The sequence below is a fragment of the Ranitomeya variabilis genome, chromosome 1, assembly GCF_051348905.1.
Source record: "Ranitomeya variabilis isolate aRanVar5 chromosome 1, aRanVar5.hap1, whole genome shotgun sequence".
Taxonomy (NCBI): domain Eukaryota; kingdom Metazoa; phylum Chordata; class Amphibia; order Anura; family Dendrobatidae; genus Ranitomeya; species Ranitomeya variabilis.
The window spans coordinates 690,507,138-690,651,316 of NC_135232.1; the positions used below are offsets into that span (position 1 = coordinate 690,507,138).

Genomic DNA, 144,179 nt, shown 5'->3' on the forward strand with positions numbered 1-144,179 from the left:
CTCTCGGAAGATGTCGTGCATGAAGGACTGAAACACAGAGGGGGCATTAGAAAGCCCAAAAGGCGTCACCAAGTACTCAAAATGGCCTTCGGGCGTATTAAATGCTGTTTTCCATTCATCGCCCTGCTTTATGCGCACAAGATTATACGCTCCTCGAAGATCTATCTTGGTGAACCAACTGGCCCCCCTAATCCGGGCAAACAGATCGGACAACAGTGGCAAGGGGTACTGAAATTTGACCGTGATGTTATTTAGAAGGCGATAATCTATACAGGGTCTCAGAGAACCATCCTTCTTGGCCACAAAAAAGAACCCCACACCCAAAGGGGACGAGGACGGGCGAATATGCCCCTTCTCCAAGGACTCCTTTATATAACTCCGCATAGCGGCATGTTCTGGTACAGATAAATTAAAAAGTCGTCCCTTAGGGAACTTACTACCTGGAATCAAATTTATAGCACAATCACAATCCCTATGAGGAGGTAGGGCACTGGATTTGGGCTCATCAAATACATCCTGGTAGTCCGACAAAAATTCAGGGACTTCAGAAGGAGTAGAAGAAGCAATTGACACCAAAGGGGCATCGCCATGAATTCCCTGGCAACCCCAACTTGACACAGACATTGCTTTCCAATCCAGGACTGGATTATGAGCCTGCAGCCATGGCAGACCCAACACGACAACATCATGCAAATTATGAAGCACAAGAAAGCGAATCACCTCCTGATGTGCAGGAGCCATGCACATGGTCACTTGAGTCCAGTACTGATGTTTATTCTTGGCCAATGGCGTAGCATCAATTCCCTTTAGTGGAATAGGGAATTGTAAAGGCTCCAAGATAAAACCACAGCGCCTGGCAAATGACCAATCCATCAAATTCAGGGCGGCACCTGAATCCACAAAAGCCATAACTGAGTAGGATGACAGAGAGCAAATCAAAGTAACAGACAAAATGAATTTAGGTTGTACAGTACCAATGGTGACACACTTGGCGAACCTTTTTGTGCGCTTAGAACACTCTGAGATAACATGAGCAGAATCACCACAGTAAAAGCACAACCCATTCTGATGTCTGTGGTTTTGCCGTTCAACTCTGGTCAGAATCCTGTCGCATTGCATAGGCTCAGGTTTCTGCTCAGAAAATTCCGCCAGATGGTGCACAGGTTTGCGTTCCCGCAAACGCCGATCAATCTGAATGGCCAAAGACATTGACTCATTCAGACCTGCAGGCGTGGGGAACCATAACATCTTTAAGGGCTTCAGAAAGACCCTTTCTGAAAATCGCCGCCAGGGCGCACTCATTCCATTGAGTGAGCACAGACCACTTCCTAAACTTCTGACAGTAAACCTCTGCTTCATCTTGACCCTGAGAGAGAGCAAGCAAAACCTTCTCTGCTTGGTCTACCAGATTTGGTTCCTCATAAAGCACTCCAAGCGCCAGAAAAAACGCATCCACATTTAGCAATGCAGGATCTCCTGGCGCCAGAGAGAATGCCCAATCTTGAGGATCACCACGTAACAAAGAAATAACAATTTTAACTTGCTGAACAGAGTCACCAGAGGAGCGAGGTCTCAGAGAAAGGAACAACCTACAATTATTCTTAAAGTTCAAAAACCTAGATCTATCTCCGGAGAACAGTTCAGGAATAGGTATTTTAGGCTCTGACATAGGACTGCGGACTACATAATCCTGAATGCCCTGCACCCTTGCAGTGAGATGATCCACACTAGAAGACAGACTCTGAATGTCCATATCTGCAACTAAATTCAGAACCACCCAAAGATTAAGGGGAGGGGAGAGGCTAAACACAGTGCAGAGGAAAAAAAAAATGACTTCAGGATTTCTCTTCTCCCTCTTCTGCTGCATTAACACTTTGTGGCCTGCTGTACTGTTATGATCCGGTGGTAGGATCTCAAAACTGACCTGACACATATGACCAGAATAAAGGACAAGTTCTGGGGATGTAGAAGCTATACTGACCGCAATCCTGATCCTATCCACACACACTAAAGGTAGCCGTGGAGCGTTCCTAAAATCCTAGACGCCTCTTTCACAGCCTGAGAAACTGACTACCCCTAGAGAGAAAGCAAAGACCTCACATGCCTCAGAAAAATAACCCCAAAGTTTTAGATAGCCCCCCACAAATAATAACGGTGAGTTAAGGGGAAAAGACAAACGTAGAAATGAAACAGGTTTAGCAAATGAGGCCCGCTAACACTAGATAGACAGGAAAATAGATAGGAGTCTGTGCGGTCAGTACAAAAACTATCAAAAATAAACCACGCAGAGAATACAAGAACCCCCAAACCGACTCACGATGTAAGGGGCGCACTCTGCACCCCAGAACTAACCAGCAAGCGAAAAATCACATAAAAGCAAGCTGGACTGAACTCATATATACTGAGAAACGTTTTCAAGGAAATAATGAGCAAAATGAACAAACAAACTTCGCTTCTCCAGCAGGAGACTGGTCACAAGGAATATTCAGGAGAACTCAGAATCAGGACTGAATACACCGACAGCAGGCAACAAATGAAGGGCCAGGTGAATTAAATAGGCCCAGCATAGCAGGAAATGAAGCAGCTGAGCCCAGCCAAGACCAGCCATATCACTAAAGGCCACCAGAGGGAGCCCCAGAACAAACTAACACAGTACCGTTCATGACCACAGGAGGGAGCCCGAGAACGGAATTCATAACAGTATATATCACATAGGATACACTGAAAGTGCTGTATAAATCACATAAGATACATTGAAACTGTGGTATATGTTGTGAATTGGGTTTCTGGGCTCCCCCGGTGGTCACTGGTGGTACTGAACTTGTGTGCTTCATCTCCTCTGTTCACCTGTTTCCATCAGGATGTGGGAGTTTTCTATTTAACCTTGCTCCTCAGTCATTTCTATGCCGGCCAACAATGTTACCAGAAGCCTTTCTGTTGCATGTTCCTGCTCCTAGACTACTATCAGCTAAGTTGGACTTGTAGTCCTAAGTTTGTTTTGCATTTTTGTTCCAGTTCTCTGTGTTTGAATATTTCTGAGGCTGGAAGCTCTTGTGAGCTGAAATTGCCACTCTAGTGTCATGAGTTGATATTAGAGTCTTAAAGTAATTTCAGGATGGTGTTTTGAAAAGGGTTTTCAGCTGACTGTGAAGTTCCCTTTTCTGTCTTCCTACTATCTAGTAAGCGGACCTCAATTTGCTAAACCTATCTTCATACTTCGTATGTCAATTTCCTCTAAAATCACCGACAATATATGTGGGGGCTACTGTCTGCCTTTTGGGGAAAATTTCTCTAGAGGTAAGCCAGGTCTGTATTTTCCTCTGCTAGGGTCAGGCAGTCCTCCGGCTGGCGCTGGGCGTCTAGGGATAAAACGTAGGCACGCTACCCGGCCACTGTTAGTTGTGCGGTAGGTTTAGCTCACAGTCAGCTCGAGTTCCCATCTTCCAAGAGCTAGTCCTTTTGTATGCTTTACTAAGGTCTCTTGCCATTGAGAACCATGACAGTTTGGCCGGCCAAGGGTTAAAATAATTGGCAGAAGAAAGGAGAGAAAAGAAGTCTGCAGATAATTTTTTTTTTTTTTTTCCTGAGTTTGCTCATTAGTTGATTTCTTGCATCTCTGCTTACTGCAGCCTTCGTCTCTCTCTCCTTCTAATCCTTGAATGGTTCTGATTTCACCTGATAAAAATGGATCAGCAGAGTTTAGCTACAGGTTTGAATAATCTCGCTATGAAGGTTCAAAGTTTACAGGATTTTGTAATTCATGCTCCTATATCTGAACCTAGAATTCCTTTACCTGAATTTTTCTCCGGGGATAGATCTCGCTTCCAGAATTTCAAACATAATTGTAAATTATTTTTGTCTCTGAGATCTCGCTCCGCTGGAGATCCTGCACAGCAGGTCAGGATTGTAATTTCCTTGCTCCGGGGCGACCCTCAGGATTGGGCATTTGCTTTGGCACCAGGGGATCCTGCGTTGCTCAATGTGGATGCGTTTTTCCTGGCATTGGGGTTGCTTTATGAGGAACCTCATTTAGAGATTCAGGCTGAAAAAGCCTTGATGGCCCTGTCTCAGGGGCAAGATGAGGCTGAAATATACTGCCAAAAATTTCGTAAGTGGTCTGTGCTTACTCAGTGGAATGAGTGCGCCCTGGCGGCGAATTTCAGAGAGGGTCTCTCTGATGCCATTAAAGATGTTATGGTGGGGTTCCCTGTGCCTACAGGTCTGAATGAGTCCATGACAATGGCCATTCAGATTGATCGGCGTTTGCGGGAGCGCAAACCTGTGCACCATTTGGCGGTGTCTACTGAGAAGGCGCCAGAGATTATGCAATGTGATAGAATTCTGTCCAGAAGCGAACGACAGAATTTTAGGCGAAAAAATGGGTTATGCTTCTATTGTGGTGATTCAACTCATGTTATATCAGCATGCTCTAAACGTACTAAGAAGGTTGATAAGTCTGTTTCAATTGGCACTTTACAGTCTAAGTTTATTCTGTCTGTGACCCTGATTTGCTCTTTATCGTCTATTACCGCGGACGCCTATGTCGACTCTGGCGCCGCTTTGAGTCTTATGGATTGGTCCTTTGCCAAACGCAGTGGGTTTAATTTAGAGTCTCTGGAAGTTCCTATACCTCTGAAGGGTATTGACTCCACGCCATTGGCTAGTAATAAACCACAATACTGGACACAAGTAACTATGCGTATTAATCCGGATCACCAGGAGATTATTCGCTTCCTTGTGTTGTATAATCTACATGATGTGTTGGTGCTTGGATTGCCATGGCTGCAATCTCATAACCCAGTCCTCGACTGGAAAGCAATGTCTGTGTTAAGCTGGGGATGTCAGGGGACTCATGGGGACGTACCTTTGGTTTCCATTTCGTCATCTATTCCCTCTGAGATTCCGGAATTTTTATCTGATTATCGTGACGTTTTTGAGGAGCCTAAACTTGGTTCACTACCTCCGCACAGAGATTGCGATTGTACTATAGATCTGATTCCGGGCAGTAAGTTTCCAAAGGGTCGTTTATTTAATCTATCTGTGCCTGAACATGCTGCTATGCGGGAATATATTAAGGAGTCCTTGGAAAAGGGACATATTCGTCCTTCGTCATCTCCCTTAGGAGCCGGTTTTTTCTTTGTATCTAAAAAAGATGGCTCTTTGAGGCCGTGTATTGATTATCGGCTTTTGAATAAAATCACGGTTAAATATCAGTATCCTTTGCCACTGCTTACTGATTTGTTTGCTCGAATAAAGGGGGCCAAGTGGTTCTCTAAGATTGATCTTCGTGGGGCATATAATTTAGTGCGAATTAAGCAGGGGGATGAGTGGAAAACCGCATTTAATACGCCTGAGGGCCATTTTGAGTATTTAGTAATGCCTTTTGGTCTTTCAAATGCCCCTTCAGTCTTTCAGTCTTTTATGCATGACATTTTCCGTGAATATTTGGATAAATTTATGATTGTGTATCTGGATAATATTTTTATTTTTTCGGATGACTGGGACTCTCATGTCCAACAGGTCAGGAGGGTTTTTCAGGTTTTGCGCTCTAATTCCTTGTGTGTAAAGGGTTCTAAGTGTGTTTTTGGGGTTCAAAAGATTTCGTTTTTGGGGTACATTTTTTCCCCCTCTTCCATTGAGATGGACCCTGTCAAGGTTCAGGCTATTTGTGATTGGACGCAACCCTCTTCTCTTAAGAGCCTTCAGAAGTTTTTGGGCTTTGCTAATTTTTATCGTCGATTTATAACTGGTTTTTCTGATGTTGCTAAGCCGTTGACTGATTTGACTAAGAAGGGTGCTGATGTTGCTGATTGGTCCCCTGCTGCTGTGGAGGCCTTTCGGGAGCTTAAGCGCCGCTTTTCTTCCGCCCCTGTATTGCGTCAGCCTGATGTTACTCTTCCTTTTCAGGTTGAGGTCGACGCTTCAGAAATCGGAGCTGGGGCGGTTTTGTCGCAGAAAAGTTCCGACTGCTCCGTGATGAGACCTTGCGCGTTCTTTTCTCGTAAATTTTCGCCCGCTGAGCGAAATTATGATATTGGTAATCGGGAGCTCTTGGCTATGAAGTGGGCTTTTGAGGAGTGGCGTCATTGGCTTGAGGGGGCTAGACATCAGGTGGTGGTATTGACCGACCACAAGAATTTGATTTATCTTGAGTCTGCCAGGCGCCTGAATCCTAGACAGGCGCGCTGGTCGTTATTTTTCTCTCGGTTTAATTTTGTGGTTTCTTACCTACCGGGTTCTAAAAATGTGAAGGCGGATGCCCTTTCTAGGAGTTTTGAGCCTGATTCCCCTGGTAATTCTGAACCTACAGGTATCCTTAAGGATGGGGTGATATTATCTGCTGTTTCCCCAGACTTGCGACGGGTCTTGCAGGAGTTTCAGGCGGATAGACCTGATCGTTGCCCGCCTGGTAGACTGTTTGTTCCGGATGATTGGACCAGTAGAGTCATCTCGGAGGTCCATTCTTCTGCGTTAGCTGGTCATCCTGGAATCTTTGGTACCAGGGATTTGGTGGCTAGGTCCTTCTGGTGGCCTTCCCTGTCGCGAGATGTGCGAGGTTTTGTGCAGTCTTGTGATGTTTGTGCTCGGGCCAAGCCTTGTTGTTCTCGGGCTAGTGGATTGTTGTTATCTTTGCCTATTCCGAAGAGGCCTTGGACTCACATCTCCATGGATTTTATTTCTGATCTCCCTGTTTCTCAGAAGATGTCTGTCATCTGGGTGGTGTGTGACCGTTTCTCTAAGATGGTCCATTTGGTTCCCTTGCCTAAATTGCCTTCCTCATCCGAGCTGGTTCCTCTGTTTTTTCAAAATGTGGTTTGCTTGCATGGTATTCCGGAGAATATCGTTTCTGACAGGGGAACTCAATTCGTGTCTAGATTTTGGCGAGCATTCTGTGCTAGGATGGGCATTGATTTGTCTTTTTCGTCTGCTTTCCATCCTCAGACTAATGGCCAGACCGAGCGAACTAATCAGACCTTGGAGACTTATTTGAGGTGTTTTGTGTCTGCGGATCAGGATGATTGGGTTGCCTTTTTGCCCTTGGCGGAGTTTCCCTCAATAATCGGGCTAGTTCTGCCACCTTGGTTTCTCCTTTCTTCTGTAATTCGGGGTTTCATCCTCGTTTCTCTTCCGGTCAGGTGGAGTCTTCGGATTGTCCTGGAGTGGATGCTGTGGTGGAGAGGTTGCATCAGATTTGGGGGCATGTGGTGGACAATTTGAAGTTGTCCCAGGAGAAGACTCAGCAGTTTGCCAACCGCCGTCGTCGTGTTGGTCCTCGTCTTTGTGTTGGGGACTTGGTGTGGTTGTCTTCTCGTTTTGTCCCTATGAAGGTTTCTTCTCCTAAGTTTAAGCCTCGGTTCATCGGCCCGTACAAGATATTGGAGATTCTTAACCCTGTGTCCTTTCGTTGGACCCCCCTTTTTCTATTCATAATGTCTTCCATCGGTCATTGTTGCGCAGGTATGAGGTACCGGTTGTGCCTTCCGTTGAGCCTCCTGCTCCGGTGTTGGTTGAGGGTGAGTTGGAGTACGTTGTCGAGAAGATCTTGGACTCCCGTGTTTCCAGACGGAGACTTCAGTATCTGGTCAAGTGGAAGGGCTACGGTCAGGAGGATAATTCTTGGTTGACAGCCTCTGATGTTCATGCCTCCAATTTGGTCCGTGCCTTTCATAGGGCTCATCCTGATCGCCCTGGTGGTTCTGGTGAGGGTTCGGTGCCCCCTCCTTGAGGGGGGGGTACTGTTGTGAATTGGGTTTCTGGGCTCCCCCGGTGGTCACTGGTGGTACTGAACTTGTGTGCTTCATCTCCTCTGTTCACCTGTTTCCATCAGGATGTGGGAGTTTTCTATTTAACCTTGCTCCTCAGTCATTTCTATGCCGGCCAACAATGTTACCAGAAGCCTTTCTGTTGCATGTTCCTGCTCCTAGACTACTATCAGCTAAGTTGGACTTGTAGTCCTAAGTTTGTTTTGCATTTTTGTTCCAGTTCTCTGTGTTTGAATATTTCTGAGGCTGGAAGCTCTTGTGAGCTGAAATTGCCACTCTAGTGTCATGAGTTGATATTAGAGTCTTAAAGTAATTTCAGGATGGTGTTTTGAAAAGGGTTTTCAGCTGACTGTGAAGTTCCCTTTTCTGTCTTCCTACTATCTAGTAAGCGGACCTCAATTTGCTAAACCTATCTTCATACTTCGTATGTCAATTTCCTCTAAAATCACCGACAATATATGTGGGGGCTACTGTCTGCCTTTTGGGGAAAATTTCTCTAGAGGTAAGCCAGGTCTGTATTTTCCTCTGCTAGTGTCAGTGTTATGGTTCTCAATGGCAAGAGAACATAGCCCAGCAAACATACGAACTAGCTCTTGGAAGGATGGAAACTAAACTGACCATGAACTAAACCTGCCGCACAACTAACAGTAGCCGGGTAGCGTAGCCTGCGTTTTATCCCTAGACGCCCAGCGCCGGCCGGAGGACTAACTAATCCTGGCAGAGGAAAATATAGTCCTGGCTCACCTCTAGAGAAATTTCCCCGAAAGGCAGACAGAGGCCCCCACAAATATTGGCGGTGATTTTAGATGAAATGACAAACGTAGTATGAAAATAGGTTTAGCAAAATTGAGGTCCGCTTACTAGATAGCAGGAAGACAGAAAGGGCACTTTCATGGTCAGCTGAAAACCCTATCAAAATACCATCCTGAAATTACTTTAAGACTCTAGTATTAACTCATAACATCAGAGTGGCAATTTCAGATCACAAGAGCTTTCCAGACACAGAAACGAAACTACAGCTGTGAACTGGAACAAAATGCAAAAACAAACAAGGACTAAGTCCAACTTAGCTGGGAGTTGTCTAGCAGCAGGAACATGCACAGAAAGGCTTCTGATTACAATGTTGACCGGCATGGAAGTGACAGAGGAGCAAGGCTAAATAGCGACTCCCACATCCTGATGGAAACAGGTGAACAGAGAGGATGATGCACACCAGTACAATTCCACCAGTGGCCACCGGGGGAGCCCAAAATCCAATTTCACAACAGTACCCCCCCCTCAAGGAGGGGGCACCGAACCCTCACCAGAACCACCAGGGCGATCAGGATGAGCCCTATGAAAGGCACGGACCAAATCGGAGGCATGAACATCAGAGGCAGTCACCCAAGAATTATCCTCCTGACCGTATCCCTTCCATTTGACCAGATACTGGAGTTTCCGTCTGGAAACACGGGAGTCCAAGATTTTTTCCACAACGTACTCCAACTCGCCCTCAACCAACACCGGAGCAGGAGGCTCAACGGAAGGCACAACCGGTACCTCATACCTGCGCAATAATGACCGATGAAAAACATTATGAATAGAAAAAGATGCAGGGAGGTCCAAACGGAAGGACACAGGGTTAAGAATCTCCAATATCTTGTACGGGCCGATGAACCGAGGCTTAAACTTGGGAGAAGAAACCCTCATAGGGACAAAACGAGAAGACAACCACACCAAGTCCCCAACACAAAGCCGAGGACCAACCCGACGCCGGCGGTTGGCAAAAAGCTGAGTCTTCCCCTGGGACAACTTCAAATTGTCCACTACCTGCCCCCAAATCTGATGCAACCTCTCCACCACAGCATCCACTCCAGGACAATCCGAAGATTCCACCTGACCAGAAGAAAATCGAGGATGAAACCCCGAATTACAGAAAAAGGGAGACACCAAGGTGGCAGAACTGGCCCGATTATTGAGGGCAAACTCCGCTAAAGGCAAAAAAGCAACCCAATCATCCTGATCTGCAGACACAAAACACCTCAAATATGTCTCCAAGGTCTGATTCGTCCGCTCGGTCTGGCCATTAGTCTGAGGATGGAAAGCAGACGAGAAAGACAAATCTATGCCCATCCTAGCACAGAATGCTCGCCAAAATCTAGACACGAATTGGGTACCTCTGTCAGAAACGATATTCTCCGGAATACCATGCAAACGGACCACATTTTGAAAAAACAGAGGAACCAACTCGGAAGAAGAAGGCAACTTAGGCAGGGAAACCAAATGGACCATCTTAGAGAAACGATCACACACCACCCAGATGACAGACATCTTCTGAGAAACAGGAAGATCCGAAATAAAATCCATCGAGATGTGCGTCCAGGGCCTCTTCGGGATAGGCAAGGGCAACAACAATCCACTAGCCCGAGAACAACAAGGCTTGGCCCGAGCACAAACGTCACAAGACTGCACGAAGCCTCGCACATCTCGAGACAGGGAAGGCCACCAGAAGGACCTTGCCACCAAATCCCTGGTACCAAAGATTCCAGGATGACCTGCCAACGCAGAAGAATGAACCTCAGAAATGACTTTACTGGTCCAATCATCAGGAACAAACAGTCTACCAGGTGGGCAACGATCAGGTCTATCCGCCTGAAACTCCTGCAAGGCCCGCCGCAGGTCTGGAGAAACGGCAGACAATATCACTCCATCCTTAAGGATACCTGTAGGTTCAGAATTACCAGGGGAGTCAGGCTCAAAACTCCTAGAAAGGGCATACGCCTTAACATTCTTAGAACCCGGCAGGTAGGACACCACAAAATTAAACCGAGAGAAAAACAACGACCAGCGCGCCTGTCTAGGATTCAGGCGTCTGGCGGACTCAAGATAAATTAGATTTTTGTGGTCAGTCAATACCACCACCTGATGTCTAGCCCCCTCAAGCCAATGACGCCACTCCTCAAAAGCCCACTTCATGGCCAAAAGCTCCCGATTCCCAACATCATAATTCCGCTCGGCGGGCGAAAATTTACGCGAGAAAAAAGCACAAGGTCTCATCACGGAGCAATCGGAACTTCTCTGCGACAAAACCGCCCCAGCTCCGATTTCAGAAGCGTCGACCTCAACCTGAAAAGGAAGAGCAACATCAGGCTGACGCAACACAGGGGCGGAAGAAAAGCGGCGCTTAAGCTCCCGAAAGGCCTCCACAGCAGCAGGGGACCAATCAGCAACATCAGCACCCTTCTTAGTCAAATCAGTCAATGGTTTAACAACATCAGAAAAACCAGCAATAAATCGACGATAAAAGTTAGCAAAGCCCAAAAATTTCTGAAGACTCTTAAGAGAAGAGGGTTGCGTCCAATCACAAATAGCCTGAACCTTGACAGGATCCATCTCGATGGAAGAGGGGGAAAAAATATATCCCAAAAAGGAAATCTTTTGAACCCCAAAAACGCACTTAGAACCCTTCACACACAAGGAATTAGACAGCAAAACCTGAAAAACCCTCCTGACCTGCTGGACATGAGAGTCCCAGTCATCCGAAAAAATCAAAATATCATCCAGATACACAATCATAAATTTATCCAAATAATCACGGAAAATGTCATGCATAAAGGACTGAAAGACTGAAGGGGCATTTGAAAGACCAAAAGGCATCACCAAATACTCAAAGTGGCCCTCGGGCGTATTAAATGCGGTTTTCCACTCATCCCCCTGCTTAATTCGCACCAAATTATACGCCCCACGAAGATCTATCTTAGAGAACCACTTGGCCCCCTTTATGCGAGCAAACAAATCAGTCAGCAGTGGCAACGGATATTGATATTTAACCGTGATTTTATTCAAAAGCCGATAATCAATGCACGGCCTCAAAGAGCCATCTTTCTTAGCCACAAAGAAAAAACCGGCTCCTAAGGGAGATGACGAAGGACGAATATGTCCCTTTTCCAAGGACTCCTTTATATATTCTAGAGAAATTTCCCCGAAAGGCAGACAGAGGCCCCCACAAATATTGGCGGTGATTTTAGATGAAATGACAAACGTAGTATGAAAATAGGTTTAGCAAAATTGAGGTCCGCTTACTAGATAGCAGGAAGACAGAAAGGGCACTTTCATGGTCAGCTGAAAACCCTATCAAAATACCATCCTGAAATTACTTTAAGACTCTAGTATTAACTCATAACATCAGAGTGGCAATTTCAGATCACAAGAGCTTTCCAGACACAGAAACGAAACTACAGCTGTGAACTGGAACAAAATGCAAAAACAAACAAGGACTAAGTCCAACTTAGCTGGGAGTTGTCTAGCAGCAGGAACATGCACAGAAAGGCTTCTGATTACAATGTTGACCGGCATGGAAGTGACAGAGGAGCAAGGCTAAATAGCGACTCCCACATCCTGATGGAAACAGGTGAACAGAGAGGATGATGCACACCAGTACAATTCCACCAGTGGCCACCGGGGGAGCCCAAAATCCAATTTCACAACAGGTCAGGCAGTCCTCCGGCTGGCGCTGGGCGTCTAGGGATAAAACGTAGGCACGCTACCCGGCCACTGTTAGTTGTGCGGTAGGTTTAGCTCACAGTCAGCTCGAGTTCCCATCTTCCAAGAGCTAGTCCTTTTGTATGCTTTACTACGGTCTCTTGCCATTGAGAACCATGACAGGTATACATCACTTAAGAGACACTGAGACTGCTGTATACATCACATAGGAAGCACTGAGACTACTGTCTATATATCACATAGGATACACTGAAAGTGCTAAGTCACACAGGAAACAATGAGACTGATGTATATACATCATGTATACATTGCATATGAGACAATGAGAGTACTGTATACATTACATAGCAGACACAGAGATTGCTGTATACATCACATAGGAAACACTGAAACTGCTATATATACATCATAAAGGAGACATTGAAGGTGCTGTGTTCTACATAATGGAAAAACTGAGATTGCTGTATATGCATATAGGAGACACCAAAACTGCTGCATATGTCACATAGGATACACTGTGACTCCTTTATATATTTCCCATGGTTGACACCAAGACTGCTGTTTATAAATCACAAAGGATACACTGAGATTGCTGTTTACATCACATTGGAGACACTGCAACTGCTGTAGATACATCAAATAGGAGACACTGAGACTCTTGTATATATATATATCTCATATTATACACTGAGACTGCTGTATAGTTATCACAGGAAACAAAGACTACTGTATATATCATCTAGGACACACAAATTGCTGTGTACATCACATAGGAGACACTGAGGCTGCTGCATACATCACATGGGACAGTGTGACTGCTGCATATATTACAAAAAACACACTAAGACTAGGCAGTATATACATTACATAGACAATGAGACTTCGCTGTATATAGATTACATAAGAGATACTGAGACTAAATGATATACATTACACAGGAGACAATAAGACCAGGGGCGTAACGACCGCGGTCGCAGCGGTCGCCATTGCGACCGGGCCCCGCAGGTCAGGGGCCCCGGACCGGCAGGTCAGGGCAGGGCCGGGCTGGCCATCGGGCACTTCTGGCAAATGCCAGAAGAGCCGATGCCAGTAGTGGGCCGCTGCACTGTTCCTCCCCCCACCCCCCCCCCCACCCCCCCGCCGCCGCCGCCGCCGCCGCCGCCGCATTTAACTATACCGGCGTCTATGACACCGGTATAGTTCAATGCAATGATGGAGGAGAGCGTCACCTGACGCTCCCTCTCCCATCATTCCCCGCTCTGCCTCTGACAGTACACTGCGGGTGCGCGATGACGTCATATCATCGCGCACCTGCAGTGTCCTGGGCAGACTGCAGCCACCAGGAGCAGCGCGGGCAAAAGGAAAGGTGAGGAGAGTTTTTTTTTTTCTTTTTCACCGGACTGTGGGGCCATTATCGGGGGGGGGAGATGAGATGCGGGCTGTGCTCTATATACCCCTGTGCTGGCTGTGCTCTATATACCCCTGTGCTGGCTGTGCTCTATATACCCCTGTGCTGGCTGTGCTCTATATACCCCTGTGCGGGCTCTGCTGTATATATCCCTGTGCGGGCTGTGCTGTATATACCCCTGTGCTGGCTGTGCTCTATATACCCCTGTGCTGGCTGTGCTCTATATACCCCTGTGCTGGCTGTGCTCTATATACCCCTGTGCTGGCTGTGCTCTATATACCCCTGTGCTGGCTGTGCTGCAAATACCCCTGTGCGGGCTCTGCTGTATATACCCCTGTGTGGGCTCTGCTGTATATACCCCTGTGCGGGCTGTGCTCTATATACCCCTGTGCGGGCTGTGCTCTATATACCCCTGTGCGGGCTGTGCTGTATATACCCCTGTGCGGGCTCTGCTGTATATACCCCTGTGCGGGCTGTGCTGTATATACCCCTGTGCGGGCTGTGCTGTATATACCCCTGTGCGGGCTCTGCTGTATATACCCCTGTGCGGGCTCTGCTGTATATATCCCTGTGCGGGCTGTGCTGTATATATCCCTGTGCGGGCTGTGCTCTATATACCCCTGTGCGGGCTGTGCTCTATATACCCCTGTGCGGGCTCTGCTGTATATACCCCTGTGCGGGCTCTGCTGTATATACCCCTGTGTGGGCTGTGCTGGATATACCCCTGTGCGGGCTGTGCTGTATATACCCCTGTGTGGGCTGTGCTCTATATACCCCTGTGCGGGCTGTGCTGTATATACCCCTGTGCGGGCTGTGCTGGATATACCACTGTGCGGGCTGTGCTGTATATACCACTGTGCGGGCTCTGCTGTATATACCCCTGTGCGGGCTGTGCTGTATATACCCCTGTGCGGGCTGTGCTGTATATACCCCTGTGTGGGCTGTGCTGGATATACCCCTGTGCGGGCTCTGCTGTATATATCCCTGTGCGGGCTGTGCTGTATATACCCCTGTGCGGGCTGTGCTGTATATACCCCTGTGCGGGCTGTGCTGTATATACCCCTGTGCGGGCTGTGCTGTATATACCCCTGTGCGGGCTGTGCTGTATATACCCCTGTGCGGGCTGTGCTGTATTTACCCATGTGCGGGCTGTGCTGTATATACCACTGTGCGGGCTGTGCTGTATATACCACTGTGCGGGCTGTGCTGTACATACCACTGTGCGGGCTGTGCTGGATATACCACTGTGCGGGCTGTGCTGGATATACCACTGTGCGGGCTGTGCTGGATATACCACTGTGCGGGCTGTGCTGGATATACCACTGTGCGGGCTGTGCTGGATATACCACTGTGCGGGCTGTGCTGGATATACCACTGTGCGGGCTGTGCTGGCACCCAACACCATGTTGCAGTGCAGGAGATTCCTGCAACAGTCCGAGGCGTATCTAGGGGAAGGGGGTGGGGGGGCGTCACGGAGGTAGGGGGGGGGCCCCATTTGGAAGTTCGCACCGGGGCCCATAACTTTGTAGTTACGCCACTGAATAAGACTGTGCTGTATAGGCATAACAGGTGACACTGAAATGTGGTATATCTATATTACATAGGAAACACTGATACTATGCTGTATAGTCATCACATAGGAGACACTGTGACTATGCTGTAAATAGATTTCTGACATGCATTTGGGTTCGAACCCTTGAGCCTGTGCTTTGTGGTCAGTTTCTCTGTCCACCAAGCCACAGCAGATAAACCTTTTCTCTGGGAGTTTAGTTTCTGTTATTCTTGCTTTAATCTGGTAACAGGTGTTTTCTTTTACTCTTTTGTCTGCCCTATAACCTTTCTGGTGCAGCTTTATATACTTTCCCCTTGCTGATATTTCCTGCTGTTTTTCCTGTTGTTGATAGTCTCATTTGGATGTCTAGCCATACTGCTGTAGTTTTAAGCCAGTCAGTGAAATACCAGCTAGGGTTTATCTCTCTGCTGTTTATGTTCTTTACCCTCCACCTATATTCTGTTTCTTTTTAGGAAGTAAGCAGCATATTATCTATCAGTATGTACTTAATCCTTTATTTTGTAATTTGTGGTTTGTTTTAATCACTCTGGGATCTCTATCTTTTTCAGCATACTTTCCCTTCTGTAGGTAATTTGCACTCTGATCTGCCCTCCAGTTCTTTATGAGGAACATGAAGCATTCCACAGCCTTTCAGGCAGTATAGGTCTGAGTTGCTAATGTCTAATCGGTGTTTAGGGTTATCTCAGCTGAGAACCATAAAGGACAGCGTGGTCAGGATCTCTAGTCTGTACATGAACTGGCAGGGTCAGTTGCAGTTTTTAGTGTGTTACCTATTTTCCTGAGTGAGTTGCAAAACTATCATAGCAATTACCTAGGAAATACTGATACTGTGATGTCCAGTGAAGAGCAAAAGGGTAACAATGTTTTGAACTTTTGACTTTCATGCTCCATATCTCATTATCCATTTGTGCTTTGCACTTGAAGCTGCCATAATTTTCTAGACAATCATCTTGGATATCTCAAACTTAAATTTGATTTGCAACTATTTAGCATATAATTAGTTATGTAGATTCTTGTCATGTCACTGCATTGTTACTGTTTTGCTCCTAAAAGTCTAAATTTTAATTTTTTTGTTAATATTTTGTAAATCCAACTTTGGCTTTCCACACTATCCGACTCCTTTTGGGCATGCTCTCGATCAGATTCAAACATGCGTCGACCGAAATTTGATCTCAGGTTGCCTCTATGTCTTCTCAAAGTTGGTGCATTCTGGTTGCCTCACTTGGGTATGTATACATTTTTTCTTCAATTCTTCCTACAAGTGTTTGATGGGTTGAGGTCTGAGAACTATGGGGGCACCTCTACTTCATTGTTATTGAACCATTTCTTCAACAATCTCAAAATATGCTTCCTGTTGTTGTACTGTTGGAACACCTCCCATAGGGGTGGAGCCGCATATTCATCATTGTAATGAGTGGTACCACGTGACCACTCACACAGGACAAGCTGCCGGCGCTGAGAGGAGACATGGGTGAGTATTTTAATGCCAGCGGGCGCACAGAGGGTGGGAGGCGGGAGGTGACCACGAACTTTATTTTAAACACAAAAAAAATTAAAAAAAACTTGATTTTTCATTCCTTCTCTCCAGTGAATGCTGCTGGGGAGAAGGAATGAATGCCGGCTTCAGCACCACACGCTGGGGACAGCACTTAACTCTAGCGCTGTCTCCTGCACGGTCCATGTGGTCCTCAGTCGGCACACGGCTGCCGCACGTGTGCCACACTGATGTGCCACGTGAGCACACGGACACGGATAACTCCGGTACCGATTTTTCCGGTACCGGAATTATCTGGATGTGTGAGACTGGCCTAAGTGCGAAGTCTGAGTTCACAATGAATCTGCAGTGAGTGTGGAAAATATTCAGACCTCTTTAAATTTTTCACTCTTTGCTTCATTGCAGCCATTTGGTAAATTAAAAAAAGTTATTTTTTTTCTCATTGTTGTACACTCTGCACCCCATCTTGACTGAAAAAAAAATGTTGACATTTTTGCATATTTATTAAAAAAGAAAAACTGAAATATCACATGGTCATAAGTATTCAGACCCTTTGCTCAGACACTCATATTTAAGTCATATGCTGTCCATTTCCTTGTGATCCTCCTTAAGATGGCTCTACTCCTTCATTGGAGTCCAGCTGTGTTTAAACTGATCTGACTTGATTTGGAAAGGCACATACCTGTCTATATAAGACCTCACAGCTCACAGTGCATGTCAGACCAAATGAGAATCATGAGGTCAAAGGAACTGGCCAAGGAGTGCAAAGACAGAATTGTGGCAAGGCACAGATCTGACCATGGTTACAAAAGAATTTCTGCAGTACTCAATGTTCCTAAGAGCACAGTGGCCTCCATAATCCTTAATGGAAGAAGTTTGGGAGCACCAGAAGTCTTCCTAGACCTGGCCATCCAGCCAAACTGAGCAATTGTGGGAGAAGAGCCTTGGCGAGAGAGGTAAAGAAGAACCCCAAGATCACTGTGGCTGAGCTCCAGAGATGCAGTAGGGAGATGGGAGAAAGTTCCACAAAGTCAACTATCACTGCAGCCCTTCACCAGTTGGGCCTTTATGACAGAGTGCCCCGACTGAAGCCTCTCCTCAGTGCAAGACATATGAAAGCACGCATAGAGTTTGCTTAAAAACACATGAAGGACTCCCAGACTATGCTAAATAAGATTCTCTGATCTGATGCTATGAAGTTAGACCTTTTTGGTGATAATTCTAAGTGGTATGTGTGGTGAAAACCAGGCACTGCTCATCACCTGCCCAATACAATCCCAACAGTGAAACATGGTGGTGGTAGCATCACGCTATTCGGGTGATTTTCAGCTGCAGGGATAGGATGACTGGTTGCCATTGAAGGAAACATGAATGTGGCCAAGTAAAGAGATATCCTGGATGAAAACCTCTTCCAGAGTGCTCTGCACCTAAGACTGGCCAAAGGTTCACCTTCCAACAAGACAATGACCCTATGCACACAGCTAAAATAACAAAGGAGTGGCTTCAGAAAAACTCTGTGAACATTCTTGACTAGCCCAGCCAGAGCCCTGACCTAAACTCAATTGAGCACCTCTGGAGGGACCTGAAAATGGATGTCCAACAACGTTCACCATCCAACCTAACGGATCTGGAGAGGATCTGCAAGGAAGAATGGCAGATAATCCCAAATCCAGGTATGAAAATCTTGTTGCATCATTCCCAAGAAGACTCATGGCTGTACTAGCTCAAAAGGGTGCTTCTACTCAGTACGGAGCAAAGGGTCTGAATACTTATGACCATGTGATATTTCAGTTTTTCTTTTTTAATCAATTTGCAAAAATTTCTACATTTCTGTTTTTTTCAGTCAAGATGGGGTGCAGAGTGTACATTAATGAGAAAAAATGAACTTTTTTGAATTTACCAAATGGCTGCAATGAAACAAAGAGTGAAAAATTTAAAGGGGTCTGAATAATTCCGTACCCACTGTATGTCCCCATTCCTGACACAAAGAACAGGATTAAGACATTCATCTCATCGAACCATTAACTTTGCAAATATGTCAGACCCAATAGCATAGTGGATTATGCTATTGGGTTTCGCTTCATTGAAGTAAATAACGCCATAAGGGGCTCGTCTGAATCACTTTCCTCTGGCATTTAGATGTAGACATAATCATTACTGGAGACCAAGGCGTGGAGTACTCCAGGCCTTAAAAAATTTTTTGCAATAAGTTTTTACTAAAAATGTTAGATTATTTTATCTTCTACACCCTCTATGTATCATTGTACGTACTAGACTGCTGAATGAGTTACCATTGAATCTGTTAGCGAACCAATACACACTGTAGGGTCTGTGGTGACCACTATCACTCCTCCCCTGAAGAAATCTTCTAAGATGAGCTTTTATTAGATAATAAATCAGCTTAGAAGATGGTAATACATGAGAAAAGGGATAAGGGTTCAAGCCCCTGATGCCAGGCTAATTTTACAGCTTGCTATGTACTGTCATACACAGAGGCTGCAAAAGCTAAATGTTTCAAAATTGTTTATAAAAAAAAAGCCCCCAAAGGTCTCATTATTCTTTAATGAAGATACATAAATATAAGACAGCAAGACTATTAAATCAGTTTTAACTCCGGTAGCTGTTCCTCTACCTGTCTTTTAATTGGAATGTACATTACCCTCATAATCCGTGTCAGCCTGTGTAGATCCATAACAATATGTTCAGAGAGAGGAATGCTTACGTATTTTAACTGATGTATTCCAGAATAAATAATCAATATTGCGCAGATTCTTCACTTTCTGGTATGTGTTGACTAATGGAAGACATAACTTGATATCTTTGTACATTTTATGGTTATTTGTCAGATCCGAAGAATGGTGCCAGTGTCCTATACAGGTATTTAGGTAAAAAAATCTCCTGGTGCCTTCATCCACAAGAAAACCAAATGAATAAATAAAAAACAATTCCATCTTATCAATGCGGTCAGCATGTGTGGTCTGTGTTTAGGTAAAAAACATGGTGGGGTTCACATTGCTGTAGAGATCTACATATAAAACTATCATGCTCACTTTCTACCATATATGTTCGTAGAGTCAGATTATGTGGCTTCTATGGGGCCCTTGGAGGAAGGTTGGTTGGTCCAACTTCCTTTGGCCATATCCTGTAGAGGACTCTCAATCTCCACAGTACTACCTTGAAAGGAATGTAAGACACAATACTCTTCCTTATACCTTATTTTGGCTGGCGAACACATGTGGTGAGCGACACAGTATTCACAAAAAGTGTCTATAGACTTGAATAAGGGAAACCGCAGGAGAGGAAAACCACATGTAGAGACAAAGATCCCAGCCGAAGCACAGCTGCCGATCGAGCTAAAACCACATCTATTTTTGGGATGTGGTGGTGGTGTGTTTTTGGTGTGTGAAAAATTTGGTGAAGAGAGTGAGATCCTCTTGTTATCAGAATACGCTGCATGACTTAAGTTAATAGTGATGTCTTAGCAGCTTATGGTTATGAATGATACATGTTTATGTTGTCATGTTACCTCTCTAAAACCCACTTCTAAACTTACCTTACTTTTAAGCTATGTATGCTTGCAGAAATTTCTGTATCTCTTGGCAGAAAAACACAGTTGAAAATACGCACGTTTTGTATGCATTTTTTAATGTGTTTTTGTAAATCCATAGAGCTTAATAAAGATATATTAACAAAAAAAAAAGAATTGTGATGTAATTTCCTTGTTGAACCATCGGGAGATGTGACCGCTCTACCCGGCGTCACACTGACAGGAGGTAATCACTTCTGCAGTATATCACTAAGCTGCTATGAGAGTTCACCGGAGTTCATCAGCTCCGGTGCTCTCACTTACGGCACTATCGCTGCGTGAGAAAGTTCTCACTCATATAAACTCTAGCGTGGGAATTTTTCGAAATATTTTCTCATGCTAGAGTTCATATGAGTTTATGCCACCAGGGGGCGCAGCACCGCAAGTCAACGAAGCTGCATTCCATTAATTCCCCAGTTTTTACAGCCAGGGGCGGCTGCATTAGCAGGCTTCTGGTTGTAAATTTATTGAACCCCTTTCAGATGGATTTACATCGTGGGACATGACTATACGGCGGACAGGTATGGGATATTGTTGTTTTTTTATTTTCTTTTTTTTTCAGAAGAACGAGGGTCGTCAGTTGGATTGAGCGTACAAAAAAGATATTAAAACCTCATATGTTTATTTAATTAAAATACTTTATACATAATGTGTGTGTGTATTTTTACTCCTTTATTACTATTGGATTAATAATGGATAGCTGTCTTATTGACATCTCTCCATTATTAACCAGGGTTAATGTCACCTTAGATTAGCAATGTGACATTAACCCTTTATTACCCCATATCCCACCGCTACTCGGGAGTGGGAAGAGAGAGGCTAAGTGCTAGAATAGGCGCATCTTACAGATGTGCCTTTTATGGGGTGGCTGAGGGCAGATGTTTGTAGCCGGGGGGGAGGGGCCAATAACCATGGTCCCTCTCTAGGCTATTAATATCTGCACTCAGTCACTGGCTTTCCCACTCTGGCGGAGAAAATTGCACGGGAGCCCATGCCAGTTTTTTCCAAGATTTAACCCTTTATTTTAACACCTAGAGCTCCCAAATTTTGCACACACACTACTTACATTATTAGTGAGGAATATGTAAAAATATAATGGATATGAAATGGTTTACTGTATGTAAACCATGTCTCATATCCTGTTGGGTTTGGTAAGGAGATAGCAATTGAATTACTGGCTTTTATGCTATCTAGCTCTGTATGAAATATATATATATTTTCCACTTATAATTGATATAAAAATCCAAATAATGAGGCAGCACAACCAATTAGGGGAAAAGGAGTGAAAGGTATCTTTTATTCACCCACAACAGCTATGTTTCTTTGAAGCCTAGATACTGTAGGTCCACCAGGGTCTTCTCCACCGTTATCTTGATAATATCAAGCCATCGGGTTGCTGGTCTTCCTCCTTGTTTTGTTCCTTCTATTTTTCCGACCATGATGTCCTTCTCCAGTGATTGCTCTCTTCATATGATGTGTCCAAAGTAGGCAAGTCATAGCTTGGTGATCCTTGCTTCGAGTGACAGGTCTAGCTTGATTTGTTCCAAAATTGATTTGTTTGTTCTTCCAGCACCACATTTCGAAGGCGTCAATTCTTATGAGATGTACACAATGCAATAAAAAATCCCTCCATTCTAGAGAACAGAGAGCATTTCTAATAACAGATTTTTGTTATAATACAACTTTTGTAAACATCTTTAATTAAGCCAGTGTTCGACTACCTCAAGGCTGCACGGAAATTAGTAAACAAAACCCCCAAAATATTAATATTGTTATTATATTCAAAATATTATTAATATTATTATTAAATTAGCTATTTCATGTGAGCAGGTTGTGATTTTAAAAGGTCGTTGCTGTATGAATTTAATATTTATGACATTTTGTATTTTTATGTTTTGCTTTTTCTTTTAGTAAGTGATCCCACTATGTTGGCTTCCCTACAAAAAACATCAGTAAACGATATTACAACCTTTGAAGGTTTGTTCAGTTTGGTTAATTGTTGTTTGTTGGAATGATTCCCCAATGATCACGAGCTGATCACAGTGTGATGGCGATCACCTCTAATCTGCTTGCAATTCTGGCAGCAGGTGGTTAGTTCTTCTGCTGTGCCACCACTCAGTGGCATAACTAGAGTCCGATGAGCTCGGGTGCAAAATTTGGACCTTGGCTTCTACCTGCATGTTCGTCAGATGTATAGGCCTTTGTAGCGATCCAGATCCTGTTAAGACATATGTGTTTGCCCTCTAACAATGTCCCCTATCCTAAAATAATGTCCCCCATCCTTTGCCCCTTTCCTATAATAATGTCCCTCATTCTGGCTCCTTACTGTAATAATGTCCTCCATCCTGGCCCCTTTCTGTAATCATGTCCCCCATTCTGAGCCCCTTCCAGGTATAATATTCTCATCCTGCACCTTTTCCTGGTATAATGTCCCCCATCCTGGGCCCCTTCCAGTAATAATGTCCCCCATGCTGGTAAAATATCTCTATCTTGGGCCCCTTCCTGGTATAATGTCTCCCTTTCCCTGGTATAAATGTCCTCCATCCTGGGCCCCTTCCTGGTATATCTCCCTTTCCTGGTATAATGTCGTCTATCCTAGGTCCCTTCCTAGTTTATGGTCCCCCATCCTGGGACCTTTCCAGTAATATATATCCAGGGGTGGGATTCAGCCGGTACGACCCGGTACGGGGCAGCCGTTTACTAAAATTTCTATCTGCCAGCGTTCCGGTAATTGAAAAATGGTTACCACGCCCCCGGACCGCCTCTGGTAAGTTGCTGTGTGGTCGCTGGGGAGCTGTCACACAGACAGCTCTCTCCAGCGACCAAGCGACTTCGGCATCGCTGAAACTGTCTTCAGCGATGCCGAAGTCCCCATGTAAAAAAAAAAAAACCACTACATACGCACCTTCTGTCGTCCTTCATGTCCCTCGGCGCTTGCCGCACTGACTGTGTCTCAGCGCCGGCCGGCCGTAACAGCGGTGCCCAGCGGTGAACCGCTGTTACTGCAGGTTCACCGCTGGGCTCTGCTTTACGGCCGGACGGCGCTGAGACAGTCAGTACGGCAAGCTCCAGGGGACGTGACGGACAACAGACGGTGAGTATGTAGTGTTTTTTTTTTTTTACTTTTAGGAGGGGGCAGAACGCTGGACACAGGGGGGGCAGAACGCTGGACACAGGAGGGGGCAGAACGCTGGACACAGGAGGGGGGCAGAACGCTGGACACAGGAGGGGGCAGAACGCTGGACACAGGAGGGGGCAGAACGCTGGACACGGGGGGGGCAGAACGCTGGACACAGGAGGGGGCAGAACGCTGGACACAGGAGGGGGCAGAACGCTGGACACAGGAGGGGGCAGAACGCTGGACACGGGGGGGCAGAACGCTGGACACAGGAGGGGGCAGAACGCTGGACACAGGAGGGGGCAGAGCGCTGGACACGGGGGCAGAAAGCTGGACACGGGGGCAGAAAGCTGGACACGGGGGCAGAAAGCTGGACACGGGGGCAGAAAGGTGGACACGGGGGCAGAAAGGTGAAACGGCATGATTGGAGACACGGGGCAGGATGACAGACATGGCGGCATGACTGGAGACACTGGGGCATGACTGGAGACACTGGGGCAGGAATGGAAACAGATGGGGCAGAATTGAGACACAGGGGGCATGATTGCAGAAATGGGGGCCTGATTGGAGACGGGGCAGAATGGTGATACGGGCATGATTGGAGACACTGGAGGCAGGATTGGAGACAGATGGGGCAGGATCATGGGGCAGGATGGATACGATGGAGACAGATGGGGCAGGATGGGGAGATCATATGGTGCAGAAAGGATACTCATGAGGGCAGGATGGGAGAACATATGGCTGACGCCAGGAATGAGACACACGGGGGCCAGGATGGGGAATATTATTACCATAGGGACTAATTAAGGGATATTATTACTGCAGTGATGTATTTATTTTTTGAGGACACTGTTTTAAATGAGGGGGCGGTCCTGTTACTGTGTAGAGTGACACTATGTCGCCTCTTTTTCTTTATGCGGTGTAATGTAGAAGTTCGGAAAAATTAAGTAATGTGTTCTACAAGCGGAGCGCGAGATAACTCTGTTATTTCCTGCAGAGACGAGTCCTGGCTGGAAGACATGATGGCGGTCTGTGCTGGATGAAAGATGAAGGACTTAACCTAGAGACGTCACTGGTAAGTCAGTGTTACCTATACACTGACACTATACACTGTATACTATATACAGAGCTCCTGTGTATAATCTCACTAGTGATCACTGTATTACCTCTACACAGACACTGCATACTAAGTACAGATCTCCTGTGTATAATGGCACTTATGGTGATAGTGTGGTGCTTTTTTTTTATTACTGATCAGAATTGTAGTATTCAGTCACTATGTGGTGGTAATATGTGGTGGTAATATGTGGTCTGGACATGGTGTTGCGGTATTTGTCCCTTGTATGTGATATTATTCGATCACTGTGGTGGTAATATGTCATCTGGTCATGGTGTAGCGGTATTTGTTCTTTATATGTGATATTATTCGATCACTGTGGTGGTAATATGTCATCTGGTCATGGTGTAGCGGTATTTGTTCTTTGTATGTGATATTATTCGATCACTGTGGTGGTAATATGTCATCTGGTCATGGTGTAGCGGTATTTGTTCTTTTTATGTGATATTATTGGTCATTTTAAAAATTGAAAAATAAATAAAAATATACCTAAATTGTATTGCATATTTTAACAAATATTTAATAGGTTACAGCAGAGTAGGGCCTCACCAAAAGAGTCTACCGTGTTATGGTGGCGGCTTACAAAATCTTTTGGCCAAAACAAAAGCTGCCGGCTAGATGTGTGATCTGGTGATGGGAACGGTTAGGGTATGTGTCCACGTTAAGTAAACGCTGCGTGTTTGACGCTGCGTGGGGCCACAGCGTCAAACACGCAGCGTCCAGATGTTCCAGCATAGTGAAGGGGATTTTATGAAATCCCGTCTCCACTATGCGTGGTAACACGCACCCGGCGGCCCTGCGACTCCGGACATGTGGCGCTTCTTTTAAGATCGCAGCATGTCCGTGTTCCTTGCGGCAGTCTTTGAATGACTTTAATACCGTATGTCACAACGTATTCTTGTCATTAAGGGAGACAAACTGCTTCCAAAAATATGAATCGTGCCACTGGGCGTGGCTTATTAGTATGGGCGGGGTTATTGAAAATGGGCGTGGCCAAAATTCCGGCCGCCGCGACTTAGAGGACCTGTTGTTAAAAATTTGAATCCCACCCCTGTATATATCCCCATCCTGTTATAATGTTCCCAATCCTAGGGCCCTTCCAGTAATATATGTCATATATGTCCCCCTTGTCCTGATATAATGTGCCCCCATCCTGGGCTCCTTTCAGTAATAACATCCCTTTTCTGTTCGGCCACTACTGATACACTATGTAATCAATAGGTTTTCTGTGTAAAGCACTGACATACCAAATCTTCCAGTGCAAAAAATTCTTCACACATGCTTATTGATGGAGGTCTCTTTTTAAAATTGTGTTTTTCTCGGATACTGCAGTACAGCTCCCACATCCTAGATATCACTGAATGGAATATTTCAATTGCAAATCTTTTTTCATTATATAGTGGAATGTGTAGATAATACTAAAACATAAAAATGATCAATGTAAATCACAACGAATATCCCATGGAGGTCTGGAGTTGGAATGATGCTCAAAATTAAAGTGTAAAATCAAATTACAGGGTGGTCTAACATCAGTGGAAATGCGTCAAGACAAGGAAATGATGCTCAGTAGTGTGTGGCCTCCAGGTGCCTGTATGACCTCCCTACAACACCTGGGCATGCTCCTGATGAGGCTGTGGATGGTCTCCTGAGGGATCTCCTCTCAGACCTGGACTAAAGCATCCACCAACTCCTGGACAGTCTGAGGTGCAACGCGACATTGGTGGATGGTGTGAGACATGATGTCCCAGATGTGTTCAATCGGATTCAGGTCTGGGGAACGGGCGGGCCAGTCCATAGCTTCAGTGCCTTCATCTTGAAGGAACTGCTGACACACTCCAGCAACATGAGGTCTGGCATTGTCCTGCATTAGGAGGAACCCAGGGCCAACCGCACCAGGATATGGCCTCACAAGGGGTCTGAGGATCTTATCTCGGTACCTCAAGGCAGTCAGGCTACCTCTGGTGAGCACATGGAGGGCTGTGCGGCCCTCCAAAGAAATGCCACCCCAGACCATAACTGACCCACTGCCAAACCAGTCATGCTGAAGGATGTTGCAGGCAGCAGATCGCTCTCCACGGCGTCTCCAGACTCTGTCACGTCTGTCACATGTGCTCAGTGTGAACCTGCTTTCATCTGTGAAGAGCATAGGGCGCCAGTGGCGAATTTGCCAATCCTGGTGTTCTGTGGCAAATGCCAGTCATTCTGCACAGTGTTGGGCTGTGAGCACAACCCCCATCTGTGGACGTCGGGCACTCAGACCTTTCCTCATGGAGTCGGTTTCTAACCGTTTGTGCAGACACATGCACATTTGTGGCCTGCTGGAGGTCATTTTGCAGGGCTCTGGCAGTGCTCCTCCTGTTCCTCTTTGCACAAAGGCTGAGGTAGTGGTCCTGCTGCTGGGTTGTTGCCCTCCTACGGCCCCCTCAATGTCTTCTGGTGTAGTGGCCTGTCTCCTGGTAGCGCCTCCGACCTGTGAACACTACACTGACAGACACAGCAAACCTTCTTGCCACAGCTCGCATTGATGGGCCATCCTGGATGAGCTGCACTACCTGAACCACTTGTGTGGGTTGTATAGTCTGTCTCATGCTTCCACGAGTGTGAAATCACAACCAACATTCAAAAGTGACCAAAACATCAGCCAGAAAGCATTGGTACGGAGATGTGGTCTGTGGTCCCCACCTGCAGAACCACTCCTTTATTGAGTGTGTCTTGATAATTGCCAATAATTTCCATCTGTTGTCTATTCGATTTGCACAACAGCATGTGAAATTGATTGTCAAATAGTGTTGCTTCCTAATTGGACAGTTTGATTTACTGTACTTGGAGTTATATTCTGTTGTTTAAGTGTTCCCTTTATTTTTCTGAGCAGTGTAGTAACAGAATATTATATAAATCTCATCAATATTATGATTTGTTTATTTTCATCCATATCTACGTAATTTGGTATGACATTTCTTAGAACTGTGCACAGTACTTGGTGCAAATTACACATAATTGTATTAATGCACGAGCTGCAATTCTGTAAATGAATACAATTAGAATATTGCATACAGAGTGTGCAAATATACATAGCCGCGCACAGCTGGCATTGCAACACGCCTAGAGCCTAAAACTCAATTAGGTATTCATTATCAAGCACTTCTTCATAAATTTGCATAGTAGATATTTTTAATACAATTCCCTCATCATAATTTACATAACTAAAGTATTATTCTGCGTCTGTATAGGCAACGAGTACTGAGCAGTTACACAACCTTCTCCATTATAACTGCACGGACTGGCGCGTATTTTCTGCGTAGCAGACTAAACTATAGAATTACAGGATTTTCTAAGACTTGAAAGGGGTTGTCGGTGATCATAGGGAAACCCTGTAGCACCATCGCAGGAGAAATTTAGGATTGCACAGTTCTCAATGAAATCAATAGACAGTCCAAGTACTGCACAACGTGCGCTGGGTCCTACAGAGTGTTCTGGACTAGGGGTCTCCTGCTATTAAAGGGTTACTCCAAAAATAGTGATAGTATCTCCATAGTATAGGGGATAATTTAGTGATTGCTGGCTGGGGGTCCTACTGCTGAGACCTGCAACGATAACGAGAATAGAGCTCTGGACCTGAGAATTTTGCAGAGCCCCGAGACACGCAGGCTCAACCTGCAACTATGTGAGAAAGCACAACACACTTGTTTTGCATATACTTGATACTGGGTGTGGAAAATTCCTAATAAATTAGTCTTAATGCATTATAAAATTTTATTATTGCATACTGCTATTCATAGTCATGGAAATTCAAAATTAGAAGTTCATTTTAGTCCATGAATCTCCTTTTGTCTACATAAAAAGTCCACCAGCATTTAGAAGGTTTTGGTAGGGAAACGGTGCCACAGTCATTGTTTACATCATACAGTAATGGTATCTCTAGTTAGTTTTTCTATGTATATAGCATCATTAATTCCACATGTACAGTATACGAAAATGGTTGCACTCAATCGTGTTAAAGCATGTCAATGTGAAATATATGAAATGTGAATAGCCAAAAATGGCTTTTGAATATTAGGAAAAATACATGAAAAATACAAGAGACACTTTGCACCAAATTTGGCCAAATAATGCCTGCCCATCAACCAACGTCAAGGTGTCCTCATGAGTCTGATGGGTTCCTGACCAGTGTGAAGACTTCTGTAAGGCCGGGATCACACATATGCGAGATACGGCCGAGTCTCGCAGGTGAAAACCGAGCTCTGGCGCCGGCACTCTGAAGCGGAGCGTGCAGCCGCACAGCAATACAAGGAGCTGCACGCTCCGCTCCGGAGTGCCGGCATCAGAGCTGGGTTTTCACCTGTGAGACTCGGCCGTATCTCGCATATGTGTGATCAAGGCCTAAGGCTAATGTCTGAATGCATGGGTGAATGTGGACACCTTTCTCAGTAAAGCCTACATTACTTATACAATCAGTCATTAGCCTTACAGAAGTGTTCACACTGGTCAGGAACCCATCAGACTCATGAGGCCACCTTGACGTTGGTTGATGGGCAGGCATTATTAGGACAAATTTTGTGCAAAGCGTCTCATGTATTTTTCATGTATTTTTCCTAATATTCAAAAGCCATTTTTGCTATTCACATTTCATATATTTCACATTGACATGCTTTAACATGATTGAGTGCAACCATTTTGGTATATTGTACATGTGAGTACATTTTTTGGTATGCACCTGTTCAGACTAGTTTTGATGTGCTGGTCAGTTTTCTGTTATCATTAATTCCACAGACATCAGCTTACAATGTAAATTCCCTATCAGTCTGTCTTTGTACTGTGAGAGGAAACCCACACCATCATGGGGAGAACATACCATCTCCTTGCAGATGTTGTCTTTGGTGGGATTTTAACCCAGTACCTCAGCACTGTAAAGCAACAGTGCTAACCACTGAGCCATAAAACAGTAAAATACAAGATATTAGGGTTATTTCCCTAAGGGTATGTGTCCACGTTCAGGAAACGCTGCGTTTTGGACGCAGCGCTGAGCCGCAGCATCAAAAACGCAGCGTCCAGATGTTACAGCATAGTGGAGGGGATTTCATGAAATCCCGTCTCCACTGTGCATTAAAAAACTCATGCGTTTTTCCTGCAAAAACGCACATGCGTTGCATTTTTTCAGAACGCAGCATGTTGCTACAATGAGCAAAACACGCAGGAACACCGCAGTTGACCTGCCAGTGACCTCAGGTGCATTTTTGGTCAGGATTTTACCTGCATAAAATCCTGACCAAAGCCTGAAGCAATCCTGACCGTGGACACATACCCTAACTGGTGCTAATGTAGAGTCCTAACATAGTTATTCTATTGAATGATAGAGTTCCAATAGTTTTTCATAATGTTGGAGCCAGACTCATTATTGCATTTGCTTTTTTTTGTCTATTTTTGTTGTTTTTTCATCTATTTTTGATTCTTTTTTGCCAAATTCTTATTTTAATTTGCACCTTTTTTAAAATAAAAATAAAAAACTAAAATAAAAAAAGTCTATTTGGCATTCATTTGCCTTTTTGTTTTTTTTTGTAATGTTCATCATTGTGGGTGTGATTTTTATTTTCCAGATGTTTGCAGCTGATTCATCAATTGTGACTTTTTAAAAAGTTATACATTGTTTTTACGTAAATGTTCTCCAGACCCCCAGGGAAGTAATTTTATGTATACCTGGAATAGATTTTACCTATAATTTGGCCAAATTTGTAGTGAATGTATGAATCGGGGGGAGGGGAGCACTTAAGCTTTATTCCACTTGATTTTTTTTAATATGGACATCATTAGTGGTATTTTTTTTTTTACTTGCGTGTCTTTTTTTTTTTAATTAAAATTCATTTTTGAAAAAGGGTTTTGTTAGAAATATTGAACCGTTTGTCTTCAGCAGCCTCTACATATTACAGTACATTAGAGGTCATAAATCAACCTAGAAGATGGTTAAGGAGAAGAAAGATAAAGGTTACAGACAAGGATCTCAGATAGATTTGACTGTTCTGTCATACTCCCCTGTAGCTTAAATTCTCCATAGTTTCTGTTGCATTTTTTGCTGCGTTTAACAGTTCAAGCAAAGTGGATGTGATTTTGTGAAAATTCATGCCCTCTGTGTGTTTAAAGATGTCGCTAAACTGTGAGTTTTTTGGTGCATTTTTCCCCCTATCAACTGCTATGAGAAGAGTAAAGAAAATGCAGTGTGGAGAGTAAAAAAAGTGCAGAATGCCGGATTTTCTGTACTAAAATGGCACAAAAAACATCACTGCATCTAATCTGTTCCAAACTTGCTTTAAAAAAAGTGAACATTCTTCAACAAAGCTAAATTTCAGAGCAAATTGTAATTGCATACTTTGGCGCAGATGAAAAAATGCAAACGTTTAACATCTGGGAACACTGCTTTCATGTATTGCTATGCGGCCGCACGCTCTGATGTCAGTGCTGGGTATTGACGTGCAAGACTCATCCGAGTTTCTCGCAGGTGAGTATGAGCCCTATGGGACATTGACGGCATGCTTCAATAGGGGAAATCTCGGAATGTCCTTTCCTGTGCCGCTTACTTCTGGATACCTGCTTGGTGGATGCCTAAGCCGCACAGCTTTGGCATCTGTTGGGTCATCAGCGTCCAATGGATACATTTGTCATATGTAACATGAACGTTCCCTGTACATGTCCTCACATTACAATGCTGTATTATATAGAGGCACTTATTACTACGTACTGGGGCAGCACAGTGGCTCAGTGGTTAGCACTGTACAATGTATAGGGTAGCATAGTGGCTCAGTGGTTAGCACTGCACAATGTATAGTGTAGCATGGTGGCTCAGTGGTTAGCACTGTACAATGTATAGGGCAGCATGGTGGCTCAGTGGTTAGCAATGTACAATGTATAGGGCAACATGGTGGCTCAGTGGTTAGCACTGCACAATGTATATTGTAGCATGGTGGCTCAGTGGTTAGCACTGCACAGTGTTTAGTGTAGCATGGTGGCTCAGTGGTTAGCACTGTAGAATGCTGATGGCAGCATGGTGGCTCAGTGGCTAGCACTGTACAATGTATAGGGCAGCATGGTGGCTCAGTGGTTAGCACTGTACAATGTATAGGGCAGCACAGTGGCTCAGTGGTTAGCAATGTACAATGTATAGAGCAGCACGGAGGCTCAGTGGTTAGCACTGTATAATGTATAGGGAAGCATGGAGGCTCAGTGGTTAGCACTGTACAATGTATAGGGCAGCATGGAGGCTCAGTGGTTAGCACTGTAGAATGTATAGGGCAGCATGGAGGCTCAGTGGTTAGCAATGTACAATGTATACGGCAGCACAGTGGCTCAGTGGTTAGCAATGTACGATGTATAGGGAAGCATGGAGGCTCAGTGGTTAGCACTGTACAATGTATAGGGCAGCACAGTGGTTCAGTGGTTACCATTGTACAATGTAAAGGGCAGCATGGTGGCTCAGTGGTTAGCACTGTTAATTTGCATCACTGGGGTCCTGGGATCAAATCCCACCAAGGACAACATCTGCAAGGAGCTTGTATGTTCTCCCCATGTTTCCTTTTATGACAGAGAATGTAGATTGTGAGCCCCAATGGGGACAGCGATGATGATGACAGATATGATAGCGCAAAGCATAATAGTAATAAAAAATAATTATTACCAACAGCAAATAATGAGTGTTTGTCCCCACATCGCCCATTACACCCTGCAAGTACATAGAGGATACTGCTGAGTGCGGTCCTTCCCCGGCTCGTCCCCCTGTACAGATGACTAAGCATCGGGTGGGATGTGGTCTCATCACAATGTTCTGCATTATTTAAGCAGAAGGGGGAGCTCAATGGATTAGAAATCCACATAATATGCATCTCCCATGTAGGTGATGGCGGAGAATTAACCGCTCGCTGTCTGGGAGGTTTTCAGACACGTCAGGACAAGGACTAGTAAATAAACCTCTGGTATAAGAGGGGTCACGTGTCTATAGAAAGCCCATAGAATAGCTCCTTTTTTTGGATCCTGTCTATGCCGCGCATTGCAGTCACGGGGGACTCTGGATGACATTAGAATGAAGAGGTGAATAGGGGGCACTACGACTCCCATTCTCCAGACAGGTGAGCGCACCAGATACAAAAACTACATCAGGCATTTTTTTCACCTCTTTAAAGGGACTGTCCACCTTTTTAATGCCATTTTACCCAGGTATTTCATGCTACAAATCATCCTTTATTAAAGATTTTCGCACCGATCAGCTGTTAGAGGCTCCTTTGTTTCCATTTACATTGAACTTTGATGCGATCTGTGGTCAGAAAACAGTTACAGACTCGGCATGAGACCGACATAGGGCGCTCACTGATGGATCCTCATTTACCTCATTCTACAGTGCAACATAGAGGCTCTAGAAGGCAAATGGAGAGTTTTATTCTTTTTTATGAAACCCAATTATTTTGTAGCCCTAAAACATGCAAAGAAGTTAAAAAAATAAAAGACAACCCCTTTCAAAGGAGTAGAGAGAGGTGAAAAACCATGGTCGCTTCAAAAAATAAAAACATAATAATAAGGTTGTGTCTGGTACTGCAGCATGATTCCATTGGCTTTAATAGAGCAGAGTTGCAGTACCGGACACAACCTGGTACCACAGGTGGAGCTGTTTCTGGGAGGAAAAAAAAAAGCAGCCATGATTATTTAATTCTGGCCAACACCTTTAAGTGAGATGTTAAAGGTAATGTTCACAGTTTAGAATCCGCACTTGCTGATTGGGCAGCTTGCTGCAATGTGGCACTATCCGCAGAATATAAATGTGTCGCCGTACTAATTACAAACCGTTTTGACTGATACGAAAAATAAAACTGTTGACAGTAAATTTGCACTTTTATTAAAAAAAAAAACCCTAAAAGTAATTGTCAGATTGATTCGCCCCATGAATTTGAATTGCGAATCAGCTCGAATAGGGAGAAACTACTTACAGAAGAGGTGGGTACAGCGCGGTCCATTAGCGCAGCGCCTCTTCCCCTGATATTACGGCCGTCGCCATAACGATTGCGGCGCACACAGCGCTGACACCACCTGCAGCCTGGCCCCGCCCCGTGCACCGCCCACTCATGAATATGAATGACGCAGCTCCCTCGCCAGTGGCTAGACGGGATGTCAGTCAGTGCGGCCGCTCACTGTGGGTTAGTCGGGGCTGGGAGAGCAGGGGACGGTGATGTGAGGAGCTGCCGCTGACATCCAGCCCATGTCTCTGCGCTGCTAGCCGCCTGATGCCTTCACTCCATGGCTGCTCGCCTGTCGCAGCCGCCTCCGGTGCCCTCCTGTCATTCCCTGCGGCGGCTCTGAGCTCGCTGGCCATGCGGGAGACGGCGGGGAGCGGCAGCCGCCACCTGACAGCGGTGGCGTTCATCCTGCTAACTTTATGGGTTCAGGTAAGTGGTCACTACCCCCTCCCCCTCCTCTCTGGGTGATGGCTGTGTAACCCCCGAAACCCTGCACTTATACAGCCCACCCCTATCAAAGAGAATGCACCCTCCAGATGTGCCCCTGCCCCCCGAAACCCTGCACTTGTGCAGCCCACCCCTATCAAAGAGAATGCACTGGTGCAAGACCTCCCCAACCACAGATCTGCCACAGACCCCCAAGCACCTGCATTGGTGCAAGACCCCTTAGTTCCGGCCCTGGTGCGAGATTTAGCTGTGCAACTCCCAAAGAATCCTGCACTGGTGCAAGATCCCCCCCCATCATGCATTAGTGCAAAATCCCTGAGATATGCAAGCAGCCCCAGATCCTGCATTCTAGTATAACCCCCACCTTATGGCCCTCTCCAAAGTGCTGCACTGTCACAGGGCCCCCTACTGCCCCTAGATCCTGCATCCTAGTGTAGCCCCCTTGGACCTCCACTGCCCCTGGATCCTGCATCCTAGTGTAGCCCCCTTGGACCTCCACTGCCCCTGGATCCTGCATCCTAGTGTAGCCCCCTTGAACCTCCACTGCCCCTGGATCCTGCATCCTAGTGTAGCCCCCTTGGACCCCCACTGCCCCTGGATCCTGCATCCTAGTGTAGCCCCCACTGCCCCTGGATCCTGCATCCTAGTGTAGCCCCCACTGCCCCTAGATCCTGCATCCTAGTGTAGCCCCCTTGGACCCCCACTGCCCTTGGATCCTGCGTTCTAGTGTAGCCCCCACTGCCATTGGATCCTGCATTCTAGTGTAGCCCCCACTGCCCCAGGATCCTGCATTCTAGTGTAGCCCCCACTGCCCCTGGATCCTGCATCCTAGTGTAGCCCCCACTGCCCTTGGATCCTGCATGCTAGTGTAGCCCCCACTGCCCTTGGATCCTGCATGCTAGTGTAGCCCCCACTGCCCCTGCATGCTAGTGTAGCCCCCACTGCCCCTGCATGCTAGTGTAGCCCCCACTGCCCCTGCATGCTAGTGTAGCCCCCACTGCCCCTGCATGCTAGTGTAGCCCCCACTGCCCCTGCATGCTAGTGTAGCCCCCACTGCCCCTGCATGCTAGTGTAGCCCCCACTGCCCCTGCATGCTAGTGTAGCCCCCACTGCCCCTGCATGCTAGTGTAGCCCCCACTGCCCCTGCATGCTAGTGTAGCCCCCACTGCCCCTGCATGCTAGTGTAGCCCCCACTGCCCCTGCATGCTAGTGTAGCCCCCACTATCCCCTCAGATTCTGCTCTTGCATTGGTGCAATTTCTCCCAAGTGTTCGGTTACAATGTAGATTGTGATATGGAGACTGTAATCGGTGGAGTTGATCGCTCTGGACCCCCCAATGTTTACTCAGATGGATGTTTTATCTGTTATGCAATAAATGTTGTAGGACCCCCCCAGTCTGGCGTTCTAGCCTGCAGGTCATGATTCCAATCTAGGACTATTCTACTGGACCTCCGGTATAACCTGCACAGATATTTCTCTGTATGTAATAACTGTATAATGGGAGACCCGGTCTCCCTGTACTGTAATAAGTGTCTGTAATCCTCTGGTGTATAAATCACTGATCATTGTATCTGTATAGTTGTTGTGGAGTATAATAGCAGGTCAGCCTGTACTGTAATGTCCTGGTGTGTGGCAATGATCAGTATATACTTGATGTTGGCCAGATGGATATTTCTCTGTATGTAATAACTTAATATCTGCCGTATAAAGAGTAGGATCATAGGGTCTTGCTTATGATCTAGGACTGTGAGCCTTATATAATTCACGACTCCTATATACTTATAACAGATACATAATATTTCTGGATCCTTATGGAGCATAATAGGCTGCAGATCAGCCTGGACTGTAATAAGTGTCTATAATGCTCCGGTATAGGACGGTTGTGTAAAGTTTGAGCGGTACATTGCAGATGCTGTATACATTCAGTAGGATGTGTATTCTTGCATCCGAGCTCTGTGCACCCTTTCCTGCTGTCAGCTATCCCTCTCGTGGATCGATGCGGGTGCGCTCGGGTCTCTGCTTGCATTACCTTCGTGCGATCAATACATTTTATGAGCAGCGGCTATTAATCTGAATTTGTTGTGTCCCATAGGGGTAACATGTCCACCCCCCATAGACCCTCCACCTCTCCTTCTTTCCCTTCCTGACCAGCAGGGCACCATAGTGATGTCTCCCTCCGTTTGATGTGTTATATTTAGGCTTCCCAGTCCACGGGTTATTTCGAGCTGCAGCTGAACTCGCTGAAGAATGTCAATGGAGAATTGTTGAACGGGGAATGCTGCGATGATATGAAGGGCTCCCAGAACCAGGACTGCAGCAAGGATGAGTGTGACACCTATCTCCGAGTGTGCCTCAAGGAGTTTCAGGCCAAGATCACTCCGACTGGGCCATGCAACTACGGCTCCGGACACACAGCGGTGCTTGGTGGGAATACTATATTCATCAACAACAAATTGAGTCTGCAGGGTAAAACCGCCGCTGGAGAGAATGGCAGGATTGTAATCCCTTTTCAATTTGCCTGGCCGGTACGTAACTTTCTAATATTTTGTAATTTTTATCTTATTAATATTTTTGGGTTGCCGTACTGTGTGATTTATTTTTTTGCTGCACCAAGCTCCTTCCCATAGAGGGCAGTATAGCCGTTGCTCCAGTGGTGTCGCCATTTCCTTCTTAACCAGTTCTCATTGGCGCTGGTGACTTTGCGGTATAAGGATTACTATTCCTAAAATATTTCTTGTCTTTGTGGATGCTTTTGCTTATGAAGGTGTTTGGGCACCAGGTATTACCTGTATATCTGCTGGTGCCGCTTCTCTATCTAGTTCACGTGTAATTGCTGATAACATTTGCAATAATGAACGGGACAGTAATCGTTTTCGCCATTGGATGCAGGTTATTTTTTTTTTTTTCATATCGCTGTCTTGTGTCGTAGTAGAACTTCTGCCACTGCAGGCTTTATACTGTAGTGTGTACTGGAATAGAGAAAAAAATATAAAGCTAGATAGATAGATAACTATTTATTTTCTCTACCCCTTTTGTTTGCTGGCAGACTGGCTGACGCTAGGAGATGATTTGCACTCAGAAGGAAATTGTTACATGCAATTCACCTGAGTTTGCATGGATACCAAAGCCACCTGGGTGCCTTGTTGTAACACCGGTTTGCAGATTATATGGATTTGCACAGGGTGCAGCAGTGAGCGGAGACTGTTAGTCAAGGTTACCACTAGCGGAGAGTGTGTTGTATCCAAGCTCTATAATATAAATATATATATATATATATATATATATATATATATATATATATATATATATATATATATATATATATATATATATATATATATATATATATATATATATAAAAAAAAATTTATTTTTTTATATATATATATATAAAAAAAAATTTATTTTTTTTTTGCAAACTGCCTGTCATCTTGGTTTAGAACTCTCCCTCTTGTGTGGGCTATGCGGCTAGTGACCACGTGATCAGTAGCCACAGCCCAGGTCATTGCTCTTCCCACTGTTGCTTTCATGATTTTTCAGATTGCGTTCGTACCATCTTGTGTGCATGCAAATATACAGTATAAGGGCCGACCTGTAAACTCTGGATTTTTTTTTTTTTGTGGTTGCAAAAGTACGGTATATTTTTCATGGCAAACCTCCCTGGGTTTTCATAACGTATGGATGGAAAATCCACATGAGGATTTTGATGCAGGTTTTCTTGACTTGACACCGATTTTATAAAATAATTAAAAAAAAAAAACTGGAAAGATAAAACAAAAAATTGTTGTCAATGTGCAGATATGATTGAAATAAATCCTGTTTGGCATATTGTGCCGCTACACATGTGAAGGCAGAAAACTAATAACATGAGTTGTTCCAAAAGGCAAATGCTACATCTGCCAAAGTTTGCTTCTGCACTTTATCAGGGCCATTTCTTTGCCTAGCCATCCTGTCCATATAGGTTGTGAGTAGCTGATGTTGTTGCTGGTGCACAGGGAATGTAATGGGGTGAGGCCAAGCTGCGCTGGTAACTGTACAGTGGGCCGAATGTGTTTACCTGGCAAATGTTCTATTGCAGACAGGCTGAGAGCACGCTGCTGGAGGAAGGCTGGCTCAGGGCTGGAGACTCCTCCGGGGAATGCATTGTCACCTTGGGGGTGTGTTGCGCAGTTGGCTCTGTGCCAGCGTGAGGCTCTGAGAGAGAAAAAAAAAATGGGAGGATGGGTGGATTGCGGCACGAATACATGACATGTACGGTTAAACACGGCTGTAGCCTGGTATCACAGTCCCTACAGTGAGCAGGTCATGTTACAGACCTACATTCTGCAAAAAAAGTGAAGGAAAAAAATATCACACACACACACACACACACACACACACACACACACACACACACACACACACACACACACACACACACACACACACACACACACACACACACACACACACACACACACACACACACACGTACGTTATTTTACATGGAGATGACCGGTCTCCTGTCCTCCTCTAGCTGTTAGAAACCCAATCCAAGTGTGAGTCTGAGGCGTATCAGTAGTGCCGGCTCTGAGTGAGATTAAAGTGCATTAAACACACGGGTCTCACCAGGGACTCGTATAACGGACCCCCTGATTTACACACACACACACACACACACACACACACACACACACACACACACACACACACACACACACACACACACACACACACACACACACACACACACACACACACACGTACGTTATTTTACATGGAGATGACCGGTCTCCTGTCCTCCTCTAGCTGTTAGAAACCCAATCCAAGTGTGAGTCTGAGGCGTATCAGTAGTGCCGGCTCTGAGTGAGATTAAAGTGCATTAAACACACGGGTCTCACCAGGGACTCGTATAACGGACCCCCTGATTTACACACACACACACACACACACACACACACACACACACACACACACACACACACACACACACACACACACACACACACACACACCCTTTCCTCTTTGACGGGGACAGGTGTGCTCCGCTTCCAATCACATGCAGTCTCCGGACCCCTTTACAAAAAATTCACCGCTCTAAATTTATCTCTCAAGTGTTAATAAAATGCCTTCGTTTCCCGTAACGCCATGTACATGTGCGCACTGACGGCTGTGGAGCCATTCTGCAATTTAGACACATGGCGTTTTAGAGCTTTCACCATTTAAAGGGGTTGCATGACAGGGAAATTAAAGAAAAAAAAAAAAAAAAGAATCTTCACTTTCCAGAAAGGGTGGCAGTGTTATGTATAGATGGCATTTAGTATTACAGCTCTGAATGTTGCAATACCAGACACTACCTATAGATGAGAATGGCGCTGTTTCTGTGGATGGGTGCAGATCCTATCTCATTATCACATTGTTTGGAAGTTGCTTATTGGATGATGATGAAGTTGAGGAAATTTCCTGAAGATTCGATTTGTTGTCTCAATTTCCATGAAAATACATTTATGATCTTAGGTCTTTCCAGAACACAAAGCATAGTAAATGGAGAAGAAACGGGTTAAAAAGTGAACCCACACATCCTCCTTTGGAACCCCCCAATAAAACTTCTTGTGCCGCTTTGGCCAGCGTTTGATTTTCGACACTAAAACCCCTGTTGTCACATTTGAGACGATGGGCATTGTTTTGGTTCTTTCAACGCTGAAGCCCCCATTGCCCTTTCCGGACCATTAAAAGATTCCAACAAAATGGTACATGGAACACTGCTTTTTCTGTGAACATTGCCACTTGGATTCTTGTTGTGATTGAAACAAGCTTGGACCACTTGTGGGCCCTGCAGCTGTTGCTGAACCACTAGTCTCAGCATGCCTTAAGATTGCAATACATATTTATAAGTCTGAGCTAAATGGTGATCTGAATTTAGGGGAATTTTAAGGGTTCCAGGAAGGATGATGTATTTCACTCATTTATTATACAATGACTTCATGGTAAACGTGTAAAGACTGGCCAACAATGGCGAAGGGATGTGATGTCAGCTGGCGCAGAGGGATTGTTATAATCTGACTTTTACTTTGTGTTTGCGGCTGCATTGGAGGGTTTGTTCAGAGTTACTGTTGCCCATGCCATCATAATTTGGGGACAAATAGGGGGGGAAACAGATACTGGGCATCACTGGTATGTCATACTTTGTGATGACTATTATACACCTAAGGTCAGACACAGCTTTTTGGTCCGTGTGTTCATGTGTGCAAGCGACTAGCACTCAGTGCCGACATTGGTCCTTGAGCAAGTGCACATGGGCCATTTTTCCGTAAGGACCTCAGATCCAGGGGGTAGAAAATATGAAGTATGTAAGTCTGGTCCTTTTTTTTTTTTTTTTTGTTTGTTTGTTTTGTAGCGCTATGCAGACAGCACCGAGGCAGTACTGTCCATAATTTGCAGACATCACTGGTCCGTGAAGTTTAGCACTTGAAATATTGGATTTTCCTAAGGGTGAATTATTTCATCGCAATTAAACTGCGACTTTGTGGGCAGAGCAACGTTGTGCATATTGCAGCAAAATCCCAACCAGAGCCATATGCCCATCCATTGTCTTCGGCACAGAAATGCTTGAAATGTTCATAGGTTCCGGTAATTGACTTGTCTGAGTTGGAGAAAATGGAATTGGTGGATTAACCTGCCGCCGTCTGTCATCTCCGCAGTGAGATAAAGCTTCCGAAAGTAAGCTAATTGGATAGTACCGTATTTTAATTTTCTGTTCCCTGTTATCAGCCGTTTTTGGGCTGGGGAGACACTGGATATATGCTCCTCTTGTCTTTCATCACCAGGATTTCTGTGCGACGAACATTTTAGTTATTGTTCCGTGCGTTTATAATTACGGTAGTAGTTTTGTAAAGGCACTGGATTATTTAGACACAGCACATTCCAATCTATTAGAGCCTGGTTTATATATATTTTTTATTTACTTTTATAACACTACTGCGCAGACACTGAGCCAGCAGGAAATGCTAGAAAATATTTTGGAAGCTAGCAGAATTGGGATTTCAGCTGTGAATGAAAATACCGACGGAACTTTGCAAATGCATTATTGTCCAAGGTGATCTAAAAGTGGCTGCTTTTTCTCTTTGATAAATTCAGACAACCACAATTAAAGGGGTTGGACTTGAGTGTGAGCATGAGCCATTTGCTTAGTGGATGTACAAAGCAGCTTTTTGGAGGACCGTGGCCAGCCAACTTTTACATCGTTTGGTTCTGTGAGTAGTTTTGCTCATCTCTAAGAGTCATGTTGGTGCTGGACCAGAGCACAGAGCTTCCTCCTACTTGCTGGTGTTCTCTGCGCCTCTTCTGTAATTAGTAGGCCTTGTGATGTCATGACGTTGCAACACAATGCAAAAAAAAGTCTAGTAGGCCCCTGCACAACATATCAGAAGAGGCACCGAGGATGCTGACAGGTAGTAACGAGTTTGCAGGTCTCTGCTGCTGCCGCCATGGCTGTTTGACCAGGATCCTGCAAATCATTTTTCTCAAGTTTAATAGCACTGGTCAACAGCATTTTTGGTGCCAAAGATATTTCATCGAATTTAGGGTATTTTTGGGGTGCTGATTCTGAATATGTCATCAGTTTTGCCAGATTGGCTCAAGTTTTTGAGATTTTTGGTATCTTATCTTATGCTTGGGGACCAAGACAAGTTTTGGGCACCACACATAGTGTACAAAGCATGTATCGAATTATTACGAAAATGGAGCAAGGGACAAAGAAAAAGCTTCAAATTTGGTGTTCCAATGGTGTGGAGAGAGCCAAAAAATCATCATGATGACTGTTATTTATGGTAAACACAGGTACAGGCACATCTTCACAATGAGGGACAGGCCTTCTTGCAGATTCCATGTTACTCCCGTTTTCGTTTCTTATGCTTATTGAATCCTTGCACTTGCACTGCACAGAAATAACAGTCATCATGATGATTTTTTGGCTCTCTCCACACCATTGGAACACCAAATTTGAAGCTTTTTCTTTGTCCTTTGCTCCATTTTCGTAATAATTCGATACATGCTTTGCACACTATGTGTGGTGCCCAAAACTTGTCTTGGTCCCCAAGCATAACCCCAAAATAGGCAAAATACACTTTTTTTTACGAAGTCTGTTATGTTTCTTCTATGTTTTGGCAGTGTGTATTCACCACAAATGTAACAGAATGAGTCTGGATCGTTAAGACAACTTCTTCTTGATGAGTTCATGCTTTTCACTGGAAAACAGACAACAACATAAAGTTAGTGCAAAAATCAAGCTATGAACAAACTTTTAGAACACTAATTAACACAAAACTATATTGAGAACTGCTCAGTTCAAGTACTAATCCAAAGAAATTAATGAGATGATGCGTCGCATTTACCAACAAGTGCTAAAAATAAGATACCAAAAATCTCAAAAACGTGAGCCAATCTGGCAAAACTGATAGCATATTCAGAATCAGCACCCCAAAAATACCCCAAATTCATTAAAATATTTTGGACACCAGAAAAAAAATTTTTTTTTGTTGACCTGTGTAGTCGTCCATTAATGGCATGAGCACAATGTAAAATGCTCCCGTCTCCTGCAGCTTCCTTCTAGACCAGTGTTCCCCAACTCTGGTCTTCAAGAACCACCAACAGGTCATGTTTTCAGGATTTCCTTAGTATTGCCCAGGTGATTGAATGCTTGCCTGTCCAGGTGATACAATTATCATCTGGGCAATACTAAGGAAATCCTGAAAACATGACCCGTGGGTGGCTCTTGAGGACCGGAGTTGGGGAACACTGCTCTAGAGGTTTCGGCATCCTTGCTTGGGACTCTATATTGAGCTGTTTCCATGTGGGGTTGGATTGCTTTTGCAATGTAATAGCCATGTTTGCATGCACCCCAATAGAGGTAAAAAGCAGGGGAAGCAACCCTCCAATTTTATAACTTTTTTTTTGAAGACCTACTTAAGCCTTAACCTTTATTCACATCTTCTATTTTTGCATTCCTGCCGGTGTTGATGACACTTGGAGTAGATAATCACTAGTGCTTGTCTTCCAGACGTTGTCATGAGTATACATACATTTTACAAAAACAGCCGTGGATGTGATTTATGGATTTCTGAATGGTCGGACCACAATTCAGCTGCTGTTCCATCTATGGTCCTGTTGGCTCAGTGTATAAAGTGTACTGGCTTATGTTGTAGCATAGCACCTGTAATAATATACTAGCATTATATACAGTTTAACACATAATAAAATATACATACATACATACATACATACATACATACATACATACATACATACATACATACATACATACATACATACATACATACATACATACATACATATCTTACTGGTGATGGCAGGAGGATCACTATTGTTTTCTTTGCTGGCTTCTGTTATCTGTAAACGTTCTACTATTCACAAGCATGTGAAAAACCAAACCCTTCAACTGTAGAAGAAAAGTGTTTGTGTTTTACCCTTTAAATTGTACTAAAATCTTGTGTTTGGTATCCGGTTGTCTCTTCCACTCATAGTCAGTTTCTAAATTCTGCTGGTTGGAAATAGTCAATGGTTATCTCCAGTCTGTTGTCGGATATGTGGCCTACGAGTGCACTCGCATGTCCGTGTGACTTCTAACCAGACGTGAGTCTCTTGATCCAAACTCTGCAGCCTTCTAGGTATCCGAAGCTGTTGAACCTACAGCCAATCCAGAAATCACTGTTCACATGCAGACAGTGACAGATGGGACATATGAATGTGGCCTATGGTTGAGTTCCCACTGCAGACTTTGTGGCAAATTTTTGTTTTTACGCCTCCTCCTTTTGGGTTTGTGGAATTTGGGCTACTATATGACTTTGTCTGCAGCACAGATCGGGCGATAAGAGGAGCAATAGTATAAGTGGATGGGGTCATGTTGTGATTTTTGGTGTTGTTTTTTTATTCTTGTTGGACTTTGCAAATGGCAACACGACACACCCCATCCCCCTGTGATGTAGCCTAGTACATGGCACATAATTTGTGTCGTCTTGCCCCATTTCTGAAATGCAATTACTGATTCCTAAATGGCTCCTATATTTGCGGAATACTTTATCTATATCAGTGTTTCTCAAGACCCCCACAACAGGTCATGTTTTCAGGATTTCCTTAGTATTGCATAGGCGATGGAATTAATGCTTGAGCAGGTGATGAAATTATCACCTGTGCAATACTAAGGAAATCCTGAAAACATGACCAGTTGTGGGGTCTTGAGGACTGTAGTTGAGAAACACTGATCTAGAGGGATCAGGCTGGTTTCATGGTCTACCTAGGTATGTCTGGGACTGGCCCAAACTCTGAACCTGATTTGTTGAGTGTCTCACGATCTAAACTCCTCTGTAAATCACGGTCTTAGGCCACGTTCACACTTTGCGGCCTGCTCTGCGGGTTTATCCCGCAGCGGAATTGATAAGGGCTTGTTCACACTGTGCTTTTTTTGCTGCGGATTTTTCAGCTGCGGATATGTAAAACCCGCAGTGCAAAACGGCGGTGGTTTTCCCTGCGGTTTTTTGTGCGGTTTCTACTGCGGATTCCACTGCGGGTTTCCAACTGCACTTTCCTATTGGTGCAGGTGGAAAACCGCTGCGGATTCCGCAGAAAGAATTGACATGCTACTTCTTTTTTTCCGCAGAAATTCAGCGCGGATTTTCAAGCGGAAAAACGCAAAGTGGGCACAGCGGTTTTTGTTTTCCATAGGGTAACATTGTACTGTACCCTGCATGGAAAACTGCTGCGGATCCGCAGCAAAAACCGCAAAGTGTGAACATAGCCTAAATCTGCAGGGCAAAACCGCTGCGGTTATCCCTGCAGATTTATCGCGGTTTCCGCCTATACTATTGATGCTGCATATGCAGCAATATGCAGCATCAATAGTAATGTAAAAAATAATAAAAATTGGTTATACTCACCCTCCGATGTCCGGATATCCTCGGCGCTGCAGGCGGCTGTGCCGACAAGGGCCTTCGTGACGTCACGGTCATGTGACCGCGGCGTCATCACGGTCATGTGACCGCGACGTCACCACAGGTCCTGCTAGCACAGCAACTGAGACCGGACGCCGCGGGCAGCGCTAAGAGGTGAGTATAGCATCATTTTTTATTTTAATTCTTTTTTTTTTTTTTACACCAAAATATGGTTCCCAGGGCCTGGAGGAGAGTCTCCTCTCCTCCACCCCGGGTACCATCTGCACATTATCCGCTTAACTTCCCGCAACGTGGGCACAGCCCCATGTGGAAAGTGAGTGGATCAATGCATTTCTATGGGTGCAGAATCGCTGCGATTCTGCACCAAGAAGTGACATGCTCCTTCTTTTTTTCCGCGGAAATCCGCAGCGTGGGCACAGCGGGTTTTGTTTTCCATAGGGTAACATTGTACTGTACCCTGCATGGAAAACTGCTGCGGATCCGCAGTGTCAAATCCGCTGCGGATTCGCGGCAAAACCCGCAAAGTGTGAACGTAGCCTTAGACATACTGGAGATGGACCTTATTTCTAGGGCCACTGTGAGGGTGCCATGTAAAGCTTCTGGACCCTAATGTGAAACCTGTAAAGGGCTCCTACTTACCATACATCTTATCATACTGGTAACTAGTGTGGCACATAGGGGCTTTCAGGTCGCCTAAGTCTGGGTGTGAATGTTGCCTCTGCTACCACCATAATCTGTTTTTCTAAGTCTTTTATTAGTCAATGTGGCTTTCCATAATGACTTCCCAAACAAGAAAATAATAATAATCTTCTGTTCCATAGCTGAGGAACAGGATTTCAAGGCTAAGTGTCACTGTCATACTCGATTCACAGCTTAAAGACGAGCACGCTGTTCCTTAGCAACAAGGCTGTAAGTCACCAATTCTTATGCCCTGTGGACAGACGCTTCAGAAACTAAACACCTGTTCAAGTTTCACCTGGGATAAGATTCGTACAGAGTTTTATAAACAAAGTTCAATGATCGGAACCCCTCCCCCCCACACCACTTTACATTGATAAATGCAAAATCAATATTTATTTTTTCTTTTAGCTTTTCTCCTTCACATTTTTCTTTCTATCCTCTGGGGAAGACTGAATCTGTCACTTATAATTTTTTTATTTATTTATTTTCCAAGTAAGCCGCCATCTGCGACCCCCTATGGAGGATTCCGGTTCATTTAAATGGCATTTTTATTATAGTAGTAATGGAATAGTCTTGCTAGAGGTGTATAATATTTATTATTATTATTTATTCTTTTATTTTTTTTTATTTTAATTTTTTTAAACATTACCCTGTGATAAAGTTGCATTGCCTTATATTTATGTGGTTTTGTCCTCCCCCCCTCCCCCCCCCCCCTCCTACCTCCTTCTATTTTATTTTTTTACATCTTGGTTTGGGTCCATCTGGCAATTAATCCATTAACTGATACCCGTTTTACGGTGTGTGTGTTTTTTTTTTTTTTTTTTTTTTTTTTAAGCATTGCTCATACATATACCATAATGTTAGTGGCAGCCTCTGCTGCATGTGCTGCCAAATCTAGTATCTAGTTTGTAGTCTTCACTTGTCTCTTAAAAAAAAAATAATTAAATACCGTATGTAATGTGTATAATACATATGATGATAAAAAAATGTGCATCGTATCATTTAGTGCTTCTGTTGCTGTAATAAATATTCATACTGAATCATAGATTTTTGCAAACGAAAAGTAAAGGTTTTATATCCATGTAATGAGGTAACTCAATTTATTTAGAACATGTTCTATGTAGCGTAAAATCTTTTCTTTTTTTTTTCTTTGGAGATTATCTGCTTTTAACAGATCAAGGAAAATGGATGTGATTTCATGAAAACTGGCAGAGTATTGCACTGGGGGATTTTTCTTTTTTTTTTTTTTTTACAGATTTTTTTTTTTTTTATGGAGAACCTGATTAAATGCAGAATCCCAACTTTTCTGCACGAACAGGGATTATGCAGAATTATGCATGTACTAGCTATTGTACCAGTTCTATATCTGGGTGGCGAGCATTTTTTTTTTTTTTTTTTTTTTTTTTTTTGTACATTTTTGGGCTCAGTTAAAGGGAAACTGTCACCAGAAATAGCTCTGGTAACATGCAGATTTGCGGTTAATCTGCAGGTTAATACCATTATTATGCTGCCTGATGCCTGCACACCGAATGCAGTGGGGAGAAAATGAACTTTATTCCCGCCAGCATTTGATTTTAGTCATGGGGGTGGCAGAGTGACTTCTTCTGCCCTGACTGACAGTCGGCGTCAATGTAGAGCCAGTGTCAGTAGAGCTGTATACTCAGAGCGGTGGTGGCTGAAACCAGATGCTGGCGGGGAGAATGAAGTTCATTTAACTGCAATTTATTTGACCATCGAATAAAATGGGTGCCTCAGTCAGCGCATGCCACAACTATGCCTGGCGTGTGCATACTGACGGTGTATTTGACTACTTCACGAAAATGGAAGAGCTCCTATCTCCCTCCACCCCCTGCCAGTGAAGCAGCTGCTGTGTGTGTGTGTGTGTGTGTGTGTGTGTGTGTGTGTGTACACTCACCGGCCACTTTATTAGGTACACCATGCTAGTAACGGGTTGGACCCCTTTTGCCTTCAGAACTGCCTCAATTCTTCGTGGCATAGATTCAACAAGGTGCTGGAAGCATTCCTCAGAGATTTTGGTCCATATTGACATGATGGCATCACACAGTTGCCGCAGATTTGTCGGCTGCACATCCCAAAGATGCTCCATACAAGGCAGGATGGATCCATGCTTTCATGTTGTTTACGCCAAATTCTGACCCTACCATCCGAATGTCGCAGCAGAAATCGAGACTCATCAGACCAAGCAACGTTTTTCCAATCTTCTACTGTCCAATTTCGATGAGCTTGTACAAATTGTAGCCTCAGTTTCCTGTTCTTAGCTGAAAGGAGTGGTACCCGGTGTGGTCTTCTGCTGCTGTAGCCCATCTGCCTCAAAGTTCGACGCACTGTGCGTTCAGAGATGCTCTTAGGCCTACCTTGGTTGTAACGGGTGGCGATTTGAGTCACTGTTGCCTTTCTGTCAGCTCGAACCAGTCTGCCCATTCTCCTCTGACCTCTGGCATCAACAAGGCATTTCCGCCCACAGAACTGCCGCTCACTGGATTTTTTTTCTTTTTCGGACCATTCTCTGTAAACCCTAGAGATGGTTGTGCGTGAAAATCCCAGTAGATCAGCAGTTTCTGAAATACTCAGACCAGCCCTTCTGGCACCAACAACCATGCCACGTTCAAAGGCACTCAAATCACCTTTCTTCCCCATACTGATGCTCGGTTTGAACTGCAGGAGATTGTCTTGACCATGTCTACATGCCTAAATGCACTGAGTTGCCGCCATGTGATTGGCTGATTAGAAATTAAGTGTTAACAAGAAGTTGGACAGGTGTACCTAATAAAGTGGCCAGTGAGTGTATATGTGTGTGTGTGTGTGTGTGTGTATATGTATATATATATGTGTATATGTGTGTATATGTATGTGTGTATATGTATGTGTATATATATATATATATATATATATATATATATATATATATATATATATATATATATATATATATATATATATATTTTTTTTACCAAAAAGGCATAAAGGGAGGTGATTAATGCAATAATCAGAGTAGATTGCTATTGCGTATTTTTGTTGTGTACGCCTGCAGAAAGACCTTCACTGTTTACGCAAAGTGGGAGCACGGCCTTCATTTTATAAATGAAATCTGTCTTTTTCAGACGCAAGGCTCATGTTTTATAGAAGTCTCCACATACAACCACCACAGGCCTTTGTGCTTGAAGGCTTGTCACATATATTGATTTTGGAGAAGAGGGAGTGCCAAATCCTCCAGGTTACTTCCGGACTGATTAGATTGAAGGGTTGCTAGGCAACTGAGTAGGTGCCAGTGTTAAAAACCCTAATGCTTAAAAGATTGCATTGATGTCCAGATTATGCTCTAAATGCATTACAGCGGGGGCTCGTTATGTTTTGCTCTTGTATATTACATGTGTTTTTTTACTTTTATGGCTCCCTTCCTGCTTCTCTGGGATGTATATTGGCGACGGCCATTTTGTGTAGGGTAGCAGTAGCCTTGTGTCTGGCCGGAATGGACCTTTTACAAAAATTTTTTATTTTTTTTTTCCAAACAAAATGCGTTACTAATATCATTGTTAGCGAAACAAATGGCTCCTTGCTTTGACCCCTTGTTCTATGCGTATTCACGATCTGTCTAGCCCACTACTTTTTGACCAATATTACAGGCGGCAGTTTATAACGTGGAGATGTTGCCCATGGCAACCAAGCATTTTCTCAGAGGATAGATCTCCTGTGCTTGATGGTGTCCATGTGTTGTGCAAGTTAAGGTCTCCCATACACCATTAGATGGCTGAGGGATGCTCATTCAGCTGACAGCCATCTTTTCTGAATTCTCCCCCCCCCCATACATTGGTCAGCCCAGGTTGTCCAAGTGCTTGGGTCTGTGCAATCTTCTTTCCCCCGACTTCGTTGGTCAGTGGAAGTTGGGAGCCCCCCATACACTTTAGAAAGTCATGCAACATCAATTGCTACCACTCTGTATGAACTTGATGGCCAATGGTGGCATGTACATTAAACATTGGTGCTTTCAGTAGAAATGCAGGTCTGTTTTTAGGTGCAATTTTTGCTGAACATTATTAAAAAAACAATAATAGATTATTTGGTAACTTTAAGCTACTACTTAATAACACTGCGTTCTTAAGTCACCTACAACACGGGGTCTTGGTCAAGCTTGTCAAAACTGTTCGCAAAATTCCTGAACCGTGCGCAAAGTAAAAAATGGTTGTCTTGTTGCTAAAACTTTTTTTTACCAAGTGACAGAAATTGCACAGAAATGTCTAGTTTAAAGCAAAAAAACAAAAATCGACTCCATATGGGATTGGATATATGGAATTGGAGTACATTTGTAGCAAATTTTGCCTTTTTTTAATAATGGACTCAGTAAATCTGTACAGTGTCCTGGTCCAGCGGGCAGGCTAGTATTCCATGGCCACAGGATGGGAGCTCTGCTGGCATCCCCAGCAAGTAGGAGGCAGTTTGCTTAAGAGGGTCATTCAAATTCAATGGACCTTGCAAGCTTATGTAAACTTGTTGCTTTTTAATGTTTTAGTATTTTGCTCTGTGTCTTTGTATGAATGAGCATGTGGTGGATTTTCTTACATGTGTTATTTGGTACGTCTATAAAGATTATGCGAATAGCCTGTAATTCCTCCCCCCCACCCCTCTCGCTCGATAGTACGTGCTCTTCTGTAAAATCCTACTTATCATAAGTATATAACTAATATCTGGCCTGAAAAACTTTAAATTGTACTTTTATGTGAGACACTAACTTTTAGAATAGAAGTCAACTGGAAGGCGAAAAAAGATGCTGAAGTGTTTTCATCAGTGGTTTTGCTTGTAAAACAGCTAGTGGTTTCTGCATTATTGAATGGAGTTTATAAAACAAAAGAGGGGGGTGGGAACTTTTCCTGAAGCTTATTCCTCTTAGGGCTTGTGCACACGCTGTGGATTCCATTGCGGAATTTTCCACAGCGGATTTGATAAATCCGCAGTGCAAAACCGTTGTGGTTTTTCCTGCGGATTTATCGCGGTTTCTATTGCAGTTTCCTCTGCGGGTTTTCATCTGCAGATTTCTATTGGAGCAGGTGTAAACCTGCGCGTTTTTTTCCGCAGCATGTGCCCTGCGGATTTCATTTCCCATAGCTTTACATGGTACTGTAAATGCATGGGAAACCGCTGCGGATCCGCAGCAAAATCCGCAGCGTGTGCACATACCCTTAGGCTATGTGCACACGTTGCAGATTTTGCTGCAGATCCGCAGCGGATTTGACGCTGTGGATCTGCAGCTGTTTTCCATGCGTTGTACAGTACCATGTAAACCTATGGAAAACAAAATCCGCAGTGCACATGCTGCGGGAAAAGAACGTGCGGAAACGCAGCAGTGTTTTTCCCCAGCATGTCAATTCTTTGTGCGGATTCTGCAGCGGTTTACATCTGCTTCTCAATAGGAATCCGCAGGTGTACAACCGCTCCAAAAACTACAGTAAATCCGTGGGTAATCTGCAGTGCGGATTTTGCAAAAAGTGCGGGAGAAATCCGCACACCAATCCGCAACATGTGCACATAGCCTCAAACTTGTGGGGTTCACCCGCGTGGGAAAAAAAATCAAACTCTTGGCTGTTTATATGCATCCGAAGTTTGTACAGGCCACAGGTCTCCTGACCTGAGCTCGATCCTCCTTCGCTAGTGCAAAATGCATCCATGAATGTTGAGCGTATGAAGCTGGACTTAGCGATACCCTTTTGCGGTATCTGAGATCACTTTGTTATAAGGGGGGTGAGGTGGGCCATTGGAGTTGACTTTTTTGAAGGGGGGCTGTCTATTCTTCCTAATTATTGATTGCATCGTTTTCCTGCTTATTAGGATCCCCATTGATCATGAGACAGAGTCCTGCTAGACAAACATACTACAACTTCAAAGGTCTGTTGCAGTAGCCCATTGTTTTTTTTTTTTTTTCTTCTTGTGATCGCTTGGAGGCCAACAAGCAATTAGTTGTAGAACTTTTGGGTTTCTGCTATAGATTTTCATTTTAATGGGACTCTCAGCACAGAATGACTGTCCAAACAAAGTCCCTCCGCTCGGTGCTTCACGGCGTGGCCAGTGACTTGCATGCACATTCCCACCAGTTTGTTTTCCCTCTATCTCCATCCCCCTCTTCTATGATTAACAGCTCTGGCTTCATAGAGCCAGAAAAGGAGGAGATAGATGAGGTGTATTTTTAAACATTTAGCCCCACCATGATGCACCGAGCGCCTGTACTTGGTTTGAACAGTCATTCTCAGCTGACAGACTCCCTTTAAACTGCCGGTGGTAAAAGAAACAATTGGTCCCATTCTGTGCCACGATTTCTGTGCCACGATTTTCAGCTGTAACATTTTGACCGGCAAGTCTCTTATTGAAGCAATTTTTGGTAACTTGTTACTCACCTGAATTTTGATGTGAAATCCGATCAGATTCTGTGCCTAAATCAGAGTAGAACAACCCTGTGAAAGTACTTGAAGTGCCTATTTGCTATCACACTGAACGGAGTCTTCTTGTGTGTAGTACCGTGTGCCGTCTTTACCCAACGTGTACCCCATGTGCTGGCATTTCTCATGCTCTCAAGGATACAACATGTACAGTCCCATTTTAGACATTGCTGACTAAATTTCCTGTACAGTAGTCAGTGCGCTACAGATCTATTCCGAAATGCAGCGACTTTTGTAGTGACTTCCAATATTAAGAGGAAAAATATGGAAGCCCATAGAGACGAATATTATGCACAATTTCTATTCGGTTATATCATGATATACACTACCATTCGAAAGTTTAGGGTCATCCAAACAACTTTGTTTTCCATGAAAACTCATACTTTTGTTAATCAAATGAGTTGCCAAATGAATTTATAATCTAGTCCAGATATTGACAAGGTTTGAAAAAAAAAAAAAAAAAATATATATATATATATATATATATATATATATATATATATATATATATATATATATATATATATATATATTTTTTTTTTTAATTTTCCCCTTCAAACTTTGCTTTCGTCAAAGAATGCTCCCTTTGCAGCAATTACAGCATTGCAGACCTTTGGCATTCTAGCAGTTAATTTGCTGAGGTAGTCTGAAAAAATTTCACCCCATGCTTCCAGAAGCCCCTCCCACAAGATGGTTTGGCTTGATGGGCACTTTTTGCGTTATATACGGTCAAGCTGCTCCCACAACGGCTCAATGGGGTTGAGATCTGGTGACTGGGCTGGCCACTCCATTACAGATAGAATACCAGCTGCCTGCTTCTTCCCTAAATAGTTCTTGTATAATTTGGAGGTGTGCTTTGGGTCATTGTCCTGTTGTAGGATGAAATTGGCTCCAATCAAGCGCTGTCCACAGGGTATGGCATGGCTTTGCAAAATGGAGTGGTAGCCTTCCTTATTCAAAATCCTGTTTACCTTGTACAAATCTCCCACTTTGCCAGCACCAAAGCAACCCCACACACATGGCGTCAGGCACTCTTCCAGCATCTTTTCAGTTGTTCTGCATCTCACAAATGTCCTTCTGTGTGATCCAAACACCTCAAACTTGGATTTGTCTGTCGATAACACTTTTTTCCAATCTTCCTCTGTCCAATGTCTGTGTTCTTTTGCCCATATTAATCTTTTCTTTTTATTAGCCAGTCTCAGATATGGCTTTTTCTTTGCCACCCTGCCCTGAAGGCCAGCATACAGGAGTCGCCTCTTCACTGTAGACGTTGACACCGGCGTTTTACGTGTACTATTTAATGAAGCTGCCAGTTGAGGACCTGTGAGGCATCGATTTCTCAAACTACAGACTCTAATGTACTTGTCTTGTTGCTCAGTTGTGCAGCGGGGCCTCCCACTTCTCTTTCTACTCTGGTTAGAGCCTGTTTGTGCTCTCCTCTGAAGGGAGTATTACACACCGTTGTAGGAAATCTTCAGTTTCTTGGCAATTTCTCGCATGGAATAGCCTTCATTTCTAAGAACACGAATAGACTGTAGAGTTTCACATGAAAGTTCTTTTTTTTCTGCCCATTTTGAGGGTTTAATGGAGCCAAGAAATGTAATGCTCCAGATTCTCTAGCTCAAAGGAAGGTCAGGTTTATAGGCTCTCTAATCAGCCAAACTGTTTTCAACTGTGCTAACATACTTGCACAAGGGTTTTCAAGGGTATTTTTAACTATCCATTAGCCTTCTTACGCAGTTACCAAACACAAAGTACCATAAGAACACTGGAGTGATGGTTGTTGGAAATGGGCCTCTCTACACCTATGAAGATATTGCATAACAAACCAGATGTTTGCAGCTGGAATAGTCATTTACCACATTAACAATGTATAGAGTGTATTTCTGAATCATTTAATGTTGGCTTCATTGGAAAAAAAACAAACTGCTTTTCTTTAAAAAATAAGGACATTTCTAAGTGACCCTAAACTTTTGAACGGTAGTGTAATCTGGATGTAATTTGTAGTGGGTTTTTTTTTTTTTTTTTTTAACGGGCTGGGAGGGTGAATTTATTACAATTAGCGTGGGATCTATGGTGGCTGTGCTATGATCCCCGTTGTGGTTTAGCAAAAACATATGTCAACCAGTGGACACCCATCTTGGGAAGCCTTATATTCAATTTCCAGCTCAGGAGAGGAAGGCCACACCCCAGCCTGCGCAGAATGCATTATACAAAGAAAAAACACAAAAATTGAGCTTGACAAGCTCAAAGTACCAAATACTGTATTTTTCGGACTATAAGATGCACCCGACTATAAGATGCACCCAGGTTTTAGAGATGGAAAATAGGGAAAAAAATATTTGCAGCAAAAAAAAAAAAAAGTGGTAAAATTACTATTATATGTGGTGTTATTATATATAATAGTATGTTGTTATGTTGGAAGCTACGGGTAGAAGATGGTGTTGCAGGACCAGTGTGGTGGCTTTAAAGTACTATATGAAGACGCTGGAGGGTGAGTATAAGAATGGGGGCACAGGGCTTCTATTTAAAGCACCACTCCAGAAATGAAAAATAACACTGGAGTGCTGCCTTAAGATCCCATTGGGAGAACTAGAACTCCCAGCATGTACTGCAGATCCTATGGTATGCTGGGAGTTATAGTTCACCACAAGAGTGGCAGAATGCTTTATTGTGTGTTGTAAAGAGGTGGTGAGGTGAAAAGCTGGAGCATCCCATGACTGCACACAGAGCCCTCCCTCTTGTTGCCTCTCCACAGCACAGGTCATAACAGGAAGCCAGCAGATTTGAGTGGGGAGTCTGAAGGACCTGTGATGACATCAGAAGAGGGAGGGCTCTGTGCCGTCATGTGATGCTCCAGCCCGCCCACTTCATGACGTCACACAGGTCCTTATGCCTCAGCATCTAGCACAGCCTGGCAGGTATGCAGCGATCTTGTCCCCTCTGGCCCCTGCTGCTGCCCCCTCCTCCACCGGACACAGATCTCCCCAGCTGCTGCAGGAATCCAGGGTTAGGGAAACCATGTGTGTCGCTGCTTAAGTGAAGGAGTATTCAATGGCTGCTCCCTGCTTACTGCTCAGCTGACAGGTGGGCGGGGAAGCAGCTTATGAATATTCACTGCACTTTAATCATCAGGACCAGTGGATTCCAGGCAGCTGGGACATTTTTCTGCCTCCTGCAAGTGGGATCACAGTGCGATCCCACTAACTGCTGCCCCCCTCCCCACATGCTACATTCCGACCATAAGACGCACCCACACTTTCCTCCCAAATTTGGCGGAGAAAAAGTGCGTCTTATGGTCCGAAAAAAACGGTAAGTTTTTTGTTTGCACTTGAAGAGGTGGATAGATAAGTACTTAGGATCTCATCCGTTATCCAGAGTAGAGCACTATTACAAAGAGCTTGTCTTGCTTTGGAGGACCAGGTGTCTTTGTACATTACATGGACAGCCACTTTAAATAGAAAATGTGTAATGCTTCATTTCTCCTCCGGAGGTGCTGTAGGGGAATTGAACTCTCACTGATCAATGGGTTGCTAGTAGCAGGACAGCCTGTGTCTGGGGAACCTTTTGACTCATGTCATTGTCCACAGTTCTTGTCTTTGGCTGTAGAGACCTTTTGCCTACAATCATCTGGTAAATATGTAGACTATAATCTACACTTTCATCCTTTCAAAGTTTAGTCTAGAAACCTCATATTTCCAATGATGAATATGCTCCTAAATTTTGTATCTCATGAGTTGCTCCAACTCCTTTTTACCTTCTAGAAATTATTCCAGTAGTCCTTGTATTAGGTCAGTGGCAATTTTGCATAGACTGGCTGGGATGACTTCCAAGTTGCTTATGCGTCTTACCATTTGTGTTCAACTTTTTTTTTATTAGCTCCTCCCATTGCTGGGCTATTTATTTATTTATTTATTTATTTATTTATTTATTTATTTTCAAACAGTGGCCAAATAACAATCTCTTTAATGTTAAAATACCTTTCAAGGATGATTAACAGTAAGTTAAATAATTTACTAATATTTCTATAGTTGGTGAATAGCGCTTCCAATAGTTAGGCCAGCTCCCTTCTGTCTGTACATGGGAGTTGAGGGCTGGTTGCCTGCAATCACGTCTTTGACACCGGAATTGTTGTCCACGGTCGAGCAGAGGACTGGATGTGCGGTGATCAGGGAATCTGCACCAAGAAAAATCTATTGCTAGGTTATCCAACTTGATCTTTTAGTCTTAATTTTAAGTCCTTAAGTTTCTCTCCTTGAGTGATTGTTTCTACAGCCTGCAGTACCCCCTGTGAGGCCTAACCCCAATGACCAGCTTAAAGGGAACCTGTCACCCCCAAAATGGAAGGTGAGCCAAACCCACCGGCATCAGGGGCTTATCTACCGCATTCTGTAATGCTGTAGATAAGCCCCTGATGTATCCTAAAAGATGAGAAAAAGAGGTTAGATTGTACTCATGCGGGCGGTCCGATCCGATGGGCGTCGCGGTCCGGGTCCGGGGCCTCCCATCTTCTTATGATGACGTCCTCTTCTTGTCTTCATGCTCCGGCGCAGGCGTACTTTGCCCTGTTGAGGGCAGAGCAAAGTACTGCAGTGCGCAGGCGCCTCTCTGACCTTTCCCGGCACCTGCGCACTGAAGTACTTTGCTCTGCCCTCAACAGGGCAGACAAAGTACACCGGAGCCGCAGCGTGAAGACAAGAGGACGTCATTTGATGAAGATAGGAGGCCCCGGACCGCAGCGCGACCGCCCCTGGGTGAGTATAATCTAAACTCTTTTTTTTATCTCACCTTTCAGGATACATCGGGGGCTTATCTACAGCATTCCAGAATGCTGTAGATAAGCCCCTGATGCCGATGGGCTTGGCTCACCTTCGATTTTGGGGGTGACAGGTTCCCTTTAAATCATACATTGTATGGAAGTGCCTTTCTGACAGTATTCAGTAGTCTTTCCCTGTGGACTTTTCTCCTTTGCAAGTCATTCTTAGACTTCTCTGTGCTGTGTAAGATGAACGGTAATATCACCAGTGAGGCTTTACACACAACACAGTGATGGGAAGCAGATCCGCTGCAAGAAACCTTCCATTCTGATAATTTACAGTGTCTGCTTCAGATATGATGTGCTGGCTTCTGTCCCAGGCCCCCTGACAGCTGCTCCAGCTACACCTTGTGTCTGACCCTTGCTGTCTTTGGTCAATGCCCCAAATGACTGGGGAAGAATTACTATTGCATTGTGTACCGACATGTCCCAGGAATAGGACACAGAGTGAATATTGTTGGTGCAGTCGCTCTTCTCCATTGTCCATATGCAAAACTGCTTGCCGGCATCATGGATCTATTTTCAGGGCTATTAAACATGATGCAAATCAATTGCTGGGAAGTTCAGAGACAGCATCTGCCCTTATGAGCCCATCATATGTCATTGATTGAAAGAACCTTGAGCTTCACATTGTGGCCATATTTGATGTTGGTTGCAGCTATTTTTTTTTTTTTTCTTACATAATGGCGACACAACAAGCATTCCGTGAAGAACAATTTTTTTTGTTTTCTTTTCCTTCTCAAATTCAATGGAAAATGGACCATACCTCAATATATGTAAAGTAGCCTTACTCCGAAGTAACGGTTTCCCAAGCCATTTACTTCTAGATCAGGTCGTACAGGAAATTTCCAGATAAAATTGGTGTTAAATGTGTAAACTCTTACTTGTGGTTTATACTTGGACACTTCAATGTGTCCCTATCTTTATAAGCATCGGTCTGAGGCAGGTCTTCTGTGCATGAAACACGACCGCTTTTCCTGTTCCGTCACGGCGAACGGCTCCATTAAGGGGGCTGGCTGACTGCTGGTTTTCAATATCTGTCATCCCCCTTACACCTTTTGTCAAAGCTAATGTATAGAAAGAGAAGGGGGCTGGCTTAGGTTTTAACTTGGGCTGTTAACCCGTGACGTTGCTCATGTACGAGTTCAGAAAAGACTGCCTGGTATCAGACACAAGTCTGAGGTGACTTATATTTTTTAATTTTATTTATTCTTGCCAAATTCCTCCTCATGGCAAAAATAAAATAAAGAAAAATCTAACATGAGACCAATGTAAGTTTTTTTTTTTTTTTTTTTTTTTTTCTCCTCCCCTTGGGGCCCCAGATGGTCTCCGAGTCGTTTTTTTTTTTTTTTTTTTTTTTTTTTTTCCCCTCTTCTGATTGGGAAAAAAAATGAATAAATCGAATTCTGGTTGATTGAACACGTGACCGCTATAACTATATCATGCGTTGGTCGCCACTTTTTTGGAGTGTTTGGTTAAAATTAAAGTGCAGTCTTATTTCTTGAAATCAATTTTTTTTTTTTTTCCTTCTCGGGTTTTTTTTAAATTTTTTTTTGTTTTTTGTAGCCTTGAAGAATGATCCCTGTGTTTTTGATGTCTGCCGGCTGCAGCATTCTCCCATCTTTTCTGACTGTTGCATGACGCAGGAATGTTCTCCATATATCCAGGCGCACAGAAGTGTTTTGCAGCTCGCTGGTGTTTATGGGCCTGGGTTTGGATAGGTGCCGCTCTGGCTTGCACGCTCTAAGACGTAGTTATTTATAGGACCTGGTCACAGATCCTTTCACTTATCCTCCTGTATTCTTTATCTAAATGTCACCAGACACATGCTAAACCCTTTTTAAGTTTGGTCAATTTTTGACCGGAGTGATGATGCTGATTAAATATGCATATAATACAGTATGCCCCCGTGTTCCTTGTTAGTGATTTAGCAATTTCTGAGCTAGAAACAACCTAACGAGTCATTGGAGTGGTTGTGGCGTGCCAGGGCTCTGGCCCTATTTTTGCAAAGGCAAGTTAATACGAGGTCAGGTGGGTGAGCCAATCCTAATACGTTCACTAGTGCATTTCAGAGGTCATGTTGGGATTTCTTCTTTTGTCAAAACAAAATACTACTTTTTTTTTTCCCACAAGCAGCCAAATTATTCAAGGAAATTATGAAAGTGGAAAGAAAATGTGTGCTAATCAGTAGAGCGTGGTCTGTTGCGTGCTGTCTCCTGTATGCCGACAGTTCGTAACCTCATGTGCCCAGATATGGGGTTACGTGCTGCTTTTATTACTGTGGATTTTTAAGCCTATCCCATAGCTTCGGTTGTACGTTGCTTTACCCATTGCATTTGGGATAACCATATGGGCTCCTTCAGACGTCTATGATCATCGGTCATGGACTGGCTGCAGACAGATTCCTATCTTTGTGTGGCTGTTTTGCTCGGATCAGCAGATGTGCCGCCAGCCTGTGCTTTGAGATCGGATCGACGTCTGATAGAGCCCATAAAGAAGTCTTCTGCTTTTGGGGAACCGACCCTATATTCGCCTGCTGGAGGTTGTTTAAAATAAATAATGTTTTATTCTCCCTCCCTGTGTCCAATGCTGAGTCTCCACTGCTGGTCACGGTGTCTGCTATCGCCTGCAGCGCTGATGTCACGTCGGCAATTCTGCAGTCAGTCGGTGAGCTCAGCGCCTCGTGCTGTCAATTCAGGCAGATCCGCCGAGCTCAGTCATTGGAGAGGTGTTTTCCAAAACAAAAAAACATTTTAAGTAACCAGTTATATCACCAATTTTGGTAGTGAGACATACACACAGGAAAACTTGCCACCAAGTGGTGCACATTTTGCTGCAAATTTTTGGCCACAAATGCTGTTTGCAAAGAAAGAGGTGACATTCGTGCTGAAAAAAAAAAAATAGGCTACATGTATGTAAAGGCTGCATTACAGGTCCGTTTCTGTACACTTTATCCATAAGATGCCAGGAGATTTCCTCAAATGTTATCCACTATTTTATTAAACATATTATAGTATCAGACCAGTGTGGATTTACCTTCATAACGGTTATTGTGTATATAAACTATTTCCTGAGATCATTGATGGCCACATGTACCCCTGGGTGCAGTCAAACCGTTATGGGCAGTAGCCATAGTTATGTGCGCCCCTCTCCTCTCTTATGGGGGCACTGTGCTATTAAGACGCATCGGCTACTGTACATTCCTCTTTATGTTGTGCATTCATATCAGTTTATTACCACTGCCTAGATGTCGTGTTTTTTTTTGTTTTTTTTATGCCTTTCTAGGGCACGTACTGCATTCAGGATTTCTAGAAATGCCAAGTGATGACCCTTATATGAATTGTATTGGCAGCCACGCTGGTTTCTTTATTTTAATTTATTTATTTTTTTTCAGGAAAAAAAAAAATCTTCGTTTTCTATTCGCCACGACAGCACCCACTAGAGAGAGGGGATCCGCCCCTAGGAACAGGAAACCTACAGAGAGATAAAAGGGGCGGCCCCCCCTCGCTCCTCAGTTGGTTTCCTGTTCCTAAGGGGAACCCACAGAGAAGACTCTATGGACTTGTTAAGAAGAGGAAAACTCGCCTGGATGCCACCTGTGCGTCTCTGCTGAGCGACAGGGGCTCCAGAGCGAGTAGACAGTCGGGGGTTCCTGCTGGCTCCCCCCTCATCTGCTGCGGTCTGCTGGGAGGCCTGAAGTTAACAACGATCTCCCTGCTGGGACATCGTTGTAGGGGATGACCGGTGGAGCGGTGTACCTGGTCTGACCCGGACCTGAGCCAGGTAACGGTGCCCTCCGGATGATGTGGAGCGGTCGTCGACTTTCCCCCGGTCCCTCAGGTATGGCGGCGACATGGTGCAGGAGTAGCGCTCTCGGAGACTGCCGACAGGCTGCAGAGACGCCGGCGCATGCGCGGTACAGCCAAATCCCGGATGTAGTCCCCTGAACCTCTGAGGTCGGCGTTCTATTTCCGGGGGAACCGCCATGCTGGATTCTTCTAGGCGGTTTTTGTCCCCCTGACGCTACACTGGATCTGAGCAGGTATAATAAAAAAAAAAAAAAAGTCAGGAAAGGGTGTGGTTGAAAAGTCCCTGCACTATAAATTGCATTTTAGCAGTGCAGAGAGCGCGCTATCATGTCGTCCCAAGAGGAAGTCTGTGAGCGCCCTATGGAGGAGCCACTAGTACCCGGTGGTGAAACCAGAAATAGGAGTAGTGGACACTCGAAAAAGAGTGACTCCACTGACAAATCGGGAAGGAAGTCGTCCCGTTCCACACCCCAGGCCAAGCAAACCCAGCAATCGGTATACAGATATACTTCTGGGTGAGTGTATATATAGCTTCAGGGAAGCTTATATTGTTTTTCTTTGCTTATGTTTTTTTAGGCAAAGAGGACGGGGAAAACCAAGCACAGTGTGCTATATGTACTGAGCCCCTGCCTGACTCTTATCTTAAAAAGCTGTGTCAGGCTTGTATAGACAGCACCTTGCGGCAGGAGGAATCCGTTAAGATGAATGAGATACGGCTTATAATTCGTGAAGAGCTTCAGTCGTTAGGAAGTGGTCCCTCCGTAAATATTGAAAGGAGAAGTAGGAGAGTGTCCTCGCCTAAAGCGGACACATCAGCAGAGAGTGGGGAGGTGGACTCAGATGTCTCTCAATTGTCTGGTTCATCAGATGAAGAGGACTATGTCTGTTTTCCTACTGATGGCGTTAACAACTTGGTTAAGTCAGTAAGGAGTACGATGGGGTTGTCTGAGTTAAAAGAACCCCAAACACCACAGGAGGTTATGTTCGCTGGTCTCTCTCAGCGAAAAGGCCGCGTATTTCCGGTAAACCAGGCCATAAAAGACCTCGTTAAGAATGAATGGAGTAAGGGACAAAAGGGGTTTGTGCCAATATCCTGTAAGAGACGCTACCCCTTCGATGACGAGGATTTGAATTCCTGGGCTAAAATACCAAGTTGCTGTGGCGTCTACATCTCGCCGTTCTTCTTTACCTGTGGAGGATGCAGGTTCGTTATCCGATCCCATGGATAGAAAATTAGACGCACTTCTTAAAAAATCGTGGGAAGCCTGTGTCATTGCTCTCAAGCCAGCAATCTCCGCCACGTGTACTAGCAGGTCTATGCTAGTTTGGCTAGAGCAGCTGGATCAAAATATCAAGAGTGGTGTGTCCAGGGAGAAATTACGTGCGTCTATTCCCTTGATTAAGGGTGCTGCGGCTTTTATATCTGATGCCTCAGTAGATTCTCTCCGCCTGGCGGCCAGGACAGCTAACCTCTCCAATACTGCTCGGCGAGCATTATGGCTAAAGAACTGGAAGGGGGATGCCCAGTCTAGATCCAAATTGTGTGCCATACCCTGTCAGGGTGAGTACCTCTTTGGAGCCGTTCTGGATGATATACTCACTAAGGCGGGTGAAAGGAAGAAGGGGTTTCCTAATCCCTTTGTTCCTTCTTACAGAAGGGCATTCAGGAAGCCATCATTTGGCAGGAAGGGAGGCTTTAAGGACCAATGGAGAAACAAAGAGTTCAGGCAGAAGGGCAGTTTATTCAACAAGCGTCCCTTCAGACCAGCAGAAAAATTCCGGGAACCTTATTCCACCAGTGGGCGGTAGACTTCTAGGATTTATTAATCAGTGGAGGAAGATAACTGTTAATCCATGGGCCATAAATTTGATATCTTCAGGCCTCACCCTAGACTTTATCCGAACACCTCCGGACTCCTTCCTGCTCACCTCCCTAAAATCCAGACTACAGCAAGAGGCACTGGAAATTGAAATTAAGTCCCTTTTGGCCAAACTGGTCTTAATAGAGGTTCCGTCGTCTCAAATAGGGAAGGGGTTCTACTCCCCCTTGTTTCTGATTACTAAACCTGACGGATCCTTTAGAACTATATTTAATTTAAGAAAGCTGAACACCTTCATTAAACCCAGAGCATTTAAAATGGAATCCATTCGGTCAGCCATTAAAAATTTGTTTCCTAACTGTTACATGGTAGTACTGGATCTTAAAGATGCTTATTACCATCTTCCTATACACCAGTCACACCAGCGGTTTCTTCGGGTAGCATTTTTTATAGATGGTCAAGTTCGTCATCTACAATACAGGGCAATACCCTTTGGCCTATCTATGGCTCCAAGGGTTTTTACTAAATTACTGTTGGAGGTAATGTCCTTTCTGCGATTAAAGGACACACTGGTCATTCCATATCTGGATGATCTCCTAATTGTGGGAAAAAATGCCTTACAGGGTGAGCAAAGGTTGGAGGAAGTGGCGTTTTCTTTACAAACGCTTGGCTGGATTGTCAACTGGGAAAAATCCATACTCCAACCTGTTACTTGTCAGAAATTCCTAGGACTCCTTCTGGATTCAGTTGACCAAGTATGTTGGTTGCCTGATGATAAGAAAGCTTCCATAATTGACAAAGTGGGTTTAGCAATCAAAAAACGTAGTATGTCACTGAGAAGTGCCATGTCGTTGCTAGGTTCACTGACTTCATGTATCCCTGCAGTTAAATGGGCGCAGTTTCATACCAGGCAGCTCCAGAAATTTATATTACAGGAGGACATTAGAAGTCGAGGACATTTGGCTCTGACAGTTTTCCTAACGTCAGAAGTAGTACACTCCCTTACATGGTGGTTAAATTGGGAAAATCTGTCAAAAGGGGTATCACTCCTTCTAGAGTAGTGACCACAGATGCTAGTCCTGAAGGCTGGGGGGCACATTTTTGGGATCAGGTGGTTCAGGGTCTTTGGTCCAGATCAGAATCTGATAAATCCTCTAATGTTAAAGAATTAAAAGCCATATATTATTCCCTACTCCACTTTCTTCCCCAGCTACGAGGCTCTCACACAAGGGTCCTCTCCGACAACACCTCTGCGGTGGCCTATCTGAACCATCAAGGAGGTACACGATCAGACACTCTCATGGAAGTCACATCAGACATCATGATGTTAGCCGAAATCATCTGTTGTCCTTGTCAGCGGTGCACATCAGAGGCATAGACAACTTTCGTGCCGATTTCCTCAGCCGTCACACCCTTCATCAAGGGGAATGGATGCTCAACAGGAGAATTTTCAGATTGATAACAACCCGGTGGGGCATACCTCAAATAGACCTATTTGCAACAAGGTCCAACCGTCAGGTCAAAACATTTGCTTCTCTGTGCAGACTAGACAACCCGGACATATTCGATGCCCTTCAGGTGCCATGGACATTCGACCTAGATTCCATGGAGGAAATGCATAAGCTATTACCAATAGTAATAAGAAAAATAAGGGAGGAAGGGGCAAGAGTTCTGTTGATAGCCCCGTTTTGGCCCAAAAGGCCATGGTTTTCATGGCTCAGGGCGATGTCCACTACAGACCCTTGGATTCTGCCTCAGACCAAGGACCTGCTGTCTCAGGGACCGTTTTTCCATCCTCAAGTAAAAGGCATGAATCTGACTGGAATTTGAGGGGCAATTATTAAATCTAAGAGGATTTTCTAGTGGATTGGTAGATACCCTCATGAAGAGTAAAAAGCCTTCTACTACCAAAATTTACGTCAGGGTCTGGAGAAAATTCCTGGAGTTCCATAAAACACAACTTTCTTCTGAGGTGCCTATATTTTCAATATTAGAATTCTTGCAAAAAAAGCTTGAATTGGGGCTCTCTGTAAACACTCTGAAAGTTCAAGTTTCAGCTCTAGGGGCTCTCTTCAGTTATGATATCGCAGGTGATAGGTGGATATCCCGTTTTATATCTGCATGTGAGCGGTCAAAACCAATAAATATACCACAGGTGCCTCAGTGGGATCTAGCTTTGGTCCTGGATGCATTGACACAGAGCCCGTTTGAGCCTCTACATACAGCCTCCTTGAAGAACATCTCCTTAAAAACGATATTAGTGGCATTGGTATCTGCTAGGAGAGTAAGCGATTTACATGCCTTATCAATAGATCCTCCATTTTTATCGGTGACACCTGATAGGTTAATTTTGAAGACAGACCCATGTTATCTCCCTAAAGTGGACACTAGTTTTCATAGATCTCAGGAGATCTTATTACCTACCTTTTATAAAGACCACTCAACTCCAGAAGAAGTAAGACTTCATACCCTAGATGTTAAAAGAGCTGTTCTAGCCTATTTAGAGAGAACTAGGGACTGGAGGAAGAGTAGGGCTCTCTTTGTGTCTTTCCAGGGTAAAACCAAAGGTTCCAGAGTCACAAAGAACACGCTATCACGCTGGATCAGAGACGCCATAATCCTAGCGTATAAAGCTGGAGGAAGAGATCCTCCGATGCATGTAGGAGCACACTCCACAAGAGCCTTGTCGACTTCCTGGGCAGAAAGGGCGAACGTACCAATAGACCTTATATGTAAGGCTGCAACCTGGTCTTCGCCTAGTACCTTCTATAAGCACTATAGATTAGACATATCTGCTGCTTCTGATCTAACCTTTGGGGTTTCGGTTCTTGACTCGGTTAACCCACCCAATTTATAGTCTCTGTAAATCTCTCTAGTGGGTGCTGTCGTGGCGAATAGAAAATACCGGATTACTCACCGGTAATTCTCTTTTATAGAGCCCACGACAGCACCCATTCACATCCCTCCCTTTTCCTTTATTTAGTTGCACGTGGTGCCTTGGTAAGGAGGTGTAAATAATAGTATAATACAGTATAAGGTTGTAAATATGTATATATGTCTGAACCTGTTAACTAAAATTTGGCGGCGGTTCCTCCTATTCTTTGTAAAACTGAGGAGCGAGGGGGGCCGCCCCTTTTATCTCTGTAGGTTTCCTGCTCCTAGGGGCGGATCCCCTCTCTCTAGTGGGTGCTGTCCTGGGCTCTATAAAAGAGCATTACCGGTGAGTAATCCGGTATTTTGCTTAATAGAATTTTTTTTTTTTTTCTTTGCAACTGACTATGCAGTAGACTCCTCCTCCAGGATTTGTATTTAATATCACTGCTACGTTTTCGGGAGCAATGCTCTCTAATGTATTAGCAAACAAGCTCCCGCACTTGACGTATTTGTCTTGGAGCTATTCGAACATGTTGAAAATCTGCTGTAAGATGTAACCTTAATGAACCTAGGAGATGTGTGAAATATTTATGCATGCCGAGCAAGCGGTGACAATAAGACACTTCTCCGGATAATACCTCCTAGAATTGCTACAGCGTGTTCTCATGAATATTGACTCGACCTGCAGAATTGCAGCTACCGACGGGTGGGCGATACCCACTTGATGCGCTGTGCTAGGAGTTAACAAGTTGTCTTTTACACTCCCATTGTGCTTTAATGCAGATTCTAATTTATTAGCAGCATGTATGTAAATGAAATTGTGCTGAGTGTAAGGCTAGGTTCACATTGCGTTAGGGCGATCAGTTTAACGGATCTGTTACTTAGCGGCACTAACGGAATGTAATGGATCCTTTAACGCGCCTATAGACTTACATTATCTTAACGCATCCTAACTAGTGATGAGCGTGTATACTCGTTTCTCAGGTTTTCCCGAGCACGCTCGGGTGGTCTCCAAGTATTTGTTGGTGCTCGGAGATTTAGTTTTCGTTGCCATAGCTGCATGATTTACAGCTGCTAGACAGGCTGTATACATGTGAGGAATGCCTGCTTGTCAGGGAATTCCCACATGAAGTCAGGCTGTCCAGCAGCTGTAAATCATGCAGCTGCGGCAACGAACACTAAATCACGCTCGGGGAAAACCTCAGCACATGACTAATCCTAACGCATGTCAAAATCGGCATGCGTTGGCGATGATGCGTTGCTTTGTGACGCACCCTCTAACGCGGTTTACTGCGTTTTCGGGTAGGTTGGGTCTAACGCACAGCAAACGGATGCGTTCGCTGTGCATAGACCTCTATTGCTAATGCATGCCAACGCAATGGTACCATGCGTTGGCTCGATTCTAGCAAAAAAGCGTTTTTGGGCATCAGCGTTCGCGTTAGTGCCATCCGTTTAACAGATCTGTTAAACGGATGCGCTATGTGAACCTAGCCTTAGAATTGGGGCAGTGATTGCGCCCAGGCTTTGGTGCTTAAGAGAGACCTCCAGTATCGGGGATGTGGCGAAGGCAAGTCCAACTCCTCAATTTTCTTGGCTTCACAGCTCTGGTCACTACTGAGCATGTACATAAAGTGCAGCACAGATTCATCTCAACTACCATATTTTCCAGCATATAAGATTAATTTTTAACCCCTGAAAATCTTCTAAAAAAATCGGGGTCGTCTTTGTTTTAGGGCGGGTGCAGGGCAATCTGTGGTCGCTGTATATGGTGGGGGGGAGAGGTCCTGATGACGAGGTGAGGGGGCTGCTCACCGGGGTATGGAAAAGAGAGCGGTGCTGTGCCCAGAAAAACACACCTTTCACTCATCTGGCCTGCCCTTGTGTGCTATTACCTCCTTCTCTGCCTCTCAGATCTCGCACATGTGCGCCTACGCCGTGTCCCTGTAGTCCTCGGGAGCAAGATCTGAGAGGCAGAGAAGGTAATGGGATACAAGGGCGGGTCAGACGAGTGAAAGGTGTGTTTTCTGGGCGCAGCAACGCTTTTTTTTTTTTTTTTCCCTTCCCCCGGGCGCCTGCAGTTTGCTTCACTTACACCTTCTCAGTGAGGAACCCCCTCACTTTTTCATTGGGACCGCTCCCCCCCACCATATGCGGCGACCGCAGATTGCTCGGCACCCACCCTATAAGATGACACCTGCCATATAAGATGACACCTGACTTTTGAGAAGATTTTATATTTTAACTGTAAAAGTTGGGGGTCATCTTATACACCGGAAAATACGGTAAATGCCGAGTTCCTTAGATCAGGAGCAAAACAGACATTTATAGGACATTTCATAACTTTCTAAACTTATGAAAACCTTTACAACACATCCTGCATTATACTACTTCATCCAATTTATTATATATTTTAGGAGTCTGAGTCAGTCTATTTTATACCAACTCCGACTCCACCAAAATGGGCTTAGACTCCTACTCCACAGCCCTGTCCACTGTTATAGATGGGTCCCAAATTTTGCATTGAGGTGCATTTCTTACGCCCTACTTCATAAGATATTGATGGACCACTAGATAAACGGGTCTTGGTGAGTTGCAGCCCCCACTTGTATCCTCTCCCCAGTGACTGTTTACAGATCGGAGACTATATAATTAATAGCTCATTATACATTAACTTGCTCCTAATAAGGTTAGTTAACTCGCTGACCCCATTTTTTTTTTTCCCACCCCTTATCACCCTTTTTAATTTAGGGACATTAAGTAATAAGCTGAAAGATTTGAAGTGAAGCAATCAAAGGGACTCTGTGAATGTATGACATGAAAGCGTCATTTTCTTCTAAAGGTTGCCAGGAATAAGCAATGTTATTCGATACTGGTGGGATCCAACTACACTGGAGACTGCAAGCTGTTAGAAACTAGAGCGAGGAAACGCATACCAGTAGGAATGACAATTTAACCTTGAGATGCAGCGCTGTGCTGCCGTGCCTTTTATTCTCCACTCAGTGATGCTGCTTCCTTGCAGGCGAAAAAAAAAATAAAATAATATATAATATCTGGCATATACGATATGGCAAAATGTCCGCATCGGCAAAAAAACGAGACGTAATTTCTATGATCCGAATACAACGTAGGAAAGAGATAATGGGACGTTGAGGTTATACAGGAATAGTTTGGATTCATCATGTCACTTCGTACTTGGCACCGTAACTTGACTGGCCATTAAAAAAAAATAAAAAATTTCCTCTAATCCTTCCATGGTGGAAAGGATTATACACCTGGAAGGAATATGAATTCTGAATGAATTACAATAGTGCGGCCACTATGTATAACGCCTGCGCTCATTGCCCTCTATTAAACGAGCATATCGGGTAAATTCTCTATGGTCCCTTTTGATCTTTCTCACCTTGATCATTAGTGAAAGTGAAAACTTTCAAAGATGGGTAGACTTTTTCTTTTTGTATTTTTATTTTTTTTTTAATATAGAAGTTCTAGGAAAATTAAAATCTATAACTGTGTGATCTAATGAACTAGTAAAATGTAAACTATTTTGTCCGTACCTCCTTTTTAGACCTATTAGTTTTAGGGTATGTGCACATGATCAGTAAATGCTGTGGGTGGGACTCTGGGTACTTATGCAGCATCCAGATGTTACAGCCTAGTGGATGGGATTTCAAGAAATACCATGCCCACTATGCATCCAGAGTCACCCGCGGAGACTGACATGCGGCGCATCTTTCTGGACCGCAGCATGTCTATTTATTTTCCTTAGACGCAAGTCTCTACAAGACAAATATCACCCGTACAATGTATAGGATGTGGTGAATCCGCACAGTTCAGTGAACACATGTGGATTCACATGCGTTCAAAAGCCGGCAGCGCTTTGGACACAGCAGAGATGCATGTGTCCAAAGCGCTGCAAATTCCTGATCATGTGCACCTACCCTTAAGGAAAACTTTTTTTGTAGTGGAATCTGTTTTGCATTCAGGTTCCCAATTTGCCCGTTCCAAAATAACTAGGCTGTAACTCCTTTTCTTGGTCGATGGAATGAATTGTGGGCCAACTTCCATAATGACTTCCCAATGTGTCATGTCATGAACAGTCTGATATAGCATCAACCCGCTGTGCAGCGCTGTATAGGAATTTCCAAGTAACTGCAGTCCTTCAACCTAGAACTGAAAAGTGACCATACAGTTCTCATGTACAGGCACCCTACATGGTCCCCTCAACTTTGCATCACTGTTTTCTTTGCGTATATTCAACTTTCCGTTCATGTTTCCAAGATGGCCGTCACATTGGTGTTGAGTTGGGAAGGTAGGGTGGCTATACAGGAGACATGTTTAATCACTTTTCAGGGCCAGAGTGGAGGCTTGTTTTTCATTTTTGTGTTTGGGGGGGTTGTTTCTTCCAGGTACTTTGGGTGTGAGCAGAAGCTAAACACAGAAAAATGTACAAACTCTATCGACATTACCTCCTCCAGTGCTGCAAGGACATATATAGGGGTGTTCGTCGATGTACTGTAATATGAGTGTAAAATGGTTGATCCTGGACTACCACTTCTCATATGCTCTTTCCCCATGTAAAACCAAATAAAAAGCATTCACTCCCCTCCCATCGCTGCCTGCATGCTTTCGTATGATGGATCGGTGGCCGCTGATTGGCTGCAGAGTTCTGTCAGACCTGACATCAAGTGAATGCTGGCAGGCGCAGTGCCGACATCATAGGGAAGGTGCCCCGTGGAGTTGGATATGGTTTTATTTTCTTCACTTTTTTTTTTTTTTCTTCGTCTTTCTTCCATGGTTCACGCATTTCTTGAAATTTCTGTATGTTTTTATGAATGTGAATCTGCATTTTCCAATTAGTTGATTGAACTTTTTTCAGTGGTGTCCAAAATATTAGGAACAAAACCTCAGATACAGAAACCATATCTATAAAGGGGACAGTCCTGTCTGGATCATCCAGGACTCATCGGGATAGTACCCTGAGAAACTTCTTACTCAATCAGAACCAAAAACACAAAGTATATAACTCATGAATATATAAAAGAATATATATGTTTATTAATGTACAGAAAAACAAACAAAAAAAATAAATAAAATATATACCAAGAAATAATTACAATCCAGAAAATCAATAGTAATTACCACAGAGTCATAAGACTGTTGAGAAATGGGTGCACCAAAACCAGTGTTGCACCATGGACAAAGAGGGGCATACAATGTAGTAACACAATTGTACTGGGTATCTATATCTTAAAGTGCCAATGCTTTTAATATACCTCAATGATAGATGTTACACAAAGTAAAAGGGATGTACCCTATAGTCCAGTGACCACCGTTCTGTCAATATAAGGGAGCTAGTCCCATGCTGTCCTCTTACCCTTCTCCTTGTCCATGTGTGTCAACACGCGCCCCTACGCGTGTTTCACCCACGGCTTCCTCGGGGGGCCCGCAAAATATTGTAGCCCTTTTAGAACGTAGATGGATAAATCACTCCATAAGCCATCTTCATATTTGCCATCATCAAAAGAACCCAACCTCCAAAAGTTGGGTTACAAAGCAAGAGAAGCATCGGTCCTTGGGTGCTGGGTTTTGTCAACCATTTTCTCACTGGTTGAAATGGCAATTCGGGTGTATGAACCATATTAGAGACTCTTCTTTACCTGCTTTTTCTTGGCATAGACTGCTGTCGGCACTTGATAGGAGGTTCTATTCCAAGGCTTCTGCCAAGGAATAATGGGTAAAATTTGGACTTAAATTTCAAACTTTGGCTTTGACGGTTACGGCAGAAATAACTTCTCTTTCCTAAGTTGAACATATTGGATCAGCCCTTATCTGCAACTTGTAGATGTAAAATGTCTCCATCCCTTCTAATGGTGTGCAGGGTATTGTATCTGGAGACCACAGATCTCCTGTGTATATAATTCCTTTCATTATACCACTATTATTAAGATCTGATTCAGGTTTTTGCCCTCTCATGGGAAGGTAGTGAACGCATATTAAATCGGAGCCAAACTACTACCTTGGTGTCTCCTACCAGCCAATGTGTCTGTTTTAGACCAGAGCTCTTTTTTTTCTTTTTTTTTTTTTTCTTTTTAACCTTCATTGATCAAGTAGTATCATGCAGTTTCGCTATCTTAAATGTAAGTTTTAAGAGACGCACTCCAAGGAAACCACAAGTATTTGGAGTTAGACCTGGTCACACTTCATTTGCCCAACAGAAACTTTACCATCAAGTTTATACTTGAAGGGATTATGGTCAGGTTTGCCCACACTTTTGCTCCTGCCAACTATTTGCTTCCTATTGTAAAGAATTGAAAGGAGGTGAATTTTATTTATTTTTTTAGAAAAATTGTCAACATTTGATTTGCCTCTATGTAGAGGAGCAGTTTCTTTTTTTATTAGTGCAGGTTTGGAAAGAACAAGCTAAAAACTGGGAAGTGGTGTCGGTCGAAGCACAGCTGCTGCAGCCACAGTTGTCACGCTGAGCTCCGTGTCTTGTCCTCTTGTGACTTATCCAGTTGTGGTGATGAATATCTCCGCTATCATGATGTAGACAGACATCAGGGCACATGTTTAACCAGAATGCCCAGTGGACGTCTTGTGCACAGTGCAATCTTGTGTGGAAAACATTGTCTGCTGCGTGTCTTCATATTGGTATAATTGGGAAAGCCTTCTTTTTTTTCACTTGGCAAATTTTTAATGTTTGCCTTTTTTAGATGGTGTACTTTTTTTTTTTTTTTTTTTTTTTTTTTGATCTTAACAATTCCTTTTAATACCATCTAGGGATTTATTTATTTTTTATATAAATGAGACTATAATGTGGGATAACTGCTCGGATGAGCTCCATAATCATATAATGGTCACAGGGGAGTTTATTAATGTCAACGGGAGATAAGGGATGGGTTTTCAGTCCCTTTTTAATGAGTAATGATAAAGGCCAAGATGCATAGTGCACAGCAGTGAAACATTACGACTTTACAGGCTCTTCTAAGAATTACTTGATGACTTCCAAGGAGGGCAATGGTCTGCTAACTATTCCAGAACTGCAGTATGTTTGTTCTTGTGGCATCATTCTTGAATCCTAGAGAGCAGGAATTCCTAGCCTTGTAGCCTTTTTACCATGGTAGACCCTCTAACTAGGGAGCCCAGCAGTTTGAAACCTTACAAGAGTTTGATAGCTAGTGATGTCTTCGGAAGTTTTTATAAGTCGGTCACTTGCGTGGCCAAACTGGCTTCTACTTTTGTTTCCTTTTGGGAATTACCTTTGTCGTATGTGTACATGGGTAGAAAAGGATGCTCTGCTCATTAGAATCTCTTTAATAATGTACTTTTATTTTCTTTGAACGTGATGCTCAAGTACTTTGTATGCTATAGAGTGCTATGGCATCACAACGTTCTCGACGTCTTGTTCTTCAATTTTTATTTTCATTATTTTTTTCGAATTATTTTGTAAATTTATTTATTTTTTTTGTAATCTAGATCTCTATATGGATGATGTATAGCAGAGTGTCACTCATATTCATCTTTCCTAATAGGATTTATGGCTGAAAAGATTGGTCCTGCATCGTGTATTGGGAATATTGTTCATCACAGTAGTCCACCTAGGTTAGGCCTATTGTACGCCCTTTTTTTTTCTTTGGAAATGCAGAAGTGACAAGCCGCCCACCACTTGTATTCATGAATGATGCATTGTTAGGTTAAGAATTATCACCTTCTGCAGAAGCTGATTTTAATGTTTAAGTGATTTTGTTTTAAATTGAGCATAGCTTCCCATTTGTAACATCATGTAGCATATTTAAGAGAAGCAAGTCTGCATCGTAAGAAATTTAAATATGTATATTTTCATCTTTTTTTTTTTTTTTTCCCTTAAACTGCAGTACATTGTGCATAGAGCTAAATCTTTTCTTGAAATGCTTCATTACAAAGATTGTGTCTATGGTTATCCTTGGTCATGATGTAACATAACGGCGCTGTGGAAAAAGTGTATAGCGACCACCAATTAACCGTTTACCGACTGCCACAAAAAAAACGACACCTGGCAGATCTTTGGGGTCTCTGCTGCCGGGGGTAGCCGAGACCCCAAAGAACATGATCGGGGTCGGTTTTTACCAACTCCTGTTTTGAGTTGTTTTGCGATTGCCGGTAATTAACAGTTTACCGGCGACCACAAAAAAAAAAGAAAAAAAAAAAAATGTCTGTCATTCTCTGTTCTGATGTGATCGCACATCAGAGGACAGAGAAATGGGGGGATAGGGGAACCTGTCATACTTACCGCTATCTCTGGATCCTCCTGCGTCACCTCCTGGCCGCCGGCTTCTTCCTCCGGTAAGAAAATGGCAGGCACATGTGCAGTGCGCCTGCCGTGATCTGCCGTCCGGCAGAAGAAGATTCTTCCTCTTGTTTCATTTTGGTCACTGTGATAGGCTCTATTACAGTGATCATAATAAAAAAATAGTAAATAAACCCGACCCCTTTATCACCCCTTAGTTAGGATAACATAATAAAATTTAAAAAAAATGTATGGATTTCCATTTTCCAATTAGGGTTACAGTTGGGCTAAACTGAGTTGGGCTAAAGTTAGGGTTGGGGCTAAAATTGGGGTTAGGGTTAGGGTTGAGGTTAGGGTTAGGGTTGAGGTTAGGGTTGGCGTTAGGGTTAGGTTTGGGATTAGGGTTGGGGTTAGTTAGGTTTGAGGTTAGTGTTGAGATTAGGATTAGGGGTGTGTTGGGCTTAGGGTTTTGCTTAGGGTTATGGTTAGGGATGGGATTGGGGTTAGGGGTGTTTTGGGGATAGGGTTGTGATTAGGGTTAGGGTTGTGATTAGGATTATGGATCGGGTTGGGGTTAGAGTTGCAGTTGCCAAGTTTGCTCTCAAAGTCAAATGGTGCTCCCTCCCTTCTGAGCTCTGCCGTGCGCCCAAACAGTGGTTTACCCCCACATATTGGGCATCAGTGTACTCAGGACTAATTGGACAACAACTTTTGGGGTCCAGTTTCTCCTGTTATCCTTGCGAAAATATAAAAAAAAATTGGGGGCTAAAAAATCATTTTTGTGGGAAGAAAAATATTTTTTATTTTCATGGCTCTGCGTCAAACTTCTGTGAAGCACTTGGGCGCTCAAAATGCTCAACACATATCTAGATAAGTTCCGTGGGGGGTCTAGTTTCCAAAATGGGGTAACTTGTGGGGGTTTCTACTGTTTAGGTACATCAGGGGCTCTGAAAATGCAACATGCCACCCGCAGACCATTCCATCAAAGTCTGCATTTTAAAACGTCACTACTTCAATTCTGAGCGCCGATGTGTGCCCAAACAGTGGTCCCCCACATGGAGTATCAGCGTACTCAGGATAAATTGCACAATAAATTTTGTGGTCTAATGTCTCCTTTTACCCTTATGAAAGTAAAAATTTGGGGACGCAAAGATCATTTTTGTGGAAAAAATGATTTTTTATTTTCATGACTCTACATTATAAACTTCTGTGAAGCAGTTGGGGGATCATAGTGCTCACCACACATCTAGATAAGTTCCTTTAATGGGTCTAGTTTCCAAAATGGGGTAACTTGTCTGGGGTTTCCACTGTTTAGGCACATCAGGGGCTCTCCAAACGCGACATGGCGTCCGATCTCAATTCTAGTCAATTCTGCATTGAAAAAGTCAAACGGAATTCCTTCTCTTCCAAGCTCTGCTGTGCGCCCAAACTGTGGTTTACCCCCACATATGGGGTGTCGGCGTATTCAGGAGAAATTGCACAACAAATTTTGTGGTTCATTTTCTCTTTTTACACTTGTAATAATAAAAAAAATTGGTTCTGTAGTAAAATGTTTGCAAAAAAAAAAGTTAAATGTTCATTTTTTCCTTCCAGATTGTTTCAGTTCCTGTGAAGCACCTAAAGGGTTAATAAACTTTTTGAATGTAGTTTTGAGCACCTTGAGGGTGTAGTTTTTAGAATGGTGTCAAGTTTGGGTATTTTCTGTCATGTACACCCCTCAAAGTGACTTTAAATGTGAGATGGTCCCTAAAGAAAAAAAAATGGTTTTGTAAATTTTGTTGTAAAAATGAGAAATTGCTGGTCAACTTTTAACCCTTACAACTTCCTAACGAGAAAAAAATTGTTTCCAAAATTGTGCTGATGTAAAGTAGACATGTGGGAAATGTTGTTTATTAACTATTTTGTGTGACATATCTCTCTGCTTTAAGGGCATAAAAATTCAAATTTAGAAAATTGCAAAATTTTAAAAATTTGCCGTATTTCCGTCTTTTGAATCGGCGGGATCTGTTGATGCGTTCCAGAGTTATAACCTCATAAAGTGACAGTGGTCAGAATTGTAAAAATTGGCTCGGTCATTAAGTACCAAATTGGCTCTGTCACTAAGGGGTTAATTGTGGCGTGTAGTTTTATATTTTAAAAATGGGGATCCTTTTGTAATCTCATATTTTCTCTTATTTCCAGAGATCTTTCACTTTGATTTTGGAGGCTTGGGACTGGGATAATGACACCAAAGTTGGTAAGTATTTCATTATATTTATGGAAAGCTGCCTCCATTATTCTCCCTCTTTTTGTCTCCCCTCCTTTGCATCGTTCTGTGTGTCCCCCCCCCCACTTGGATCTCCCTCTCTCTCCCAGCGTCCCCCCCCCCCCCCCCCCATCCCCTTAAGCCTTTCCCTTGTCCCGTTTTGGCCTTCTCTCCTCCTCCCCCCGCCCCCTTACTTGCAGCCTTCTCTTTTCTCTGACCCTATCTTGGAGCCTTCTCTCTCTCTCATTACCTTTCAGCCTTCTCTCTCCCTTTCAGCCTTCTCTGCCCCCCAACCTTAGAGCCTTCTCTGTCCCTTTAAGCCTTCTCTGCCCCCCCCCCCCCCAACCTTGGAGCCTTTTCTCTCCCTTTCAGCCTTCTCTAACCCCCCCCCCACCCTTTGCTTCCTTCTCTTTTCTCTGATCCCATCTTGCAACCTTCTCTCCCTCCTCCCGCCCTTCCCCTTGCTGCTGTCTCCCCATATTTCTCCTCTTCGAGCTGATCTTTTTCTCTGTTTTGGATTATCATTGTGAACCAAAATAATCAGTGTAATTGTCTCAATCCGGACTGTAATAGTATTGGGTGCCAAAGCTCCTCTCCTAAGCGTATAGCACAGGCGCCACTAACAAGATCTCTGGGGACGGCACTAATGATTTTCTTGTAACCTGGGTATGAAGTTTGCTATCGATGGTGGGGTGTTTGGGTTTTTTTTTTTTACATGTCTCGATTTTTAAGCCACATGTGGAAATATATTTAGGAAATGTACTGTAGTTGGATTTCAGAAACTGTATTTGGCAGTTTTGGAGGTAACCGTTGCCTAAATCTGTCTTGCTAAACTTATTAAACTCCTTATTACCACTGCCCTTTTTAAGACTATAGAGGAGCAAAGAATGTTGGTCTGTCTGGGCATCCTTTTGGTGGGCCTTTACCTATGGTTGTATGAAGGTATTAAAATTACCTTTTACTCGGACTCCCATGACAGCACGACGAGAGAGGGGATCCGCCCATTAGGAACAGGAAACCTACAGATACAAAAGGGCGGCACCTCTCCCCTGCATCAGTTGGTTTCCTGTTCCTAAAGGGACGGGTGCCTACAGATTAAGAAAAGGAGCCCAGGCCGGCCGGACCGAATCTGGTAGCGGGGGGGTCTCCTACCTCGGCCGGTGCGGAGAACCCTGGAGACGACACGGTGGTCCTGGCTGGACTGCACGCGGTGGCGTTCGCAGCAGGGAGCGGAGTCCGGAGGATTTCCTGCCTCCATCAGCGTCGGCGCTGGTAAGTATATCCATTGGTGGTGCAGCGGTGCGGTGAATGTGGGGTGCCGGCGTCAGGGCTGTCTGGGTGAACTCCCGGAGCGCTGCGGTCCGTTCCCGGCGTCCTGCACCGCTCTCAGCGTGTGCTGGAGCGTTTCCGGGTGCAGTGACGTGAGGGGGCGGAGTTAGCAGCCGCTTCCGGGTCGCCGGGTGTCTGCGCATGCGCAGTCGATCCAAGATGGCGGCGCCCATAGCATCCTGATGCCGGTTTTCTCCCACATGGTTCCTGCCTCCCTGCGGTATCCTGAGCCAATGGGGCAGCGTCTGACCTATCTGCTGACCGGATCCAAGGGGGATTTAAGCAGGTGACAACTACAGAGCCCTGCTTTTGGTCGCAAATCATCATGGAGAGTGGTGGTGAGCAGCAGCAGCAGCAGCAGCTGGATGAGGTGCGTCAGAAGCCCAAAGACAGAAGCGACCAGTCCAGTCGAAGAAGCTCGTCCGCAAAAGAATCCAGAGCTTCGGCTAGGAAAGAACCCCCTCGTATTCCGGTATTTACTTTGGCGCACGGGTAAGTGATCTACGTGAAAGTTCACTCTGTGACGCAGGCCCCCTATACTTTATCATTCTAGGGGAAGAAAAGCACGGACAAGTCAAGGCATAAGGAATGTGCCCTCTGTGGGGTCCCCTTACCTGATTCTTGCCCCAAAAAATTATGTACCCCCTGTATACAACAGACGGTGAGGTCTACAGGAGTGGTTGGGTGGAAGTGACATTAGGTCAGATAGTATTTATCACCTATATTGTCCTCCCCTAGGTGGCGGAAGAATCTGTGAGTGCGGCTAACCTGAAAGAAATGATCCGTTTGGAAGTAAGGGAATCCTTACGGTCCCTGTCCCAAGCGGGAGGTTCCAAACATAGGACCCCTCTGGACTCTAATTCTTCGGAGGAAGAAAGAGAAGAGGGTGCCTATCACTCAAGTCCTTCCTCCTCTTCATCAGATGAGGAGTCTGGACGATTCTGTCTACCCCTGGATAGAATTGACAAAGTCGTCAAGTCTGTTAGAGGCACAATGGGGATAGAAGAGCCCAAACCGCAGCCCTCAAAGCAGGATATGATGTTCAGCGGATTGGATCGTAAGAAACATAGATCTTTCCCGGTGAACGAAAAAATCCAAGACCTGATTCTCCGAGAATGGAAGAAACCTGAGAAAAAGGGTTCCTTACCGCCAGCGTTGAAACGCAGGTACCCTTTCGACGATCCGGTTGTGGAAACATGGGATAAAGCCCCTAAGCTGGATGCGGCGGTGGCAAAAGCGTCGAAGAAGGCCTCATTGCCATTTGAGGATATGGGGACCCTCAAAGACCCCCTTGACAGAAAGGCAGATGCTTTTCTTAAAGGAACCTGGGAGACGGCGGCAGGATCTCTAAGACCAGCTGTTGCCGCGACATGTACAGCCAGGTCTTTAATGGTCTGGCTGGATCAGTTAGAGTCCCAGCTCAAGGACGGCGCTTCCAGAGATTCCATTCTGAAGGCTTTACCAACAATGCAGAATGCTGCGGCCTTTCTGTCAGACGCATCTGTGGACTCAGTCAGGATGGCGGCTAGAGCGGCAGGACTCTCCAACGCGGCTCGTAGAGCTTTATGGTTGAAGTGCTGGTCTGGCGACATTCAATCCAGAACTAAACTCTGCGCCATTCCGTGTAAAGGAGAATATCTCTTTGGACCAACTCTGGATGAGTTGCTGGAGAAAGCGGGGGATGATGAGAAGAAATTTCCCAATCCATCTTCAGCATCCTACCGCAGACCCTTCATTAAAAGGAGATTTGGTCGCGGGAAAAAACGCGGATCCTCACCCTCTAGAGAGAGTTTTAGATGGGAGGACAGACGCGGAAGAGGTACGGGCTATATGTTTCGCCGTTCCTCGAAAGAACAGAAAAAAACGGACCAATGACTAGCGGTCCCCGTGGGGGGTAGACTGTCAGCTTTCTCATCAGCTTGGTTTGACATTACAAACAGTAAATGGGTCCGAGGCATCATAGCGAAAGGTCTAAGACTTGACTTTGATCACTGGCCTCGAGATAAATTTAATTTAACCCCTTTACGTTCCTCCCCCCTTGAGCAAGCAGCCTTGGAAGCAGAGGTCACAAACTTATGCTTCAAGAATGTTTTGGTTGAAATTCCAGTATCAGAAAGAGGGAGAGGATTTTACTCTCCTCTCTTTCTGATCAAGAAGCCAGACGGATCATTTAGAACGATCATAAATCTTAAAGGCCTTAATAATTTTCTGACCAATGAATCGTTCAAGATGGAATCAATTGGTTCAGCAATAAAAATGTTGTTTAAACACTGCTTCATGGTAGTTGTAGATCTAAAGGACGCGTACTATCATGTCCCAATACATGAAGACTTCCAGAGATTCCTGAGGGTAGCTGTGTCAATGGGGGGACAAATTCGTCATTTCCAGTTTAGAGCTCTTCCCTTTGGCTTATCAGCGGCTCCTAGGGTGTTTACCAAGATAGTGGCCGAAGTCATGGCACACTTACGAGAGTCTGACATCTTAATTGTCCCCTATTTGGATGATTTCCTTATAGTTGGGAATTCAGCAGACCATTGCCTCTCTCAGCTACAGACAACCACAACCAAACTTGAGCATCTGGGGTGGATTGTGAATTATGAAAAATCCCGATTACAGCCCCAGAAAATACAGAGATTCTTAGGACTGTTGTTAAATTCAGAGACCCAACAGTGTTGTCTTCCGCCCGACAAGTTATTACACATCCAACAACAGGTGTCTAGAGCAACTGATAATCCATCCATGACACTTAGACATGCTATGTCACTGTTAGGATCTCTAACCTCGTGCATTCCTGCTGTCCGGTGGGCCCAATTTCACACCAGACCCTTACAATCCGAGGTACTGGTTAATGACAGAATCTTGCAAGGCTCCTTGCAGAGTCAGATTACTTTGGGTCCAGAAGCACTGACATCTCTTAGATGGTGGCTAGTCACTGACAATTTATCGGCAGGAGTTCCCTGGGTGACACAGGCGACACGTATTGTAACGACAGACGCTAGCCCTTCAGGTTGGGGAGCACACATGGACGACATGATAGTTCAGGGTCTATGGGACCCCTTAACATCAGCCTCCTCCAACCAAAAAGAGTTAATGGCGGTTGAACTGTCAGTTAAAAAATTACTCTCATATCTGCAGGGTCACCACGTCAAGATCCTCTCGGACAACCAGGTGGCGGTCGCGTACATAAATCACCAGGGTGGAACTCATTCCGAATCATTGATGAGGGTGACAGATCGTCTATTCCAGACTGCGGAAGACCATTTTCTATCTTTAACCGCACTGCACATAAGAGGAAAAGAAAATGTAAAAGCGGACTTTCTAAGCCACAACACCCTGAGACAAGGGGAGTGGTCTCTAAACAGTCTTGTGTTCGACCAGATTGTCCACAAATGGGGACATCCAGAGGTGGATTTATTTGCCACCAGGGACAATCGAAAGACAGTAAAATTCTGTTCCCTAAATCCCAGGGAGAATCCTCTAGCGGTAGACGCCTTTCTGATCAGTTGGAACTTTCGGCTGGCTTATGCGTTCCCCCCCGCTGGCCTTGATACCTCTGGTAATCAGGAAGATAAGAGAGGATCGGGCAAGAGTTATTTTGATTGCCCCATTTTGGCCCAGAAGGGCCTGGTTCACCTGGCTCAGGATCATGTCAGTGGAGGACCCCTGGGTGCTTCCGGACATCCCAGATTTGCTCCACCAGGGTCCGATCAGCCATCCTCAAGTAAAGAATCTCCATTTAACGGCATGGAGTTTGAGAGGGCGTTACTGAGGGACAAAGGGTTCTCCCCAAATTTGATTGAAACCCTTATGAAAAGTAGAAAGCAGATTACAACAACAATCTATGCTAGAACCTGGCGGAAATTCCTAGCCTCTTCTGACTTTAATTTAGAAGAGGGAATTCCTATAAAACAGATCTTAGAATTCCTGCAAAGGGGCTTAGAGCTAGATCTATCCACTAGTACCCTAAAGGTACAAGTCTCGGCCCTAGGGGCCTTGTTTTCCTGTAACATCGCCAATAATTATTGGATCTCAAGGTTCATAAAAGCTTCTAGCAGGGCTAGACCCATACATAAGGATAGATCTATGCCGTGGGATCTTAATCTAGTCCTGTCAGCATTGACTAGAGAGCCGTTTGAACCATTACAATCAGCTTCAATCAAGGCCCTATCCCTTAAAACAGCATTTCTGGTAGCGATAACATCTGCCCGTAGGGTAGGGGACATACAAGCTCTCTCCAGAATTTCCCCTTACACAGAGTTTCTGCCAGATAGGGTAGTCCTCAGACCGGACCCAGCCTATTTACCAAAAGTGTCATCACGGTTTCACAGGTCACAGGAGATAGTTTTACCATCTTTCCTTCCCAATCCCTCCAACCCTAAAGAAGAGCTACTCCATACACTAGACGTTAGGAGATGCCTGTTAGAATACATCTCTGTTACTGATACATGGAAGAAAGATAATGCGTTATTTTTATCTTTCCAAAACCCTAGAAAGGGACTCAGGGTATCAAAGTACACACTAGCGAAGTGGATTAGGGAGGCTATCTCTTTGGCTTATACTGCAGGTGGGGGTCCGACTCCGCAGAATCTGAGGGCGCATTCCACCAGAGCCATGGCTACATCCTGGGCTGCAAAATCTGGAGTATCAATCGACCAGATATGTAAGGCGGCCACATGGTCATCCCCGTCCACCTTCTTTAAACACTATAGGTTGGATTTAGGGGCCTCCTCTGATCTCACTTTCGGGTTAAGGGTGCTGCAAGCTATAGTCCCTCCCTAAGGTAGTGTTACATCTCTGTAAATCTCTCGTCGTGCTGTCATGGGAGTCCGAGTAAAGCATTAAGCTACTTACGGTAGCGGCATTTCTCGGAGGCCCATGACAGCACCCTTAGTTCCCTCCCTATTCACGTGGGGGTTGCACCTCCTATAATGTATATATCTCACGTATAATACCCAGTTCCAATATATGGGTTATAATATTGTATATAAACTGTATATAATGTATATTTTTGTGTGCCACTAACCGCGGTAGTCCTCTCAAGGCTCTGAAATACAACTGATGCAGGGGAGAGGTGCCGCCCTTTTGTATCTGTAGGTTTCCTGTTCCTAATGGGCGGATCCCCTCTCTCGTCGTGCTGTCATGGGCCTCCGAGAAATGCCGCTACCGTAAGTAGCTTAATGCTTTCTGGCCTGGGTCCACATTTACATTTCGGGTTCCAATTAAAAAAAATAAATAAATAATAATCATTTGCGGGTGATACTTGTTACATGGAAACTTAGAGGAGCCCTGGTGGGCAAGAGGCGCAGAGTGCTACTGTACTGGTAGCACCTTATTGACCTGTGATTGTGGTTGCTTATTGACCTGTGATTGCGGTTATTGATTAAGGTTGCCTCAACCCAGCACTTGACTCCTACTTGATACTTGTGCAATCATTGCAGTCCAAACACTGACAATGGCTTTTTGCTTCGGGGCCTAGATTCCGGACAGATTACATCTTGGGAAGAATTTGATGGCAAAATATATTTTCTACAATTAACAATTATAATTTTCTATTTTTCAAGAAGCCACTTTTCATTTTCCCACAGCTTAAAGGGAATCTCAGTAGGCTGATCCCTTCTAGGTTCTCATTGCGTTCTGCGCGTCCGTTAAACGGACTACGTTACACCGCGGCATAACGCGGTGTAACGTAGTCCGTTAACACCGCCATTGAATGCAATGTCGGACGCATCGCTAGCACACGCCCAAAATGGGCGTGCGCTAGCGATGTTCCGTCATTGAGTGACAGACTCTGAGACGCGGGCTGCAGCGTTTCCGGGTCCGTCACCGCTAGCGCAGATAGAGCTAGCAGATCCTCTATCTGCGCTAGCGGACAGCCATACCGGCACTTGCGTTAACAGCAGCCCGTTAACGTATGTGTTGAACTTGCTGCTGTTAACGCAATGTGAACCCAAAGCCATGTATATGGGCATGCAGGTCATAGAAAATTGTATAAAATGATACTTTGATATCTGCAATCTGATGCATGGTTACCGAGAAATCCCAATCTTAATCTGACACCGAGATTTTAACATCTCATTTGCATATAAGAAAAAATGTGCATTATTCAGGAACCATTAATCGGATTGCACACATCAAGGTATCGTTTGATTCCACTTTCTGTAACCTGCATGGCCATATAGACTGAATAGAAGGGTTGATCCTACTGACAGATTCCCTTTAGGCCAGTCTCACACATCCAGATAATTCCGGTACCGGAAAAATCTGTACCGGAGTTGTCCGTGTGCTCACGTGGCACACGTGCTGCAGCCGTGTGCCGACAGAGGACCACACGGACCGTGTAGGAGACAGCGCTAGAGTTAAGCGCTGTCCCCTGCTTTTGGTGCTGAAGCCGGCATTCAGTCCTTCTCCCCAGCAGCGTTTGCTGGAGAGAAGGAATGAAAAATCAAGGTTTTGTTACTTTTTTGTGTGTTTAAAATAAAGTTCGTGGTCACCTCCCGCCTTCCACCCCCTGTGCGCCCGCCCGCTTGCATTAAAATACTCACCCAGCTCCCACGATGCCTCCTCTCAGCGCCGGCAGCTTGTCCTGTGTGAGCGGTCACGTGGTACCGCTCATTACAGTGATGAATATGCGGCTCCACCTCCCAAAGGGGTGCAAGCGGGTGGGCGCACAGAGGGTGGGAGGCGGGAGGTGACCACGAACTTTATTTTAAACAAAAAAAAATAACAAAACCTTGATTTTTTTTCATTCCTTCTCTCCAGCGAACGCTGCTGGGGAGAAGGAATGAATGCCGGCTTCAGCACCAAAAGCAGGGGACAGCGCTTAACTCTAGCGCTGTTTCTCCTGCGGCGGTACGTGCACACGGAGGAGAGTGCACACTGTTCTCTGTGTGCACGTGTGCGGGACGCTTTGCGGACCGTGCTGCCGGAGAAACGTAGACATGTCTCCGTGTTTTGCACACGGACACACGGTCCACGAAAAATCACTGACGTGCAGACACATTGATTTTAATGTGTCTACGTGTGTCAGTGTCTCCGGTACGTGAGGAAACTGTCACCACACATACTGGAGCCACTGACGTGTGAAACCGGCCTTAAGTTCAGCTTCATGCTATTGACGTATATTGACAGGCTGTGGGTCGTCTCTAACCTGAGCTGAGTTTAGGTGAAGAGACCCGTGACTGTTCCATCCTCTGACCATAAATGTCCCTTGCATGAAGTCGATCTAATGGGAATGTTTGATTTAGGGGGAAAAAAAGGGGTCTGTATTTATCCCCCACCCCTCATTCATAGAAGTGGCCCCACTCTTGTTCCTTTGCTGTGTTGTGGTATTTCAGGTTGAAAATGATCCCAGCTCTGTCTCTGACTTATTGGTGATCATGTGCACTTATTGGCCCAAATTACTCTTTGAAACCAAGTCAGCTTGTTGTCGTCCATGGGAATGGTGCACCTGACTGTGTTTGCTATGACCAGTCTTCATGAAATGCTGTGTTTTTTTTCTTTGTTTTGTCATTATCTGTTTAAGTTGCTAAGGCTCTCGTCAGATTAGTTACTGTAACACTAGACTCGTTGCCCTGTACCCCACATAAACAAGTAGCACCATTCTTGTAGGAAAGTAGCATCCATTTTTATCTACTGAATTGACCTTTTTACCTTACGAGCTGTTCTGTTTGCCTCAGATGTATGTTGGGACATTGCAAAACAGCTGCTTAAGCTTTGTGTTCATTTAGGCAAAAGTAAAAATGTAATTACCAAACTGGTGTACTTAAGGGGTTCTTGAGAATCCTTTCAGATATTGGCAACCTGCCTTTTCATCACATTTGAGGTGACCTGTATAAATGGCCACCTCTCCAAAACCTATATTCAGCCACTTAGGACTCTGTAATGGTTTTTGTCTAAACGCTCACAGTATCTTCTGTCGTTCTGCATCTAATGCAAGTGAATCGGTCACTAGAACATGAGTGAATTTTACATTTCACGGGGCATTCATTATTGCCTGTGGAAAATCTGCAAATTGAATTACAAAATTGTAAATCCTTATCTGGATCTGCAGGTATATTCGTGGCAAAAATCAGGATTTCAGCCTTTAATTTCTGCCATGGATTCTTTAGAAAATAGGGTTTTATTTCTTGGGAAAATCCTTTGTTTTAAGCTGGCTTTACATAGAAGATGAGTGACAACCATCGTTCGGCTGACTGGTATCTTTCCCACCTACCCTTGGCCAAGTGGTCCCTGTTTTTAGCAGGGAGAGACTGACTGACTGAGTCTTATGTCTCCTTTAAACAAAATGAGTAGGCGTTGAACTTCCAACTGCCCAACTATACTTCTTCCTCCCTGAGATGTGTTGAGGGAGTCGGGCAGTTCCCATACACAACAGGAGGTCTTCTGTAAGCACTGGGCTGGCTGGCTTTCGCATAATTTTTATGGAGGCCTTTACTGTTGCGTGACTCCACATGTTCCTCATTTTAGACATGTGCCCCATAACCCCAGATTGAGACTCTTCCCATTTGAGTGATTGCCTCTTCTTGTATTTTCTTACAGGTTTTTCTCCCATTTTCCCTGCCTTATGTAAAGCTATATCAAGCATTGGTCTGTATTCATCCATCGGTACAAATTTTAGATGGTCTTAGCCGAGTGGCACTTCTTACACTAAATAAATTACTGGTCTGCTCCGAATGTTCTTTTCTCACTTAGATTGTATGTCTACTCCCAGCGTGACTGGCATTTTGGTAAATACAAAAGCGCCATTATGTCAACCGAGCAATTGGGACCTGTTACTATTCTGTTCACACTGTTTATAGGATGTGTTTTATTTACGGATATAATGAAGAATCTAAAAAGCGGAGTTTCTGGTAACGTTGCAAACTGCAATTTATCGCGCCTGTAAATTCCCTTCAGATTTTGTTACCATAATAGAGATTAACTGGAATAAAAACAGATCCGGCGAGGTACAGTGTATTTCTGTAACCCTAGCTACTGGCTATATATAATCTTTAGATATTTCTTTTAAAGCTGCTGCTTTGTAGCCCTTTTCCTTCTGTATTTATTTCCTCTGGCTGAATGTAATTGCCACTTGCTGTCGTCAGACGGGTAGAGCGCAGGGAGGAATGCTGAGGAAGTAGTCGTATCCTGTGTCGTGTCATCAGGCCTATCAGACCTCTTGTTTGAGGACATCTCTTCCGAGATCCTCGATCTGTCAGCTGTACTAGTGGGAAAATGGATAATGTGGTGTCTACTGCCTAGTCGTCACTGTGAAGATTGTTGCTGGGACCCAAGAAGAGTGTTTTCCAGTTCAAGTTGCCCCATCATTCTACACATTTGGTAAATAGGACCCAGACAGGATCAATGTCCAAGGCCCTAGCAGAGAAGGAATTAAAAAAAAAAAAAAAAAGTCCATGGGTCATTCTTCACTCGACTTCTTAGATCCATACCAAGAGAAAAGACCCTCTTATTTTGGAATGGGGGCTATGACTGCATACATCTGTGGGGGTAGAGGGACATGTCATGCATGGACAGGGTCACAGAGTGATTGACCCACCTCTGACGTCCATTTGCTCTTAGTGCTAATGGACAGGGTGTGCCTTCAGAAAGCAACCAATTTTTAGTTCTGTTGAGTGCCGAGTACAAGTTCATACACTTGTGGTTTCTTGTAAAGTTGACTTCCTGTTTGTCTTTGTGAGTGCCAAGACAATGTGTTTTGTTTTTTTTAAGCTATGGCCATTAATGATCTTGACTACAGTTTAAATTTTGTGCCCCTTTTTATGCTGTATACCTTAGTTAATACTTTGTGCCATACAAGCAAATCGTTCACAAATTCAGAAAGGACAATTTTTGTTTAGATCTCGACGGTCATGATCGTGGATGATCCTTCTGTACAGAAGGTGGTGGGAAATGAAACAGTCTGAGAATGTAGGAATGAGGTATACAGTCTGTATCCTGTTCATGATGTTGACTAGGAAATGCCTTTTTAAGAAGAACATTCAGCTGGACGAAAGCTGCTTTCAGTAGATTAACTCCAGCAAGGAAACTTTGTATTGGGGGATCCTCAATTCAAGGAAGACTACAATAGTGGAATTAATCTTTACTATATTTTTATTTTGGTTATGAAAAAATAGAAAATTCTGGTGTTGCAACTTTTAACCATCAGCTGTATCTGGCATTGCAGTTCTGTAGTGTAAATGAAGGATGGGAGCCCATAGCAACGATAAACCAATTTCAAGTACCGTACTTGTTGATCCCACCACGCTCACAACCACCTGGGACTAGGAGGCCTTTGTCTACAGTACTTTGTTTGGTGGGTTTTTTTTCCCCATAAATTTGTAGGATGAGAAGACTAAATATCTGCAAGTTTATTTGGGTCCCCATAATAGCCACATAGACTTGTTTCTATGGTACTTATGCCCTCAAATCAGCTGCAACACCAGATTTCCATGTGATTTGGCTATATGTTGAGGATAAGGGTATGTTGACTGCCAGATGCAGAGCCTGAGGGTAGGAGGGGATGGTTGTTTATGCCAGATATATCTGGTTATGTCAACTGTGTGTGGTCTTCACTGTTGTTTCCTTACATTGATGTTTCATGACGGGGCATTCGTTGCGGTTCATTTCAGCTTGTACAGTTTATTCAGTGATGTAATCCAGTTACGGAGCTTCATTATTAATTTTCTTTTCTTTTATAGACGAAAGTCTTTTAATTGACCGGATTCCCTACGCTGGAGTCATCAACCCAGACGACCAGTGGACACCGTTGGTTTTGAATGGCCATGTTGCCCACTTCGATGTTAAAATTAGAGTCAAATGTGATGAAAATTACTATGGAGTCATGTGTAACAAGCTGTGTCGCCCCAGGGATGACTTTGTCGGTCATTACACCTGTGACCACAATGGAAATAAAGCCTGTATGGATGGCTGGATGGGGGAAGAGTGCAAGCAAGGTGAGCTTTTGACCTAATGATCATATTCGGTGGTTTACACTTTTAAAAAATTTTCATGGTGAAGGGAAGGATTAGGTTTTTTATTTTTTTTTTAAATGTTCCTCCATTAATCTGAGAGGTTTTGTCTTTCTCTTGCAGCAATATGCAAGCAGGGATGTGACCTACTCCATGGTGGATGTTCTGTTCCCGGAGAATGCAAGTAAGTTCTATAGCTTATTTTTTTTATTTTAATATTTTTTTTAATCTAGTCTTCCACATGGGTACTCATAGCATTTCTTTTCATGTAATATCTATTGCAAAGTTTTGAAAAATTTCAGTAAAAAAGAAAGTTATTGCTTAATTTGTTGTTTAAATTGGACAAATCCTTTTTTTTTGTCTGGGATGTGGCAGACTGTGATTCATGCTTTGTTTTGCTGGAGACCTGTAATTGCATCCTATCCCCCTGATATGGATTCCTGGAGCATTGCCACTTTCTTGTTTATCAGATGAAACCTCAAAATTGAATAATGAGAAGGATTGTCATAGTTCATATCTGTCTTGTTGACCCGACTGTCTTTTCTGTATTTGGCTGTTTCCATTGACTGCTGACTTTTTAAACTTTTGGGTTCTGATTTTTTATTTTTTTTTGTTTTCATCAAAAGATCTTCTGAAATCTGACTTATTTGACGTACCTTATGTTTCTATACCACTTCTTTCTTTGCCTTTGCAATTCATAAGATGTTTGTGTGTGATACTGATGCACACATTTTTGCTTCACTGCTCTGGATCACTTTTACTTTCTGGTCTATGCTCATATTCCGTTTTTGAGCTCACTCACATATAAAAGAAGTCGAGAATTTCTCCGTATCTCAGATCGCAGATACCAAGGTGTCCTTTATACCCGTATAGATTGTTTACCAGGGTTGATCCTACTGATAGACTCCCTTTTAACCTCCACTGATTAGTCGTATGTGGGGAAAACCTGACAATAAAGTTTCCCTACAGCACCCCCACAGGAAAAATTAAGCATTACACACTCGCCATTCACATCAGTGGGCTGTCTGTGTAATATAGGACAGGTCCTTCCAGAGCGAGAAATGCTTTTGCGGAATGTATAAGAAAAAGTTTTCTAAAAATGATCAACTCCTCTGAAGAGCTCAAGTAATGTAACTCGAATCCTGGAAAATAAGATTTGTCTTAAGAAGTCAATAATTGGTCAGCACAACTTGTTGAAACAATGCTCAACTTTCAGCTCATCTGTTGAAATCTTTGTGTGCAAGTGGCTTGCCAACATTGTCTTAGCTGACGGCTTATCAAGTCAGGTCGTCGTAGGTTTTTTTTTTTAGCATAGATCCTACAACTCCGGACAGTATTCATCATCATCATTGCTTTGATCCCACTATTGATTTGTTCCTTTATAACCTGATTAACATCTGGTCCATCAGCAGTCGTAAGTGTATCGGCCATTCTTATCGTGCCACTTCATAGGTCTGAAGAAGGAGGGAACTGATTACTGAATCTCCTTAATCTCCTTAATCTTCCTTAACAAGTGTTTGTGAACCTCAGGATGTTGGACACAACATGAAACTCGATTGTTTCTTGCAATGAACCATTTATAGGTTTGTTTGTTTTTTGCGTTTTGTTATTCTATGTATTGCTTTATATTGGTAACTTTATCCTGCAGTAGGTGCCTTCTTTTCCTGCAATCCATTTTGACAGCAGTTTATCTTCGCATGGTTTGTGCAGCAACCTATGTTTTGAGATGATTATGTAGTAGTTTTCATGTTTGGTGTCTTTTGAGACCTTGTGTATCATGTGGACTCTTAGGCTGTTTTTATATTAATGAATGTTTTATCCTGTAGCATTATCCGGTTTCCCCCTAAGATTTAAGGGGGACAATATTCCCCAATGTTCAGCTATGTTTTTGAGAAATTGTGACTCCTATCCTGGGTCAGGGCTCCACATATGTTGGCTGTGTAATGCCAAGTCACTCATGAATGTGAGAATGCTCGGTTTTTACCCTATAGATGGAGGACATGCATATTAGGTATATAATTGTTATGTCACTTTCTAGATAAGAATATCCAAAGTATGCATTGTCTGTATTCCTCAGAACCCTGTTCGGCTCCATTTCCTTCCCTTGTTTCAGTACCTTCCTTGTATTCAAGGTGCCAGCTGGTTCTAAGGATGCAATGTAAAGAATGACTTTGTACCCCCGTGAAATTCCGTCTAACAGCCCCTTCCTCCCCGCTGCAAGGACGAAGTATTCCACCTCTAACAATTGTTTTTGGTGCAGACATAGAAGTTTGGAGCCTGATAAGGTCGCCCAGACTACACAAAGGCTATTTGTGTCACAATAAATTGTAATACACACAATAATGTAGTATTACTTTGAACAAAAATTGTAATTAAATACATTTTTGGCAGTTGTGTTGCCACCTTCGGACGTCAGCCATAAGCATAGTCCCCCATGCCATAAGTGGCCTATAAATTTTCTTTATCGTGCATGGTTGCTAGCCTGATAAATTCTACTCCCGCTGCCCTGGTCTGCCATCCTGTTCTCCTTGGCAGCCAGTTTTCACTTTTGCTCCTGGCTTCCAGGTCACCACAGGATAGTTGCCCTCCATCCTCTTCACCTTTATCCCCCAACTCTCCTTACCCTGCCTGTGTCAAAAATGAAATGGGATTAAATAGCATTGAAGCAAATTTTCAGTGTTTTTTTTTTTTTTTTTTTTTTTTTGTTACCCATTTTGAAAATGTTGATAAGTAGCTAATGTGTCAAAAATATATGTATGGATGTCTGGGACAGTTTCCATTGCAAGTCAAGAAAAATGTAATCTATTAGCTTGGCTTTATCTGGTTTTTGTTTTTTTGTTTTTTTTTGTCCATTTCTGATTTATAATACTCTTGGGTTACATAATTATTTTGGATGGACCTGCCGCGCTTTAGATTATTATTATTTATTTTTTTTATAGATTTATCCTTAACAGGATGACTATGATGACTCTTGCAACTAGAAAATGTATGCTTACGTTTGGTTTTCCAGTATTACAAAAAATATGGCTGCTTTCTTGGTGGCACACATTTTTGTGAGTATTATTGAAGTCAAAGCAGAGCTTTTACAGCCGGTAGACAATGGTGGTGCTGTTTTGGCGTGAAGCTTTCCTTCTTTTAATGCTATATAGCCCATTCTAAAAGTTTGGGGATCTCTTCTGATCTTTTCCTTAGGCTATGTGCACACGTTGCGGATTAGGCTTAGGAATTTCTGTTGCGGATTCTGCCTCTCCTGCCAGAAAACGCACCTGCGGTTTTTTGTGCGGTTCCTTAGCGGATTTTTGTGCGTTTTTGCTGCGGTTTTCTTGCGGATTTGCTGCGTTTTTTACCCCTGCGGTTTTCTATAATGGAATGGGTACAAAAACGCTGCAGATTCACAAAAAAGTGACATGCTACTTCTTTTAAACCGCAGCGTTTCCGCAGCGGATTTTCCGCAACGTGTGCACAGCATTTTTTTTTTCTCATTGATTTACATTGTACTGTAAATCAATTGCGGATCTGCAGCGTTTCTGCACTGCAGAACTGCACTTATACTTCAGTATTGTACAGATTGTTCATATGTTGTATTGAAGGCAAAGTTTCTGACTTTCATGCATGCGACTTAAAAATTAGCTACTTTTCAAGACGTCACTACAACAAAAGGATGTTGGAGGACAGTGAGAGAGAGAAACCCAATTCTGTCCCGTCCTGGCGGACTATACCGTGACATAGGATACGTGCAAATCCTTTTTTGTTTCCGATAAGGAAGTCAAATTAAAGCTGGCCCATCACCTGTAAAATTAGGACACAACAGACTTCCTGTGGGAGAGGAAGTCCACATTTACTCTTCCTAGATAATGGTAGAACAGCCGGACTTAACACGTAGTGACCCTTTGATTCATAAACATTTGTGTTCCTCTAAAAATAAAAAATATATAGCTGAGGAATGCGGGAATCCTGTGCCGCTCTAAGCTTGCTACTAAACCTGGACTTTACAAGACTTATTTTTGGCCCCACCCCCCAAAAAAAGAAAAAAAAAGTTTTGCCATTTTTAAAACTATTTGCTTGTTGGCATTTAATACTCGAAGTTTGACTAAAGAGTTGCAAATACGAACATGATTACTGACTTCAATCACGCAGCCACAATGTGACTGGTAGGGTTCAGGTTAAAGAGCATAGGGCTAAAACTGCACCTCCAATCGCATTCAGAGGGTTTTGTTTTTGCATGCTTCCTTGTTTTACGTATTGTATGGACCTATTGACATCTTTCATGCTTTGCATATAGGGAGGGTGGGTCTGTAGATACAGCATTTAGCCGACCTTAAGTCCTCAGTTACTTCTGGGTTGTACAGGGTCTTACATAATTACAGTAAGGTCTCAATACAGTGGCTCAGTGGTTAGCACTATTGCTTTTCAGCGCTGATGTCCTGGATTCAAATCCCAAGGACACCATCTACAAGAAGTTTGTATGTTCTCCCCGTGTTTGCTTGGGTTTTCTCTCACATTACAAAGACCTACTGATTGGGGCTCACAATCTACATTACCTATGGGGAGAGTGATGATGATGCAGTGTTATGGAAATTAATGGCACTATGTAAGAAAGTAAATGGGGACTTTTTTTCCCTATAGCAGACTGTTTGTGATATCCCCAAACATGGTGCCCAAAGGCATATATTTAAAGGCGTTGGCTACCAATAAAGATAGACCAACCTGAGGATAGACCATCAGCAAAAAAAAAAAAAAAAAAAAAGATTGGCGGGTTGCCGAAAGTCGCACCATCACAATCTTCTGTTACCAGCGCTGGGCAGAAGGTCTCATATATGCTGCCTGATCACAGTAGTGCAGTCAAAGCTACATAGTGGCCAGGTACTACAGATGTACCTGCTAGTCAAATGATGGAGCTGCTGTATTTCGGCATCATCTGAAAACTTCAGACTGGCACTGTTAACAGCAGGCTGGCGGAGGGGACTGGTGTTGCACACCAACCGGGTAGATATTGATGGCGTCTCCTAGGTATAGTTGGCCAACCCCTTTTTAATAGGTTATTCCTACATCACCTGCCACACTTCTAGGACACCCATCAATCCCAACATTTGAGCTTTTATGTTCCAATGGACTAATGCGATGCCAATACTTGCCATTCTCTTAGGGAATGCTGGAGGTGGCAAAGTAAAGTGCTGGGCATTCCTTAAAGAATTGACGAATCTCTGGTGACCATATGTGGCCAATGCTCCAATCCGTCAGGGTATTTCCATATCGGTGGAGCTCGGACCACCACTGATATGCAGTGGGGGAAATAAGTATTTGATCCCTCGCTGATTTTGTAAGTTTGCTCACTGACAAAGACAAGTTACCTGCATTACGGACAGCTGTCTTACATAGTCACCTTTTATAAAAGACTCCTGTTCAGACTTAATCAGTCAGACTCTAACCTCTACAACATGGGCAAGACCAGAGAGCTTTATAAGGATGTTAGAGACAAGTTCATAGACCTGCACAAAGCTGGAATGGGCTACAAAACCATAAGTAAGATGCTGGGTGAGAAGACAACTGTTGGTGCAATAGTAAGAAAATGGAAGGAATACAAAATGACTGTCAATTGACATCGATCTGGGGCACCATGCAAAATCTCACCTCGTGGGGTATCCTTGATCATGAGGAAGGTGAGAGATAAGCCTAAAACTTGTTAATCTCAAGGCAGCAGTGACCACCGTCAGCAAGAAAACCATTGCTAACACATTACGCTGTAAAGGTTTAAAATCCTGCAGTGCCCGCAAGATCCCCTGCTCAAGAAGGCACATGTGCAGGCCCGTCTGAAGTTTGCCAATCAACACCTGAATGATACTGTGAGTGATTGGAAGAAGGAGCTGTGGTCAGATGAGAAAAACTGAGGACTTTGGCATTAACTCAACTCGCTGTGTTTGGAGGAAGAGAAATGCTGCCTATGACCCAAAGAACACTGTCCCCACTATCAAGCATGGAGGTGGAAACACTGTTTTGGGGGTGTTTCTCTGCTAAGGGCACAGGACTAGTTCACTGCATCAATGGAAGAATGGATGGAGCCATGTACCGTAAAATCCTGAGTGTCAATATTCTTCCCTCCGCCAGGACATTAAAAATGTGTCGTTGGTGGGTCTTCCAACCAGACAATGATCCAAAACATACAGCCAAGGCAAAAAAGAGTGGCTCAAAAAGAAGCACATTAAGGTCATGGAGTGGCCTAGCCAGTCTCCAGACCTTAATCCCTTAGAAAACTTATGGAATTGAAGCTCTGAGTTGCCAAGCGACCGCCTCAAAATCTTTAATGATTTAGACATGATCTGCAAAGAGGAGTGGTCCAAAATTCCTCCTGACAGGTGCACAAACCTCATCATCAACTACAAAAATGTCTGACTGCTGTATTGCCAATAAGGATTTTGCCACCCAGTATTAAGTCTTGTTTGCCAGAGGGATAAAATACTTATTTCTCACTGCAAAATGCAAATAAATTTATATAATTTATACAATGTGATTTTCTGGATTTTATTTTTTATATTCTATCCCCCAATGTTAAAATTAACCTACCCTTAAAATTACAGACTGTTTGCGTCTGTCAGGCTACTTTCACACTAGCGTCGTGCACTGCACGTCACTATGCATCGTTTTGTAGAAAAAACGCATCCTGCAAAAGTGCTTGCAGGATGCGTTTTTTTCACCATTGACTTGCATTAGCATCGCAGTGCACCACCAAAAAACGTTGCCTGTAACTTTTTTGGGTGAGTCGTGTCCAGCATTTCCGACCGCGCATGCGCTGCTGGAACTCCGCCCCCTCCTCCTCGCACCTCACAATGGGGCAGCGGATGCGTTGAAAAACAGCATCCGCTGCCCCTGTTGTGCGGCGCTTCCACCGTATGCGTCGGTGCGCCGCAACGTCGCATTGCAACGTGCAGTGCACGACGCTAATGTGAAAGTAGCCTCAGTGGGCAAGTGTACAATATCAGCAAGGGATCAAATACTTATTTCCTCACTGTACAAGTCATCACCTATGTCCTGTGGCTAGGTGATAAGGTTGGGAATAACCCCTTGTTTAAGATGAGTATTTTTTGTACTCCCATCTTGATCCCAGTATACTGGAGTAAAATTACAAATTAATAAGAGGTGCACACCTTTTAAAAATTGTCAAAGATGTGCCAAATTGAAGGCCTTTCATAAATTGCTCCCCAGTGGGGTTTTATGTGGGACTGCAGGTAAAGACTGCTTTATTGTATGTTACCAGCAATCACCGAAGAAAGTAAAATTTGGGAATGTTCCTTCCTTTATCTTGCTGATCTTTGTGTATTAACTATGTGAATAAATGAAGGAAATCTTGCATTACAGCCGTTTTGAGAGTCTCTGATCAGGGAATGTGCAATATAAAAGCACAGCGTGAATACATAACACTCATTGTATGGAAAAGGTTCCCAAAATAACTGCAGTTAAAACTGACAAGACAGCTGTGTCTTCACCCACCCCCAGGCCCTGAAATAACACTTCCACTCTTTAGAAAAACAAATTGGCTAACCTCTTGCCAATCCTGCCCAAAAGCATCCGCAGAAATGTGCTTTATAATGATTTTGGGTGTAAAATGCTGTAATGGTCTGAATTCTAGCCATATTTTTTTGGTGTTTATTTGATTTCATGTAGGCCCCCAACAACATGTCTAGTATGTAAGAATCCGGTTTTAGGTTCTCTAGGTCTAGAAGTTGTACAACCAGAAGACGACTGTGTCTACGACGTCTAGAACCGGTATATTGATGACCTCTTCTAAAGAGGTCTTCAATATCTGGTCAGTGGGGGGGTCTGACAATGAGGATGCTCAACAATCATGGGGATGAGGATGCGGCCTCCAGAAGTAGACAGACAAAATCGAGACACTTCCTACTGCTGTGAATTGTATCTCTAGAACAGATTTGGCACGGGCAGTGTTGTTGTGTTTTTTTTGTTTGTTTTTTTTCCTCTTCCATTGCTATAGTGGCTCTTGCTTAAATATCATCTAGATCTCACATCATAACGCCTCTGTGGAGAGCAGAAAAGTTTCCCACTAAAGCACTGGGAGTCCATCAGCATTTTGTTGTCTGCCAGTTTTTCAGTGTACTGTAAAATGGCTAATTTCCCTAGTGTCTCACTCACTCACGCACAGACCTGATTTTGGTTGTATGAGAAGCCTTTTGCTGGGGTCTAAGGGTAACGTCTTTGTGGAAACTGGCATGCTAGTGTAAGAAGACTTGTAGGTCATTCAATGTTCTTGTGGGAAATTTAAATATGCAAATTTCCTCTTCCACTTTTGTCATCAATCTAAAATACACATTATTTACTTACGTAACTTTTTTTCCTAGGTGCCACTATGGCTGGCAGGGTGACTATTGCAACAAGTGTCTTTCGTACCCAGGCTGTCTCCATGGGAGTTGCCGCTTGCCGTGGGAGTGCAAATGTGAGACTAACTGGGGTGGACTTCTCTGTGATAAAGGTACATTTCAGAAACCTCTCTAATTTGCTAAATGTCCTATTCTATGGCTTTCTTGAATGCAGTGGTACACAGACTACAATGACCCATGACTCCTGTTGGTTTGGAGACACCTCAGATCTCATTCTGGCTGACCTCTTCAAGTTATTGTAGGTTTTTTAGTTTGTTTGTCAGACTCCCAGTGACGTAATCAGTCCTTGTGTATGAATGTTTGCTGCCTCAGAGTAGTAAGCCAGGTATCCAATATCCCACAGATGTGTAGCATTTCTAACCTTTCATTAAGTTTTCATACGAGTCTGGTAACTTTATTTAAGTTTGTCGTCAATGAAATCGGATATATCTGAAGATCACCATAGGACACCATTGCTTGAGACATTAGGTCAAGGCCAAGCAACATGATGTTGGCGGAGCTCCGTTCATCATGATCTCTGGACTATTTTTACGGCATCCCTGGTTGTTAATTTAGCACCACCAATTGTCTCATGTTTTCGGCTGCTTTAAAAAGATTGTTGCCTTGACCTCCGTAGCTTATTGAGCATTGCTGGGTTCTCTTTCACATTTAGAAGATTCCTGACTATATTGCCACACATTTGTTATACATTTTTTTTCCTCATTGTATGTTTGTGTGTGCCAAAAAAAAACAAACAATGTTAAGGCCCCCATACAGACTAGTGTAGATCCATGGGTTCGGACAGTATTCTGATTTGTAGAGGGGAGAGGCTGAATTGATGGTCAGCAGACCTGTCAACCGTTCATGTCAGATTTTGGACTGCCGATCGCATTGTTCTCCTGGCGATAAGCAGCTAGCTAACGTGTTACTCGGCAGCTTTCTCGTAGAGAACACAGGAGTGCTTGGTCGAACACTCCCTGTGTATAGTCTGGTGTACAGCCGACTGGCTGAAATGGCTGTTGGCTGAAAGATCAGCCGAAGTGTCATTAGATGGCTGCTAGCCAAACGTGTATGGCCGGATTTAAAGATTGGGTAACTCTTGGGGGTGACGTTGGGTAATCCCGGTGCGTCTGGAGCAAGTCAGTAAAAAATGGTTTCTATAAATCTGTACCGACAATCTTTAGATACCTCCTTACCTTGATAAATGTATTTTTTCTTTCCTTTTGTGGTAAAGATCTGAATTATTGTGGAACCCATCATCCATGTCTAAATGGAGGAACTTGCATGAACACAGAGCCTGACAAATATCACTGTGCCTGTACGGATGGCTACTCTGGAAAGAATTGCGAAATAGGTAAAAGAAAAAGTACCTTCTAATACATGGCTTTTTAATTTACCCTATACACTTTTCTGCGATTGGAGGGGTTGGCTTCCATTTTCTCACTCTACTCAACATATTCATATAGTGGTAGTTTTACTAGGGTTTTATACATTGGGTTCCAGTTTAAAAGGGCTCCAAAGTCTACCAGAAATGCCCTATTCATAAATATCGTCTGATCAGAAGACAGATCATCTTCTTGCGGGTGACAAACATACTAACAAAACTTATATTTTCTAGCTGAACACGCCTGTGCTTCCAACCCATGTGCTAATGATGGTGTGTGTCATGAAGTCTCCTCTGGGTTTGAGTGTCATTGTCCACCAGGATGGACCGGTCCAACCTGTGCTATCGGTAAGTTAACCCAACGTGCGTTAGAGGACATCTCCATTGTTTAAAGTTGGAACGGTTAACTGTTGTTTCCTGGTTGTCTGGGACAGTTTTTTTTTTTTTTTCTCAGATGGGTGGGGAAATAGCCAATCTAGTCCACTTGATTCTCTGAATGTTGACAAGAGTGCAAAATAGTGCAGATTATTAGTACTTTGCTATTGAGTCCACAGCCTACTACATTTTCTGGCTGTGGGTGCGAATAATCCATAAATTTTTATTTATTTATTTTTTTAAACCAGATTTTAGAAGTCCCGTCTTTTATGTACATAACTTGTTGACTTGTGGGTTAAAGACCGTGTAAATGAAGGGTAAATATTTACGTACTGCGTGTATCTATGGATGAGGAAAAAAATATATAATTTTGATTTTCTCCTTGTCAATTGCAGACATTGACGAATGTTCATCTAACCCTTGTGCTAGTGGAGGAATTTGTAAAAACCTTATTAATGGCTTTGAGTGCATTTGTCCTCCACAGTGGGTTGGGACCACCTGTCAGTTGGGTAAGTCATTTGGAAATCTAGCCATAATATTCCTCCGCCACAGTCTGTAGTGACATCGAGTAGCATCTTGAATCTATGCATTTGACAACCGTTCACACACATTCCTTCCGGTTCTATTACTTTACTGAAACCCACTTCAAAATTTAAGATATCCAAAGTCCAATCCTTCATGCAGTTTCTGTGATCGTATTAATCTTGCATTTATTATATTACCTAATGAATGTTTTAAGTGTTTTTTATTTAAGACTTTAGCTTAACTGGTGATGGGGCTTTTTGTGAAGCTTGTAAACTAATTATTTTTGTATATTGAAATTATGTATTAATAATTTATTACCTTGTCTTCATATGGGAGTAATGAGCACACCAAGGAATAAAGCCAGAATTAGAGATTTTTTTCCCCCCCCCACTTATTTTTCATATGTGTAATGTCTTGGAAATGCTGTCAAGAGCAAAGTGTACCATCTGACTTCTTGCTTGGTGGTCTTAGTCTTTCACCCTAAGCAGTTACTCCTCGCTATTCTATAGAAAAGATGGAAGAAATGGCAGATTTTGTGCTCTGTCTATAAAACCCTATATCAAAATCCAGGGGGAACGATTGCTCCCTTCCCCAAGCGCAGCCGGCTCCTGCCAGTGGTTAGGATGCTACAATGTGGGGACAGTTCTGGAGACCCTTGATGGAGTCTTTTCTTCCATTGGTCAATGGAATGACGTGTATCTTTTTGATATATCTGGAAAAAATAAGTGAATATATAAACATAATCTAATATATTAATCATACATTTTTTGAAAAAAAAAAAATGATTTTTTTTTTTTATTTTTATTTTTTCCTCCCCTACCATGGCTATTCCTGCTCTTATTTCCTCCCCGATTAAATGCATAGTAGAGTATGATAACCTACTTTTTTGGGTTGCATTCTAACATAGCATGAAGTTACTAGACAAATACGGCTAATACGGTAGATGGGGATGTTCTGCATGAAATGTCATTTATTTTTCTTAATTTGCTACTAGCCTATTAATATGCCGGTGTATTCTGCTTGGTGCCTGGGAATCTGTGTAATGGTGTGTACTTTTTTTTTTTTTTTCTTTTCTTTCTCTTGTCTTGTTTCACAGATGCTAATGAGTGTGAGGGAAATCCCTGTGTTAATGCTTATTCTTGCAGAGATCTGATTGGTGGATATTACTGTGACTGCATTCCAGGATGGACAGGGAAAAACTGTCACATCAGTTAGTATTGACTGGTTCATTCTCCTCTCCACTCTTACCCAACCGCATCCGTTCCCTGCCAAGGTCACCTTCTCACCTCACTGTCTGTGCATTATTGTCTGTGCGCTGTCAGGATGCAGGAGAGTTGAGGGTATGTTCACACATGGCAGACTTTTTTTTGTTTTTAATTTTCCTCCTCGCAGTAATATGCTGCACAAAAAAACCCGCTTCAGTCTGCCATGTGTGAAAATAGCCTAAAACTACCCAATTGTGTAATAAACAGACTTGCAAATGTATTCTTTGCATTAAATTTTTTTTAAAAAATCACCAGTAAAAATTAAGACCTTTATTCACCTGTTTTACAAAAATCCAGACTTATTCAAAATGTGCGAGTATAGCCTTACTTAGTCTGTGTCAGCCTTATCTGGAAATAAGGTTTTGTGAAATCAGTATTTCTCCCCCAGGAAATGGTGCTACCATTGTTCATGGCTGGTATTGCCATTCAATCATTCATGTATGTAAATAGGTCTGGGCTGGTCTGGGTGGGAAGTGGGAACTAAAATATATATATATATATATATATATATATATATATATATATATATATATATATATATATATATATATATATATATATATATATAATATATATTCCACTTGATTTTGATTTTTACTTCATCTAATCTCCTTACTTGTGCATTGCATTCTATAAAATGTATTTTTTTTTTTGCTTCTAGACGTTAATGATTGCCGGGGCCAGTGCCAGAATGGAGGCATTTGCAAGGTGAGGATTTTTTTGACAGCTGGCTATGCAGCATCAATAGTAAAAGATAGAATGTTAAAAATAATTAAAATAAATAAATAAAAAAATATGGTTATTCTCACCTTCCGATGGCCCCCGATCTCCTCAGCGGGGCTCCCGGTACATTCCGTTCCCAGGGATGCTTTGCGCGAAGGACCTTTGTGACGTCACGGTGACGTGACCGCGACGTCGTCCCAGGTGATTCGCGCAATGCATCTCTGGGAACGGAAGCCGCCGCGTGCACCGCTGAGAGGCAGGTGGACTTCGGGGGCCATCAGAAGGTAAGTATATCCCTATTTTTTAATTTTAATTCTTTATTTTACATGAATATTGTACCCAGGGCCTGGAGGAGAGTCTCCTCTCCTCCATATCCTGGGTACCATCCGCACATTGAGCGCTCACTTTACGTATGGTGGGCATAGCCACATGCGTAAAGTGAGTCTTTTCAATGCAATCCTATGGCGGCGGAATCGCTGCGATTCTGCAGAAATAATGAACATGTTGCGGATTTTACCGCTATGCGATTCCGCAGCGGGAAAATCCGCAGCATGGGCACAGCAACTGCGGAATCCCATAGGATTGCATGGGAATGCTTTTTTTTTTTTTTTTTTTTTTTTTATATATATAAACGTTTCCACTGCGGTAAAAATGCGGCAGAAACTTATAAAAAACACAGCGTGGGCACACAGCCTAAGACATAAAGCTTACCCCCAGAATTTGCCTTCCAGTGCTCCTGCACTAACCGCCTCCTTTGGTATGGAAGGGGATAATGTGTCGACAATTAATCACTTGACCGCTGAAGACACTAGCGGGTGACTCTGCTCTTTTGATCCGGCAGAAGCGATTGGAGAGACTGCACAGAAGCAAATGATGGGTCTCCAGGGTTATATATTCCTTTTTTTTGTATTCATCCTTTTCCACTGCCAACTTTTTAAGAAAAATTTGAAATCCCCTTTTAAAAGACTGAACCGCTCTCTGGCTGTATCTCGTTCCTGCTTTCGATGACTTAGGTTGGCCATTTCTCTGATTTACTCCTTGTCTCATTAAAGAACATAAAATAGGATTGTGGATTGTCTTGAGGTTAGGTGTCTTCTTTTTTGCTGATGATCTTCGTGACCGTTATGAATCCTTGTGGCTTTTTTTTCTGGTTTCTTGTATTTTGGTCACAATTCTCGACTCAAACTAACAGCATCATCTATGACTATAATTCTGACCCACAGCCAAGCTGGGAATGTTGGACCTAACACATGAGAAACTATGCATCTGCCATGTGGTTGTGGGAGTTGACCTGCTTTCTGACAGAATGGCTAAGCAATAACTACTTGTAGTCTTAACTTTGCACTTTATCTTATGGTTGCATCTAGGATAAGGTAAATGGCTATCGCTGTCTATGTCCACGTGGATTTATTGGCAAGAACTGTGAGATAGAAGTGAACGAGTGTGCAAGCAATCCGTGTCAGAATGGAGGCGTCTGTGACGATCTGGTCAACGGTTTCCATTGCCGATGTCTCCCTGGCTTTGCCGGTACCACGTGTGAGGTGAGTGTTTCCGAGGAGTCTGCCATGTGGCATCCTCCATGGACAAAACTTGGAAATCTATCTATTAAGCCAGAGATTGCCAGGTACGAGGACCTCACATATTGATGCAGGCATGATATGATACTTCCTATGCACAATGAGCAGTTGTGTCTAAGTGGCGCCAACCCTATGAAGGCACGGCCTCCTCTTCTACTCGGCTGTCGGATGTGTTTTTTGTTTCAAAGGCAGTTTTATAAGCAAATTGAATTACTGGATGATTAAAATTCCAGAGACGTGTAGCTTCTTCATACCCTGGAGAAATGTCTCCGACAAGTCAGCAGCTCATAGTTTTAATTATGCTCCTTAGACATTTACAGCGGATTTTAACTTTTGTCTGTAAAACCATTAAACCCAACCCTCCCATTCTGTCTGTTAGTCAGCACTCCACCAAAGTGCTGCAATTTTTTTAGTGGGGCACATCTGTATTATCATGTGTTGCAAGGCCATCTGCTGGTGGTGTGACCATAGTTGAGGAGGGGGTCTGTAGTGAAGATTAAAATGGGGCGCCTTTTTGGTATTGGTTAAAAAAACAAACCATAAAACCCCACAAATCTCCCTACCTATGGTGGTGGGGTCCCCAAAAATAAAGGATGAGGCCATTTGTGAGCTTTGAGTTCGTTCTTTGGTGAATTTGACCACCACGTGGTCACCTTACAGCATGGTGTAAAAGGTGCAGCTTCACTTCAATAAGGATTTCACAGAAGCTTGGTAAGCTCGCGAAGATCTTGCTTTTTATGCTTGTTTGAACATGTGACAAGTCTTTTCCATTTGCATCCAAAGAAAAATGAAAAATGCAACTTGGAACATGTCACGTGGCCTCACGATAAAATGCTCTCCGTTCACAACTAAAAGTAGAAATACGTGTAATGTAAAAGTATCTGCAAAGAGAGCGGCTTAAAGGGGCTGAACCCTCCCCCACCACCACTCCTGCAATACTACCATATAGGACATTCGCATACTTTTTTTTGCATTGTGTTTTTTTTATTGCATTTTTGTACTTGATTTTTATTGTAGAAGATCAAGGAGTCAGGATAAAAACTATATGAATTGCAGGAAGTTTTGTCCCCACTTAACCATATCCTCACTACATACTATTAAACTTGAACTGGAAAGGGAAATTTATACTAACCAGAGGAAACATGTGGACGCCGCTGATAGGGGGACATCTGAAGAAGGCCATATTCTCACAGGCTCGGTCTGAGCAGAGATTTAGGCGTTCGTCATGTAGTCAGACATCTAGACGTATCCTCGTCCTTGAGCTCTGCATAATTTCTTTTTTTTTTTTTTTCTTTGCAACTCTCAATCTCCAAACCTCAATCAGACGTGCTCATACAAATAAGACATTCCTGTCTTGGCATTATTAAGTCTCTTGGATCAGTAATCCTGTTGCTGCAAATTTTTATTTTATTTTTTTTTATTCCACCACTCCCAAGATGAAAAAATGATTTTTGCTGGATTTAAATTTTTTTCTTTGGATTTTTTTTTTTTAGTGCTTATTTTGTTTTTAGAACTTTAAGCGTTTTATTTACAATGCTTCGACTATCTGTGAATCCAAAACTTGGGTGATTCTTAATGTGATTCTATATTGGGCTACAGAAATAGATTTTAGCATAATAAATGGTTGTGGTTTTTTTTGGTTTTTTTGTCACATGAGGGGGGAAAAAAGATTGAATGAATGAATGAATAAATAAAGCAACAAAAACACCCGACGAATGATGCATTTAAATCTGGGTAAAAAAAAAAAACTGCCCTGGTCCTCGGAGGCAGCGAGTCCTCACTCCTGCATCCTTGGCGCTTCTACTAGTCCCTGTGATGACTAGTCACTAGTGATGAGCAAATGTGCTCGGATAAGGTGTGCTAATAGGTGTGTCATGTGCCAACTGAGTGACTTCAGTGCGCTCGAAAAATGTTACAGTCCCTGCACGTCTCGCAGCTGATCGACAGCTACAACACATACAGGGTAGGCCGGGGTCACACTTGTGAGTGCAATGCGAGAAACTTGCGCATCAATACCCGGCACTGCCGCCGGCACTCGGAACAGCGCATTCAGCTGCACAGAAATACATGCAGCCGCACACTCCAGACCTGAGTACCGGCGGCAGTGCCGGGTACTGATGCGAGAGACTCACGCGAGTTTCTCGCAGTGCACTCACAAGTGTGACCCCGGCACTAGTCTGTTGGGTAATCTATGCATGTGTTGTGGCTGTCGAACAGCAGCAAAGCATGTAGGCACAGGGACTTGAAAAAAAAAAAAAATATATATATATTTATATTCATTCATGACATGAAGAGGTTAAGCGACTGTAGGACGGTTCTTGCTGACACGTCTCTCCCTGTGTTGTAAGCTAGCAGAGATGTTTGGAAGAAGCGAATGTCTGCCAGTCCTCTGCCAACCCTTCGGTGTATTATTATTACCAGTGGATTTAGTGGGGCTGCGTTCCATCAGGGAGGTGGCAGGCAGGCTTCCCTCGGCCGGGCTGAGATTTTCAACTTTCTGCGGATTGGCCGACATCGCTCCCTCCTTTTAAACTTCTCCAGGCCGGGCAGGGAACGTCTAGGTGGCAGAGACGTCTCTCATTTGTGCAGGTGGAAGCTTTTGCAATGTAGGGCGCATACAGACTGGGCAGCATTCATCCCAGTCGCCTGGAAAGTTAGAGGCAGATATAGCCGAGCTGAGTGTACGTTTGTTTAGCTTGTGCACATTTTGAAAAAAGCACAAATAGTTTAGCCTAATGATTGAAGAGTTTGTGTGACTGTGAACACCCTAAAATCCCTGAGGGAACAAAATCTTTTTTTTTTTTTTTTTTAAAGTCTGAAATTTCTGCATTTTAGGTTTGACTTAAATTTGCATCTGGTTTCAGTAATCACAGTGAAGACAAGTGGAAGCCATTTATTAGGACGTACTACCTTAAAAGGCCAGAACCGCCTTAAGGTTTACAGGGTTTTAACATTTGTTTAAGTTGGGCATTTTTGTGCTAATAGTGACTGCAGAGGAGGCTTCAACCTGCAGAAAGTGCTGGATAGTGAAGGTTTCTGCTGTCATGTTTCACTCGCGGAGACACCGCAGAGAATATATATTTTTTTTTTCTGCTTGTAAGAGACTTATATACAGTGTATGCAGTATACGGATCAGATGCAGGGAGTTTTTTTTTTTCTCCATGTTTGCAGATTAGCATATGAGAACATGGGACCCAGGGAGGAAAGTGTAGGGTTGGTTCTTGGCTTCCCTTATTTTTAGGTCTAATTTTTAGGATAATCTAGTTTCCATGTCTACTATTAGAGCCTTATCAAGATCTGGCTAATCTCGCCATTCTGTGTCTTTCTTCACTAATCTTGTGGTAAACTGCACCTTTTGGATTCATAGACTCAGACTTACCGTAAAATCTCATACATGTCAATGACATAATGGGTGAAATACTCCAGTTAGGGGGCTTTGTATTTTTGTGGTCACACACCAAACACATCTGAAGCTGCACAACGCATTTTAGCCTAGATATGCTCCCACTGCGTTTTACATTCTCTGCAGCCATTACAGGAGACTTTCCAGGTCACCAGGAATTGCAGACATGATTGCATCTTTATTGATTTATTTTTTCTTGCGATGGCTGAAACGCTTGCACCATTACTTTGGGCTCTTCCATTCTGTGCCGTCCTTGTTGCTTTGGAAATTCATTAATCCCCAGATACAAGTGTTAGTTGCCCATGTCTCTTAATATGACATTGCCCTTAAAGTAAGAATTTTTTTTTTCATCCCCTAGGTGGATATTGATTTCTGTGACCCGAACCCCTGCCAGAATAAAGCTCCTTGCTACAACGTAGGAGGCGATTATTACTGTGCTTGCTCAGACGATTACGACGGCAAGAACTGCTCTCATCTTAAAGACCACTGCAAGAACGGCTTGTGTAAAGGTAAGCGGGGGTGCCTGCACCATACTGTTAGATCGGAGAGGAATGATTGGGGCCCCGTGGCTAGGTCATGTCTATATTTGTAGGCACATGCAGAGATAAGGTGCCATAAACCGGCGGGCAGGATGCATTGTGCAAATGTTAGTCGCTGGCTGCTATTTCGACGTGTGAATCAGGGTCCTGTTTTTTTTTTCCTGCATCTGATAGTGAGCGTCTCAGTGTCACTAACGTGTCCCTCTTTTTATTTTTAGTCATAGACAGCTGCACAATAGCGATTTCTACTAATGCCACCCAGGAAGATATCCGTTACATCTCCTCTAATGTCTGCGGGCCTCACGGACGTTGCATTAGTCTGCCTGGTGGGAATTTCACCTGTTCCTGCAATCGAGGCTTCACTGGTGCCTATTGCCATGAAAGTACGTCCGATTAAAATAATATTTGGGTATTCTTGCACTGTTCAATCTGTTTGTTTTGTAGAGTAAATAATTGATTCATGTCTTAATAAATATATGTATGTATGTAATGTGTTTTTTTTATTATTTTGTGCGCTTTTTTGTTATTTTTCTAACTAAATCTGTACTTTTTATTTTTTATTTTTCTTATTTATAAAGATATAAATGACTGCCACGGCAATCCGTGCAGGAATGGCGGCACATGCACCGATGAAATCGACTCTTTTAAATGCTTTTGTCCCAGCGGCTGGGGAGGAGAATTCTGTGACATCAGTAAGTTGACTCCATAACTTTCTTTTGCCAGTTTTGCTAACCATGTGTTGTGCCTTTGTGCGTATTGAACTGTCTTACTGTTTGTTTGACTTATTTATTTATTTTTTTTCTTCTGCAGACTACAACGATTGTAATCCAAATCCTTGCCAGAACGGAGGTCGCTGCTTAGATCTGGTGAACGATTTCGTTTGCCAGTGTGAAAATGGATGGAAAGGCAAAACCTGTCATTCACGTAAGTGACAGGCTGCCCCTTATATGTGGGTCCATAGTGTCTAGCAGTGAACTATAGTTATATCCCACTGTTCTTATCAGGTGAATATCAATGTGACGCCAACACCTGCAGTAATGGGGGGACGTGCTACGATACCGGAGACACTTTCCGCTGCCTCTGTTCTTCTGGATGGGAAGGAGCCACGTGTAACATAGGTGAGCGCGATCAGATATTCCATCTCATGGCTGCATAACTTGCAGTGTTCTCAAACAGTCTATACTGCATTTATACAGTCTAGTCTACCTTCAGCTACTGCAAAACTGACTCCCAGCATCCAAGATGTAGGCTTTGCAACAGCTTATTGAAGACCTCTCTGTTGTCAATATGATGTATGGTAGTTTGTGCACACACAATGGACCAATTTTCTTAGCAGTTTCTCATTTCTGTATAAATTATAAAATATTTGTATCTATTTTTTTTTTTTTGTCAATCTACAAATCTTGCTGGAATAATTCTAAAGTGCACGGGAAGGATCGTTTGGCATCTGCTGGTATTTAATATCCCGTCATCTGTTATGATCGGTGTGATGTACTGTATAGTCGTCGGTGATGACGTTTGTATCACTTGTGCTGTGCAGTAACTGATGTGATGTCACGGTGTTGCATATTTCGTTGTCCTACTTTATATATATATATATATATATATATATATATATATATATATATATATATATATATATATACACATACACATACACATACACATACACATACACATACACATACACATACACATACACATACACACACACACACACACACACACACACACACACACACACACACACACACACACACACACACATACACACACTCACTGGCCACTTTATTAGGTACACCTGTCCAACTTCTTGTTAACACTTAATTTCTAATCAGCCAATCACATGGCGGCAACTCAGTGCATTTAGGCATGTAGACATGGTCAAGACAATCTCCTGCAGTTCAAACCGAGCATCAGTATGGGGAAGAAAGGTGATTTGAGTGCCTTTGAACGTGGCATGGTTGTTGGTGCCAGAAGGGCTGGTCTGAGTATTTCAGAAACTGCTGATCTACTGGGATTTTCACGCACAACCATCTCTAGGGTTTACAGAGAATGGTCCGAAAAAGAAAAAAAATCCAGTGAGCGGCAGTTCTGTGGGCGGAAATGCCTTGTTGATGCCAGAGGAGAATGGGCAGACTGGTTCGAGCTGATAGAAAGGCAACAGTGACTCAAATCGCCACCCGTTACAACCAAGGTAGGCCTAAGAGCATCTCTGAATGCACAGTGCGTCGAACTTTGAGGCAGATGGGCTACAGCAGCAGAAGACCACACCAGGTACCACTCCTTTCAGCTAAGAACAGGAAACTGAGGCTACAATTTGTACAAGCTCATCGAAATTGGACAGTAGAAGATTGGAAAAACGTTGCTTGGTCTGATGAGTCTCGATTTCTGCTGCGACATTCGGATGGTAGGGTCAGAATTTGGCGTAAACAACATGAAAGCATGGATCCATCCTGCCTTGTATGGAGCATCTTTGGGATGTGCAGCCGACAAATCTGCGGCAACTGTGTGATGCCATCATGTCAATATGGACCAAAATCTCTGAGGAATGCTTCCAGCACCTTGTTGAATCTATGCCACGAAGAATTGAGGCAGTTCTGAAGGCAAAAGGGGGTCCAACCCGTTACTAGCATGGTGTACCTAATAAAGTGGCCGGTGAGTGTGTATATATATATATATATAGATAGATAGATAGATAGATAGATAGATAGATAGATAGATAGATAGATAGATAGATAGATAGATAGATAGATAGATAGATAGATAGATAGATAGATAGATAGTCATGGCTGAAAGTCCTGGCACCCCTGAAATTGTTCCAGAAAATGATTTCCATTACACATGTATTGTTACACACCGGTTTATTTCCTTTGTGTGTATTGGAATAACATAAAAAGCCAGAAACCGGACAAGAAATGGATAAGTTGACTCAATCTTTGCTTTGTGTGTCACACGAAGCATGGAGAACAGACAGAGGAGAAGAGAACCATTTGAGGGACTTGAGAACCAAAATTGTTGAAAATATCCATTATCTGTTTTAACATTCCAAAAGCAAAAAAAAAAAAAAAAATCTAAAGTCATCTCTTGTCTTGGTTTACAGCGAAGAACAGCAGCTGTCTTCCCAACCCCTGTGCTAACGGAGGGACGTGCGTGGGCAATGGAGATTCCTTCTCTTGCATGTGTAAAGAAGGATGGGAGGGACGTACCTGCACACAGAGTAAGCCTTTACTTTTTTTTTTTTTTCTTCTTTCGTTCCTTTAGGATATAGGGTGTGTCTCATAACATGTTTTATCCTTTCATTTATTTGCCAACATATTTGACTCATTTGGGATGGGAAGTAGCCTCCGGCTACGAAAAAGAAGCTTGTGTGTGTCTTAAGAATACACGAAGACTAAAGGTGTAGATGTGCTGTAGTTAGAGAAAACTTGTAAATGTATGCAAACTATCGCCTCTGGTCTAAAGTTTTGCAATGGATTATTTCCCCAGCTTTAGTAAATTTTTCTTGGTACATTCATAAGCGTTTCTAAGGTTATTGGTATCCAGCCTTTAAATGATATACTCACAGAGCTCCTTTCTTTCGGCTTTTCTTGGTTCTACAAATGTTGCATGATTATTGCAAAAGTCAGCCGCCTTGGTTGCACACTGCTCTCTGTAATGCATGCTTATAGGTGCAGGTTACAGGTGTTAGAAAGCATCGCCAACCTCCAAAATAAAAGGGAAGCTGCCTTCAGATGGCCATCACTCTGTGCCTCTATTTAGGACCCTAATGCTCCATTCTGCATCCACCCTTCAGCTTGGCATACCGCTCCATTTTTATACGCCACTCACTATATGAAAGTCCGCACAGAGTGGTCCAGTGGGTGTGTACAGGCCCACCACAGCGCCTACTGTGGACTCACTGACCCGGCCCCTATGCCTTTGAGGTTGGGGCCGCGAGCTCTCGGCAGCCGCCAAGAAATAACCTACTGGTGGTAGTTTAATAGGTAATAGTTTTGTCTCCGCCTCTACCAATATTGTCTGTCTCTAGGATTTTCCACCAGTGTCCGATGAGTCCCAGACTGTTCCGCTTTGCGTCTTACGTTTTCTTTGTGTCTGAGATATTGTAAATGCTGGCTGTGAGATAAAGCATTTACTGATGTATCTGCTAAACAGGCTATTCATTTCAGAGGTGTGATCTCCAGTAGTTCACAGAATGAGATTTTATCTCCTCCCCCAACACACTCACAGAATTAATCTCCAATAAAGCTTTTTTTTGTCATATTCGCCAATTGTTTTGTTTTGCTTTTTGTTTCAAATTTGTTAAAATGGGGCTCACAATCCATGATTTTTTTTTTTAACCAGATTTTGTGACTTTTCAGCACCAAAAGTCTGAAATCCATTAAAAAGTTGCAGTCATATAGAAAACTGCTCCAGAAACCTTACTCCAGGCAGGGACTGAAGTGAGCTGCGCTAAATTAAAAAAAAAAAAATGCAACTTTTCCTCGACAACTCCTAAAGTGGCGCAAAATAGCTACAGAATGAGGGATAAATGCTAAAGCTACCGCGAAAAGGAGCAAATTACTCCCAGAAAACTGGAGCAACAGAAATGATGAATCGTTGTGCCTGTGTGTTTAGATACTTGAACCCATTTTTGTGTATGAGGTTGTCCAGGCAAGTCTGCCGTCACTGTGTATATTCGCTTTGTGCGCGATATAAGGATTCTCTGGGAGCGGGCGGACACGTGCCGACTAGACGTGTGCACCCTCACTCAGTACAAGTGAATTGAGCGAGTCTGAGCAAGTCTAGTCAGAATGTGGCTGGAAGTATGTAAATGGGGATTCCTGACAAGTGCCCACTGAGGATTCCCGGGTCTGCAGTCACACAGTGACTGAACACTTGAGCCCCACCCCTCGTAAGAAATATCCTGTTGCAGACGGAGGGTCCCGTCACTAGTCATGGAGCAGCCTGGCTCTGTTTTAGAAGACCTGCGTAATGGTTCAGTGTATTTTAGAGAGATGGGGAAAAAAAATGTAAATTTTAATTTTCTCTTCTCTCTCTGTAGATACAAATGACTGCAATCCTTATCCCTGGTAAGTGACATTTGCTTGTATTTTTCGCCTATTTATTACATTGATACATCCTTGGTAATGTGACGTCACTGTAGGTTGTTGTGCAGTGTGTAGAACTGGGCACTGGTTTCAGCATTACCCTTTAATTCTGGTGGCACTGAAAATGCAGAACTACCGTATATCTCCAGTGCAGTTTAGTAACTTAAGACTTCCAAACCTTGGCTATGACCCTGCGAAGAAAACGAGAAAAGGCGCTTAGTGTGTTACCCTCAATATAAGACCCAGAGAGCAAAGGATTGTATATGCTCACATGGGCTGTGACCCAGCACAACTCCGTACTTGTAAGAATGAAGGGCTGCCGCTCCGACCACTGACCCACACACTGGTGGGAAGAAATGTAATCAAACCGAACAGGAAAAAGCGGCGATTCCTGGGAGCTGCCACAGTGACAAAAGGGATACATACACCAGTGCCTGGGAGTCACCACTCTTTTTTTCTGTTTGGTTTGAATTGCCTATGACCCTGACAGTGTAGACTTCATATAAGCCATTATACGTATGTTCCATATTCAATTTTTTGGCAGCATAATGTAAAGTCTGACCTTCTTCCAGTATGTTTGAGCATGAGGAGCTGAGATATTTGATTATAAAGCTCTTAGCTAATGAGTCCAGTAGGTGGAGTCATGATTGACAGCTGTCTGTACACATGCTCCACGTATGACCCGCCCACTGGACTCCTACGCCCAAATTTTATACTGAATTGATTTCCCACCAAACTATATATCAGTCTACATGATTCTGTCCTGTCTGCAGCAAGTTATAGATCAGGTGGGCTGCATGTGTGACATGACTTACAGGGCATAAGTATTGGTATATTTTATAGAGACGTTGCTTAGCTGGTTCCTCTGTTTTTCCTGTGCAGTTATAACGGTGGGATCTGTGTTGATGGCGTCAACTGGTTTCGTTGTGAATGTGCGCCTGGATTTGCAGGACCGGATTGCAGAATTAGTAAGACATCCATTTTTTTTATTTTTTTTCTGAAGACTTATTTTTTAAGGGAACGTAGCATTATTTTTACTAACTGCTCCTACACCGGTTACGCTTTGAGTAACAATCATTGTTTTTCCTATGTCCAGATTCAATAAATGTATAGAAGCCTCCTGCCATGTATTCTATGCAATTTCTGAATGAACAGCAGACAAATGGATTAAATGACAGACCCCAAGCAGCTGCTCCGCACATCAGTCAAAAAGACTAACTGCGCGTAGCACAATTTGTGCTGTAAACCACGCGGGCGCTGCCATCTTTGCTTACGCTTTATTATGTAGACAAAGGTCTTCCCGGCACGGCCTTATTATTGTTTGTCTTTTGTAGACATCGATGAATGCCAGTCTTCCCCTTGTGCGTACGGTGCCACTTGTATAGATGAAATCAATGGCTACAGGTGCACCTGCCCTTCAGGACGAGCTGGCCCACGTTGCCAGGAAGGTAATTAGCGCGTTGTATTCACATAAGTGCCCAAGACTCCTGTAAGCCATTTATATGGATGACTTGGCAGAAGATCTAAACTGTTTTTTTTCCTTTCTGGTAGTGATTGGCTTTGGAAGATCTTGCTGGCTGAAAGGAATGCAATACCCGCACGGGAGCAAATGGGACGAGGAATGCAATAGCTGTCACTGCCTGGATGGAGTGATCGACTGCACAAAGGTATGGATCCTAGTGCCCATCCTCCTCTATTAAGGCTTTCTATAGTTCTTATGACAATAAATGGAGATTAGGTCTGTATATACAGCTCTGGCCAAAATTAAGAGACCACTCCAAAATGTTCAGTGTCTGATTTTTCTCTTCATAGGTATATTTTTGAGTAAAATGTAAATTAATTTATTCTATAAACTTCTGACATGTCTCTGAAGTTCCAAGCAATACATTTTGTATTTTTTTTCCTGAAAAGGAGAAATGGTCAAAATAAAAAAAATAAAAAAAACTCGGGAAGAGTTCAGAAATCAATATTTTGTGGAATAACCATAATTTTTAATCACAGCTTTCATGCGTCTTGGCATGCTTTCCACCAGTCTTTCACACTGCTCCTGGTGCAAAAATGTAAGCAGTTCTTTGTTTGATGGCTTGTGACTATCCTTCATCCGCATCATTACATTCCAGAGGTTTTCTATGGGGTTCAGGTCTGGTGATTGGGCTGCCCAAGACAGGGTTATTCTCTGGTCCTCTACCAGAGGCCTGGGAGTTTGAGAGTTCTGCGCAGGATCTTAGTTGTTCCCAGCATTGCACTTTTCTGGACAGAGCTCAGATGTTGCTCCTGGGATCTGTTGTAGCTATTTTCCCAACTTAGTGGTCACTGCTCCAAGTAGTCCTATCACCACTGGAATCACTGTTGTCTTCACCTTCCACATCTTCACCCGTTATCCTTTGAGGCCCTGGTATTTCTCCAGCTTCTCATACTACTCCTTTCTGATGTTGCTATCACTTGGCACTGCCACATCTATTATCATTGCTGTCTACTGATCCTTGTCTACTATCACAATGTCTGGTTGGTTAGCCAACACCTGCTTATCTGTCTGGATCTCGAAGTCCAACAGGATTTTAGCCCTTTCATTCTCCAGCACTTTTTCTGGGGTCTCCCACTTGGACTTAGGGGGACTTAGCCCATATGCTGTGCAGATGTTCCTGTATACAATTCCCGCTACTTGGTTGTGGCGTTCGGTATACGCTGTTCCTGCTTGCATTTTGCATCCTGCCACTATGTTTTGGACGGTTTCTGAGGTTTCTTTGCACAGTCTGCACCTTGGGTCTTGTCTTGTGTGGTAGACTCCTGCTTCTATGGATCTGGTACATAGTGCTTGCTCTTGTACCGCTATGATTAGTTCCTCTGTGCTGTCTTGGAGTCCAGCTTTCTGCAGCCATTGGTAGGATTTTCTGCAAAGGGGTGCTGCCAGAAGCTTTTAAAAATGACTTTGCTCTTCATGGTGCCGTGTACAGTCTCTCCATTTCTATAAACTTAATTTGTGCCTCCCATAATTGGTTTGGGGACTAATTTCCCAGGGATGAGCAGCAGCATAGAGGTCTTGGGTTCAGTCCAACCAAGCGGAACCCTCTGTATGGTCTCCATTTGTTTGAGTGGGTTTCCCCACAGGCTCTAAAAGTTACAGGGGTTGCTTCTTTAAACAAGCATTTATCACCTACACGCCAATGCAGCGGTTACGCTTGTGCACTAGCACTCCATTCTTGCAGGGACCATTAAAGGTTGCAGTAATCTCCATGGGTCATGGCAGAATGGATCCATATTGTGCATGCAAGACACTAGTCTCGTTAGCGCCAGTTGGTCTACGGAAGCCGTTACTGTATGACCACCTCTCCAACAGACTGTGAATGATGGAGTGGTCACACAGGGGAGGTCCTGTTATGCATAAAGACTGCGTTCACATGTCTGAGAACAGCTCTCCAGCACCAGACTAGCCGCTGGTCTTCTGACCCAAACAGCCTTTGAGGTTTAGTTTGGATCAGGTATCCCGCTTTTGGTGTATGAAACAGACGTAAATGCAGCCTTACATGCAGATTCCAGATGCACGTTAAGTACAGTTTTTCAAGAACTACGCCAACATTTTTGCTCTTCAGTTTAATTCTGTAGATTGGTTTCACTGCCTTCATGTAAATCTAAGCTTTCTAATTTGGTGTAGTTTAACCACTGCTCTCTCTTCAGGTCTGGTGTGGGAAAAAGCCCTGTCTACTAGAAAGACTCCACGATAAGAGCCAGTGTCCCCAGGACCAGGAATGTGAGCCGACACGGTCTTCTGTAAAGTGCTTCCAACCACCATGCCGTGATTGGGGAGAGTGCAGTGCCCCCGACAGATCGCACATGATTAAATGCCTACCTAATTCGGGATACCTGGATAATAACTGTGCCCGCATAACATTAATATTCAACCCAGAAAAAATTCCACAGGTACAAATGCTCATATTTACTTTGGATTTATGTTGTCATAACATGTATATTTTATATAGTGTTCAAAACCATTGATCTGTGCATGAGATTGTAGCCTAATCCACCCCTATAATGGGTGCCGTAAGTCATGACTTAAAGGACCACTGCAGGCAATATTGGTGTTATGTTATCCCTATTGCAGGCCCTGGGGCCGAGGCAATGGATGCATGAATTCTTTGGTATTCTTCAGACCCATTTCATTCTTTGCCCTCTTAAGCCCTGCACTGAGCGTAAAAGGAGGCTCTCAGTGCACCTTTGGCGTGGCGAAACACGCATCTTCCCACCTACTAGTTTTTCATCTATCTCTGCCAGGTCTATAAAGCTGGAGCTGTCAGTCATAAGAGTGGAGATAGACAGACAGACAGAAAACAAGTAGGTGGGCCGGTGCACTGAACTGTTTGGTCACACCAAGGATGTACCGAGCACCTGTGCTTTGTTTGAACAGTCATTCCGTGCTGACAGTCCCTTTTTAAGGGGAATATTCTACTTTCATGGACTATAATAATGTAAAAGTATGATGAGGTAGGTGTGGGTCCCACGTCTGGGAACTGGAGTCCTTTGCCATCCAGTTATGCCTGGTGACAAGGTAGGATGGGGTGTCAGCAGACCCCAGTTCTCACAATAGTTGTGGGACCTAAAATAAAAACCGTATTGGTAAAATATTTATTTTTGGATCTCCATTATGGTTTACACTAACTGTTCCTTTGCTCCTGTCTTAAGGGAACTACAGTTGAAAATATCTGCTCAGAGATCCGCTACTTGCCTTCCATCAGGACTGTATCCGAAGACCAGCCGCTCGTCATCTTGTGTGATGAAACATACGCCACAGAAAAAGCAGTGGAGGTTACAGTGGTGAGTAATACTGAATCTTTAACCTTTAGACAAGCTATAAAGGGGTTGTCCCATGGTGGCAAAAGCTGTTTATATGGACAACCTAGAAGGGAAGTCCACTATTTGGGTCAATGCTCTGAGTCAGAGAGGAGAACTTCTAGCAAAAGAGCATCTTCCACTCAGGAAGAGTTTTCATGAATATATTGTATTACTTTGAATATCTGACTTGTAAGGTTTAGAAGAGTCGAGTCTGCAGCAAATTGGCTGCTTCATAGGGTGAGGAAGAGAGGACGTCCACCAAGGCACCAGAGGTGTTTGGAACTTATGACCGATAACCATGATCCAATCAATTTGTTAAATTTCAGCTAAGCATTTGCCATTAAATAAAGAATGGTGCAGCTCCATAGTCTCAGGACAGCATAAGAATGACTTTTACTAACTGAAAAGTAACCTCCAAATCTGATTGTGTCCTTTTAGATGGTCCCTAATTTGGATGACTTTTTTTTTTTTTTTTTTTACCTAGTGTAAATGCCGCTGTCCTGAGTCCGGCATTGTTTCCGCTTCTTTCCATTTCTGAGATACGACCCCTTTTCCCTGTATATAAATCTTGTCTCTTTAGCCAAGTGGGTGTGGCCATCAGTTTTTCTTTGTGGGTGTCTTCTTGAGGACCACATCCACTTAGGGACAAGATTTCTATACAAGGAAGAAGAGGCCATATCTCGGGAACAGAGGCGCAGGAACAAAAGAAAAACTGCGCTGGATTCAGGAGAACAGCTGCATTTACTCCACGTAAAGTAATTACATATTTGTCAAGTGACCAGTCCTCTTTATCAGCTATCTATTCAAACAGGTTATTTGGTAGGGATTTGGGATCTGTCTATTGGAAGAACTGAGATCTTCTTAAGTGAGACATCTAAGTGAATAATGGAGAGGTAGTTTCACTTGTTCAGGACCGTTGGGTAGACCCCTCAACCAAGCTTGTAGCCTTAAGAGTCTGCTCAGGTGAATCATGTTTTGTTTTTTCCTCTTTCAGGCACTCGTCTCACAAGTGGACAATCAAGACGCCAGTCTCATTCAGAACGCCGCCAATACAATTGTCAATGCCATCACCAAACGACAGAACAGCACAGTCATGTTAGCGGTCACGGAAGTCAAAGTTGAGACAACAGTAGTCGATGGCTCCAGTTCAGGTAAGTAATCTCCATTTCCATCTATGTATGGTGCTCTTCCATCTAAACATCAGTTGTGTCCTATATGATTTCTCATCTAAACCCTTGTTTTAATTGTTTTCCTTTTAGATTACCTTGTCCCGGTGCTGTGTGTAGTGTTTGGCATAGTTTGGATGACTTGTATAAGCATATGTGTCTGGTGGACGCGAAAGCGAAGAAAAGAGCGAGAGAGACGGCGAGAGCCTCGCCAAGAAGAAGAAGAAGCAGCAAATAACCTGCGCCAACATTTAAATCCAATATGCAACCCAATACGGGTGCCTTATAGAGACATTCCATATGAATGCAAAAATCTTCTTCATATTCAAAAAAGAACTTCTGGTGAAGAAGAGGGGGTGAAAGAGGACATGGTGGATAAGGAGGAGGACACAGAGGAGGACGATTTCCTCCCTCAGTCGTACACAAAGGCTTACACAAGCATAGGGGATAGTGACTGCTCAAAAAGTAAACCACATCGGACAAGTCTCGACAAAGTGGACAACAGATGTGTTAAAAATGTGAACACACCCCACTGAAGGAAGCAAAGCCGTTTCTGTATACACGGAATGGACCTATGCTGAGAATGGGACGAGGAGAGACGCAGGATTCATCTCCAATTGAATGACCCTTCCATCATTAGTTGGCGTCATGGGCTTGTTCCTTGGCAATAATTGCCAGGCCCTATTTTTCTCTGGACAAGTGGTTCAGGACTAAAGTCTGGACTCCCAATTTCTTTATATAATGTAAAAACAAGTTACTTTTTTTTTTTTTTTTTCTATTTGTTGCTGTAGTCTTTCTATAAATTATTTGTGACTATATAAAAAAAGGCAAAAAAAAAAAAAGAACCGTTCTTTGATAGTTGCTATTTTTTATAAAGTTTGCTTTAAATCCTCTTCTTTCGAGGATTGTTGTTATCTAATGTACATTTTTCTTATGCAAAGACTGTACAGTTGTTTACAAGATTTTTTTTTTTTTTTTTTTTTTCTTAACGTTTTATAATTTAATGACGACGTCCAGCCCCTCCAGGTTGAGGAAAATAAGTGACTTCACTCCCCCCAAATATCTTTCCTGTCTCTGTCCAGTGTTTTTGCAATGTCTTGTAGACAAGGCGGTAGGAAAAAAAATCCATGCCCAACTCTTACATAGGTCTAGATTAACTTTGCTTCCAGCACTGGTCCTGACAAGCGTATTGCCTTACAAGTTCGGGTTGTTGTTTTTTTTTTTTTGTTTTGTTTTGTTTTTTAACAGGCACAGCATTAATGCGACAAGGCGATCTATGACTTAAGTGTTTTTTTGTTTTATTATTTATTTTATTCTGGTTAATTTTATTGTTTTTCATAATTTTTATTTTAGGATTGCAGTATTGATGTATGTGACAAGTGCCTTGAGATTAAACTTTTTCTTTAGCAAATGTCAAAGACTACCTTCTGCTTTAATACAAATGTCATATGTGACTGGCAGAGCGCTAGGGTCCTCCTTTATAGAGACGTTTATTTTCTCATTGTATCATATGTTCTGTAAATATGTATATATTGAAGGAATCCCTCTGTATATTTGATTTATTAACGATATTTTAGAATTTCTTCTGTTCTTTGTTTTATGCCATTCCTTTTTAATTTATGTCTCAGAAGGGAGGATATATATATATATATATATATATATATATATATATATATATATATATATATATATATATATTTGTTTTTTTAAATGTCCATCTTCACTAAAAAAGATTAAAACCTAACTTCACTCAAAACCCAAAAATAACAACTAAATGTGTTAGATATGCGGCTGCTTTCTTCCCAATAGCTGTCAATTGGATTGGCTATATTGAAATGAATGGGTGGGGGGGCTGTTAATGGAAGAAAGCAGCCTTTTTTTCTAACTCTGTGCAAATCTGGATCTCCTTCCTTTACCTTCCTTGCCCATGGCATGCGTTCCTTGGTGTCGATGTATGTATGGGGGTGCTGTATGGCCAGGCCTTTCTCAGACTGTAAAACCTGGGGTCATTTGTGTAATTTTTGATGTAGGTCTTTTTAGCCAATGCCCAAAGTAGATTCTGCGATGAATAGAAAATATCTTCTAAAGGAAGGACTTACACTGCTCAGCTTTGACTTAAAAGCGTATTCCTATCTCCAAAGTCCTATCCCAACACTTAGTGGATGTAACAATAATATTAGCAAATGCTTACAATTAGAAATGTAGTATAGTGCAGAGGTGTCAAACTGCATTCCTCGAGGGCCGCAAACAGGTCATGTTTTCAGGACTTCCTTGTATTGCACAGGTGATAATTTAATCACCTGCACAGAATGATTCCAGCACCTTGTGGAATGCTAAGGAAATCCTGAAAACATGACCTGTTGGCGGCCCTCGAGGAATGCAGTTTGACACCTCTGGTATAGTTCTTCTAATTCGCTATGTCATTTACCCCATGTGCAGGGCATTGCAGTAGCTTGGGTATCCCTGGTTACCACCACTAACAACTTACTCACTGAGTGGTCGTAACCATGGACACCTAAGCTACTGTAATGCCCTTGACATTGGTTAAGCGACCTAGCTAATCAAAAGAATTATGCCAAATTTTCTAATTGGAGGTATTTGCTACATCTACCACATATTGGGATAGGATCTTGGAGATGGGAATATCCCTTTTAAAACCCTGCTCCAAGGCTTGCATGTGTGGTTCCAGGCCTGCACTAGCAGAAATGTTCTTCAGTCACAACATTTTGTGTAAAACTGCTTGAAATTGCAAAAAAAACCAAAACTTGTAAACCTTGGATCTTAAGAGAAAAAAAATCCTAAGCTATAATATATATATATTTTTTTAATTATCAGAAAGCGCGTTCCACTCTTATTTCTGGGATATTTCTGGTATTGCAGCTTAGCACCACACAATACCAGGCACAGCCCATGTAAATTAGTGCTGTCTTTGCAACCAGAAAAAAAACTCCACTTTTTACTTATACAGCATAACCTTCCCTAGCAGGAAAGAAAGCCAATAAGGTGGGGTAACACGTTGTAGTCATATATTTTTTTTTTTCTTCCTTATTATGGCCGTAATGCCCTACCTGACCCCATAGGCATATACGATGCTGTAATTTGGGGGTCAGAAGACCAATGGGATGCTTAGGGATTATGGCGATACGTGCAAGAAGTGATGGCCACTATACAATCAGATGAGGTAGATCTTAATGTGGCATGGAAGAGGAAATGGAGTTCTCTGGAGACGCCCCCTAAATTCTTAGGTCTGTGTGAAGTTGGGTCTTAATCGATGTTAGGAGTGCCTATGCTGTGACAGATCAGTGTATATAGAGTAGAGAAACCTTTGAGCCCAAGTGGTTATTTTTTTGAAGGGGGCTTTGCTCGAAATGTGGGTGATGGTGACGTCACAGACTCAAGCATTTTTTTTTTTTTTTGTAAACCGTTTTTAGTGGCGATACTTTTTTTTTTTTTTCGTTTATGACAAGCCTAATGAAGGGAACAATTTTATTTTTTTTTCTTCTGTTTAAAATATTTTTTTTCCTCAAAATAAAAAGGGAAAAGGCAGCGAACGCAATAGGTTGGATTACCTCACGAGAAACACGGCTGTTCATATGGCTTCAGCAGTTATTTTTGTATATTTTTTTTTTTTTAAGGCTTTATTATTACATAGTATGTCAAGCTGCTTAATTTCTCTCCTCTAATGGTAGTATCGGCGTAAAAGCTACATCCTTACTGACGGATTACCAGCGGGAGTTGGGTTAGGGGGAGGGGATGTGGGGAGGGGCGTATCTGAAAGTGTAAACTCTGGCCAATGACCGTGAATGCTTGAAAATAATTATTTTATACAAGAATTGCTTAGCAGGATCTTGTTCTGTTCAGTGCATTTTGGTTGACATGTTCTTTAAAAAAAAAAAAAAAAAGTTTCAGAAAAAAAAAAACACTATTTATTAAAGCATTTTATAACAATGTTAAAATTTGTCTCTTACTTGTGAAGTTTTTTATTCTTTTCGAGGGTTGGGAGTAGGTGTATATTTCCAACCTGCATCAAAAGTAAAACCTTCATGCATAACTTCGCCATATGATCAATTAATTGTTTATTGACCTCGAAGTACCTGGGGTTACCAGTCTCGGATGAAACCTATTCACATGTCCGTTAACATATAATTCTGTCTTTATTGCAATTTTTCTTCCAATCTTAATATGTGATTTTTTATTTTTTTTTGCAAAAACCATGATGTGTTTAATACACCCTAAGGAGCTAGATCCTTCTTACCCCGTGACAAATGAGCCAGGGGCCTATGTACACATTACTCTTCTGATTCCACTAAGTGGTAGACATTTGTTCTGTGCATTGGAGGGCATGAAGAGGACCTGTCACCAGGTTAAAGTGGCCAGTTTTTGTCTTATTTTATTCCCACTGCTCTTTACTTTTTAATCTGCCATATGATTCCTGATATATGGGCTTTATTAATAGTAATTCTACTCTATCAAAAAAGGTGCCTTTCACAGGATCCTCTGGGGCGTGTCTTTAGGCTGCTCTGCATAATCATATGAGCCACACCCACTGTGTAAGATCAGAAGAATCCGCCCTAAATGAAAAGGCCCAGATCTCTGGAACCATTTAGCAGATTTATAAATAATTAAATACTTTTTCCTGCTGCAACCTCAAGTAAGGGCAAAAGTGGCCTCTTTTGACCTGGTGACAAGTCTGTCTTTAAGACCAGGATTTTGTACATGGGACCCCGGCCAAAAGAAGCTGAAGTAAGACTAAATAAAGGCCTATGCCTCTTTATAAACTTATTTGGGGCATCTTTGTCTGTCTCTGCACCAGAAAAAGCAATAGCAGATTTTCACTACATTTTAAGCCAATGTCTGGCATAAATTCCATTGATTCTGTTGAGCAAGAGGAAGCCACATCCACTCCCATTAAGACTTGCCTACTTTGTAAAACAAAGTGGCAAGTGGGTTGTAAAAATAAAAACTGGAAAATTTGGCATTTACTATTGAGGTAAATATTGCAATAACATGCAGATTAATTAAAGGGGTTTTATATTTTTACCAGATAAGTTGGGGGACGTGATTTTTTTTTTTTTTTTTTTTGTATGACCCGGTCTCCTTTCTCAGACTGCACAGCTCTCCTGTCAACCAAATGTCTGCTAATAGACAAGCCCGTGACCAGACCTGTCCGCGTGCCTCTTCCAATTAATTTTAGAACACATGGAAAAAAAATCATTTTTTTTTTCATTGGAGAAGATGAACGGGTCTGGTCACAGGCTCCACCATCAGCTGCCACATTGTGACCAAGACAGCTGTATGGTCTGAGGAACGTGGCGTGAGAAGAACCTATAATTGTCACAAAATCATATCCCCAACACACACTGTGGACAACCCCTTTAATGGAAAGTATTATGCTATTGACGCCATAGTTTCCAATGCACACTTGCAGTAAGCACGTCTCATTCAAATGAATGTAAGATTCATGTAAGACTTAAAAGGGTATTCCCATCTCCAAGATCTTATCCCAATATGTAGTAATAATATTAGCAAATACCCCCAATTAGAAATGTAGTATAGTTCTTCTGATTCGCTATGTCTCTTTTCTCATGTGCAGGCATTGCAGGACCTTAGCTTACAGCTAGTAGTTGTAACCATGGATACCTAAGGTCCTACAATGCCTGCACATGAGGAAAGAGACAAAGCGAATCAGAAAAACTATACTACATTATAGGTATTTGCTAATATTATTATCACTAATCCTAATACATATTGGGATAGGATTTTGGAGATGGGAATACCCCATTTAAGTCTTTTTTTTTTTTTTTTTTTTTAACGTAAATTTTGGCACAGAATTGGTGCCACAAAAATACATCCAGATTCTCTTGTGTGAACATACCCTCATACAGTAGGTAGGGAGCCCAAGCCCCCATGATGTAGAGACCGTAATTAGGAATTACACGTTAACGCCAAGTAACCATTCCAAATGCATCACTTTAAAGGGCCGATATTAAGGGAAATGTTTATTTGGAAGCATTCCAACTACGTTGTCACTCATTTGATTGAAACTAACAAGGTCAGCCTCTCTCCAGAGTATAGAGGTCAGGAGGATTTGCGTTTTCCAAATCCAGCCGGATAATCACATGGATTTGGATTTTCCACATTCATGTTGATCTTCTATCACTACAAATATCAGGGGAATTTTCCATTGCCAGGAGTTTTTCAGCTCTGTGTATTCAATCCTCAATGTAAAGATGGATTTGGGGTCTACTGATGTAATCACTGTACAGATGTGATCCTCCTCTGGCTCGTTTCACCTGTGCAGCATTTGATATTTCGATCTGTTTGATTTATATGGGGCTACCACAAGTTACTATAGTAATAAACATTATAAAGGGATATTCCAACCTAAACAAATTACCAATACACTGGAGAACTATTAGATCGTTGTGTGTGCCATCTTGGGACCCAATTTGTTTGAGGATGGTGGTCTTCTATCTCCTGTTCTCCCTTGGTTACGGGCAGGAACAGTTTATGGTGCGGCTGGATGGACATGTTGCCTGCTCCTCTATTTCAGTGTCTAAAGCTACCTGAACATAGCCAACTGCAACACTTGGCTATCTTTGTGTCCACAGTGGATTGTGGCCACGGGTAAACACTTGTTCTGGCAACAAGCAGAGAGCCTAACACCTATCTGTTATACCTTGTTTAGGCGGGAATACCTCTAAAGAAGAGGACCTGTTTGTCCCTCCTTCAGTCTATCACCATCTAGTGATTGCTGATAAATTACAAGGTGTAGGTGAATGTCTAAATAACAAAACCAATAGTAACACCCAGTTGGCAATTTATTCATATTTCCAGGAGGACTACCAAAGGGAGCGCCTCATGCATAGGCCTAAGAAAAAAATAATTGCTCCAGCATTGTCGGTTCATAGGGATAGAAGCTCCATTGTTCGGTGGTTACACCTTCAGCCCATCACTTGCCAGGTTGTCACACTGATTTGCACTGACCTTAACAGAGATTACCGAGGCGGCCCGTCAGTCCCGCTGTGGTCTTAATCTTTGTTTTTTCTTTTTCTTTTTTACACAATTTAAGTGGAGTACCTCCAGTAAAGTGCTAATGTGCTCTCTAAATGTTCCATGCTGATAAATAGGATCAGGGGCACAAAGTATAAAATCTTTATCAGTTCTAGATTTATATGTAGAATATTTAATTCAGTTACGGTACTTTTTTTTTTTTTTTTTTGTGTCCTGTTTAAATTTTAGTTTTAGGTACATTTATTTTGTGAATGTGTCTTTCTGTTGCTAGGGGTGTCCTGTATTTGGAAGCACAAAATGGGCGATAGGGTATTATCTGGATAAGTGGAAAAATTGTGGGCACTCGTGTTCACCTGATCGGACTGTGTGCTCACAACCACAAAAAAAAAGCTTGGGCTGCTTCAAACGCTATGGTATTGGAATTGCAAGAGACTGGAATCCAAAGGGTTACAAGTGCGCTGCCATAGGAAAGATCATGAGGAGACGGGAATCCAAGATTGCGGTTTACTGGTCAATGCGTTTAGAAGTTTCATACTTCTTCATCAGGACCATGGGTTTTTCTGATGGAGTTTGAAACTTCGAAACGCATTGAATAAACCTCAACCTTGGATTCCCGTCTCCTCATGATCTTTCCTATGGCCGTGCACTTGTAACCCTTTGGATTCCATTCTCTTGTAGATCTTTTTGTTTTGAGGTAGATAAGCCAGTTAATGGAGAGACCAATGGGTTTGACCAGGCAAATGATATCCTGACAGATAAAAGGTCCCTTTCAATAAAGGGGCTGTAAGGTCTCTATAAACAGCACCCAAACCGGTCTATGGGAGGTGTCTGACATCACACCTCTGATGCAATAGAGTGAATGAGGCTGAGCTGAAATACCAGACAGGACCCATTGACTGGTGTGGTGCTGTTTTGGGGAGAAACTTGGCATCTTTTTCTAATCCAGGACAACCCCTTTAACCACAGCTATGAAGTCTGTATAAAATCTTTACAATACACCTTTCATCCCATACCTACTTGCTTTATTTTAATTTTTGCAGATTTAATAAAGAAAACCATACATCTGTTCCTTTCTGTCCTTTATTACATCCATGTGTAATAAATGTGATTCTGTCCATGCGATTCCCTAGGTATTCCAGCTAGTTAACACTTTTGAGTCTTGGATTATTTAGGTGCTCATTAATGATGAGTGAACGTGTTGGTATAGGGTGTTATCAGAGTATGCTCTGGTGCTATCCGAGGATCTTTGAAAAATATGTTCGAGTCCCCGCAGCTGCATGTTTCGTGGCTGACAGCTGCAACATATGCAGAGATTGTCTAACAAACGGGAAATCTCTGCATATGTTGTGGCTGCCTAACAGCCGCGAGACATGCAACCGCGGGGACTCAAACATATTTTACCAGCATCCCGAAGACCCTCGGTTAGCACCCGAGCATACTCTGATAACACCTTATCCCAACACATTCACTGATCATTAATAAGCATCTAAATGATCAAAGACTCAAGTGTTAGGGACATTCCCTAGGTAGTCCAGCTTGTTAAAACAGGGATGTAAAAAAGGACAGGAGGGAATGGACATCAGTAGTGCTCATGATTCTGATCCTCCATTGATTCTGATCCTCCATTGGTCTTTATCTAACAAATTTACATTTTAGCCATTTATGAAAATGAGACAACCCCTTTAAGCATTGCATGGACCAAATGCTTGTATAAACAAGCAAGTAACTTTGCACTTTATTTCTTAAAAATGATCTCCGTTCTTGAGAACGGAGGGGTTTTTATTTTATAGCTATGCAGCGAGCTCTAAGATTACCGCTCACCTCTGTAGTTTCCTAGGCAAGCAGTGCGCTCTTGTAGGCATTTTCTTATACAGTGTGCAAGCACAACTCTAAAGCTGTCTGGATGTGGCCATCTTTAGTACTCCTACACTTCTCTGATGCTTCAAAGGCAAAACTTTGTAGGGACAGCAGCTCTGTCCTCATACCAGCCCGAACTGTATGTATGTGCAGGAGCGCACCACTACCTGGCAAGCAGGGAGCTGGACAGAAGGGGAGTTGTGCGCTCCTGAAGAACAAAAAAAATAGGAAAACCCTTTTAATGTAGAATGATGTACCCTTTATTTTAAGCTACAGGTGCTTTTCACAAAATTAGAATATCATTGAAAAGTTAATTAATTTCAGTTCTTCGGTACAAAAAGTGAAACTCATATATCATATAAAGTCATTACAGAGTGATCTATTTCAAGTGTTAATGATTATGGCTTATAGCCAATGAAAAGCCCAAAGTCATTCTAATTTTGTGAGAAGCACCTGTATATGGAGCCTCTGCTACCTTTTAGGACTAGATGGAAAATCCCTTTAATATTCTGCCTTTACATGAATAAGAGGGGGAATGTGGAAACACAACATCGAAATGTCATGTGATTTTTCTATAAATTGCTATATTTGATGGTTCAGTATTTACAAGTTGGCAGCGATCCAAGAACATTGGAACGCTGTAATGAGCTAAATACAGCCGCAAGTGTCGTCGTCACTAGGAATTTGCATTTCCAAAGAGAAGACGCGTTGGTCGTGTTTGATCCTGGCTTGTGACTCAGCTATTATACACTGAATTATAAATGAATGGATATGATCTTAACATTTGCTTACTCTGTAAAGTATCTGTGCACACATGCAGTCATGCAGGACCTACTCAATTATTTGCTCTGGCCATCTTTTCGATTCACTGCCTATACGTAGTACCGGTATTCACTCTCGCCGGTAATATGATTAACGAGGAGGTGTCTCCTGTGTTGGGTCCCATGCTGAGCCGAAGCATTTGGTCTAGGGTACACCAAAGGGTCACTTGTTTGGCATGTTCCAGGAATTTTACTGATTAAATATACAAAAGTATTCAAATAACGAGATGTGAACATTGCCACAACCGTCACTTCCTTCTGCAAGGAACTTTGCCATAAAAGATGTAATAGTTGTAATATATCATTTTTGTTATATTTAACAACGCACTGTTGACCAAGATTATTTGTGGCCAAACTCAATCAGAAGAAATGTCTTGTAATTTGAAAGAACAGTCCAGAACTCACTAAAGCACTTGGGCTCATTTTTTGTTGGGATCAAAAAGCCTTAAATTATATTTGTTGAATGACTTGTCTTCTCCAGCCAAACACTGTTCGGCTCTCGTCTTATACCCTTTGTGGGATGCTGGCTGAATTAAGACCTAGCTACTTGCATATTACTATGAATGTTCCAGGAAAGACACAACCACCTATCTTAACTCAGACAACACCTTCCAATATATACATGTGAGAGAACATCGGGACGTTCACCGAACTGAACTTTGAAAGGTTCGCTCATTTCTAGCCACCACCATAGACAAACATGTCTTCAACTACATGGCTGGGGAGCCAGACAGAATGGCATTACAAGTTAGATTCTCATAGGGCAGGAGGTGCACAAGACTTTTGATCACAAATCATCTAGCCATGCCACATACTCTGTGTGTGTGTGTGTATATATATATATATATATATATATATATCTATATATATATATATATATATATATATATCTCTGCATATAAAAATGCATGTTAAGTACTGTTCATGTCGTAAATAATTAATTCTAATACATTTTAGGATATTAAAATTGTAAGAAATTTGCTGTGGATCATTTTGCTGCTTTCAGACAGCCGGCATAAAGCCTACAAGCAAAAATTCCATCTATTATGAACGGGAAGTGAAAATGACAAGATTGATTGAAGTTGAATAATTGATGCGTTTCACCAAGTCCTCATTGAGTGCCAGGGGCGAAGATCCTATACACAAGGTTATATCATGCTGGCTCTAACCTGCAATTTTTGAAGCAAATAATTGTCCCACAATCAAGTCATTAAGAGTAAAAATAATAAAAAATATGTATATATGCACTAGACATGTAGCTGATTTCTCCTTTTTGGAACAGTCAAGACATTGAAATTTGCCGAAAGTGTAACCTGATAGTGTGACCATGGTACAGGCTGATAGGAGTAGGAAGGTGGCTACGTAATGTGGGATAATGTCCGTGAAGTGGCAGCGAGATAATTCTAGGTCAATAAAAGAGCCTTATAATCCGTATGCAATTGGGTACCATAGAGCGGGGGCCCAAGTGAAGTTAACTTTATGGAGATTTTTAAGCATTAGATTGACCAGATTCTTTTGGTGCCTAATAGGGTTCTCGATGGCCAACACACTACCCCCAATACTTTGATGATACCTGGAGTTGTCTCTGTTGGGAACACCAAAACTTTGAACACCATGTAGTACAGTGGGGGAAATAAGTATTTGATCCCTTGCTGATTTTTATATTTTTAGTAAAGGTGACTATGTAAGGCAGCGGTCTTTAATGCAGGTAACGAGGAGCGTCTAACTGGTCTGTAGGAGCCAGAATTCTTAATGATTGGTAGGGTATCAAATACTTATTTCTCACTGCAAGATGCAAATAAATTTATATAATTTATACAATGTGATTTTGTATACAATTCTGGATTTTATTTTTAATATTCTATCTCTCAATGTTAAAATTAACCTACCCTTAAAATTATAGACTGTTCATATGTTTGTCAGTGGGCAAACTTACAAAATCAGCAAGGGACCGAATACTTATTTCCCCCACTGTAGGAGTTGCTCTTGGAAATAGTAGCTCCAATTATTCACATCAATGGGAGCTGATCTGCAGTACCTGAAAATGGTCACAATACAGTGTATAATGCTCTGAACGTCTACTCCAAGTGTCAACTGAGTGGTAGGGCTGCAGAGTGTCAAACTCCCACCAATCTGATGACCTACCCAAGGGATGAATCACAAATTTCTTAGTCTCAAAAAACCCTTTACATGGGATGTGCCACAAAGATCATTTATTATCGATCCCTGGGCTAGTTGATAAATGATCCCCAGCGACCATGGAGGACCCCCCCCCCCCCCACAAAAAAAAAAGGTTTTTTTTCTGACTACAACAGACCTCAGATATGTGCTCTAGTAGATCCTTCATAGGATGCTATTTAGGACACTTTCCATTTATATATTGCTGACACGATCTCATTAGTTGATAATCGGATTTGTGATGCGGCGGGCACTGGATGCAACTCTAAGCCCAGAATCTGGATATGTTTCCTTATACTAAAGACATTAATTATATTATGTTTTGTGCTATTTTATAGGGCATATAATTACATTTCTTGGGAGGGAGTTTGGATGAATGAGTAGTTTTTCTCGTGATACTTTTGTATGACTAAATTACGTGACCTTATGGTACTGCAGAATTCCAAAAACTGCCTACAAACACATTTATTATATCAATTTGGCATTCATATTAAGAGATTTGGTCACTGGAGTATGTGATATTTACACTGCTCAAATAAATAAAGGGAACACTTAAACAACAGAATATAACTCCAAGTAAATCAAACTGTCCACTTAGCAACACTGTTTGACAATCAATTTCACATACTGTTGTGCAAATGAATAGACAACAGATGAAAATTATTGGCAATTATCAAGACACTCAATAATGGAGTGGTTCTGCAGGTGGGGACCACAGACCACATCTCAGTACCAATGCTTTCTGGCTGATGTTTTGGTCACTTTTGAATGTTGGTTGTGCTTTCACACTCGTGGTAGCATGAGATGGACTCTACAAGCCACACAAGTGGCTCAGGTAGTGCAGCTCATCCAGGATGGCACATCAATACGAGCTGGAACAAAAAGGTTTGCTGTGTCTGTCAGCGTAGTGTCCAGAGGCTGGAGGCGCTACCAGGAAACAGGCCAGTACACCAGGAGACATGGAATGGGCCGTAGGAGGGCAACAATCCAGCAGCAGAACCGCTACCTCAGCCTTTGGGCAAGGAGGAACAGGAGGAGCACTGCCAGAGCCCTGCAAAATGACCTCCAGCAGGCCACAAATGTGCATGTGTCTGCACAAACGGTTAGAAACCGACTCCATGAGGATGGTCTGAGTGCCCGACGTCCACAGATGGGGGTTGTGCTCACAGCCCAACGCCGTGCAGGATGCTTAGTATTTGCCACAGAACACCAGGATTGGCAAATTTGCCACTGGCGCCCTGTGCTCTTTACAGATGAAAGCAGGTTCACACTGAGCACATGTGACAGACGTGTAAGAGTCTGGACACGCCGTGGAGAGTGATCTGCTGCCTGCAACATCCTTCAGCATGACCAGTTTGTCAGTGGGTCAGAAATGGTGTGGGGTGGTATTTCTTTGGAGGGCCGCACAGCCCTCCATGTGCTCGCCAGAGGTAGCCTGACTGCCATTAGGTACCGAGATGAGATCCTTAGACCCCTTGTGAGACCATATGCTGGTGCGGTCGGCCCTGGGTCCCTCCTAATGCAGGACAATGCCAGACCTCATGTGGCTGGAGTATGTCAGCAGTTCCAGCAAGATGAAGGCATCAAAGCTATGGACTGGCCCGCCCATTCCCCAGACCTGAATCCGATTGAACACATCTGGGACATCATGTCTCGCACCATCCACCAACGTCATGTTGCACCACAAACTTCCAGGAGTTGGCGGATGCTTTAGTCCAGGCCTGGGAGGAGATCCCTCAGGAGACCATCTGCAGCCTCACCAGAAGCATGCCCAGGCGTTATAGGGAGGTCATACAGGCACATGGAGGCAACACACTACTGAGCATCATTTCCTTGTCTTGAGGCATTTCCTCTGAAGTTGGATCTGTCTGTAACTTCATTTTCCACTTTGATTTTGAGCATCATTCCAACTCCAGACCTCCGTGGGATATTAGTTGGGATTTACATTGATCATTTTTAGGTTTTATTGTTCTCAACACATTCCACTATGTAATGAATAAAGATTTCAACTGGAATAATTCATTCAGTGATATCAAGGATGTGGGATTTTAGTGTTTTCCTTTTTATGAGCAGTGTATATGTGTAGCCATTTTTCAGTACATACACTGTGCAGAACCACTTAAAGGAGTTTTCTGAGTTAGAGTACTCAAAATTTGGTTTCCTATTAGTTAAAAGAAGGGAATCCTCATGGACCCTAAGTCATCATCTAGAACAAAACACCACTGCAAGGAACATCATCTGCTCTGCCGGATCAAAGCATGCTTGGATAAACAGCTTTCTGAATAAAATGGCCAATGTGTAATTCTACGTTTCCCCTGTGGAGGCGCTGCAGGAGAATATAGCACTTACTTCCAGCAGACGAGCACCTTAAACTTTTCCAATAGTCACTGGATGTCCCAGCAGGAACTCCTGTAATCAGCTTATCACTGCTTTTAACAAAAAGAAATAATCCTATGTGGAAAGCCCCTTTAAATTGTCCATAGGCATTAGGAAGAAAATGAAGATGCTCCAATTTAGATGTGGAAATTATGTAAATTCACTTTACAAAATTAAATTTTCATGGAAAACAATAGATACACGAAATCCAGCATAACTGACCAATATTAACTCCTAGGGGGCAATATCCTCTGCCAAATTTCGAATACCTATAGTGCCTGATGTCCAATAATCCAACCTCTTGTACTAAATACTGTGAAAAACATGCATGAGAAATGCAACAGTTCCGATGTTTCCGCTTGGACTGAAGCTGATCAAGCTTAGACGTCACTGGAATTTCCAAAGTACGTTCTCCATTCTCTGGTATTCATTGTGCGGCTAGATGAAGCTAAACTCTGAAATGCTTGGCTGGGCCAAGAGCACAATTGAAAGGAGTGCTGAGAAAACGGAGAACTATGAAAAGGAGCACTTTTACTAAATCGTGAGTGTTCAAAGGGGTCGATGGGTATCTCTAGGATTTGTCTAGGATTCAAATACTGATGGATAAATGTAAATATAGGCCACCAATATCTTATCAGAGGTCACTCTGCAGTCGAGCCAATCAGACTTTGTGCTGTACCTTTGGTAGTGGCTCGAATGGACTAATCTGTAGTACCAGGCTCCACCACAGCCTAACACAGTGCTGTACAGAAATGTGTCTGTGCGCCAATTATTTGGTCAGCTGGTATGCCAAGAGTCACTGTAGTACTCCACCATCTTTCTTCAGCTTATCGGTGGGGATGCCGAGAGTTGGATCTGACCAATTGCAATTCAATTGTCTAGACTAACAAAAGACTAAGTATATTGTAGCCACTTGACTTCACAATGCGCAATACTGAAGAACACATATGGTTCATTGTTACCTCAAATTCCCAACTCCAAAGCACTGGCATGTCACATGTTTTACTGTGCAAATATGAAGACAATATAGATGTAAAGCCACGCTGCCAAAGATCTGATTTATGACGAGAGACCAAATGCAGTATGGATGCAGTTTTGTCAACGCGTTTAGAGGTAATTATACTCCTTTATCAGGACGAACCACAATGATGAACTTTGATGGACAATAATGGACTTCATCAAAACAAACCACAATGATGGATTCTTCATCATGATAAACCATCATTGTGGACTGTCCTGATGAAAAGGTATGATTACCTTGAAATGCGTTGACAAATAAAAGCCACATTCATACTCTTCTCAATCTATACACTCGGCCTGGGACAACTCATAAGGTCCTATGGCTTCCAGTACCATCTATATGTTGATGACACTCAGATCTACCTCTCTGGCCCAGATGTCACCTCTCTGTTCTCCAGAATCCCAGAGTGTCTATCAGCTATATCCTCCTTCTTCTCCTCTCGCTTCCTCAAGCTCAATGTGGACAAATCTGAACTAATTATCTTTCCTCCATCTGGCATATCTTCCCTACCTGATCTATCAAAATAAATTAAATCACACTTTCCCCTGTCCCCAAAATCTGCTGCCTCGGAGTAACCCTTGACTCTGCCCTGTCCTTCAAACCGCACATCCAAGCTCTCCCCACCTCCTGTCACTTCCAGCTCAAAAATATTTCCGTCCTTTCCTCAACCCTCTCTCTACCAAAATGTTCGTGCATGCCCTAATCATCTCCCACCTCGACTACTGCAACATCCTCCTCTGTGGCCTACCCTCTAACACTCTCGCACCCGTTCAGTCAATCCTTAACTCTGCCTCCCGACTAATTAATCTCTCTCCTCGCTACACTCCTACTTCCCCTCTTTGCAAATCCCTTCACTGGCTCCCAATTTCCCAGCGTATCCAGTTTAAACTATTAACGCTAACCTACAAAGCCATCCATAACCTTTCTCCTCCATATGTTTCCGAACTATTCTCTCAATATCTTCCCTCACGTAATCTCCGGTTCTCCCAAGACCTCCTTCTCTCCTCCACGCTTATTCGCTTCTCACCCAATCGCCTCCAAGACTTCTCCTGAATATCCCCTATCCTCTGGAATTCTGTGTCCCAACACGTCCGGTTATCCACCACATTTGGATCCTTCAAAAGAAACCTGAAAATCCACCTCTTCAAAGAAGCTTACAGCTTGTAATGACCACACAGCCACCTCAACACCATCGGACCTACTGCAACCCTCAACCTACTGTCTCCTTCCCCATAATCCGGTAGAATGTAAGCCCGCAAGGGTAGGGTCCTCTTCCCTCTGTACCAGTCTGTCATTGTTAGTTTTGTTTACTGTAAGTGATATTTGTATTTTGATGTAACCCCTTCTCATGTACAGCACCATGGAATTAATGGTGCTATATAAATAATAATAATAATAATAATAATAATAATACTGCATTTGGTCTCTCATCATAATTTGGATCTTATGGAGTGTGGATTTACATCCACTTTGTCTCCATATTTGCACCCTATCAATTTGGTGGATCTGCAGCAGCCTTTTCAAACTAAGGGGGTTGTGACTGCCCCCGCCCCACCAGGTGAATAAGTCTCATTTTTAATTTTGCTCTTGTATACTGGATACGACCCTATTGTGCTTATTGTCATTCCAGCCTTTATTTTATTCATGTTTCACTCTGTAGGTATGGATTGGCAAAGTTTAGAGATCCTCACCTGCTGGGAGAATAGGTGACTATGATGTGATGCTCTTTCCATTTAAGCCACTAAGAGTTATAAAAACAGAGCATGAGGCTTCTCCCTTCTATCATAAGGCCATTTAGATGAGCCAATAATTGGGAATGCGTGTTCGTTCGAACACTTGTCTCCTGGTTATCGGCCTGTGTAAACTTGCCAGAAATCACCCGGTGAAGGCTATAAACGCTCATCGATTGGGTGATTTGGTCCTTCGTGCCAACATTAAGGTCATCCTTATCGACAGTGCATCATCCTGTCTAAACAGGACATGTTGAAGATAACTATATTCTATGCACACAGGACAATGATAATAAGCCATTAAGTGACCATTGATTTGCTCCATAGGTAGTGTGGGGTCTGTCACTCTCAATCTGCTCACCATGTGCAGTGTTTGATTTGTCACCCTCTACCTGCCCTCCATATGTAATGTGGGGCCTACTCCTCACTACCTGCCCTACATGTACAATGTGGAGTCTGTTTTAGGGTATGTACACACGTTGCGGATTCCATTGCGGATTTTTCCTGTGGATTTTGTGCGGCTTTCACCTGTGTTTTTACACCTGCGGATTCCTATAATGGAATAGGTGTAAACCGCTGCGGAATCCGCACAAAGAATTGACATGCTGCGGAAAATAAGCCGCAGCGTTTCCACACGGTATTTTCCGCAGCATGTGCACTGCAGATTTGGTTATCCATACGTTTCCATGGTACTGTAGACCGCATGGAAAACTGCTGCGAATCCGCTGGGCCAAATCCGCTGCGGATCCATGGCCAAATCCACAATGTGTGCACATACTCTTACTCTCTACCAGCCCTCCATGTGTAGTACAGGGTCTGTTATGCTCCACACGACCCTCTGTATGTAGTGCAGAATCTGTCATTCTCTAACTGCCCCCCTTGAGTAGTTGATTAGTGCACAGTTTTTAATTGCCCTCCATATGCTGTGCAGGCTCTCTTACCATTCTAGAACATAACGACTATATATATACACACACACACATATATATATATATATATATATATATATATATATATATATATATATATATATATATATATATATATATATATATCCCAATGTGCACACTTCTTCTATAACATTGGGTGAGTGTCTTATGTTGAAATATTTTTCTGCTTTGGAGCAGCTGCCTCATAAACCTCGGGCCCCCTCCTGCTAGAGACAGGTGGGCTTCTTGAAACAGAATGGTGTTAAGTAGATGGAAAGAAATACCTTTGAGAGAACAGATGAGGGATGGGGGTACTGTTCTCTCAGTTACACAACACATTAATTGTTAATTATAGAGCTATCCATCTTTCAATGATTCCATGATTGCTTGTCGTAATGTAATTGGTTTAGTGAATCCTTATTGGACCATACACCATATGCGATGCTACTACATTCTTAAAGGAACAGCGTCTATATTTTGCTTAATTTAATAGACTTCGCATACTGTGCTGCTCAGTCTGCTAGTACAGATATTGTATAATTTTCATCAGTCAATAGGGCTTAACTGTACCTCCTTGTGGCATAGCATAGCCGGGGTATGTAAACTTTTGAGCACAACTGTATATATATATATATATATATATATATATATACATATATATATATATATATATATATATATATATATATATATATATACTGTTCATAATAACAGTAATTTTGGCCAGGGGTGCACAAACGTTTACATGCCACTGTATATTCAGCAGTATCAATATATCATTTGTGATGTATACAGCAGAGTCTCAGTGTGTCCTATGTTATGTATATACAGAGGTCTCAGGGTATCCTACGTGATGTATACAGTAGTGTCAGTGTATCCTATGTGATTTATAAACAGCAGAGTCTCAGATCCTCTGTGATATTTACAAAGGTGTTAGGGTATCCCTTGCGAAGTATATATAACAGAGTCTAAGTGTAATCTATATGATGTATATATTGCAGAGTCCCAGTGTACGCTAAATGATGTAAAGAACAGTTTCAAAGTATCCTATGGGATGTATATACAGCAGAGTCACAGATACCATGTGATGTATACACAGGGTCGGACTGGCCTGGCGGGGTATCGGGGAAATCTCCGGTGGGCCCTTGTCTCTGGGGGCAGGAGAGGAGGAGAAGAAGAAGAAAGGTGAAAAGAAAAAAAAAAGTCTGCGGTTTTTAGGGGCATGGGCCCTTTAAAAGCGCTGACAGAGAAAGTGCATTACCTGAACTGCTGTAGTGCGCATCCTGATAGTAGCTGTCAATTGTGCGCCCATCGTCACTGGTGTATGACGTCAGTGTCATGCGCCGCATGCGAAGGGTGCACATCAGGGAGCACCTAGCAGAGGCCGGCGGCCATTTTACTAAGTGCGCGCCGAACTGCAGAGAGGAGGAGGAGAATGCCACCGCCGGGAGTGCAGGAAGGTAAGAGGAATCTTCTGTCTCTCTCTCTCTCTGTCTGTCTCTCTCTGTCTGTCTGTCTCTCTCTCTCTCTTTGTCTGTCTGTCTCTCTCTGTCTTTGTCTGTTTGTCTCTCTCTGGTTGTCTCTCAGGATAAGATGCCAGGATGGATAAATGGGGGGGGGGGGGAAGCAGGAAAAAAGGACCAGGATGGATATAAGGGGGCAGCAGGTTGATATATGGGGGGGCAGGAAATGAGGACCAGGATGGATATAAGGGGGGCATCAGGATGGATATATGGGGGGTAGGAAAAAAGGACCAGAATGGATATAAGGGGGGAGGATGGATATATGGGGGCAGGAAATAAGGACCAGGATGGATATAAGGGGGTGGCAGAATGAGGACCAGGACGGATATAAGGGGGGTAGCAGGATGGATATATGGGGGGGGGGGGGCAGGAAAAAAGGACTAGAATGGATAAAAGGGGAGGGGAGGATGGATATATTGGGGGCAGGAAATAAGGACCAGGATGGAGATAATGGGGCAGCAGGATGAATATATGAGGGGCAGGAAAAAAGGACTGGGATGGATATAAGGGGACCGGCAGGATGGATATATGGGGGGCAGAAAAAAAGGACCAGGATGGATATAAGGGAGGGGGAGGATGGATATATAGGGGTGCAAGAAATAAGGACCAGGATGGATATAAGGGGGTGGCAGGATGAATATATGAGGGGCAGGAAAAAAGGACCAAGATGAATATAAGGGGCTGCAGGATGGACATATGAGGAGTGCAGGAAAAAAGGACCAGGATGGCTATAAGGGGGGCAGCAGGATGGCTATATAGGGGGGACAGAAAAAAAGGACCAGGATGGATATAAGGGGGCGACAGAATGAGGACCAGGATGGATATAAGAGGGGCGGCAGGATGGATATATGGGGGGACAGGAAAAAAGGACAAGAATGGATATAAGGAAGGGGGAGGATGGATATAAGGGGGGGGGGGCAGGAAAAAAGGACCAGGATTGACATAAGGGGACCGGCAGGATGGATATATGAGGGGGGCAGGAAAAAAGGACCAGGATGGCTATAAGGGGGCGGCAGGATGGATATATGGGGGGAAAAGGAAAAAAGGATCAGAATGGAAATAAGGGAGGGGGGTGGATATATGGAGGGCAGGAAATAAGGACCAGGATGGATATAAGGGGGCGGCAGGATGATTATATGGGGGGACAGGAAAAAAGGACCAGGATGGATATAAGGGGGCGGCAGAATGAGGACCAGGATGGATATGAGGGGCGGCAGGATGGATATATGGGGGCAGGAAAATAGGACCAGAATTGATATAAGTTGGGCAGCAGGATGTGTATATGGGGGCAGGAAAAAAGGACCGGAATGGATATAAGGGGGGGGCAGGAAGGATATATGGGGGGCAGGAAATAAGGACCAGAATGGAAATAAGGGGGCAACAAGATGAATATATGGGGTAGGAAAAAAGGACCAGGATGGATGTAAGGGGACTGGCAGGATGGAAATATGGAGGGGGCAGGAAAAAAAGGACCAGGATGGATATAAGGGGACGGCAGGATGGATATATGGGGGGGGGGGAGGGGCAGGAAAAAAGGACCAGAATGGATATAAGGGGACCAGCACGATGGATATAAGGAGGGGGCAGGAAAAAAGGACCAGGATGGCTATAAGGGGGGCAACAGGATGGATATATAGGGGTAGGACAGGAAAAAAGGACCAGAATGGATATAAGGGAGGGGGCGGATGGATATATGTGGGGGCAGGAAATAAGGACCAGAATGGATATAAGGGGGCGGCAGGATGAATATATGAGCGGCAGGAAAAAAGGACCAGGATGGATATAAGGGGACCGGCAGGATGGATATATGAAGGGGGGCATGAAAAAAGGGCCAGGATGGCTATAAGGGGGGCGGCAGGATGGATATATGGGGGAACAGGAAAAAAAGACCAGGATGGATATCAGGGGGCGGCAGAATGAGGACCAGGATGGATATAAGAGGGGCAGCAGAATGGATATATGGGGGGGGGCAGGAAAAAAGGACCAGAATTGATATAAGGAGGGAAGCAGGATGTGTATATGGGGGGCAGGAAAAAAGGACTAGAACGGACATAAAGAGGGGCAGGATGGATATATGGAGGGGCAGGAAATAAGGACCAGGATGGATATAAGAGGGGCGGCGGCAGGATAGATATATGGGGGGGGGGGGGGCAGGAAAATACATAGTAACATAGTTATTAAGATTGAAGGAAGACTTTAAGTCCATCTAGTTCAACCCATAGCCTAACCTAACTTGCCCTAATATGTTGATCCAGAGGAAGGCAAAAAAAAACCATGTGGCAAAGAGTAAGCTCCACACTGGGGAAAAAAATTCCTTCCCGACCCCACATACGGCAATCAGACTAGTTCCCTGGATCAGACTAGTTCCCTGCGGTTCCGCAGCTTTTTTCCATGCAGGGTACAGTACAATGTACCCTATGGAAAACAGGAACCACTGTGCACACGATCCTGAATTTCCGAAAAAAAGCCGCGCTGAATAGCTGCGGGAAAAAAGAAGGAGCATGTCACTTCTTTGTCCGAAACTGCAGCGGTTCTGCACCCATAGACCTCCATTGTGAGGTCAAACCCGCAGTAAAACCCGCAGATCAAAAATATATCTGCGGGTTTTATTGCGGTTTGTGGTGCAGAACCGCTGCAGCAGGAAGTGCGGGGAAGTGGCCGGAAGTGCGTCGGCGGAAGTGCGTGGGCGGAGAGACATGGAGGCGTACCGTCGCATGGGGATCGTGTCGGCCGTTTGATTGATTTGGTGTGTGTGTGTGTATGTGTGTGTGTGTGTATGTGTGTGTGTGTGTGTGTGTGTCCCCATGCGACGCTAGTGCCACCATTGTGCTAAGTCGCCGTATGGGACTACTACTCCCATTCGGTATTAGGATGGGAGAGTTGTCCCTGTGTCCGGCGACTTAGCACAATTGTAAAGTTACACAAAACACCTACACACAATACACATACATGACACACAGTACAGTACATACAACACATAACATAGAGTATATACTCACCAACAGCACACTTGTAGGTGAAGCCCTCGATCCTCCAGGGAAAAATCCCAAAATAAAAAATCAAATCCATACTCCCTGTCCGCAGAATCCATAAAACGAGTGTCCCACGCCGATCGGCTGCTCTCCGGCGATACACTGCCAGGAGCGAAGCTCCTAGCAGTGTATCGCGTACTGTTCCGGAGTTGAATGGCTCCGGCGTCTCGGTTAACGGCAGTACAGCTGCGTTGAACTTTCCCACGCAGCACTGCCGTTAAGCGAGAGTGCCGGGGTCAATGACCGCCGGTAAACTCGCTCGCGCATGCGCAGTGACACACCGACAGGAACTATGGCTCCTGTCAGTGTGTTATACGTTATATATATGTGTGATCCGTGGCACTGAAATACGTGATACGTGGCACTTAAATACGTGGCACTTAAATACGTGATATGTGGCACTGAAATACGTGATACGTGGCACTGAAATACGTGATACGTGGCACTGAAATACGTGATACGTGGCACTTAAATACGTGGCAGTTAAATACGTGGCACTGAAATACGTGGCACTTAAATACGTGATACGTGGCAGTTAAATACGTGGCAGTTAAATACGTGGCAGTTAAATACGTGGCACTGAAATACGTGGCACTGAAATACGTGGCACTGAAATACGTGGCACTTAAATACGTGATACGTGGCAGTTAAATACGTGGCAGTTAAATACGTGGCAGTTAAATACGTGGCAGTTAAATACGTGGCACTGAAATACGTGGCACTGAAATACGTGATACGTGGCACTTAAATACGTGGCAGTTAAATACGTGGCACTGAAATACGTGGCACTTAAATACGTGATACGTGGCAGTTAAATACGTGGCAGTTAAATACGTGGCACTGAAATACGTGGCACTGAAATACGTGGCACTTAAATACGTGATACGTGGCAGTTAAATACATGGCAGTTAAATACGTGGCAGTTAAATACGTGGCACTGAAATACGTGGCACTGAAATACGTGGCACTGAAATACGTGATACGTGGCACTTAAATACGTGGCACTTAAATACGTGGCACATAAATACGTGGCACTTAAATACGTGGCACTTAGGCTAGGTTCACATTTGCGTTGTGCGCCGCAGCGTCGGCGCCGCAACACACAACGCAAACAAAAACGCAGCAAAACGCATGCACAATGCTGTTTTGCGCCGCATGCGTCCTTTTTTTGATTGATTTTGGATGTAGCAAAAATGCAACTTGCTGCGTCCTCTGCGCCCGGATGCGTGCGCTGCAGTGACGCATGCGGCGCAAAACGCAAGTGCGACGCATGTCCATGCGCCCCCATGTTAAATATAGGGGCGCATGACGCATGCGGCGATGCTGCGGCGCCCGACGCTGCGGCGCAGACCGCAAATTTGAACGTAGACTTAAATAGCTGGATCGAGCTGGATCCGCGGGCTGTGATCTGGCCTACGCTCAGCACTCTGCGGAGCGCTGTCATTCAAAACACGTCCACTCATTTTGGTGTTTAGTCCCAAAATGGAGGATGGAAGAAGAAAAGGGTTGGACAAGGAAATGACATCATTTCTTTTTTTTTTCCCCCCACTGCAGTTAAAAGCTTTATTTGTGTCAAACACAGACAATCTGCAGAGAAAACTGCATCAAAAACCGCATCAAAAACCGCATAAAAAACCGCATCAAAAACCGCATCAAAAATGCACCAAAAACGCACCAAAAACGCACCTGCGTTTTCTGCCAAGAGCTGCGGTTTTAGTCCTCAAAAAAAAGGATTGAAATCAGGAACGTGTGAACATACCCTAAAGAATATGTGTCTGTTATTATGCTTAAACCTTCTTTCCTCCAGACGTAGAGGATGCCCCCTTGTCCCTGTCTCAGGTCTATGATTAAAAAGATCATCAGAAAGGTCTTTGTACTGTCCCCTCCTATATTTATACATTAAAATAAGATCACCCCTTAGTCTTCGTTTTTCCAAACTAAATAGCCCCAAGTGTAATAACCTATCTTGGTATTGCAGACCCCCCAGTCCTCTAATAACCTTGGTCGCTCTTCTCTGCACCCGCTTTAGTTCAGCTATGTCTTTCTTATACACCGGAGACCAGAACTGTACACAGTATTCTAAGTGTGGTCGAACTAGTAACTTGTATAGAAATAAAATTATGTTCTCCTCATGAGCATCTATGCCTCTTTTAATACATCCCATTATTTTATTTGACTTTATAGCAACTGCCTGACACTGGCCACTGAATATGAGTTTGTCATCCACCCATATACCCAGGTCTTTTTCATTGACGGTTTTGCCCAGAGTTTTAGAATTAAGCACATAGTTATACATCTTATTACTTCTACCCAAGTGTATGACCTTACATTTATCCCCATTAAAGCTCATTTGCCATTTATCAGCCCAAGCTTCTAGTTTATATAAATCATCCTGTAATATAAAATTGTCCTGCTCTGCATTGATTACCCTGCAGAGTTAAGTGTCATATGCAAATATTGAAATTCCACTCTGTATGCCCCCTACAAGATTATTAATAAATATGTTAAAAAGAAGAGGGCCCAATACTAACCCCTGTGGTACCCCACTGCTAACCGCGACCCAGTCCGAGTGTGCTCCATTAATAACCACCCTTTGTTTCCTATCCCTGAGCCAGCTCTTAACCCACTTACACATATTTTCCCCTATCTCCATTATTCTCATTTTATGTATCAACCTTTTGTGTGGCACCATATCAAAAGCTTTTGAAAAGTCCATATACACTACGTCCACTGGGTTCCCTTGGTCCAGTCCGGAACTTACCTCTTCATAGAAATTGATCAGATTTGTCTGACAGGAACGGTCCCTAGTAAACCCATGTTGATATTGGGTCATGAGGTTATTCCTCTTCAGATACTCCAGCATAGCATCTCTTAGAATGCCCTCCAGGATTTTACCCACAGTAGAGGTTAAGTTTACTGGCTTATAATTTCCGAGTTCAGTTTTTGTCCCCTTTTTGAATATTGGCACCACATTTGCTATACGCCAGTCCTGTGGTACAGACCCTATTATTATGGAGTCTTTAAAGATTAAAGATAATGGTCTATCAATGACTGTACTTAATTCCTGCAGTACTTGGGGGTGTATCCCATCCGGGCCCGGAGATTTGTCAATTTTAGTGATTTTTGGATGCTTCCTGCTGGGTTAAGCAGGTGACACTTAATGGGGAATTTTTGTTATCACTGATCATATTGTCTGCCATGGAATTTTCTTGTGTAAATACTGATGAAAAAAAGTCATTTAGCATATGGGCTTTTTCCTCATCCACCATTTCATCCAGACTATTTTTAAGGGGGCCAACACTATCATTTTTTAGTTTCTTACTATTTACGTAGTTAAAGAATATTTTGGGATTATTTTTACTCTCACTGGCAATGAGTCTCTCTATCTCAATCTTTGCTGCCTTGATTTGCTTTTTTTACAGAATTTATTTAATTGTCTGTATTTATTTAGTGCCTCATCACTACCTACTTCCTTTAATTCTCTAAATGTTTTCTTTTTGTCACTTATTGCACCCCTTACAGCTCTATTTAGCCATATGGTTTCCTCCTTTTTCTAGTATGTTTATTCCCATACGGTATATACTGTGCACAGGTCCTATCCAGCATGCTAATAAACATCTCCCATTTTCTTTGTGTATTTTTATGTCTCAGGATATCGTCCCAGTTAATTGCACCAAGATCCTCTCTCATCCGTTGGAAATTTGCCCTCCTGAAGTTTAGTGTCCTTGTCACACCTCTACTACACATCTTATTAAAGGAGACATGAAAACTTATTATTTTGTGATCACTATTCCCCAAGTGACCCCCAACCCTTATATTTGCTATGCGGTCTGGCCTGTTGGTTAATATTAGGTCTAGCAGTGCCCCCCTCCTTGTTGGGTCCTGAACCAGTTGTGAAAGGTAATTGTCTCTCATAGTTGTCAAAAACCGATTACCTTTGCAGGAACTGCAGGTTTCTGTTCCCCAATCTATTTCAGGGTAGTTGAAGTCCCCCATAATAATGACTTCTCCTTGAGTCGCAGCTTCATCTATTTGCTTTATGAGGATATTCTCCGTTGCTTCCATTATTTTTGGAGACTTATAACAAACCCCTATCAGTAATTTATTATTTTTTTCCCCTCCCCTTATCTCCACCCAATAGGATCAGAATTGATATAAGGAGGGCAGCAGGATGTGTATATGGGGGCAGGAAAAAAGGACCAGAATGAATATGGGGGGGGGGGGCAGGATGGATATACGGGGGGGCAGGAAATAAGGACCAGAATGGAAATAAGGGGGCAACAAGATGAATATATGGT

At 43.3% G+C, this 144,179-nt stretch overlaps 1 protein-coding gene across 4 annotated transcripts; it reads left to right on the forward strand.

Annotated features, from left to right (window-relative positions):
- Positions 1-33,582: 33,582 nt before the first annotated feature.
- Positions 33,583-118,811, forward strand: JAG2 (jagged canonical Notch ligand 2). 4 transcript variants are annotated; one of them, XM_077266179.1, is made up of 27 exons: positions 33,671-33,961; positions 36,178-36,504; positions 75,819-75,873; positions 87,888-88,142; positions 88,281-88,341; positions 96,509-96,639; positions 97,761-97,880; positions 98,145-98,258; positions 98,681-98,794; positions 99,907-100,020; positions 100,737-100,783; positions 102,166-102,339; positions 106,137-106,287; positions 106,536-106,700; positions 106,896-107,009; positions 107,128-107,241; positions 107,322-107,435; positions 107,741-107,770; positions 109,421-109,537; positions 111,362-111,389; positions 112,290-112,375; positions 112,742-112,855; positions 112,959-113,074; positions 115,083-115,325; positions 116,085-116,216; positions 117,229-117,385; positions 117,494-118,811. In XM_077266179.1, exons 1-27 carry the CDS (start codon positions 33,800-33,802, stop codon positions 117,934-117,936), a joined length of 3,798 nt encoding a protein of 1,265 aa, XP_077122294.1. In that variant the 5' UTR covers positions 33,671-33,799; the 3' UTR covers positions 117,937-118,811. The 4 variants fall into 4 exon arrangements, with proteins under 4 accessions (XP_077122305.1, XP_077122294.1, XP_077122311.1 ...); XM_077266190.1 differs by lacking the exon at positions 107,741-107,770 and having other exon boundaries at positions 33,583-33,961; XM_077266196.1 differs by lacking the exon at positions 99,907-100,020.
- Positions 118,812-144,179: the final 25,368 nt, after the last annotated feature.

Bases quoted from the DNA above. Each gene is read 5' to 3' on its own strand.
- JAG2 (XM_077266179.1), top strand. From the start codon at position 33,800: ATGCCTTCACTCCATGGCTGCTCGCCTGTCGCAGCCGCCTCCGGTGCC. The intron at 98,259-98,680 runs GTAAGTTAACCC...TGTCAATTGCAG, and splicing joins CGGTCCAACCTGTGCTATCG to ACATTGACGAATGTTCATCT. The intron at 107,771-109,420 runs GTATTTAATATC...CTTGGTTTACAG, and splicing joins GGATCGTTTGGCATCTGCTG to CGAAGAACAGCAGCTGTCTT.